Genomic DNA, 114,367 nt, shown 5'->3' with positions numbered 1-114,367 from the left:
CAAAGTTAATTTTTACAACGTCAAAGTTCATCTTGACAAAGTCAATATTTCCCTATATATACAGCATGGAGCACTGATGATGATTCATTCGGAATCGAAATATGGCCTTATTTGCAGCATGAATTCGAAAAATAAGTTTATTTTGAATTTTAATAAACTAAACGTTCACCAAAAAACTTTAGTGAGAAAAATCGAAAAAACGAACTACAAACATATTAACGCCAAACATTCGGTAGAATTTATAGAATATTGTAAATATATATATATATATATATATATATATATATATGTATATATATATGTATATATATATATTTATGTATATATATATGTATATATATATGTATATATATATACATATATATATATGTATATATATATATATATATATATGTATGTATATGTTTTGTGCAAGAAAATAAAATGAATTTAGACTAAATGTCAATTTTTGAGCATGGGAATTGATCAAACAAACAAACATCCGACTGTACGACTGACTGATTGTCTATATGATCTGATATTTATCAACTTTGAAATTTATACTCTATGTCTTATTTTTATAACTTCATGTTTCACTCTGTGAAGGTGCACGCACACACGCACACAAACACATACGTATTAATTACATATATATATATATATAATATATATATTTAGTTATATAATAATTATATATACATATATAATTTATTTGTATATGTACACACAATATACACACAAATATAGAACCATACCAAATCACACACTTTCAGTTTGAGTCAAAATTTTTTAATAAAAAATCATTACAATAAATTTTTTGTTTCTATTTTTACGACGAGAAACAGAGAGTCTACCCAAAATACATTCTCTTACTGACTCTTTGTTGAACTATAATCTACTTAGTCTTTGAAATTTAAAACAACATTCGTGAATTGATTACAATATGAAAGAAGCCAGCAGCCCATCCTTCAGAGTTTGGAAAATGGAGAGACGACGTAAAGTTGTCGCATGTTGGCCAGCGAAATGTCTCAGTGGTTCAAATGCGCGCTGAGTCAAACATCTCAATGGTTATCATACACTCAGCGTGCTTGCGGGTGCATATAAATACATGTGTACGTCGTGTAAAAAGGATGATGAGCCTTTGTGGCAAAGATGGCTGCTTCAAACCAATGGATGAAGATAAGAAGAACATAATAATATATATGTAACATTGTAAGTGGTTCTGCGTATGTCAGTGCTGCAATAATAAAGACTAAAAAAAGGTTATATACTTAAGAAATAAAATTGAACAAACCACTTGAATGAGTTACGTTGTTACTGACATGAAATGTAGCGTCTCATGAAGGTCGGAAGAGTACCGCACGCACAAAAAACTTTCGTTTGGTTGTCAGAAATGCACGCAGGTAGGTAGACGAACAAGTCTCCTAAGACGGCACTTTTCTACAAATACCTATCAAATTCTCAATTAAAGTAACACAATATTGCTTCTATTTAATTTTATCAACCTTTCAGCAGTTTATTAAACTAATAAATATATAAAATTCCGTGAAATTTAAAACAAAAGAAACAAATTGACACAACTCAAAAATATTTAGAACACGTTTATTTGTAGAAGCAAATGAACGAATTTTTTAGAACACACGCCCCTGCTTACTAACAGTATACTGCATACTGCATTCTATATGGCATATATTCCTATGCATACGTGCATGCATACATACATTCAATACATGTGCGAATATGTGCATGAACGTTATTTTATACAATACAATACACATGTTTGGTACACACACACACACACACTATATATATATACACTATATATATATATATATTATATATGTTACACACATGTTCTCGATATATACACCCATACAATACATGTTATATTGTTCAGCGTTGGAGAGCTGTAATGTTAAGCGGTTACCTGTGAACGTTTACCTTTATTTTGCATCACGTGATTTTGATGCTGGCTTATTTAGCGATGCGTAATGCGCTATAGCAATTCAAGTTGGAGAATTGTACGAAGAAGATCGAAGTATTATACTATTAATTACAGAAGAGTAAGTACAGAAGATTATTAAAATTGAAGCGCCACCAACAAGTTTTATTTTATTGTTTAGCTCTTTTAAACGCAAACAGACTGCTAGTGACTATTTTTTCGAAATAATGTCCAAAAAATCTCGAGCCGCTCCCAACGTTGTCATTAAACGCTCAATTTTAATTGTACTTTATTCATTACTTGGTGTTGAAGCCTCATTTCTTTTCAATAAATTGTTTTGTGTTAAGCCGAATCAGATGTATGTTGACTTGTACGTAATGTATGTACGTATTTATGTATATACGTATGTATTTATGCTTTCTTTATTACTATGAAGTATGAACAGGTTAGCAGCATACGAGTGAGCAACGTAGAAAGAAGCAACGCGAAGAACGCATATGTTATCATAGCGTTGAAAGGACTAATGTAAATAATGATGAATTATACATAAAAAATATCGATCGAATACACCCCGCTGACAGAATTTGCGCGCAAATTGTTTTTGCCTCCTGAACATAACTTGTGGGCCTCACTGCATCAAATATTTGTCATTGGACGTAAGCAGGGGGATATGGTTTCGCGTAATGACACATACACAGCATCCCAGTTTCAACAGTTATTTTTGCCACGATTTAATTCCAATCTCCGTATGAACATTTATTTAAGCAATGCATTTGATATATCTTCTCTCTCTCTCTCTTTCTCTATCAGTATTTTCCGTTCAATTGCTTTTACCTGCCTTCATGAACAAGTGAAACTTGGTCATTCGTCAACGTTTGCTTTGTCACCAAGGTGTGAAGACAAAAGTAATTATCTCTTAATTCGATCACATGAAAACGCCGAAATCGTTTAAATTTGTTATTGTCGTGCAAGAATACAACAATAATAATTACAAATTTTTGATTATCTTTGTTTTTGTTTAATTTTTGTTTTGTAAGAAGTTTTAAACTTGTGATCATTTTCTGTCTGTTTCTCAACAACTTTTCATGTAGTTCGCGATCGGAACACAATCCTTCTTTGTAACTTTGGAAAAAATCATGCAGAACTTTTCGCTTGTAGCATATTAATGCAAATTCTTTATTATTCTCCGTGGATAGGATGCCTAGCAGTTTGTGTTTTTGTTCGCTATCTTTTATAACCCAAAACATTGCGGAAGACGTCTACTGAATCCAATGGCTAAATATAGAACAAGAATAGTATCGTCAATATTACGTAATGAAAAAAACATTAGACAAAAGCTGGATTCTCAAAATTATTGGTTAATTAATCAACAAACCAACCGACAATATTTGAATCGCACCATGATTAATTATAATGTAATAGTTATTTTTCACGTTAATCTCTAGCTATATTCTTCACAAAGTTTCAAAAAGAAAAGTTGTTAGATCTTTTGAACGTTTAAGCTGAAGAAAAGCATAAAATCTTAGAAAATTCCGCCTCCACCGAAAAGTAACTGAAAAAATTTCAAATAATTACTCTCGAATAAAATTATCTGAATTCGTTTCTCCATGCACTTAATTGAAGATGGTGCCATTCATTTAAATTAACAATCGGAAAATTACGTTAGACCAGCAACAGCAAAAATGCTGTAAAAAAAATTCTACATACCATACGATGGATTTATTTGAAAATCTTGACACTGACACTAGATCCTGAACTACATGAAAAGTTGTTGAGAAACAGACAGAAAATGATCACAAGTTTAAAACTTTTTCAAAACGAAAATAATAAACAAATTTAAGTTTTTTGTAAAAAGGCAACAAAAATATATAGGAAACTAACAAGCACAAAAATTTACTGTTCACTAATCTCTCATTTGTGTTTTGCAATTTTAATCATGTTCTTTACAAATTTAGAGATCGAAAAGACATCCGTTATACGTTTTTCAACTATTTCAATAAATTTACATTCAGTTTCAGAAGGAATCATATTCGGATGCAACACGAATAATAACAATTTAAGTGAAGCAATTATATTAGATCATGAAACATTGTTTAACAATTTAATTGAGGATATCACAAATTATATAAATAAAAGAAACTGATATGAAAAATCACACAGCGAAGACAATAATATACAAAAGAAACTGGAAGCATTAAATTTTCAAATCAAACGGCCCAACAGAATGTAAATAATATAAGATTCAGTTAAATTGAATTATGCAGCCAATCATGAGTTTATTTCATCCAGTAACGATTCTGCTAGCATCTTGTTGCTAGGTGCTTCTCCTAATAAATTTTCTATCAATAACTCTGGCCTTAGCTCACCTCCATATTTCAAAACTTCATTCTTTAATCTTGAACCCATAACAGCATTAAAAGGATCTTTCTTGAAACATGTGTTCCAAATTTTAGATGCAATAGCTCTAGAAGTTAAATACGAATAATATTTCGCGCCATAGCCAACAAAATGACCAAATCTAAGATGCCAAGAAACGTTAGGAACACTTTTTAAAAAGTAATACTCGTTTTGTAAATCAGAGACTATTTCAGAGGTGTCTTTTTTGAATGGATAACTACTGTGAAAAACTTGATCCACTATTGAGTAGAGTATCTGGAGCTGGTTGTCAGAGGCGAACAATAACTTTTTCATATTTTGACACTTCAAGGCTAATTCATGTGGTATGGGTTCCCCAGTCACCCAATGTTTAGCAAAGCTACACAGTACTCTGGAATCTAAAGCAAAGTACTCCATGAGAACTGAGGGTACTTCAGCAAAATCAGTGGAACATCTTGTGCCTGTGACGTGTTGATAACGTGTTCTGCCAAGCATGGAGTGCATTGCATGCCCAAATTCGTGAAAGACGTTTTCTAACATTGATAAAGTGAGCAATGAAGGTGTGTTTCCTAAAGGTGATGGCAAATTTAGCATGAGTACAACCATTGGCTTTTGGTAGGTGCCATCATCTTTTTGCTTACCACCTTGAATTGTGAAATGGCAATCCTGAAGTGGCTTACCAACTCTTTCAAAAAAGTCACAATAAATGTACCCTAAAACTCCATCAGTTTTATGCTTAACAGCCAGTTTATAGACGTCATTTGACCAGACCTCACCATTTTCAGTTTCTTCATACTCTAATGTGACTTCATACAAAATATTGAATAAATTATTTAAACCTTCCATGCAAGCACCAAGTGGTAAATAATTTGAAATTTCTTGAGAATTGAGTTGTGAAAATGATAATCTGGCTATATTTGCATAATGTGTCATATCCCAGGGTTCTATTGGACCATTAAACCCATAACTATTTTTTAACTTTTTTAACATTTCAAGATCCTCAAGTGATTTAGTATAGAATGAATTTGATAGTGTTGTTAAAAACTCCATCACATTATCAGGATGCTTAACAAGTGTTCCTTTAAGAGCCCGATGACCAAACGTTTGAAAACCAGCCAAATTTGCCATTTCAAATCGAGATTTTAAAAGACTATCTAACCTTTCAGATTGCTGTTTATTAGGATGTAGATAAATTTTATATGCAGCTTCTCGAACTAAAGGACTGTTATTTTCTGAATATAAACCATTTAATCTAATATAACTACCATTCCAAGAAAACACATTTTGCAAATTTTTTGGAATGGCGCTTCTTAAAATTTCAGAAGGTACGTGACAGTTTTCCATGAATAAAGCACCTAACATGAGAATATTTTGATTCAAACAAACAAACTTTTCTCTATCAATTTTTGAGAGATGGATTCCACTCAATTCAAAATCAAATAAAAATAATTCAGTTACCCTTTTGTCTATCTCATCCATGTGATACAAATCTCCATTTGTAAAAACATGCTTCAAGGCTTTGTAAATATCTTGATTTGTATTCAGAGTTTCTACCAGTGAGCTGACAGCTATGCAAGTATCTTCAGCAGCTTGTCTGAATGAGTTATTAGGATGAGCGATTCTTATAAAATCAGCCATGTCTGCAACTCTGCATAGAGAATCTGATAAGTTATCAAATATTTTAACAAGCGTTCTTTGTCGACTTTTTGAACATACTTCCTGAACCAGATCATCTGCCTCAGAGAGAACCTGCTCTTTCAACAAATAAAACCCAGTGTAATCAGTCAGGTGAGGTATATTAAACAACCCAACACTGGATCGACCGACACTTTTGAAGAGAGATTTCTTCGGCTTGCTGTTGAACGCTGTCCCGAGGGAAGACCACTTGGTCACGAATCGCTTACCACTATGACGACCATGAGGAATTCTAATTCTGTGCATGCCAGGTAGAAAGAATAATTTATTCCGAAACATTTCGCCAGCATTTCCTTTGAATTGAAAATCACTTATTATATTAATCAATAAAACTTCATGTCAACAGAAATCAAACCATTTTTATCTTATCTGACCTGACGAATTTCTCTTCACATTTAATTTTTAAAACTTAATTTGTTAACACAACAAACTGCAACCACCACAACTAAATAAACAACACACGACAGTAAAGGCAGTACCGTAAAATATTTTTGATACCAAATTAAATTAAATTATTATTCTTATTAAATAAAATTGTATTATTCTACATATAAATATATGTCCTGTAGAAAAATTATTCGGCCAATAAAATTATTAATAAGGGAATATAAGAGAATTTTTACGGTAAACTAATTACTACAGTAGCCTGCTTTGGAAAAGTAAGAATTTGAATCTAATTGAAGATGAAAGGATGAAATTTTATTTCCTAACTGATAAATAATTAGCATTTTTTCAAACAGACTATCGCATGATAAGGCATAAGATAGAAAGGATACTATGAAAGCAATGAAAAAACAATGTTGTAAATCATATGTTTAAATCTTTAATCACATAATAAAATGGATGAAGAATTTTATTAATTATAAGTTTTCAAAAAGCTAATTTAGCAAAATAAAGCGTAAAATACATATACTTATAATATAGATTGAAGGAGCTTGAAGCAGTTCATTATACTATTATTCTAATGATTTCAAGGAGCGACGGCGTGCAATGCTAACGTGCTGCAGCAGTTGGCAGGGTGTCGTTTGTACCATCAGTTGTGCCACACGTCGTACGTTTGCGTATCTCTTGCGATCATAATTCCAAAACACAAGTACATTTTACTGTTTTAGCAGCGAATGTTTACCAAGCGTGAAAGAAATTTGTGTAATAAATTCCTTATTATTATGTGAACTCCTGCAATTGTTACGTTGTTGGAACATCGGCCGCCTAGATGGAGAATAATTACATTTCCCGAACGAATTCAGTGATGAGGTCCAGTATGGACGATTCGTTGAAAACAATCAACACGCAGAGTTGCGAAATCCCTATCGCCAGTCTCATCAAAAGTCACGAAAGTAAGCTTAAAACCATATTTTGAAATTTTTTTGAAAATAAATACTCCTGAACATTTAATATTTTAATTTAATGCACACATCTTCTGGTAAATAACAATCAAATATCTGGTGAAAATTGACGATTCAGTGCTCATGAAAACGGAATCAAGTTTTTTGGAAGCGTGCCGAACGAACGATCTTGATCTTTTGAAAAGACTTCTTTCAGAAAATGAAGATGTTAATAGCAGGGACCAAGTAAAATAGTTTTACGAATTCTATTAGCATATTATCCAATTTTTTAAATCCTTTTATCAGGCATATTATTAGCATTTCTTAATTAAATAAAATCATACACGCGCGCATGTTGAAATGAAATAAATATGGAACAATATACGCCGCAGATGGACAGAAGCGGGTTGCATTACGCCTCTGCCAATGGTCACGATCAAATTGTTAACCAACTACTTGATTCTGGAGCCGACTACGATGCAAATGATAAAGTTAATCATTACTGTTTTAGTTACATTTTTGCTGCTTTTTGATGTTATTTTGCTCAAGTTACGTACTGTGATTACCGCTTTCAAACGTTGATGTAGCATTTACCAAATTAAAACTCCGCCAATTGATTTATCATATGAGATAGTTTATTTAGAAATGACTTGCTGAAAATGCTAAAATAAATATTTATTACAATTAAAAAGTTGAATGAATTCATCAATTGCAAAAACAAATAATGATTTTTAAGTTGTTTTTGAGTGCAACAGAAAACATACTAACAAGAATACAACAAAAACACTTAAATACAAAAATATAGCTACACACAACCACAAAAACATACACACAACCACAAAAACATACACACAACCACAAAATCATTCACACAACCACAAAGACATACAACCACACTTGCACACAGCACGGTATGACTGGTTTGTTGTGGGCCTCCTGGTTTGGACATGTCAACGTAATAATCGAGCTGATGAAAAGAGGAATTAACGTCTCGTTCACTAACGTTGTAAGTCTTTTTTTTTAATTTTTTATAAAATTATAATGAAATAAATAAATAATAATAACAGAGTATTAATAACAAATTTTACTTTTACTAACTGGTTAGCATGGCATGAATCTAATTCACTGCGCGGCTCTCAACAATCAAATTCAAGTCATCGATTTTCTCATCGATATCATCAGTGAGAAACCGGCCAATAAGGTTACTTCATGTTTATTAATCTATTTTTGATTTGATGTTTGATTTAATGCAAAATTTTTAGGAGAAATACGGCCTGAACTTCGCCACGAAAAAGGAACACTCGGATTTTCACGACAGAATAAACGAAATACGTTTCAACATAAACAGCAAAAATAAGGTAGATCGATAAAATCTGACAGCATAACATGACATTATAAACGGAAAATAATAACTTTTTGCGAAGGCCGGCCAGACTGCTTTTCATTTGTCTGCGAAATTGGGATATATTGAAACAATGAAGCTACTGTTGCCGCTCGTGAAAGATGTCAACGACAAAGACTATGTATATTTTCGTCCTTTCAATATGTTTAAGTTTTCATTTTTGTGATTTTTTTTAAATTATTCCCTTTTATCAAATTGTATATGACAGATAAATAAAAAATAGCGCAAATGAGGAATTTTAAAGAAATACCATAATTGAGTTAACGTTGATCCTAGGAGGGCAACACGCCTCTGTACTCGGCGGCTGAGAATGACCATCCAAAGATTGTCCAGTTTTTGTTGAACAACGGGGCTGATGTCAACGCTGAAAACATTGTACGCTATTTTTATTCGTCTCATTTAATATAGTTTTGTGGTTTCAGTTAATTGTATGGTTAAGGTCTTTAACATTTTCTTTATTTTTATTTATTTTTGTTAAATTATCCCAACTTTCATGCAGTTGTGTCTATTTTGTTACATCATTTACATATTAACGTTATTTATTTAAAACAATTGAATAAGTATTCAACATTTATTCGTTAGAAAATGTCGACACCTCTCATGGCTTCCGTTGTGCACAATGACATCAACCTGACCAACTGCTTGATACAACACAAAGCCAATGTCAACGCAAAAAATTCGGTAGGGCTGATTAATTAATTCTGTTAAAATGTAAGTTGTAACAATAAATTTGAAAGTACATTTTTAAAGATGAAATCACAAAAAGTTTGATTCAGAAACAAAACGATAAACATATCCTACAATAAAAAATCTGATTCATCCATTGATGACAAATGGATGATGTTAATGATAAAATTTTGATCACCACCACCGGCCAGCAAGGAAACACTGCCCTGCACATCGCATCATCATCTTCAAGTGCTGACGTGGTTCAGCTACTCATAAGCAATCACTGCAACATCAATGCTCAAAATAATGTTAGCTCACAAAAAATTTTAAAATTCTACTTTGACTAATTTGTTCATCTTTTTTAAATTTTAAAAGTGTCATAATCCTACTTTTTAAAAATAAAATAAGTATAAAGAATTAAATCAATGCTTTTAATAGTATTTAATTTTGAATATGCAATAGACATCAAACGCATAAACTGCATATGCAAATATATACATTAGAGACTTCAGACACCTCTGCACATTGGAGTTGAGAAAGCAAGCGTGGAAGTGGTTGACGTGTTGTTGCACGCAGGTGCCGACCTCCACATTCAAGAAAAAGTAGTCTCCCACTACAATTCATTATTTCCAAGTTAACACAGTATTCAAGCAAATTTTGTTTTATTTTGATTTGATCAGCCAAATTTTAAAACTTTTAAATCTATTTCATCATAAAAAGTGCCTGATATATTTCAGAGTGGTAAGACAGCGTTAGGCATCGCCTCACGTGGCAGCTTGATTGGAATCGTTGACATGATCATCAAAGCTGAACATGATCAGTGCTGCGATAAAGAGAATTTGTCAAACGTTACACAGTGCCAGCTGCATCATTATTGTTTCTATAAGACGAGCTGCAACGCATTCACAGGATCATATTCCGCCCTCGCAAATGTGAAGTTCATTCAGAATGCCGTTTTGTTTGATAACACATTTTTCAATATGATACTGTTCAAATCAAATTAGTCTTCGCCAAAATCAGAATGAGTTTGAAATTTGATATTTTGATTCTAAATGCGTTATGGTGAAATTATGATAATGAAATTATTGCCAACTCTAAAAAAGGCAACAAACGACAACAACTGTTTGATGAACAGCTCAAAGACGAGGATGTCTCACTCGGCAACCGCTCACAACGAAGTCTCGGATTATTTAAAAAGTGTTTTCTGGAAACTTGCGACCAAACAATTGAAACCAAATGATTGGAAAATGCTGGCAAAACATTGGCAATTTACAGACAACCACATCAAAGCAATTGAACATCAGTACACAGGTCTGTTCAAAATTTTTTAATTAACTTTTAGTTATAAGATTAGAAATGGACATACAATTTGTTAAAAATTATTTATCAAAATCATTGACATAAACATCTAGTGGCGGATCTAAATAAATTTTACGTGGGGCGTAAGGTTTTGAAAAATAATGAAACAATTTTTCAAAAAAGTTGACGACCGGGGTGGCGGAATTTTAAAAAAAGTCGATGACCGGGGAAAGGGATAGATTTTTCAACAAAAACTAATGACCTATAGGGAAGGGAGGGAATTTACACAAAACTTGGTGGCCGGGGAGGGAGATTTCCGTCTCAGGGGGCCAACATTTTAACGGGGGGGAACTAGTTTTCTATTCAAAAACATGACTTTTCACGTTAAAACAACGACTTTCACCATCTTTCAATATAAATAACGCTCACAACGCCATTTCCTTGTTAACATCGTAAATACAACGAAAGGTAATGAAAGTTACAAAGAACACGGATACAGATTACTTCTGATTTGGTACCACAGTCTTGAGAAAAATGAAAACCCGATAAAAAAATTATTTGAGGGCTTGGTAGCCATCGGACAACGAGAACTGGCCGGTTAGCCACATTTTGTGTTCCTTATAAGTAAAATTTTCCCATTGGCTATGAATGATTTTTATAATATCAATAATTATATTTAATATTAAACTAACCTTAAACATATTTTGAAGAACAAGTGAGACAAAGGTGCAATTTAGAAATCGAAAAGCCGTCTCTATTGCAAAATTATTGTAAAGTTTCTTGAAATGGCTACATTCATTTTAATATTTAATTTTTTATTAATATATATTCTATTTTCAATATAATTTATTTGGTTAAGCATGTTGATAAATAATTAGTAAAGTGCAAAAATATCTACAAATATAATTTTTTCAGAATAAAATTTTATGTGTCTTTCTTTTCATAAATATATTGTTCTATATTTTTTATATTGGAAATAGCCAAAAAATGGTCATGATAAAAATAGTTTTTGCCGAACTGTGATGGAACTCAGTCTTTTTGACGGTATTGATCCGCTAACTGAATGACATGATTGGATTTGGTGGCCTGGAAGGCGTTTGTCAAATGAATGAGTGAAGTCCTTGAATTATTTTTAAAATAAAAAAATGTATTTCAAAAATTTAATGCCAGCTGGTGATTTTGTAGGGAAATAAAAACATTGTAATATTTTAAATCGGATAAACTAAAATGATTTGACCCGTTTGTCGTGCTTATAAAAAAATAACTGATGCTTGATAGATTAAAACTATTTCAGTGAGAAAAAGAAGCTGGTAGTAAAAAGTTTGGAAGCCTGCCGAGACTCAAAACCATTGAATTATATAATTTCATGCTCAAAACAGAAGGAGATTTTGGAAAGTGACATGATTAATTGGTCCATCGACCTCAGCCACTCGTTAAGTGACTGACTGAAGACGTTTTGTTTAGATTGATTGTTTGATTAAATAAAAAATGCCCAATAAGATTTCATATTTACAAAAGAAATTGATGCACTTGAATGAATTTTTAAATGTTTTATGAACGCTATTATGTGTACAGTGATAAAAAATCATATAATAAACGTGTAATACTCAGAGAATATGTGGGCAAGCGCCAGCCTAAATGATCCTGTGAAATGATTCACTATGTTTGTATGTTTCGTTCGGCCGTTAGCTGAATCCTAAAATGTAAAAAAAGTTATTATTTTTTTTAATAGCTCCGAACTTTGAAAATTAAAATGAACGGTGGTAGAAACTCTTGAAATTATCTGCTTCTCATTTTAAAGTTTTGTACAGATTTATTTCGAAAGATGGCAGATGATAGTGATGCGGCTGACAACTGGGAGGCTCTGGATGATCATACGGTCTCAATGTTTTAAAAATTAGAATTTTTAGCTGAATAAAAATGTAAAAAAATAAAAATAAATTCATTAATTCACTTCAGCTTCAATTAATTTAAATTCCTTCCAATTCAATAAATAAAATGATCATGACAAGCACTGACAAATTTTTACTTTTTTGCTTGCTTGTAATTATAATTACAAAGGTACTAATGGATAATACTACATAGCTACACTGTTACATTTTACTTTGTATCTCTACCACCTTTGTTAATTTTGAAATGTATTATAATTATTATATTATTATTATATAAGTATTATTACATTACTCAATTAGTTTTATTAATTAACAAACTTAAGAATGTATTAAAATAAAAATAATATAATAACTAATCTAACTAATGCAAATTAATCAGCATGCTTGTTCTTTTTAATTTAATTATGTTTTAATATTTAATTTAAAGTGTAAAAACTATAAAAGTTGTTATTGAATATTATATTAAGAATAAGTAAATGACCTGCCTATATATCTCCTTTGCTTAAATTTTTAATAGTTTCCACCCAGCAACACATATATATTATATAGTGTTCTTTATTATTTCAATAATCAATAATTGAAGATAATTCAAGGTTGTTAAAATTTGTTGAGGCATTTTCCACACAGTTTCGTTTCAAATTGTTGGCATGTTATACTTATGTTTATTTGTTTTTTTTAAAGTTGCTATGTAATGTAATGACGTGTCGCTGTAGTGCTTATCTAATACAACTTGTATTAACATTTAAAAATTATCTTATATTTTCATTTAATATTTTAGTTTATTGGTTAACGTTTTTATTTATTTTGAATAAAATTTATTTATTCGATATTCAGGAACTAAATAAGCAGTTAGAAAAATTAGTAAGCAAAGTTGAGGAGCAGAAAATAAATAATGCATTTGATCAATCTTCCTTCTCTTCCACCACGGCAACAATCTTGACAACGAACAAACCAGCCATCCGAATTCTTAGAAGAGATACAACTCAGAGTCAGTCTACGCCATCATTAAAGTAGTAAATGATCCCGATAAACTTTCATTCTTATTAATTATTCACCAGAACATTTTGGGCGGCCAAATAAATAAATTAATATATTTGGCATCTTCTTTAGAATATTGGTTTTATTGATATTGAATTCAATAATATCGTTCATGTCTTTATTTGAAAATTTTGAAACAAATGAATTTTGAACTATCAGAATATAAGCATTATAGAGAGGTTAATGATGTTTAACATTTACATAATATTTCTTGTTAGGTCTATGGTTGCCAGCAAGCCTGTTCGTACAATTGAAGAAAGAGAAGCCGCATATGCAAAGGCGAGATTGAGGATCATGGGGTCAGCTGATGACACCTACCCCTCCGATGGTCTTGAAGGGTTTGTAATTTTATTTTTTTTATTTATTTATTAAATAAATAAGTAAATTTCAATGCTTTGCATTGTTTTTCATTTACATTCTTACTCTTACAAAGCTGTTTCATGTATTTCTGTTAATTTATTTGTTGTAGTTAAATTTTTTATTTGTTCGCTTATAGATCAGCAGTCAATTCATCTGGCACAACCCTGGCATCCAATAAAAATTGTATCAAAAACACCTGTACAAATACTAAACCGTTGTCGTCGTCATCATCATCCACGTCTGTTAATTCTAAAAAACAAAATCCTAATTTGCTGAGGTAATGATGTCCTCGTCACCGTTTATATGAAATAACCTTTTTTAAATTCGTATTTTTTTAATGAAATGAATGAATATCTACAGTTATCATTAAAATCAGTATAAAAACGTTTGTTGAGTTTTGTACTGCTAGCCTTAATATTTTGAACATGTGAAATGAGAACGTTCGTTCACCTTATATTATATTATTGGATGATGAATTTAAAGTATGTGATTTGTAATTCATTCAATAAATCTGGTTTAATAATATTTATTTATTTCCTAAAGCATTGAAGCGTCTCACAAAATTTTTCAACATGCCCAATGAAAGCTCATTTTATTGTTGGATAAAAAATGTTCACCAGTTTATAAAGTTTTCAAAGCTTGCAAATAAACATAAATTAACTGAAATCGTATTTCAATAACGTTTTTTTATTGCCGAGTTTTAATGCATATTAATATTGAATTGTCATCTGTGTGTTCCAGTATAATGTTAGAAAAAAACCTCTTAATCACATTCCTTGGGAAACTCGCAAATGAAATAGTTCTTCTCAGTGCAGAATTTTTTCACCCAGGTCCCTTGTGCTGGAGAGAGTTTAACGTCGAAGTTACTGCAAACATCATCGACTGATTGACCAACTGGTTTTATTCCTCTGTCCCAGTTGGAATATGTTATTGGCGATTTTGTTTCCAAGTTGCTGTCGTACCAGAACCATTGGTTGTTTTGTAGCTCGTACATGGCTGCCATCCAGAAGAATTCCTCCTGATTGTTTGCTGAAATTTTTTCACATTCATTTTAAGTGGTTTTATTTCAGTATTCAATATGCTCACAAAGATTAATGAAAAAACTGGATTTTCAATCTAAAAACTCACAGCTCATTTGCGTCAAGTTGGACAGAAAATTGTTTTCCTGCAGCGTGTTAATTTGAACAATAGTTGATTCTGAACTGTCCCTACAGAAGAGAGCAGCTTCAGAGAAACTGAACTTTTCTCTAACCACGAGGTAACAAGATCTCAATCCATACTCACCAGGTACAAAATTCTGCGGACATCTGGCAGGAGTGTAGTTGGCTGTGGAGAATATTTTTTTATCAGTTAATAAGTTTGGAGATTTTATAGTTAGTGTTTAAACTAACTGATGCTGATCGTCTTTATCAATGTTTCGAGTTCGTCAATTGTTTTTGTTAACGTGTTTATGAGTTCTGTGTTGGTCTGTATCTTGTTGATGCTGAGACTTGAGTTGCATTGGGCTTGGGCTATTAATGATTTTTAAAGTTTTAAAATATCTTCAAATGTTTTGAATATGCGTTAATCGTTATTATTATTTTGTAATTATGTGTTAGTCATATTTCATTTTATCATTTTATTAAATTTTTTCTTGTACCCACCACAACACTGGCCCTCAGGTGGTTGGCTTGGATTGTCTCTAACTGGCATTATGGATGCCTGTCAGCAAACAATATGAACAATATGAATATGAATATTTTTTTGCGCTATAATGCACATTCATAAAAGCGTGTATGTTGTCTTGTGATGTTACGGTGATATGAGTGGACGTTATGCCGTATATGTATGATTGGATGTATTGTATTGTTATACACATTTGTATTACAACTGACCATGGCATCTGGAGGAACATCTGAACAATCTGGAAGGAGCAAAATGGTTTAAGTTAACAAATTAGCTAGTTTTGCGATGTATGGTGCTTAGATGTTGACAGAAGAAACTTATGCTAAATCGTTTCTAGTATTTGTTCATTTCAAAACAATTTCTGATTATTACGGTTAAGTTGAGATTGATGAAGCTGGTGTACGTACCTTGTGTCCTACAGAAGATGAATGACTTGGCAAACGACCGAGTCCATGTAAGTGACTTCATATTGATTGTTGCTCCTACTGTCAGTTCACTGAAACTGTTGAAGTCGTCAACACTTTCTGACATGTAAGCCAAGGACGAATCAACTCCGTAGGGTACTGACAGTTGAGAGTTCATTGGCGTGAAGAAGCCGACTCTATAAGATGCTAAGATGTTCACTCCGGGACTGAGAGTAACCTGTTTTTGTTCGTTTCATTAGTGTGAAATTGCTTCGGTTAAAAAAATTATTTTGTCATATACATATATGAAAATAATACTTGCAAACGCATTCTTGCAGACACACACACCTCTTAGTCTTATCTCAACGTCGATCATCTAACATTCCATACCTCCACACAAGTTTAAATTTACTACTATTTTAAACCTAACCACTTGTTTTCAGCTTCTTTTATTACAGATTTTAGGTTCCGTTTGTTTGAATTGATTGACACGAAAGTTTCAAAAAATGTAAAATTCAAGAAATTAAAAGTTAAACTCTTCTAAAAAAACTAAGTTAGTACATACGACAAATTACATTACATATTTTTTATATTCTTGAACATTGAATTTATTTAAGGGCTTGCGGACCAGAGCTAATTTAAATTTTACAGTAAAAAATCATAAAAGCTTAACATGAAACATTTCATACTAGGATTAGCCCATCAGGTTCTTCTCATTATAAGCTTTACTGGGAGCGATGTCATCGTTGACATCAGGTATTATTACAATTGGTGCAAGGAATTTAAAGATGATATCCGCAACAGCTGGAATATAATGTAAAATCGCAAATGTTTTCAATTTATTAACACTCAGGTCGAATTGTGCAATTCATTAACGATGTGTGATTCAACGATTGACACAGTTCGAAATATTCATTCAAACAACTGCCTGACCTTCTCGGAGTCCTTCATCGTCGGATTGACGACGAACTGCCATTTGAGAACGCATGACGACAGGTCGGACAAGCAATCCCACAGTTGCACGGCGAATGGGTTTGTGTTGCAAGATCGAAAGATGATCCCCTCATAGAAGGCAGGGACGATCGGCCTGCTTGCCTCCACGACCACTGAACCTCTGCTGTCGATTTCAAACAGTCCACAACATTGATAGCCTGTCAAAAATTATTCTCACAACATATTTTCTAAACTTTGTAAAATAATAAAAGAAAATACCTAATGTATCGATTTTCGATAAATTGTTGAAAAAGCAGAAAACTGCAAAGATTAATTTAAGTAAAACATTCATTATAAATGTTTGATAGTTTACGTTATTCAAATCTACATGAAATATCTTTACGTAAAACGATTAACGTTGAAAAGTTTTGTCGTGACATCTACCAGTAAAAGTTATTTCTGTACAGACTATTCAATAAGCACAGACAATGGGCTTTAGTATGTGTGGTATGCTTACCATTCATCAGGTACGCATTGTTACTACCATAAAATTCTTTTGTCTAGTTGTAACTTTACTTAGTATCATTCTATTAATTATTTTTTTTATTTTTGAGCTCAGAAAGTATTATTAATAATAATATTATTATTACAAAACTTTATTGCTCATTGAAGTTTTTTTTAAGTTAGTTCATTAAACTTAAATGATGAACATTTATATTTTGAAAGTCCTAATTTGATCTGATTAGAGATTGTTGAAAGTATATCCCTGTATTAATTTTTGTGGAAACACAAGCTAAGTTTCAAGCGCCATTTACTTTGAAAGATTTTTTAGGCTGAGAAAACCTATATCGTTGTTATCAAAAATGAAACAAATATATACTTGTAAATAATAACAGACAGTGAAGTGAGATTGTTTCTCTTTTTGAAGACACAAAGTTTAGTTTTTTCAGAATATTTTTCGATCCATACGTAGGTAACCAAGTACATATGTACTTCTGGCAATTAGAATAAGTTGAGTAGATATAGTAGACTAACGAATAAACTTAAAAACTTTAAAATCCGTTTTTAACTAATAACTGCCAAGCAAATGATTGCAGGCGTACAAACATAAGCAGAGCAATTACATTCATTTTGATGAACTTAGAGAGAGTCACTAATTGCCAATAAAATGTTGGTAGTATTCTCTTATTAATTATTAACCAATTATTTAAAGATTTGGTCACCATCATGTAACCAGATAATGAAAAATTGAAGTCATTCTGTACAAAAATTAGTTGAAAAATGTTTTTTGGCATGACCAGTTTTATCGGATTATTCACAATTCTTCCACTGTGATTCCTGGTTTAAAAGCTGAAGCTTCTGTAAAAAAAGCTATAATTTTTTGAATGTTTTTTGAATGTTTTTGAACATTATTTTGTTGATTCTCGGTTACTACAGAGTTAAACATCATTTAAATATATTTTGTTTACAGAGAATCAAAACCTACAACAAAGTTCTCATTCTTAAGCAAGAACTCATTTGATCATTGCCTTTCTTACACCTACTGCGTGTTAAAAAATGGGTAACTAAAAAAATTATTTTTTCTTTCAGCAAATCAACATGAAATGCCAGGTTTTCGTTTGTGTGTTTTCGTGAATATCATTCAACATTATTTTACCAAATTATATGGAAAATTCATAGATAAAAAATTACAACATTTATGCACTCCAAACCACAATTGTAAATATAAAATTATACATTTTGACAAGAAAAAGTTGAGAAAAATGTAATAATATTATTATTCTTTTTTTTCCTTATTATTATTTTATCATTTCAATTTTACTGCAGAGATATTAAACTATCAGTGGTTTAACAGCATTTTAAATACAAATAATGAATATTAAATTGATAGTTAAAAAGTTAGCAAATTACTGTACATGGTTTTACGAAATGGTATGAGATTTCAATATTTTATGACAAATTAATTATTTATTAATAAATAATAATAGTATAATAATGATATCAATAATTAACTAACATAATTTAACAAATCATTTTCAAAAAAAATTGGTCACAAAAATAATTGGTAGTTTATTAATTTTTACGTCTCAGCTTTCAAAATAATTTCGCAGATGCAATTAGTTTGAATGAAGCAAAAAAACTATCAGAATTTTTTATGTGAAAAAAAAGACTGACGTTTTAATATCACAAACCTTGCTATTGAATTATTCAAATAAAAATACAGTTCGTACTAAAAAATGTGTTTATTAATGGAATGTATGTACGTACCTAAAGATAAATTTGGAAGCAAAGTTTTGACGCTGAATGTTTAGAGGATTATTGTAATTTTTTAGACCAAATAGTCAAAATATCAGATATTTGGAAAAGAAAGACGTTTAAATCAATGTAATTGTAGCGTCAATGTGATCATATGCAAAGTTGAAACCCAAAAAATATTTGAGTCGGCCATTCGTATGGCTATACGAATATCTTGGTTTGTTGATAATTGATTATGATAATTTCAAGTTATCAAAATATAACAAATCAAGTTAATTATCAATTTAATTGACAAATTTCAAGTATTACATACTAAGAAATGACTACTAAGTAAGTTTTAAAGGACTTTGAATCATCGTCCAATCGACCACTATTGAAAACTTAACGAACCTTTACATCTTGTTACAATAAAATAATGTTTGAATATCATTGAGAGATGAACAAAATGAAATAAATGAATTTTTACCAAGTTTGTATATTTTGCATTTTATCAAATTTAGCAACAGTACATCTAAGAGCTGAATGAAATGAAACTTATTCAGATCTCCGACGGACGTGCAAGCTTCCCCATCTTGGTAACCTCATCCAAGTCTTTCTCGCATCGACTTACGATGAAGGAGTACCAGACTCAAGTGAAACTCACGACTTTCCTTTCTGCTTCTGATTTCCTTCGAGATGTTTCGATTCCAGTTGTAACATCTTTGCGTCACTCCAACAGTCATCTTTGAGGAAGTTGACCATGGTTTTGTACAAATGTTTTGTTGTTGACCGTCCACCCAACATGTGATTTTTATCCGGGTATATTTGACTTTGGAACATGACCTTGGCTTCGGCGAGTGCTTTCATCAGACGCATGCTGTGTTGCAGATGTACGTTGTCTGGCGTTGAAATATAAAAAGATATTTAAATATCCTTTTGTTTGTTGCTTTCAAACAAGTGTAAACAAAATATCATGGGCGAAATTAATTTTATTATAATTAAAAAATATTAAATAAACCCACCAACACTCACATAACACTCATTCAGGTATAAATTTATGAATTGTTAAATAAGAATTCAATGTTTTATTAATTAACGCAATTAAATATCAGAAAATAAAGATTTGTTTCATCGAATTACTGACCATCAGCTGTGCCATGTATCAGAAGAAATTTTTTATTCTTGAAGTATTTGGCCTTCCGGGAGACATTTGCGCTCTGGCAGAATGTTAAACAATTTTGATTACTACATGCAGTTATTTATTTTAGTTAGCACGATCGGCAACAATTAAAAAAATTTGCAGCCAGTTTTGTGGATCGTCATTATTTGGTTGCACCTTGCTGATAATGGTTTAAAGCCCGTCCTCCAACTTACAACCGAATCACATTCACATGATACTCAAAAACCATGCAATCACAACTTTAAAAACATTTCGCGTAAGTTTTTCTTAATGATAGCATAAATAAAAAATATAGAAGATGTGAAGAAGCATATAACAGCGCATAACAAAACAACAGCCAACATCATATCCAATATAGTTATCCGAGCTTGTTGGCCTCCCCATGTATCTTTCCGTGTATACAGTGTCTGTTGAAACATTGAAAAAGAGACAATTCTGCGACTGCTTTTAATTAATTTCAATCAAATTTAAAAAACTATATTTTAAAACAGATTGAATAGCAAACCGTAATATCTCCAGTCTGTCACGGGAGCTACCGCGATGCCACACTTGAATTCATCGTCGTCCTTGTCTCCTAGAACGTGTCCAACGACAAAGCCACCATACGACTTGATGGTTGATTGATGTCGTTGTGAGTGATTATAATTAGGTTATGTTGAAAGTGTAAAAAATAATATTGTGAAAGAAATCGCACCCATCCCCATATTGCTATCCTGTCTTTGTTTATGTTAGACATCGTCTTCATGAACCTAATTCAAAGAATGTTTTCATGCCTCAAAACATTGAAAATAAAATACTTAAGCAAAAATAACAAAAAAAATTTGTGTAGAATTTCTTCAAAAAGGAAACTGTTAGGTCATTATTTAGTGAAACATTTAAAATCATGTACATTCACATAATATTATCTTAGGGAAAGTCAATTTGTAACTTCACACTGACTCAGCTCCTTTCATCTGGTCTTCGACTTCGATGCTGCCCAACTTGTGGTAGATTTCGTGGAGGTAGGCATCACCTCGGCCACCAGTTCCCCGACCATCGAACGAGGCCACGACAACATTCTCCGCACTGCTCAGGTACGTCAGCCAATCAAGTTTGAACTCCTCTGTTACCTGCTGACTTCCTGGCCCTCCGTAACTTTCAATCAAAAAAACTTTTTTTTACCTTAATCAGAAATTTTTCTTAAATGCAATGAAAATATTAAAATTAAAAAACAAAATAATTTTTTTAATGTAATTATAAACTTTTTACACTATATATATATATATATATATATATATATATATATATATATATATATTTGTGCATATATATATTGTAACGTATTGAAAGACTAACACGTTGATGATGAGAGGGTACTGGTAAAGTTCTTTGTGTGCGTTTGGTGGTAGGAAGAACTGACCATACATCTCTGCAGATGCAATTAAGTTGCAAATAATTAGATGAAATAAACTTATAATTTTATTTACTGTTATAATCGCGTTCACTCACTGACCAATGCCATCATCAACTTTAACTTTGCAGTACTGCTTCTTGGGCAGTGCCTTGCTCGCAAGTTTCTTGATCAGCTCCTTGTTACTTTCCAACACTTTGACTGTTTTTTAATTATTAATTTAAATTTGAATATTATTTATTTACTCAAAATTTGTCTTGTGAAGTTTTTTTTATTTATATGTTCTCCTAACTTTTTATTAAGAAACTCAGAAAAAATTACAAGAATTTCCATCACTATTAATAGAAATTATAAGACATTAAATTTTGCGTGAACCTTCATTATTCATGGTGTTTCTAAGTGTAACCACTGGAACGTGCGGGCCCAAGCAGGTTTCGATGTAGAACTTTCCAGATGCACTGAAGTCTACGTGGACGAACTTGCAAGCAGTCGCGTTCGTCAGACGTTCCACTTTCAATCTACCCTTGCTGTGGTTGTGGTTGTCGTTGATGTCTGAAATGTCGTGATGCACGCTCGGCTGCTGGATTTGTCGCAGTTCTTTGATATCGTTCGGCAGCTTCAGACTGTTTGTGGAGTTTGTTATTAAATCGTTCAACATCTGTTTATAAAATTAATTTTTTCATTCATTAAATTTGGAATATGTCTCAAAAATGAAATTTCGTTCAAGAGTAGTTAAATAGTAACAACCTGTACAAAAATTTGTGCCTGGGGTCTCCGTCCGTTCCAGTGTAATATCTAATGGGTTATGCATGTTGAGAAATGATGGGATAGTTTTTTCAGCGATAACATTCTTTTATGTAGTTTTATGACAAAAAAAACAGAGGTCACTGATAGAAATTTTTTAATGAAAACTGGCTAACAAGGTCTTGGTTTCATCGTCATGACCGACGATTTCAAACACTTCGCGAGGACCATCCGTCAGGAAAACTTTGTGTTCATCTGAATTCATCTGAAATTTTGTTTTTCATCAGATATTTTTATTATTTCATATTATTCCGTGTGTGTGTGTTTGTAATTCATCCTAACATATATTATTTCAAGAAACTAACAGAGGCAGAAGCGAGGGCAACATGTTTCCAATATCCTGACTGACTGACGAGTTTTGACGAGATGAATGCATAATACTGGTTGTTGTTGATCAGCTGGATGTTGTCCTGTTGTTCAGTGTTTGAAATATCACCATTTGTAAAGAATAACTTCAAACTTGCAAGAAACGCAAGCATGTTGTAAGTCAAAATATCGCAGACAATAACAACATCATAGACAAGCAAGACAACTGAGAGGAAAAACAACGACCAGATGAACAAGAACCAACCACAACTACCCATCCTCTGCCTTGGTGCTGGTTTTCCACGAGATTCTGTTTACAGGATGAAGAAATTAAGATTAAATTGTAAACAGAAAATGTATTTTATTGTAAAAATGAGCATTGAAACAAACAATTAACCAATTTTTTGAAACAGACAGCCAGACAAATAGACAGTCAGACAGCCAGACAAACATACAGACACACGACAAATAGCAGACCTGCCTGCAATCAATAGAGTCAACATTGCAAACGATGATGATTGATTTGTTCTGGGCACGATTGGACCAGGTGATCATCAAATGTTTTGAGTCTTGCCACTTCACCATCGTTATGTAGTGCTCACTTTTTTCGTTTTTCATCATTGTTTTAAATATTTGTTAATAAATTATTCTAATATCTTTTTCAGAAGTTACCAATGAGAACTTATTAGAGCAGTTACATTTTGTCCCTTTAATGTACGTCTGCATAAACGCATTAAAATGTTGCGCTTCAAAATAAGACCACGGCATTTTAATTTAATTAAAAATAGACAATGTGTTTGTAAATTTTCGTTTAAGCTTTTAATCTTTACAAATTAAAAATTTAATATAAATAAAAACTTTGAAAACACTTACTGAAAAAGACAGATTGATTAGAATGAAATTATGTTTTAAATGATAAAAAGTGAATGAAAAAAGCAATCAACCGACATGCTGGTGAACTCGCTTGGAGGAGAAATGAGGCGGTGAACTGATTTGACGTTGGAGGTGTCAGCCACGTACAACTTGATGGTCGGATTGTTGCCTTCTCTCAATTCTCCTGCCTGGAAATGGTAAAAATGGTACAATAGGCTATTATTACACAACATATGTGCCAGTAAAGTTACTACCAAAATTTAGAAAATTTGAAAAACCATTAACAAGCATTTATTAAAAAGCAAAGAACTAAAATGTGGAAGATGCAAACTTTTGGATAGTAGAGTTTGACGTAGTCGTCGTAGAAGGTCTCCTGTCCGTCGTACCTCGTGATCGTCTGCATGTTCACGTTGGTCTCATTCAGTTGGATGTAGGCGACGTTTTTGTTGTCTGGAGACAACCAGTGACCCTTACCACTATAAAAAATTTCTTCTGCGATTGAATGGAAGAGTTGAGTTCAATTTTTTGTAATCGTATAAATCCAAATCCGTGTTAACATTTTTCAAACAAAAATTAAAAAATAAATTCATACTATTATCAATAAATACTATTTCAAACATAAAAATTAGTTAAATTTTGCTCATGTTATCAAATGTGTTACAGAGTGTTATACACCAACTAAAGTTGTATTTTAAAATGTTCATAAGTAATAGAAATAAATAACGAAATGTGCTAAAAAACATAAACGTATTTTTTAAACGCGTAAATGCGATAACTTCAACATTTTCAATTCATTAAAACAAAATTTGTAAGAAACCCACCTTCGTAGAGCCAATCAGGAACCGCCGTGAAGATGACGTCAGTGTTCTTGTTGTCACTGATCTTAACTGGAGTGACGTATGGTTCGGATTGGAAGTACAAGTTGTTGTTGTACACAAATGTCTGGTGGTGATGATGATGATGAGTGGGTAGAAATTTTTTTGACAAATTAATTTGTTTCACACTGTTCGACGAAACGAAGCATTACTTTAATTTTATCTTTCATGCTTCCCTATTTTGTTTTAAACAGTTTATGTTCTTACAAACTTTCCTAAACCTTTTGTTACTTGAATGCTAATAAAACCCACTAAAAAACCAACGTTGTTAGTACACAAGTTCATTAAGCAATTTTTGTTTTGAGAAAAAACAAATTATAATTTGTATATAAATAAACAAACTGTACATGTGTGAGTGATCGGAAAATAATGAAAAAAAACGTAAGATGTATGAGTGGACTGACCAGTGAATGTCCAGACGGGGACCACTCCGCGTACTGCAACTTGCGGGTACTCCACACTCTTTCTGGACTTTTGTCGAGAGGAAATTCTATGGGCTGGTGTCTGTAGGTTGTGTCATTTAATTAATTAATTAACTAATTAATTTTTAAATATTGGTAAAAAGAGTAATTGAATTTAACAAATATTTTGAAATAAATAAATTAAATGTTCTTTAATGGTTCAGATTAGACAACAAGTACAATAAGTATATTCAGCGAAAATATTTGCGAAAATAACGCCGCGTTAGAGTCTCAAATTATTGAATGAAGCGACGTAATTAACAAACCTTTGTTGTAATAAAAAGCGAAACTGAAAAATGATAATATTAAAATGAAAAATTAAGAAAATTGAAAAATTTGTGAAAGAGTTCTTACTTATCAGAAGTTAAACGAGGGAAGATTTTGTATTTCGCATTGAATGAATATTTGTACAGCTGTGGAACAAATTGTTCAAAGTTAATTTATATATTAATTATATAGCATTTATGAAAAATTGAGTAAGTTAATTAATGAATGAATTAATAAATAAGATAATTGAAATAAAAAAGAAAAAAGAAGCTACTTGATCGACTTCATAAGCCACCAGGACGTATTTAAGATCAGCCGACACCCAGAACTGTTCACTCTCCAACGATTTCTAAACGTCATTCAACAATTTTGTTTTACACTTCCAGGTAGAAATGTTGTACAATTTTTACGTTTTTACAAGACAAAACCAAAAAATAATATCGACCAAGTATCACGACAGAATTTAATAAACGATTCATCTGGTCAGTTCAGTACCATTGGTTCTTTCGACTTAATTTTACTTTTGTATAAATCTAGCAAATGAGTTTTTCAAGTGTTATGAATTGGAAAAAAAGTAATTTTTATTAACAATAAATAACTTTGTTATTAATTATCAGTTGATCAGCAAGCATTATTTGGATAGGACTTTTTCTGATTTAATTTTTTGAACAGTAGGAAACGATTATTTTTTGAAAATATTAATCATCCACCCACCAGCTGGTTATCAGTTAGAATTATTTCGCTTTGGTTTGTTTCTGTATTGTACATGTAGACATCACCAGATTCAAGATGTTTGTACACTAGCACATCTGTTTAAATGCAGTTTAGCAGTTTCATAAAGCACTCAAAAATTAATTGGCAAGTAGGATGAACCAAGAGAACGATATGGTATATCATGAAACGTTGGATAATTTAATAAAAAAAATTGTGAAAATATAGAAATTGTGAGAATTATGATAAAATTGTAAAAAATTATAAATACAAAATAAATTTTTAATATTTGTATTTCGACCTCCAATCCATCTTCCGTTGAATTTTTTAACGTCAAAATTCCCACTGAAGATGTCATCAAAGGTGATGGGCTCACCCAGGCTGTTGCCAGTGTTTTCTGTTGCGAATTGTTAACGAATCATCGTTCGTCTTCATTTTCTTGCAATGTAACAAGAAAATTTGACTAGCGGAATCGATACGCTAATAGGTTCAACAACAAAAAAGTTGTGTTTGGAGATGCGTGTTTGTAGATGTTCGGTTATATTATATATCAACAAAAACATATTTAAACGTTTACTTGTTGTAAAAATTTGAACAATATAGAACAATAAAATGTGTACAAAAATTGTATCAACTGTTTACATCACCAAAATGAAAGGTTTGAAATGGCGACATTTTTTAATGAGACAATGAAAATGATGACATTACTTAATGATACGATGAAGATAGCAAGGCCAACGAGCGAGCAGATGATGAGGATGACCAACAGGGCTATCAAGATGCCTTTCCAATTCTTACCATCGGAATCATCTTCCGCCAACTCCTGAGAAATCATCATTCATGATAACAATTTTTATCAATGAAGGCGAAAAATAATGTTTAAAATGTGTAGTAAATCATGCTTAAAATGTACTACTTCATTCAATATTTATTTCCCTGCATATTTCACAACGCGCTAGAATACGTTGAGAGCTTTAAAAAGTTTCCATTAGCGACGCAGTTATCAAAATAATTAAACAAAAGTTTTAATGTTATAATTTTTTTTAAATTGTTCAAGTTAAAAAAAATCAAAAAAACTTTTAAAAGTGTACAAAACAGTTGCCAAAAATATTTGAACATCCAGATTAAAATTTTTTTTTGGGCAAACTTTTAAAGCTTTTATGATAAACACGTTGTCTTATCAAATGAATGGATGGACGGCATATATTATTGACACTATGACTCTTGCAACCAATGCTATAGTAAAGTTAATTTGAATTAATATTTATTTAATTTTCGACATAATAATTAATAAAAAAAAATTATTATACAATTTTTTCGTTAAACAAATTTATTTGAACCGCAAATATGGTAATACATATAACAGACATCGGGCATAACACAAAGATAAGTGATGAAAAATTGACAACAATATGATTACAAATTTATGATAAACAGAAAAATTGACGATAAATATATTTACAACTTCATCGGAGTTCTTCCCCTTCTCCATGGACGAACTACGAGAAGCTTTCCTATGATTTATTCCTCCAGATGTTTCTTGCTTACGTTTCAACTTTTTGCTTCTTTTGAAATTGTCGTCGTCGTCGAGGCCGGCGTTGTTGAAAGGATCTGCCTCAGAAGTGTTTTCTGAGTCCAGTTTTTGTGGAATTTAAAATTTGGCTGTGTGCGTTTCAGAGGTACTGGTTCAAGAAGTTCGGAAATATTCTCTATTTCTAAAATAACCGGTGATAAACTTCAATTTAGAATTGAGAACATCCTTCCATCAACAAGTTTGAGCTTGCTTCCAATTGAAAATTCCACTTTATTTTGACCCAACGGTTAAAAATCATTCGAAAAACGTATCAGTTTCAAAACTGGAATAAAACACGCAATCGCGAATGATATGAACAAGAAATTAAATAAATAAATTATATAATTTATGCTCGAAACGGTTTTAATAGGAATTTATAATCATCTTTCCATGCTCGTTTACGCTGCTGAAGAAAACGGAGCATGCACAAACGAACGCAAACATGGATACAGACAGCTTACTCCGTGAGAAGCTAGCAATTCTGAGCATGTTTGTGCGCTTGTGTGCTCATTTCAAGCTGGCGTGTCTTTGTATGTGTTTGTTTGTTTGTGTGTGTATGTGTGTCGGTGTGTGCTTGTGTGTGTTCTTGTGTGTGCGTTCATCCACAAATTGTAAAAATTAGATTATGCTGTTACAAGTTTTTAGAAACAGTTTTCATAAATTTGATAAATTTATTGTGCTTTATTTAATATAACATAGTATCTAATGAAACATGCTTACCTGAAAAACTTCACTGCAAATTATATAATTTTATGTGATATCGAAATCATTTTTGTAGTGATGATTTTAAATGATTGATAATTAAAATGTTTGTTTCTAATTTTAATTAAGGAAAATTTCATGAAAAATGTTAAATTTTTTGGCGATAACAATATGGATGGAATTGTTTCAAATGTTTAACTTCGTCAGTCTAAATTTAATAAGTAAATATGATGCGCTAACAAATGAATAAATTTTTGTGAAGACTGAAGCATATCTAACAATTTTTGAACAATTAATTTTTTTGTAAAAAAAAGTTTAATAAAAAATATTTGCCAAAACCCTTTCATTCAATAAAATAAACATGTTTTAAAAAAATCATGAATCAAACTTAACTTGTTATAAAATAAAAAAACCACACACACTCAAACAAACAAACACAAACAAACACACACAAACAAACAAGCACACACAGACAAACAACACACAAACAAACAAAAACAAACACGCACACACAAACCAACACACACATACACACACACACACAAACGACCAAGGAATTGTATACATGTTGCATTCTATAGTACATGGATTACATAGTATCGAAATAAACCGCTCTCTCCATCATCATTATCTCATCTCAATTGTTATATACGCACTACAGGTATTATTAATAATAAAAAGAATAATAATAATAATATAAAGCAACAACTAAAAAAACTGTTTCCTGTTCACCTGGATAGATGGATGGATGGTGTGAATTGGTTGAGGAATGAATGTAAATAAATGGATGGATGGATGGATGGATGAATGAATGAATGGATGGATGAATGAATGAATGGATGGATGGATGTATGGATGGATGGATGGATGGTTAGATGGATGGAATAGATTGGCAAATGGATGTGGGAATGAATAGATTGGTGACGGATAGAATGAATGAATAGATTGGTGACGGATAGAATGGATGAATGAATGTATGTATTTACAAATAAATAGATAAATGAAGGGAAAAATAAATAGATATAGGAACAGATAAATAGATAAAAAGATAAATAAATTTGTGGATGGATTATTATTATTATTATTGGTGTGTTTGTAAGCGCCCTTAGTAAATTGCGTAAAATTTCATTAAAGCCATGCAATGAATGGAGAGAGAAAAACATTACCAGGGGTAAACTTGGGCAAAAAGATGTTGTTTCAGCCTTTTACGAAGTTGAATAACAGACAACGCAGGATTACGAAGGTCCCTAGACAAACCATTTCAGACAGCAGGACCCATTGCGGAGAAATTCCTTCGACCAAAGGCCAAGTTTGCGTCGGGTACAAGCAGTAAACCTGAATTGTCAGAGCGCAATGTTTGACTCAGCAGTGACATTGTTCTAGGAGTGACTCTACCAATTAAATATTTACAAGGCAACTCCCTTAATACATTTAAAAACCGTTAAACATGAAAATAACTCTTTGATAAAGCCAGTGAAGAGCAAAAAAGAATTGGCTTAACGTGATCGTATTTATAATAAATAGGTAGATCGAAAATACCTGGGTTAACAAATTAATATACAAATAAATGTACAGTTGGATAAATGATCAAAATAAATAAATTAAACCAACAAACATACAAATAAACCAGCCAACCTACCTACCTACCAACCAACAAACAAACAAACAACTGACAAACAAACAAACAAACAAACAGATAATAGAACGAATAGACGTATAAATGAATGGAAGATGATGACACAAGAGAAAAAAAACTTTTTCTATTATTCCCTTCATCAGTTTGCCAAGTGCATTTTGAAAAGGTTGGTGTAGGTATAGGCGCATATTTCCATATAAATACACATAATTAATTATACACAAATACATACGTAATAACCTTATAATTATATGTAAATATAAATAATGAACCGATATTTTTTCTGTAATTAGTCGAATGGAAGGATGGATTGGTGGATGTTTGTATATCTATAAATGGATGAATAAATGAATGAATGAATAGCTGAATGTATGGTTGGTTTGATAGGTAGATAGATAAATAGATGATAGACACATACAAACAAACACACATGCACACATACACGTACATACACGCACAAACAAACACACAAGCACACACTCAAACATACATATATATATATATATATATATATATATACACAGACACACAAACAAACAAGCACACAAGCACACACACACAAACACACATATATACACACACACAAACAAACAAACAGACACAAACACACACACACACACGCTAACAGTCCTTGCTTGATCAATATTATAACTTCTACTTCCTCACATGTGTTGTTTTGTTTTTGTGCATATAATAAAATATAATTATATATATATATATTAATAAAAAAACAATGAGGTTATCGGTATAAATGTTTGCAAAAATATTTACACACGTATTTATACGCTAATATGTGCCCAACACAACCACACAATACAATATGTATATATATATATGTGTGTGTGTGTGTCTATGTATGTGTTTGTCTGTGTTTGTATGCGTGTGTGTGTAAGAGTGAGTGTTTATATCTTTGCTATTGGGACGATATGTAATGCAAAGTAAATTAACGGCACTATGGCACTATGCTTGATTATAAATTATACATGATAATACTAACGTTAAAAATATTTGCTATACAGTTACATATCCACACACACATACAGACACATACACACACACATACACAGACACACACACACACACAATAGAGTATAACGAAGTATAACGATAACTACAGTCTCGATAACATGGCAGTAATTTAGAGCGGAAGTTACTAATAAATGTCCGCCCGTTAATGTCACGATGCCCTTCACTCTCTTTTTATGCGCTTGTACGTAACTGTTGCAGACATTAATGTCGTTTTTAAACAAACAACAACAACAACAATAATAATATTATTATTAATACCAACCACAAAAATAATAATAATAACAACAACAGCAAAATGACAAAATAAAGATACACAGTAGTAATAAAAACATCGAGGAGGGTTTATTATTTTTCTTTATTATGATTTTTACGATAATTACGAAGATCGTACTCGGGCCATCTATCCGCCAGAAAGTTCAGGCCTGTAATTGGAGCATGCATCCCTCTTAATGGCTTAGGACTCATTTTTATGCGTTGTTACGCTGGCGGGTATAATTATAATCAGGATTATTACCATTTAGAAACAAAAGCTGATCTATTTCCGTATCATCTTCATCATCGTATTCAAATGACGGACGTTGATGACTGGACATTTTTGCTTTTCTTTATTTATTTATTGAGACTTTCATCAATTGCATTCATTGGAGTTTTTTGATTTTAGAATTTTGGCTCAAGAAAAACGCTCCTATTATCATTATTATTATTTATTGTTATCATTATTATAGTTGTTGTTATTATTATTTATTGCTATTGAAGTTTTCAGCGGTTCTTATCTAATGCCAACATAGCATCTACATTTTAATGCAATCCTAGTCCGGCGGACGTAGTTCTAATGATTATTATTATTTATTATTTTTTTATTGTTTTTTTTTATTAAGGTTCTTATTCAATGCCAACACGCAAGCTGCTCTCGGGCAAACCCTTGTCTTATTAATCTTCTGATAGATATCTTCTGCTTGCAGTACTGCACAATGTACATTGGAGACACGATACCTTTCTTAGAATATGTATTAATTATGTTATGATAATTATTTAATTATTTACTAGAAAACTGAAAATTATTGTTTGTACACAAAAACACACACATACACCACACATACACACACACATAAACAAAAACGCTGAAATGAAAAGACATGAAATACAATCAGTATCTCAAACTCCAGCAAATAAAAAAAATATCCGGAAACTATTAGAGATGAATTTTTGCGGTAAAATATCTTTTTACATCGTTAAAACGAATGGAATTTTTTGTATAAACATTTTTGTAAAAAGCAACATTTTGCTTTTGACTTTTTTCGTTTTTATAAACAATGTATGATCGAACTACTGAATATTACATTGGATAATTAAATTCATTAAAACACGTTTTAACAACCCCATAAAAGACCACAAATCACTGACAACTGAAAAAGTAAGCTTAAAATACTGTCAATGTAAAAATTCAAATTGATTTTATAAAATCAATATTTAAATATTTCAACATTTTTCTGGATCGACTACAATCCTGAAAATCAAAGACTGAAGAACGGAATGGATGGATTTTTTCACATGTTCGAGTAATTTAACGTGAAACCAGCAGGAAAATTTTCTCGATTAAGATAATTTTTTCAGTGCAAAAAGCCGTCATTTTATTTTCATTAGAGGAGATAACTTAAATGGATGAAAAAACAAATGGGAAGATTAGAAAGCAATGAAACCGAGAGTGAAATGAGTTTCTAAAGTTAATTTTCACCAGCGCATACAAAACGCACATATCAATTATGATTAATTAATTAATATATATGACGTACAATGTATATACACACACACCAAATAAATAACATTCCGACTTAATCTGAATACTTGTGACGTATTTAAAAACCTTTTCGTTTAGAATTTAATTTAAATTTTATTGCAAATCAGTTACGAACAAATTAGAAGTAATAAATAAATAACTTAACAGAAAAATTGCGAGCACATGTTTCTAAATTGCGCATGTAACCATGATTAATATCGTAAGATGGTTTAGTTTTAGTCTGTAAACATAAAAATGAAATAAAATGGAATCACTTTATAGTCATGCTGAAAATTGAGTTGTTTGAGAGCATGAAATGAAACTAGGGGGGAGATGAAAAAAATGTTCTGAACGTACAAACTACAGGATAAATGTTTACTCGAAAGAAAGTTTTAATGAACTGCTGTGAATAAAAGTTGTTGTTGTTGATGATGTGGTGTGGTGAGGTGTTTTGTTGTTGTTTTGTTGGTATTGTTGTTGATGGTGTTGAGATGTTTTGTTGGTATTAATGAGGAATTCTAATGGTGAAGGACAATTAATTAGATATATAATCTCACCTTTTTAATCCTCATCACCACTTTGCAAACGACCGTCATCTTTTTTGGAGTAACCTTCTCAAGAGACCGACCACAAATTAGTTACACGGCAAGCAACAACAGCCATTTAACATTTCCTTCCATTACAAAAGTTTTTCCTTTAACAAAAGTTTCATAAGGCTAAACAAACGATACCTATTCACCAATTTATATTATTTGTTATTTACAATAACAGTTTAGAAAAAATTATCTGAAACAAATTAATACGAAATGCGAACTTGAAAAATGAGAAAATTCTCAACTGCATGTGCGTGCATTAACAACAAGGAGATGCCTGTATTTACATCTACACATACCTCCACTTGTATGCAAGCAGTTATTAATTTCTTCTATATTTATACAACTGATGAACCCAATGTATTTATATAATATGTATGGTTTCTATACAACTGATCAACCTCCATACAAATATTTGTACATGTGTAAACAAGTGTATTAACTGAAGACAAACAAGGCAAACATTGTTCACTCCTGGTGTATATACAATGTAATATCAATATATATATATATATATATATATATATATATATATATATATATATATATATATATATATATATATAATATACACATATATGTGATTTTTATCAATTATATATATATATATATATATCAATATATTATATATATAAAATACAAACACAAAAAAATACCAATAAAAAGTCGTTGAGGAATGGAAGATTTGAGATTTATATTATACCTTCTACTTCGAAGACACGCGCACCACAAAAGGTCGTCAGCCTGCCAGGCATTACGAACCAAAAAAAAAGTTCGTCGGCCACAAATGAACATTTAAAAAAAATTCTCCCTCGGTCATTGTGTCAAAAAATGTGCCATTTGAATACATATGCGGCCCTTCAAAGGTAAACTAGTTGTCAATGCGGCCCTCACAGCGAAAAGTTTGCCCAATCCTGCTCTAAACAGTAGGCCATTGAAATGGTGTAGCTGCAGACGATAAGGATGTCATGCTGAAAAGTTTCGTCGTCATCATCAAATGTCAAGATTTCAACACGTCATCACGTTATCGCTGTTATCATCGTCAACTACTTTATCACATATCATCATCCTTATCATCATCGCCTTCGCCATCATCATCATGAGTTAACCAGCAGCCATCTAGCTCGTTGTTATGAAGCGTGCGACGGATCAGCATATTTATTAAACGCTGTTTGCTCTGTAAACAATATTGTTCTTATTACTTTATCGCCAATGAAAATAAATAAATAAATAATAATAATAACAATAATAATAATAATAAAGAAAAATTTGTTGTTGCGTTTGTGTTTAATCGATCGATTCAAAGATGATGTCACATGTGCGTGTATACAATTTTAATTACATGCTTCATTTATTCATTCATCTGTTCGTCCGTTCGTTCGTTCATTCATCCATTCATTTAATCATTCATTCATTTCTTTATCTGTTTATTCAGCTAGATTTGAAGTGGATGTTAACATGTGTTTGATCAACTCTAAAACAGCTTTACATGTAGCATTATTTCATGTTGGGACTTACATTTTCAGTTAATTATAAGCTCTTTTATTTTTTTTACAAAATTAATTTTCTGTGTTCATATGAACATATGAACATTTGGACAGTAAAAAATATAATTAAATTTTTATTCGTTAATCAGCCGTGGACCCATCAATCACTTCAACCTGCTTGCCTGCTCGCCATCTACAGAATCTACAAACACCTACAGTACCTTTTCGTTCTGATTAGTTAATCTTGTCAAAATATTTTGTCCATCATTTATTACAAAAGATTGTTCCTTTTTTTTCTTCGTCTTTTTCATTTTTTCTCTTATTCTCTGGCCCACTCTCACTATCTTGCACACTCTCACTTTCTTGCACACCCTCCTCTCACTCTTGCACTCACTCTCTTCCTCTTCTAAGTACAGTACATCATGGCATTGAACTCATGATTACAAATAAAGATAATGAAATAATTTTTCAGATGAAAAATTTTGACGCTCGTTTGTTCAGTCGTTATTTTTCATTTTCATTTTTCTATCCCTCTCAACGACTCTCTTCTTGTTTTCCTCTATTGTTTTCACTCATTGTTTTCGCACTTTTTTTCACTTTTTCATTTTTAATTTCCTAATTTTCTCCTTCTCTCTCTCTTTTTCTCTTTATTTTCTTCCCTTTTTCTTATTTTCATTGTCATCACTTTACTTTTTCACTGAATAAGTTTTTGGTACATCTAAGAACCTTGTCAGTTCCTCCTTACAATGACAGAACTAAAACGGCTATTGAATTAATTTTGACTTGCAAATCTGGTTGATGTGAGACATGGATGACGATGATGCAGTTTCTCCGTCATATCACATACCTTCTGGTTAATGCATCTAGGGCTGCCTTAATAACTTTACACAACGATCGTTTGAGGTATGGTGGTAATCATTAATTCTAAACCAGCACCAATGATCACGGAAGCATTCAAATGGAACGAAATATGAAATAAATTATTTTTTTTCAGATTTTTTAAACTAGAGGTCAAATAATTTAATAAAAAATACAAATAAATAAATTAAGGTTTAGTTTTAATTTTATTTTTTATTATTAAAAAAATTCACCATGGCAGAACATCTCGTAACAGCATTTTCTTACCGGCGTCATCATTATCAGTATTATAAATATTATTAATTTATTATTCACTTATTATTGTTTTTATTATTCTCAGTGTTTTGTTACTGTTATTACGATCACAGATGTACGTTGGTGTTGAACATCCGTGCCATCAAACCAGGCTAGAAGGAGGCACTACGTTGCTTGACTGATAGGAAAATTATGCTAATTAGATGGGCTACAAATGTAATTTATTATTTTAAAAATTACTATTGTTATTATTACTACTATCTTCATTACTATTATTAATTAATTATTTAATCAATTCATTTTAAATGCGCTGTTTCTGAGATGTTCAACAGCGCTCATCACTGAATTTAGCAAACAGGTGACTCTTCAGTGAGGTCAGCTCTGAACTTAGTAAGTGATGGAGAAGTAGTTAATATCCGAAAAGTACTTGAGATATGATTGGATTAAGAAGACAGACTAATATGTTACCGTACGAGAACAGATAGGGACAATTGCAACAAGATGAAGACTAGAATTAAAAGTTAAGTTTTCAGAGCCCTGGTCAAAGAATATTGAGTAGAGTCAGTTAAATCACTGCTTGTAACTGTAAAGTGATACAAATATTTTTAGAATTTGGTCTGCCATCTTACGAACGAGAGAAATTGAATTTTTAATTTTTTCCAGTATAAAAAATAGTTACTTAGCTTTATTCACAATTTAGATGTTTGGACCATCGAAACATGAATATCGTAAAAATTATGATCAATACATCCGTGTGTGTGTGTGTGTGTGTATGTGTGCGTGCGTGCGCGTGTGTGTGTTTGTACATAAATCAAATTACTTTGTCATTCATCGAGCTTTTTACTTTGATTTCATTCACGTGGAAAGATAAAAGGAACACAGGCAAATAGAATTATCCACTACCTGTTGTCCGTCTATCTATTTATTCATCCGTCCGTTTGTCTATCTACAAACTGTTTGCGTGCTTGTCTAATTGGTGCAGACATGAATATGAACATTTGCATTAGCACATTTGTTCACGTGCCTAACATATCAAGTCGAAAGCAGGACCACATATCGAAACGAAACCAACAATTAACAAGCACAAGCACACCAGGAACGTACAATAAATATTATTTTTTATGTGTTTGTGTATGTGTTTATTTATTTTCTTATATTTACATCTTTTATAAATCGAGTCGGTATTTAGCAATACAAATTATTTTGGAAATGTAAATATATAACATAATGGAAGTAAGGATGAAAGCAAGAACCAAATACATAGTACATGTTGGTTGTATATGGGTCGACGGAGATCAATTGAAGTATCAACATTAAATAACTACCAAAAAAAACAAAACGTTCAACAAGTTCTTTACGGTCGCTAGCGCATGTTGCTTATGCATGTTGCTTGTTGCTTATGCATATTGTTTATGCGTGTTGCTCATGTATGTTGCTTATGAATGTTGTTTATAGAGCACAAAAAAGAGGTTTTAGTTTGTCTCTAGAGATATTAAATATTGCGGGGTTATGTTCCACCGATTGACGAGATACTTTTGTTAGAAGTGTATTCATCACTTTTTAAAGTAATAATTATTTCAAACGAGAATTCAAACAAGCATACATTTGGAAATGAACAAACATTTTTTTTAATTATTCTTAAAATTAATTTATTTACCATTTTTAATTTTCAAATTGTAAAAATACACGCCTACAGATACAACGGCATATTTGCCACAAAATGCACGAAGCAAAGTGTCAATATCATGATTGCACTTTCAGATATTTTAACAAGGAATTTTTTTGAATCCTGTCACCAAGCAATACTACGTTCTGGCAACAATTAACACCGCATAGAAAGTAAGTAAAGCAACTTTCAGTTATCTATGACATTTGTAGTTTCTTGCATCTTAACATTGCAACGTTAATACCTATATCTAACCCGTACGTAAACTCAGTAGATATGATCGCGTTCCTCCTCTTTTCTAAAAGTTTAAAAATTGTAAAAGATTGCTTGAAGACTCGGGTTGATCAACATGCAAACCCTACATAACTTATTGAAAAAAATATTGAACGTTTATAGTAAATAAAACGATTCAAACATTCAATTAATCATTTATTAATCGTTGTAAATGTAATTTCAATTATATTAACTTGTGACTGTACGTTCAGACTTCTTGTTTCCTTCCACTGATCGTTCTTGAAACTGGCAGCGTTCATAATAATGAAGGCCAAGCAACATTTTCAAAGATGAACTGACCCAAATAAATAGTTCTCTAGTTCTCTTAATGGCTTAACCTCATTTTTTGATAGAAATTGTACGTTTAGTTTACACGAAATTCGTAATCCTCTTTAGTTAAATTTGTCGGTAACCGATATATAAATAATTAATTAATCAATCAATTAATTTTTTCAAATATTATATAATATATTCTTATAGAACTTATAGGGCTTGTAAACTTATTTTATAATGTAAATGTGTTATAATTTGAAATACCTAATAAACACGATCTTTTTCTGGCGTTCCAACAAAAATAAACAGTTAATGATTGTTATATACGATCACTATCATCAACAATGTACCCAATTTTTATCTCTGATTCCCTGTTTCATTCAAGTTTTTGCATGCATGTGTACGTAGATGATCATTTCGTCAGTACACGCATATATATATATATATATATATATATATATACATACATACATATATAAATATAAATATATATATATATAATGAAGGTCAAAAATATTAACATCTGCAAGACCCAGAAAAAGCTATTTATGGCTACACTAATGGCTTCGATGGTAGAATTGAACGTAGACATACAAGCATTATTACGTTAGATGTCCAATGTCACCAAACATGTAATGCATTGAAATTTTGTGGAAAATTGCAATTCATTAAGTTTTATTATTAATGATTGAAACAATTGAATTTTTTAACCGAACTGGTTGTTCAATTTTCAACGCGAGATAATAAGCAAAGAGTCGAATTTAAAAAAGGGCCGACCTCAGGGCCTTAACAGAAGGGGCCTTTCAGCAGAAGTGGGCTTTCACAATAAAAATAACAAATATCGAAATTTGTTCGTCAAAAATTTTTGTGAAAAAAAACACTGGTTTAAAAAAAATAACATTGGAAAAAGTGAAATAAGAAAATAGCCGTCAACTTGTTTTTAAGAACCGTTTTGATCTAAAAATAAACAATCAGGGGCTTCTACAACATCACCGCCTCAGGCCTTTTACATTTCTAAATACCGCCCTGGTATATCAAGGACCTGTTCACAGATAAAAACACGTATACAAAGGAGATGTTACAGACTTTAAAAGAAAGAAAAGTAATCAATGAGGAAGAAACGGAAATAACATTGGAGAAAGTAATAAAAGCAATGAAGAAAATGAGGGACAACAAGAGCACAGGGAAAGACGGAATTCCCATAGAGATGATCAAAGCGGGAGGACCAATTGTATGTAATGAGATTCACAAAATCTGCCAAGAAATCTGGGACAGTGGAAAATGGCCAGAAGATTGGTGTAAATCAATCTTGATCATGTTGCCAAAAAAAGGAGACCTGAAAGACTGCAACAACTACAGATCAATAGCACTGATCCCTCATATATGCAAGATCATGCTGACGATCTTGAAAGAACGATTGGAGAAAGACATAGAACAGCATTTAGGAGAGGAGCAGGCAGGTTTCAGAAAGGACAGAAGTACAGTCCAGCAAATCCTGATGTTGAGACTATTGTTGGAAGATGCAGGAAGCAGAGGTCAAACAACTTTTCATTGTTTTGTGGGTTTTAAGAAGGCGTTTGATTCAGTTTGGCACGAAGGTTTGTGGGCAACTTTGGAAAGTATGGGAGTGTCAACAAAAATGGTAAGGGTGCTGAAAGGGCTTTATGAGGAGTCAACAATGGCGGTAAGGGTAGGTACAGAGCTGGGAGACTGGATCAAAGCGAACATAGGAAGTAGACAAGGAGATCCAATATCACCATTACTGTTCTTAGCACTGTTGGAAAGAGCCTTGGAAAAAATGGAGAATGCAGATATTGAAGGAATCGACATTGGAGGCAGAGTGATAAGGGACCTCAGGTTTGCAGATGATATAGATCTGCTAGCATCTAGTGCAGAGGGTCTACAGAAATTGATCGAGTTGACGTACGATGGTGGAAGAAACCATGGACTACACATCAACAGCAGTAAGACAAAGATAATGATTTCGGAAGCAGGTGGAAACAATGATGAATTCCAGATAGGAGCAGAAAAGCTCGAACAAGTGAACCAATTTATATATCTGGGCAACCTCATAACTGATGACAATAATTGTTCGAAAGAAATTGATAAAAGAATAGCAATCGCGATAGGAATGTTTGCATCTTTGAAAGTAATATTGAAAAACGGTAATGTATCTACAAAAACAAAATTAAAGATCGTAGAAGCGTGTGTGTTTTCTACACTGATGTATGCATGTGAGGCTTGGACGTTGAAGAAGAGACAAAGACAAACTGGAAGCATTCGAGATGCATTGTTATAGAAAGTTGCTGGGAATCAGTTGGAGACAAAAGATAAGAAACGATGCCATAAGAAAACAACTTGAAAAACAAAAAACTGTGTATGAAAGTGTCAAGGAAAGAAAGCTGGGTATCTTTGGGCACATCTGCAGAATGACAGACGACAGACTGATCAAAAAAGTACTGATGAGAAAGAGGGACTGGAAGAAAAAAGTGGGAAGACCTGTGAGGAAGTGGATGGATGATATCACGGAATGGACGGGGGTTGGAACATTGGGCTCAATGAAAATGGCGAGGGAAAGAAAAGAATTTTGGAGAGATAGAAGAATACCATCGGCCTCAACGGTCCCTTAAGGGATTACAGAGGATCATTGAATGAATGAATAAATGGGCAAGTTAAAAAAATGGGTTCCCTTCTTTAATCGGGAGTTAATTATAGTAAACAAATTTTACTCAATGGCTTTCACTCTCTTTTTTTTTCCCCCCCCCCCCCCCCCCTCTCTCTCCCATGTATATGTAAGCATATATAAATATAAAGGTTTTCCACCGATTGAGAAATACATGGGGACAGGAGAAATCATGACGACAGCATATAATGGGATGAGACAGGACCGATCTGACGGAAGCACGTGTGTGTCGTGAACGTACGTACACGTGTCGAGTGCGCAGTGCATGCACGTACAAGTTGTTTGCGGTGCATCACCATGGTCTCCGCTCTATTATTTCTGATTTGGTGCACAGAAATTGATTTGAAATGAAATCTTGCCTAGCTATTTATGAAATTTTTAACATAAGAAAATAAACAGGCTGATTTTCAATTGGACTTTATAACGAAGTGTGGTTCAAGCAGGATAGTAATCATCGTTAATAGTTCATCAGCTCCATAATTATCATTGCCATCATCTTCTTTTTCATCATCATCATTTACATAATCATCAACATAACTGCAATCCGTCATGCGAGTCATTAAAGCAGATTTTCAGTGAAGTTTCACCTGAGCAGGAGCAATAAGCTTACAGACCGCGATAAACTGATTATGTTTCATTAGCAAATTACATTAGCCCGGTTCTCATTGTACCTCAGCTCGACTACGGTAGAATAATGACAATAATAATATACGATTTGTGTGCAGGTATGCAGGCAGGCTGTTTGGAAAACTCGACGTAGGATTTTGGTACGTACGTACTTACCGGTATGTCGGCTGAGCATCAATTTCGCGGAAATCAATACGCTAGTGAATTGAAAAGTCATCTATTCATTGTTCATCACCTTCCATCTACTAACAATGAAACTCCGAAGTGACTTTCAAGTGTGGCAAATGTACCAAACTAATTTAATCGTAAACTACGTCAGCAATGATCGCCAACCTGAAGAAAGTGTGAAGCCCTTAAGGAACGGTGTGAAGCACTTACAACGTTTAAGCGGAAAACCATGCAAGCAGGAACTGAAGTAAATTTGTTTCCAGCCAGACAAGGAAAGTAATGAAAAGAGGAGTGCAGAAACATTTGCGTCGTTATTTGATGAAGCATTCATGTGAAGATCGTTAAACGTTCTTACCGTTTTAGGACTATATAAATATATATTTACAAGTGACTGGGTAACACAGTAAAGATATGGAAGAATTTAATGGCATACAAATAAAAACTCACTTCAATCGACAAAGGCAGGAATTATTCATAAAACAACGGATTCAACATGTGAATGTGAAATGACAAGTTTTAATAAAAATTCACCATCTTATAACATAGGGCAATTGTAAATTAATGACTGTTTGTTAAAAAGTCCATAAATTGTGGTTATATATTGGATAAATTGTGGATAATTGTAAACGAGTTGTGCATAAATTGTAGATGCTATAGCGACAAATTATTTAAGACACTAATTAAACCAGCATGACGTTAAAAGAAAAATCACAATTGAAACCACTCAACAGCAACAAATTACAAAAAAATATAACATGACATTACTGTACATATATAAACATAATTTATATTAATAAATATTCCATTATATGAGAAAATTTGGCACTCCGATGATCAACAACGTCATTCTTCAACAACCAATCATGTGAAAATTAAATGAAAATGTCCTAAATTCAGCCGAGCACACTGACACAACCATCAATTGCTAATGATCACAGGTTTTAAATTGTTTTATTTATTTATTGTATATTTTTTATTGTTACATATATATATATATATATATATATATATATATATATATATATATATATATATATATATATATATATATATAATCAATAAGATAATAAAATCTTCAAAAGTTAAAAATAAAAAACTTTTCCAAAAAAGTAATTTACAATTGAAAGTAAAGCATAGCTGAGCAGCAGAAGTTGCGGTACTACAATTCAATTTCAACGATAAGTTTGTTTTTTCCAGCTGACACAAGACATGTACCAAAAATATGTCATAACAGTTTAATTAATTAATTAATTATAAGAAGCTCCCACTTTATTTATAATTTGTTATTAATTAATTAATTAACTATTAAACATGAACATGTGAACGCAAATCACGTTCACGATACCAAATTATAATTTAAAATTATATATATAATTTTAAAACTATATGAAAATTATTGTAAGGCTGAAAAAAAATACAAGTTAAAAAAAACGGATTTCTTAACGTTCAAAAAGCATTAAGAGTTAATGCTTTTTGAGCGTGTTTTAAATTTGGAATGATGAATGGTGTCGAATTCAGAAAAAATTGATAGCGAACATACAACAATTACAACAACTACAATGATGATAACAGATGCTGAATGAATGCATTTAAATCCTACAATACAATAAGACAGGCAGCGAGTGTATTGCTTATTGCTATTATTACCAGTAGTAACAACAATAATAACGATAATAATACTGAAAATAACAATAAAAAACAATAAAAAAAATAAATAAATAATGGCAATGTTCGTAATAAGTCTATTTTCAATGACTTAACATTACATTTCCTGATTTTAAAATACTGTTGGATTAAAACGGAAGAATGCATGAATTAGTCATCCATATGTATATGTATATGAATAAGTCATTCATGCATTCTTCCGTTTTTATTATTAGTCATAAATCCTCGTTTAGAAATCCAATTTAAAATTTAATAAAATAAAATAATAAAATATTGATAAGTGCAATAAAATTATCATCATTATAAACGACTATTTTATCTCGCAAGTCATGTGAACGGTTAGAAAATGGAATCGAAATTGCAGAAATTATGTAACCAGGACCTATGTAGTAATAGTATAATTTATCGTGAATTGAACATATGCTTGATAATAATAACAATCTAAAGGCTAATCATTCATGTTAAAAATACTAATGTCTATACGGGTTTATGTGTGTATTTGTGTGTGCGTGCGTGTGTGTGGTGTTTGTGTGTGCGAGTGAGTGTGTGTGTTTGTGTGTGAAAATATACACACAGGTAAACAAACATACAAACTTGACAAGGAATGTAAGGCCCTGCAGTGAAATAAAAATAGATAACAAACAATCAAACCATACAAATCGCGCCGTTCAATGTTTTCTGTCTTTTTTGTCTTAATCTTTCCAACAACCCACATCGGCCTCATCATTTTCATTCGATCAAAATTTTGCGATTATTTCTTGCGTCACTATCATCATTATTATTGTCGCCAGCTTCATCTCCCCTCCCATTACAACTGCACTATCACACTCTGATGTTGAGATACTGTTTCATATACCTGACGACGACTCTGATCGGTCGGTCCTGCCACTTGGCCAGAGTCTCGTGGCTGGCCGTCACCTGGTCACCCTTGAATCTGTCCAAGTATGTGCAGCAGACCACCGCAGCTGTTGTGAAATTATGATGACGACGACGACGATGATGCAAGATTGTGATGATGACGATTATGAATGGTGATTATCATGTGGTGGTGGCAACGATGATGACGATGGAAACGATCCAATCATAATGACACGACAACAACGACCATGATGACACTAGTGTTGCAGTTAATAAGCTATAATAGTTTCATTGGTCTAATGATGTTGTAATGCTGTTGAAATATTAAAGTACACAAACATACACACTCACACATACGGCGATTCACATTTCATCATTACAAGCACTAACATGATATGTTAGCCTGGCTGCATAGATATCCAAAGGCAAGTGCCTCCATCTCTAAATTACGAACGCCAAAGTCGTAGGCCTTCTTGAGGAAATTCATTTTCTTCTCTTCATCATACTCACAAACTGCACCATCCAATCTTCCTTGCCCTGTATTTAATTTAAGCGCGAGTGTTGCTCGTATATACATACATACAATCGTACATGCACATTCACAACTTCCGTAAGGTTGTTGAATTTTTTAAGCCAGTGAAAGTTCACCTTCATAAAAATCCCAGGCGCAAATTGTTTTGCCAAGAATGATCTGGAAGTCGTCGTCTTTGAGAGCACATTGGAGAAGTTTGTTGTTCAGCTGGCCATCCAGCTTGCTTGGCTTCTTTACCATCTCTCCTAAAATCGGCTAGAAGATTGATTAGGAAATAAATTAATATTGCTAACAGGTATAATAATTAGAAGTGTTGCATCTACCTGGAACAAATCACGAGAACAATATGACAAAACTAAACATCTGATTTATTAAAGAAAGTGCATAACTAAGTCATTCCATGAAAATTAATAATTAGCCATTTTGTGGGAAAACAAGAAAAAATTTAATTATGATATCAATTAATTAAAAAATTGGTGAAATTTAAAAGTTGAAATGAACAAACCACTTCTAAGAAATTTCTCAAGCACCCATCCAGCGCTTCACTTGTCAACACCACTGTGCCCGGCTCCAAACCTTTTGTGCATGTTTGATATTCGTTGTTTCAAGTTCCATTTATTTCAATTAAGATATGTACAAAAATGAAAAAGTTCGCTTCTGGATAGCTACCTAATTTAGAAAGAATAATAAGTGGTAGAATAAGTTTATAAAGCGGTGGTAAGTAGTTAGAACGATAGGCTGAGCATAATAAGAGTCACTGGCATCTGTCATCTAAAAAATGTTCTCAGCAGGGTGTGCTGTGTAACTCACTTCACTCTCTGCTCATTAAGTTTATGATCTCGCGTGAATCAATTTTTGAACCTGACAGAAGAATTAACGGCACCTCAAAATTTTCTAAAAACTGCTAGCGTTAAAAATATCTAGACATCGAGAAAGGCAGCAGCATGCTACAACGCAACTGCAAGCCTCGATTTGATGGTTCATCTTCCAACTGGGCGCGCCATCACACAATCATGATGTCTCTACGTACGTACGTATTACTTTGCAGAAACTTGCTCACAACACCTTGCAATGGTTACACGGAAATATATCAGTACAAACACCAAAAGTTTAAAAATTTATAAAAACTTTTAGCCAGTTTAAAATTAATTCGTTACTATAAAACGTTTTCATAGTGTTGATGTAAATTAAATGCATGTCAATATAGAACGAACATTTCACTAAACAGCATGTAGTAAGTGGTTGAATGATAAAAATCAAGCAAGCAAGCTGTAACAACAGTTACCATGCATGACTCCAATCCCATAGAACAACATTCCATACCATAATGAATTCCGCATGATATCATAATGAATCAAATATATCCTAATGAATTGCATATGGTTTCATAATGAACTCCATATGATATCATATGAATCCCATATGATATCATAATAAATTTCATATAAATTCATAATGAAAAGAGCATTGGACCTCAAAAAACATCATAAACAAACATATTGAATTACCATCCACAGGCTGTACTTATTATTACACTCTGCAGATGTTAAACTCATATTATTCATTAATTATACATTCACTTTATTATGACAGCCAGATTGATTTAATGTGAAACGGCAACAGCATTTTAAACTCAACAACTTTCCACACTTCTATTCAAATATTTAAATGACTTTTCAAGGATAGCATTTGATACATTTTCACACCTTGACATGTTCTCACTCGGCATTTAACCCGAGTCCCTCCATACATCTGTATACTATATTATTAATAGATCAAACATTGTAATAAGCAAATGGTATGCATTTCATAAGCAAGAAAGTTATAGTAAAACTTTACTTTACAATCAACCTATATGACTAAATTTCAAAAGTTTACTGCAAGCATAAATGACACATAAACAGAATGATAGCTCAGTCAGATGGATTGATAAAACAACCAGATCAGATTTCCAACTAAATCGACCTATGGCCAGATGAAAAAAACAAAGTGCAACCAGAACCTATTTTTCTTGATAATTTATTATCACAATTAAGCAAATTTCTCTAACATAATAAAACTGACACTTTTTTCATCAATATGAATGTTACAGTGTAAAATTGACGAAACACACATTCAAGCACGTTTGCACGCACACACAAACATTTATAATAATATTAATATATGGCTTACCAAGTCCGCCAGACGTCCCAACTCTGAAGACATGGACATCAGAGGCTTGTGAATAGTGCAGGGCCTTGATGACTTCATGTAGAACGACCATTGTTGAATTGACTCCTATGCCGTGCTGATGGTGTTTAAGAGGAAATACATCACTACACTACAATAACATTGAAAATATCAAATAAACTTTTAGTTCATCATCTTGATTCATTAACTAGAAAACTCAGACATGAACACACCATTCATGCAACAAAACTAACGTTGACACAAAGGACGGGACCGGCTTTGAACATGACGTATCTGTCTGTTTGGTGACTGATGTTGGTCAGTGCACAGCCTGCTGGGATATCTATCTTCAACTCGTCAGCCACGTACTGCGCGAGGTACCCCATTCTCTTGTGGCTGCCTCCCATGCATACAAACTGTGGGGTGAAGTTAATCCGTAAATGTAAAATACAGTTACAATGGTATACTTTGTTACATATAAGGCAATTTAGTGATAATAATAATGAATGATAGTTAACCTTAATATCACTGAAAATATTATTGAAGTGTTTGCATTTTGAGTTTATTCCCAGATGATGGAATATGTCAACATCTAAACTGCTGAGGTTCTTATTTGGTGCTTTCACCCTTCGTATGGAAAGGTAATAATAACATCACATATCTTTTCAAGTTTTGTATACACAACATTAAGCATTTAATAACAAAAAAATTATTTTTGTACAATGATTACCACAATAAAAAGAACATTTAATAACAACCAATGTAGGGTATGTAAAGATTACATAAGCAAAGTAAACATTTAATCAGAGTAAACATTTCAGTGTTTCAAACCATTAACCAACATGAAAGTTCAAACTACTAAGTTGAAGTGCCATCAAGATAATCTCTAAGTGTTTTGCTTTTATTAATATTAATGACAACACATTATCTAGTTCAATGATATCATGAGATTTTTACATTTAAATAATATCATGTTATTAATTTAAATCAAGTTAGTTTATGCAATTCATTTAATTAAGTATTCTGAATTTTGAAAAATTCAAAGTAATGATGAATACTCAAAATTTCCTAAATAACATTAAAAAATTTCAAAATCAATAACAAATTATTTAGTTGTTTAAATATAGTAAAAATTTAATTTTATGAGTATGAATTTTTTTGAGTTGAGTTCTAATGTCAATCCATCTATCACTTCAGTCAGTGTTCAGTTGAGTGTACCAACTTTCTATATAATCAACTAATCCTAATGCAATAATTAATTTGCTAGTTAATAATACATGGTTTGTCTGTCCACTGTGAAAAATAATTATTTGCCTCCTCACATTACATGCCCTTCTTATTAATTATCTTTATTGATCAATGTCTTATAGTTAGCTATTATAGCTAATCTCTTTCTTATATTTTATTAAATTAAAATATCAATATAATTATATTATATGCATTTTATATTGAATGTATAATTTTTTTTTATAATATAATAGTACTATCAATTATTATATTGTGAAATTAGGCAAACTTATTAGTACTGTAAAAAAATAATTGATGTATTTATGATTTTCATTTTGATTTTATCAAGTATAAAAAATGAAAATAAAAAACTTCATTTTTTTATGATGTTTATAAAACAAAATAACAATAAAGATTACAAATTTTAATTAATGTTTAATCACTTTAATCATATTGTAAGAATGGTTATTAAATGATATAAAAACCAAACCTTTTTTCTTCATCATAGTCACCCATGATTATTAATTTAATTAATTTTTTATTTATAAAATTAATTAAATAAAAGAAAATTAAAAATCAAGAGCGCAAGAAATTAATTTGTAAACTTTCACTTTGAAAGATGAGATGAATAGGTTTTAAAATTAATAATTTTAATAGTTTTCAATTTATTTTAATTTTTAAAATTAGCGAAAATACAACTCACGAGCCAACAAAATAAACAACGCAGGGTAGACAAAGCTCATTATATAATATTTATATAAATATATATATAATATATAATACTTTAATATATATATATATATATAATATAAAACTAACCATTTATATATATATATATATATATGTTAAAAAAAACGAAACCGATAGAGGTTGCAGAACCCGGAAAAACCACAAGTTTTTGGTCTTTAAATTGCATGATATTACAAGGAAAAAATACATAGCAATAAAATAATAATACATTCATGTTGTTGAGGCATTATTTGTGTATATACACACACCACACACACATAAAAACACAGACTCTATATATATATATAATAAATAAATATATATATATATATATATATATATATTTATATATATTATCGGAGGATCACAACCTACTCACCATTTGCAATTTCTGAAACTAATTGTAGTTGTTCTTTCAAATGGGTTGGAGTGTCACCAGTAAGAAAGTCTCCGAATAGAAGATCTAGTTTGAAAACGATTCTTTCTGGCATGCGGAGCCAGTGTAGATCATCCCTGATGTATGATGATATAGAATCGAATTTCGAATAATCAGCAACATGTCTCGCTGCGGTGTTCTCTGAACAGACTGCACATCGTCACGAAGGAATAAGTTGACATCAAACAATATTGTGTGTGATACGTTGTTTAGCATGTATTCATATATCCAATATTCATATACGCTGTTTGTGCTTCATTGATCCCTCTGAATTTTGGAAGAGTGTAATAAACCTTTAACCTTTTTTAATCTTGAACCTGGTTTAAGGAGCCTGTTGAACCTGAGGTATCTACGACACGGACGCCACTGATGATAATTATCGTTGTAATTGTATTAAATTTATTTATTTACACCTGACATTTTTGTTAGATTAGCACTTTGTTGACGTTAGTTGACGATTCTTTTTTATTCATTATTATTGCAATTCTGACATACGCAGAACCATTTACAATGTTACATATACATAATCTATATATCTTTATTATGTTCCTCATATCATCATTCATTGATTTGGAGCAGACACCTTTGCCACGAAGGCCTTTTCACACGATAGCCATTGAGATGTTTGACTCAGCGCGCATTTGAACCACTGAGCCATCTTGCCGACATCATTTTAATTAATGCATTTATTTATTCCATATATATGGTTATGGTCATGGTATATTCTAAATGGTTAATGTCATTTTTTAAATAATTACTGAATTAATTTTTAATCTAATTCGTTTTTAATATGGAATTCTTTCATCACCATGGTAATATTCCTATGTGGTTGCAAAAGTGTGTAATGAACAGATCAAAATATCGAGTTAGTTAAGTTCGTTTACCAATATGAAAGTTATTTATTTAAATCAAACTACAAATTTTTATCGATTTTGGTTATTTGATGTAACAATATAAAAAGAAATTTACTTTCACATGTTTTGATTTTACAACACTACCTACTGTAACTCCCCCTTTTGATTTCAACCAAAAGAGAAAATAACGAGTAAGCTACTAATGCAGTATAGGTTTGCCTTGATATGACACGGGGGTGACGCAATTAAGTAGTAAATAAGCTAGCTCTTCATGCTGAATTTTTATGTCGATTATTATTTTGGTCTGATTAAATAAAATTAAAATTGATAGGGTTTAGAATATAAAACTGTTGTTTCATACTAATCGTTTTAAATCATAAATAAAAATATTTGAAAATTTTCTAGCAATTACCTTTTGAGTAATCTCAATGATTTTAATGTTTAACCACGAATTTAGATCAATGAACTGCAGTTGAGGCAACAAGCCTGGTCGAAACATTCGGTGCACAAATCTAAAAACTCTTTTGATGGTATAGACTTTTGGTTTATCTCTATTGTTACAATTTTTTTAAATTTGTTTTTTGACAGAATCTAATAGCAGTCACTTATTTAAAAATGCTGAAGTGGATGACGACGAAGACAAAACACACTCTTTGATGAGATGCGAAGCTTTAAAACATGGAAGAAACGATTTGCTGTCAAACGTTGAGCAAATAAAAGAAAACATGAAAAAAGAGCAACTGCAAATTGACAACATAATTAAGGAACAAACGAAATTAGAAAATGCTGTTGAGGAAATTAAAAAAAGGTAATGCCTCAAAACAGTTGTCATAAAATGTGTTTTGTTATCAAGCTAATAAATAAAATTGATAAACGCAGGATTGGTATTTTAGAAATGCACAAGATAAAATACAAAGATAAATTAAAAAAATGGGAAGACAAACAAGAGAAAGAAATGAAGAAAATTCAGCTTTTGGACGATACTTTGAATGAAATCATGTCGCAAAACTAATAATCTATTTTTAAAGTTGAGATTCATGTGAACGCTAATTTTTAAACTGTTTTTTGACAAAAATCATATTAAAAAAACAAAAAGCAAAAACCTTAGAACTTAAACAGTTTGTGGTAAAAAAAATAGCATATAAATGAGTAGAATTTAATTTCGAATTTTTAAAAAAGCGTAAGTTCTAAAAAAGTTGAAAATTTGAAAAATCTCTATTATTTAAAAAAAAGATCATTCGATTTAAAAAATACACGCTCGTATGTTGTGGTCTGTGTGTTGCTATTATAAGTATATGGTTGTGATACATATAAAATAGTGAAGATAGACGCGCTATGCAGTCAACTTTTTTGAAAAAGTGCTTTTTAGTATGCGCGGTGACATTCAAGTCCTATGTTTTAATGACATACAAAGCAACGGCAGCATGCATCAAATACAATGGACCCAACACCGATCTTTGTTGAACAACATTACATATTTCCTCAAATACAGACAAATCGCCATTAAAATTAATTAACTGGGTTCTATTTTTTTAGTGAAATGATAAGAGAACATTTCCACGAACACTGAAATAAGAATTTAGATTATTAAAATGTATCTCATGATCCAAACAGTCAAAAGCTATGCTCATATCCAGAAAATAAGAAATGAAACGTGTTATTATCAACAGAGGAAAAAAGGTTTGAATAAGCGTTCAATAGCGCAGCCTCAGTCGTAAAAATTGATCTGCGGGTTGACTAGTTGGAAGAAATTTATTTTTCGACAAATGAAACAATTGCTTAGAAAAACATTTTCAAGAACTATTGATAAAAGATAGAAACAATATTTTTCTTGTCAACTGACGAGTAAAAAAAACATGCTTGAACATTCAACACAGATGGAGAATTGACTTGTTCCCTCTAAATCATCATGATACTCCTAGAAAGAAGTGGGATTCAAAATGCAATTCATTAGTAAAAAAATTGGTTCGAAGCGGCCTTTGAATAACTGGAATCTACATAGAACACAACATCAAACAGATGAAAACAAGAGCGAACTACTGCTCAGTAGTCTCAATGGCTTTCAGCTGTCTTGGGCTCTCTCTATATTAAATTAATTGCTCCAATCATGTACCTATAAATTTAATTTATACAAATTTTTTTAAATAGAAAAAATCGGATTTGAAGACAGAATGCGACTTTCTAGTTTGATGTTTAAAAGAACCGGGAATTTCCGCCAGGCTCACGTGCTCTAGCTCACTCGCTTGTTAATCGGTCGGCCAGTAAAGCTTGAGAAGTGGCGTGATCGAACCACAAGCCTTTTGATCAATGCAAACAATATAGTTTAATGGGTATTTCAAATCTAAAAATCAATGCCAAATCATGTTTAACTGGCAAAACAGTTCGTTAAAACAAATTGAAATATTTATGACGGTTCAATCAAAATAACACAAGATAAAATAATGTAACGTATATGAACATCTCACTGGAAATACGAAGTATCTTGAAATAAAACATTTACATATAACAGTTGGGCGTCTCCAGAAGTAATAGATTATCATTATTAAAAAAACACGCAAGGATAAATTTAATGCTGGGCATTAAATATCGAGTTTAAAATCACTTAAATACTTAATTTAATAAACATAAAATGGTTGACTGATGTCTGATATGAGAGATTAATTGTCAGGTATAGCAAAAGCCTCTAACTCTACCCCACTAAGATCAAACTGGTCATCTTCAACTGGAGATTCTCTATTATTTTTTGCAGGGTTAACTGATTCTGCAGTTGTTGATGATCCAATGACGGATCCTAAAGTATATTTCAGCAGACTAAACCCAGCAAGTGTTTTACCCATGTTGGTTGCTTGATTTAGGAAACTACCAAGCCTGCTAGTAGCATTTTGTTTAATATCACCAACATAATCATATTTGTCTACATTTTCAAATGTCAAACCATCAGAAAAGCCATCATTCGCATCTTTATCATTTTCTTTTTTCGCTGCTTTTCCAGTGTTAGCAACAGCTCCTTTATTAATGTCACTGGTGTTGATTTTATTACCAGACATATCACCAGACAAGGGATGCTCTGAGCTGCCAAATTTTTCATCCGCGAAAAGAGAGCTAGGTTCATTAGGAAGGTATTCTGTTGAAATGAAATAATTTTTAGTCACAAATTTATTATGAAAAAGCAATGAATGTCCATGAAATTATTTTGAACCGTCATCAGTGGCATCTCTTGAGTCAGAAAGAATAGATTCATCAGGTAGAAATTCTTGAGCATCGCTATCTTCATCTTCATACACTTGTTCATCAATATTTTCATCATATTTACTTCCTTCCATTAAAGGTGGGAAAGATTCCTCAGGGGGTATGAACTCTCGCAATTCCGCATCTGAATCATCACCATGGTCTTCTGCAATCTCATCCATGTTTCTAACATAAATATTCTCTTTTACCATTTGCTTTCTCAACTGTCTCCTTACTTTTCCTTAAAATTAAAAGTGAAAATATTTAAAAAAAACAAAGACAAAATAAACAATCGAGTTGTAAGATCTTATAAACATATATAAAATATTATTTTTGATAAAAGCCTGTTGCATGTGATGAAATGAAAAACACGAAAAGTGATATTATAAACAAACTTGGATTCACAGTTCTCTTAATATTCAAGAATCTCTCTAAAACAGCAAAAAATGAGATGACAGATGCAGCCAACTTGTTGTACTTCACAACAGGCCACAACAACACAAATGTTACTGTGATGATTGTTGAAAAATTATTTGATAGTAACTCATCAATTAATAAAAACTGAATGTTTCAACAAGACAATGTTATTTTCAATTAACTTTTGTTTTCTCAAAATAATTTAATAGAAATAAATTGCAAGTCATAATAAGAGTGCTGATGTTGACTTATTCCATGAATCTGTCAGCAAAAGAAATGATAAATTCATAAAATAAAAAACGGAATACAGTACAAAAAACCAACCAAATATGCAAAGCAAAGCAAAATCCGAAAGCGACCATCCTACAATCAAGAGGAAAAAACAAATGCAGAGACCAATAACATCAAACTGCAGAATGTTGTTATGAAAAACTTCAAAATAATGTCACTATAATTCCAAGCTAATGGGATAATTTCTTTAACCAACTAACCTTATCTCTGTCATCTTTTCTTAATTGCATGCCATTTGACCAAATTGTCTCAAAGGTGACAACCAACCAGGCAACAGTTGAAATGAGATCAAATTCACCTTCATTTCTCGTCTGCACTTGTATCCAACTAAAATAGCATTTATATAAAAAGTTTGACTGAGTAAAATTAATAACTCTGTAAAATAATAAATAAAGCACATAAAATATCATCTGTTTTAAGAAAATCTACATATGCAAAATACAATACACGTAGAAAAAAAAGCATATTTGTTGTTGTTAACTTTTTAATCAAAAGACTAAATATGATATGAAATATAAAAAGATGTAATAACAAACTTAACACAGAATATTACAAATAAACACTCATTAACCCATCAGCTGACTCCTCAGTTTCTGAACAAATAAAATTATTTAAAAATAAATCTTAAATATATATTTGTATTTATCTATTTAATAACAACATTTTATGTTGAAAATCATTACAATTAAACAAAGTATCGTAAATAAAAACCTGTAGAGTGGAGAAAAACTGTCAAGGAGTACACAAAGATACAGATGTAGCCACAAGCAGAAATCGCCACCAGTGTGTTAACATTGTAAAATAATCTGAGGGTTTTAATGACATTTTTGGGTTATGTAAATATATAAACTAATAATATTATGTCATAAAATTCAATAGCTTGGCATCACTGAACCGCATCCTAAATCAGTGCTCATCTTTGTAGTCTCACAAACTGGTATTTATTTATTTTAAATTTAATGAATTAAATTATTAAATAAGCTTGAAACAGACCACAACCAGATGAATTTTCAATTTTTTATTGATTTAAATTTTAACGGATGAATGATTTTGCTTCTTTTTTATCATTTCAATCAAATTCAAACGGATGGTTTTAACTTAATTACGGTCAAAAATAACAATAATATAATTATTAATTAAAAAATTAGAAAAAACAAACCTAACCTACCCAAACTTAATCCTTAAGTAAGTTAATGTCAATCTTCTTAAGTGAGTATTTTCAAATAAACAATTATTAAATTAATGAATAAACGATCAATAAATAACTAACATGAGCAACACAAAGATGGCATTGGTGAACAAAGCAGAGGCAAAGGGAAACTCCCATGTAAGGAGTACTTCGGCGGACTTGATGTAACTTTCAATGGGTGCAACAAGATTCTTCAACCGATCTTCTTTATCCAGGACCTTCTTTTCAAACGCTTTATTTTCGATTTCGTTCATTAACTCCTGCATCTCTTGTCTTCTCGAGGTTAGCCGCGGCATTTTTGCACGGGAGCAACTGCATGAAACAATGAAAAATTGCGGACCAATAAACCAAACAACTCAAGAAGTTTTTCCTTTTAAATCCTTTGTTTCATTAACGAAGTGCAGAAATATGGAAAACCAAATTTTCAAAAATTTATGTTTTTGTTATATTCATTCACAAGCGAAGTCACAAGCGAGCCGTGTATATTATAAATGAAGCGAACAAGCGAAATATATAGTTCGTGTGTCTCTCTATAATGTTTAATATAGAATAAAAATTGTTTTATCAAAAGATTTATTCACACAAAAGAAAATTATGTGCATGAAAGTCTGCATCGTGGATATATATATATATATATATATATATATATATATTATTAATAGAAAGCTTAATATAGCGTTCGTTATAGCAGTTTTCACAAACGCTATCAAATTATAACTAATATTAATAACAAAATAGCAAGAATGCCATAAAATAAACTATTGCAATAACCGACACGTGAGTGCACCAACGCATGCGCCAGAGTCTGCATTGCGTCTTTATCAAGTGATTCTCGAATTCGTTTCATTCTTCTAATTTGTGCCAAGCATGATATAGAGATCATCTTTAAATGAGATTTCATTGTTAGGTTTGAATCTATTATAAAACCTAGGTTCGACACTGCTTTACAGAAATCTATTTTTTTATCATTCATAACAACTGAATTTATATCTAAGTCCGCCAACTGCTGCCAGGTACCAATAGGAAGAAATTTTGTTTTACCCTGGTTAAGCTTCAATTCATTTCTCGACATCCACAGATTAACCTCCGTCATACATTCAATGAACCTCGTAATCTCGTCTTGAAATAACTTCGGTTTACCTGATAACATAATTTAAATGTCGTCTGCATATGCATGGCTTTTCAAATCATATGAATCAATTATCTTCAGCACATCAGATGTATAAAGCAGAAACAATAAAGGATCCAAAACAGATCCCTGCGGCACACCAGAGCGAACCACACTGACGCAGGACAAACTCCCGTTGAACGAAACCTGCTGTGTTCGGCTAATCAAGTAGCTTCTGAGCCAATTTATTATTTCCCCAGATATTCCAAAATTTTGATGTAGCCTGAGCAGTAACATTTCATGATTGACACAGTCGAAAGCCGAGCTCATGTCCAAAAATGCCAACAAGGAAATGTTTTGAGCATCCATCTCAGCATAAACCCCTGAGAGAACATGCAGCAGAGCAGTTTCAGTGGAGTGAAATCGTCTGAAACCGGATTGATGTGCAGGCATGAGATTATTATCATTCAAATGAGCAAGCAATTGTCTCGACACCATTCTTTCAATGAGTTTTGATATAAATGATAGATTACTGACTGGTCGATAATTACTGACGTCATCTGGATCTGCATAACTTTTTTTCAACAACGGCACAACAATTGCATGCTTACAAGGTGTGGGGAAGCAACCTACCCTCATGCACAGATTTATTAAACTGGTTATAAATGGACAAAACAATTCAAAATGCTTTTTAAAAAAAACGCGTTGGTAAAATATCTAGTTGACAGGACTTTTTAGGTGAATGAAGCACTTCTTTCCTGACATCAGCCTCAGACACCGCCCGAAAAGTCGAAAACAACTGCTGACATCCATGATCATCACTGTTAAGACAAGATTGATTTTCAGTGTCAATCCCCTGTTTTATCACTTTAATTTTTTCATTAAAGAAAGTCATGAACTGGCCAGCATTGAGATCATTGAATTCGCGTTTAGTGCCTTCACTGTGATTGTTTAGAAAAATTTTATTAACCACCCTCCACAAGCTCTTTGGAGTTTTACTGTTTTCATTGACAACTTTCTTCCAATATACTTTACGTTTGTTTGAATAAATTTCAGTTTTTTCTTTAAGGGCCAATATCCATTCATTTTTATCAAACAATTTACAACTTTTTCTAAAAATTTTTTCTTTTTTTCTAGATTTCCGTTTTGAAGCCTTGCAATCATCATCAAACCACGGTGCAACATGATGGCGCCCAGGCAGCACAAGTACAAGAGGAACAACCCTATCAACAATTCTCCTTACCTCGTCACTGAATAAACCAAATTCTGCATTTACATCATCAGTTTTACACGGTCTGGATACTGGAGACTCAAGTACCTGCTCAGCAAAAGTTTTCTCATCAAAACGATTCCAGAGTCGGATCAATCTTTTTGCTTTCAGAGACTTTGTCAATTTTATTGATAAACTAACCTGTACCAAACCATGATCAGAATAGATTCCACTAGGATAAACCTTTGCTTCACTGACAGCTATATTGTGTGACGTCACAATCAGATCGAGCGTTCCTCCTAGAATATGCGATGGTTCATCTATGTGGTTGATCAACTGAAACATTTCAAATATTTCACGTAAATTAACAACGTTTGGATTGTTCGACTTCTCCATGTGAATGTTAAAATCTCCCGCTAACAAAATACGGGAACTAATGATTGTAACACATTCTAAGACCGAAATCAGTTCATCAAAAAATGATGTCGTTAATTGTTCAGATCCAGGTCTGTAAATTGCCAGTAGGATATAATCTAATTCATTAATTTTAAGTTTCACCACCAGAACCTCGAAAGCAGTAGCCAGTGGCAGAGTGATCTTTTTATATCTAAAAATTGATCGGAAAAAAATGATTAAACCTCCATGATGTGGGTCGTGCGATCTTAAACGGTCTACAAACTGATAGCCAGGTGGCATTGATAACCCAATGGAAATATTATCTGCCGAACCATGCCAGCTCTCCGTCAAAACAAAGATGTCTAGGCCTTCGTGAATCAAACCATAAATAGAGCTGAATTTTGTTATTATAGATCTGATATTTAAAACTCCCAGAACCACCGATCGCTCCTCATTTCCAATTTTAGCAGGCTTACCTTTACCAGATGCTTCATTAAATTTTATCATCCTCAGCATACTGAAATTCACCTATTGCATTTTTATTGTTACAACCACTTTCACCACACACATCAAGACTTGAGATTTTATATTGACACTTACCATAATGGCTTTTATTATTTGCATATCTAAAACAACTTTCAACGTTTACTCCATCAAAATCAATATCATCAACGCTACCATCAGTGCCATCTCTCTCAATCAAACTTTTTCTTTCAGTTTTTGATCCCTCCGAAACTTGACTATTTTCCATCTTCCCGGAGGTCCCCTCACTCTGAATAAAAAATCACCGCTTACAGATTCCTGCTTTTTTGCATCATTGATCAACTTTTTCAGCTCATCTCTCTGATCATTTGATAGGTCGTGACTAAGCCAAACACCTTTTAGGACATCATCCAACGATTTCATTCGTGATACATTATCCATTATTAAGTTTTTCGACTCAACACTATCAAGACTTAACAATAACGGTCTGTTTATTTTTTCTTGTTTTTTCCCCAGTCTCGTTACTTTAACAACTGCTTTCTCGGCAACTTCGTTTCGGGTCGACTGATTAAAAATCTTCATAACACGTTCTTTGTCGTCGTCTCCTTCAGCACGTCTAAAAAGCACCAAATTTTTTTCTCTCTCCTTGATGTCTGTCGCATCATTCAACTTTTTTTGCACATTCTTGACTTCAACGTTAATTACATCAATGTTTTTTTAACTTCTTTGCTACTATATCGGTCCATGACGTACTGACTCCACCACTGCCCGTACGCATCTCATCAACAGCATGATTAATGTTGCTTAATTTTTCATCATTCAATTTTACTGCACATCTGATATTCCGGAGCTCCGATTCTATGATTTTACTGGCATCTGTCAATCCATCAATTTTAATCATCAATTCCTGTTTACTTCTGTCAACTGCCCTCGCAAGCAGATCCGTGTCTATTTCCGCTGATGATTTGGTGTCTGGAGAAACATTGTTACATGTATCACAAAACCACTTCAAATTATTATACTTCTGAATAAAACAGTACACATCATCTGGTATTAACGTAAGATTTGAAACACAACCGCAACGAAAACAGCTGAAGTTTTTCAACGAATCTGACTTTGTCTTTGCACGTGTACTCATTTCAAGTTTAATTGTTTACAAAAGTTGCTATAAAGTCTGTAAGAAATCAAAAACAGAAAAACACAAAGTAAACAAACAAACACAACTAGTAGAAAACAATCCTTTTTGTACCAACAACTTCAACTTTAATTTATGTTATTTGCTTTAATTTAATGGAAAACCTAATTTAAATAAGCGTAGTTATAAAGTAAAGTTAACAAATAATAATTTCGATAAAAAAATATATAAATTTGTTTGTCTAAATTTCCTCTATTATATGCAACTAAATTTAATTAAATCACTATATGAAAATTCTATATAATCAAGAAAAACACGGAGCAGAAACGAAACCAGCCGAAACCTCAAACGAATGAATGTATATATATATATATATATATATATATATATATATGTATATATATATATATATATATATATATATATATATATATATATATATATTATATCCATGGTCTGCATTAGAAAAAATAATTTTATCGCATTATTAAAATCGGTTAGAATACTTCAAGTGTTACAGAATCTGACTGAAAAGCTTTAGCGTGGTGTTTTGTCATTTGTTCTTATATAGTAAACCCTCTATCATGATTTTAGTTAAACTGAAAACAAGAGCAGCAATGGCATTACACACGAACAGGACCTTTATGCCAGATTATGTTTGACGTTTGGTCAGTTAATAATTATTCTTGTTCCTTAGTTTTGCAAATTACATTTTTCTGATTTTTGTCATACAGAAACATTTTGTGACACATGTAGGAATCAAACCTTACTAAATGATTTGATCGTTGACTTGGAAGAATTTGCGTCATTATATAATCACCCGCAGCAAAATAGTTGCCAGTTTCAAACACTGTATACGATATACATTACATAACAATTTAAGAAAAAATTTAAAATTCTTTGTTGTGCAAGAAATATGTAAAGTTAGGTACAAAAATTTTATCAGTTATTCAGTTATCAATCAGTCAAAAATGTACACATTTTTGCTTTAAAAACAAAGCAAACACAGCCTGCTTTAATAAATTTAAAGAGCAAAGATAAATGAATTTTGATTTAGTTGCCATGGTTACGTTTCAAGCGGCGGTTTTGTCTGTCATGAAAAAATTTTCGTTCATATTAATTCTAAATAATTTTACTTCCAGGCTATATTTTTTTTTGATCGTTTTTCAAAATGAATAGAAAATCGAAACGAAAGCCACATTGGTTAATTTGTTTATCAAGTTCATTTGAATTTTTTTAGCACGCATAGTTCACACAAACAAATGATGAACTGCAAATAATATATACATAATCGGAAGCCTCAAGTGTCAAGTCATTAACTTTTAAAAATAAATAATATTTTACATTTGATTTGATTTCATGTCATGCACGTCAGCATATTTATGACGTGACGTGATCTACAACAAGCTAAAGAATTTTTTCTAAATAAAAAATAAGGTTTAAAAAAATATTTTATGATCTTTAAATAAGCGTCATGATTTTTTTACTCATGATTTGATATGATTTCATGTAATGCACGTCAACATATTTATGACGTGACGTGATCTTCAACAAGCTAAAAAAATTTTCTAAATAAAAAATAAGGTTTAAAAAATTATTTTATGATTTTATTACAGTTCTCTTCGTGAAGAAATATTAGAACATCAACGTAGGTTCTATCACTCAGACAAAGCCCCTACCAGATTACCTCCTGTTAACAAATATGCACACATAAACATTATTAACCCAAACGATATAACATATAAAGTTAAACCAGCAAAATATATGAAAGATGTCATGATTGTGAAGAACCAGATGTTGGCATTTCACTTTTTTATCATCATTTTTAAATTATATTCATTTCTTTGTGTCGTTAAATCGTTATCATTAATATATAAAATCATTTAAAATTTCTTTTTATAAGTATAAATAAAACATTATTTATATACCTTTTAGATATAAAAATGCCAAAGATGCTTATGAAAAAGTGACTAAGATGTGTGAACAAAGTAGCAACAAGTTGAAAAGAAAGATTGACTATCCTCCAGAGGTGGGGTTGGCTTGAGTTAAGTTTATTAGAGCACTTTGAATAGTTGATATATTATATTTTGCAAATTTACAGTTCCTGCCTTGTTTAATCTGTCTTTTTTTCCAATTATTACTTTTTAATGAAGATGACATAAATTTTCTATTTTATATTTTTCTAGATGTATAGTGAAGGAAGATTATTTAGAGTAAGTCTTCTTTTTTAAACAGTACTTTTTTTTAATCTATAAAATTTGTATTTATGGAAGGTGCTCGAAAATTCGATTAATTGCTGTAAATTTCAGTTAATTCTTTTAAAATTTAATTATTTTTTCAAAATTTAATAATTTGTTAGATGAACTATGAGGCCATGAAAAAAATAATTGAAGCAAGTCCAATCACTCCAATGCAGCCAGAGCTGTATGACAGGATATTAAACTTGGTTCCTGACAAATTGTTGAACAACCCTAACGTTAAAGAATTGTCTGACCAGCTGAAGAAAGAAATTGATGAGGATTTCATTGAAACTATTAAAAAATTAAATGGTTTTTAATATTTAAATTTTTTTTATTTTTATTGTTTAATAAATGAGTTTAAACAAAAACTTTATTACATACCGTTGAAATAGTTAAGACAAAACCTTTGGTTAGCTGATGATTTATTTAAATTGAAAATTTTCAAAAAACTGTCAAAATTTAAGAAGCCTAAAACATTTTCTAGATTACTTTCGAAATTAGTTACAGATTTAATATGGACAATCAATCAATCTTTGTTCACCATCCGCGGCATGTCGACACGTGATTGAATTGATGCTCACTAGTTTAGCGGACAGAACAAGGCTAACATCCAACTGTTGTAGGTTTGATGGACTCGCCACTTTTTGTCGCTTTTGTTTTGTTAACGTTGATTTTAAACCCATGGTCGGCGTGTTGAGCGTCCAGTTCTTCAAACATTTTCGAGGCGTTTTTTTTCTGATGTGGTCGTTAAAAGTTAAAACAACATCATCGGCATATATCAGATTCCAAACGTCGCCAGTGTATATCGGTTTTGTCGGTATTTCTTCTATCTATGTGATAAAAAACAACAGTGAAGTGAGTATCTAGCTTTGGTGAACGCTGATGTCCATTTCAAACGCATCCGTATTCCCATCCGTTGTGTTGATGAGTGTCTTCGTATTTTTGTACGTAGCCATGATCAATGATTCTCCAGCTGATTGTTTTTTGGGAACTCGATCAAAGCTTTTTTAAGGTCTACGAAAGTGTTTGACAACTTTTTATATGTTGCAAGGTATTTAGTTGCCGGATGAATTGCTTCGATGAACGCCGACGCCAATCTCAAATGCATCCGTATTTCCTGATGCGGACAAGTAATGGTATTAGTTATAGAGATTGTTCTGTAGCACAAACATAATCAGATTTGGTTTGACTTGTGTGATTTAAACGTAATTTCAACTTCATTCGGTTTTATCATTTATTTATTTAATTGTTAATATTTTTCATAAAAGTTTTTTGATTTAATGTTATTTAAACAAACAAAATTTACTGAATCCACCTGCACTATTGAACGCCACAGTTCGCATGACACTGAGACACCCGGATGATGTATTGGATGGAAAAGACGAAGACAGCGGCTCCATTATAAATTTCAGCAAAGTTGAAGTGGAAAGTAGTTTAAGGAGTACCACCATAAAGAAAGAGTACACTCTGCTTAAAAAGCCTAACTCCTCCTCCATATCATCGAGATTGTTGATGAGAAATCTCTACATCACGCACCATGCATGCAGACAGGTGCTCGCCATCTCTTACGATACCATTGGAAGCATGCTACTCCTTGACTCTTCAAATTATAGGTTTTTGATAAAATTTTGCTTCAGTGAAGAAAATCTGATTCTTGATTTTATTAGACCTGAATTAACTAAAAATAAATTAATTTTTAAAATTTTTGTAGATGTTAATAATAAATGAGACATAACATGTTATAACATTTTCAAACTTCGAAATTCATGTCCCGTTGACTATCTGAAACATCGAATAATGAATTAGCTATTCCCTCGCCATATTACATTTTTTAAATAAGATAATTTTAAAAGATGACTTGCATGATTAATTATTATTGAATTAGCATATTTTAACGCTTCACGACTTATTACATTTTTAGTAGGGCGCTGGGTTGCAGAACGTTCGATGCCTTCAAGACAATTATAGTGAGAGAGTGCAAATCACAAGAAGATATAGTCAAAACAATGTTGGCGACGATATATTTGAAAATTTTTTTTTACATGTTCTTTCTTGATGGTCTCGCAATCATTTGAAACAAGTTATATACATCAAAATTACGTTTTTTAAATTATTTATAATAGCTGTTATGTAACGTTGTTTTGCGATTTGGTTCCATTTCTATATTCAGTTAAAATTTGAATTGAATTTTCATGTTCAGCTGGTTCCAGAAGATAGTGCACGTTATATCAGAGAAGAAAGATGCCCACCTTATCCATCCAAAAAAAGTTGACAACTTTTTCAACTGCCTCGCTAGTCTCATGTCTCAAAAAGTAATTTTCTCTTGTTGTGTTTGTTTTATCTTCATCATCACATCATTGTCATCATCATCACCATCAATTTTGAATTTGCATGAATATGTTTGTTACCATATAAATTAAATTGTTCAATGGTGATATGATATTCATCGGCATCACCGTGTAGATAATAAAATCAAATGTCATCATAAATTATCATCATCATCATCATTTTCCTCCTCCTTCTTCTCCTCCTCACCATCATCTTCCTCTTCATCACACACCGACTGTTAATTTAACAGATAAGTGACCTGTTGACTCGATCCATCCAGTCTTGGGTGGATACGTTCGACGAACGCAACAAGGCCCTCCTGCCATTGCTCAAGATGGAGTTGATCCTGGATGACGAGACGAAGAAGATGATGTTCTATCCGTACTACACGGATTTGGAGGAGCTTATAATCTCTGTTGTGCACTGCGTCGCTGATATGCTGCAGGAGGTTTCAAATGTTCCTTTTTTCTCATTCTTAATCTTTTTTTTCTTTTAATTCAAGTATATTTTATCTTGATTGGTGAGCCATGTCGAATTATTGAAGATTTTACATCTGTAGTTTTCAAGTTTAAATTTATATTTTTGAGAGCATGAATTAATAAGATTGTTTAAACGAACTTCTGATTGATACTACTGATCGGACAAAATTTGCATAACGAGCCATTTAACGGATTTTGCTATTGCGTGTGACTATTTAAATTAATTTCCATCTATTTCATAGACGTGCTTATACAAATTCAGGTCCCCAAAATAACGTCGTGGACAAATCGTGGTGCAGTTAATTTGAGTACGAGAGTGCCGTCATCAGTCATCACTGCTGCCTGCTCATATTTGAAGGCCTCACTCCATCGGAACTTTGAGGAACCTTCCCAAAAACTTGAAAAATTAAGTCGGTTAATTCAATTATTTCGTTAATCATTTTGCTAACTATTATTTTTCATATGAGAGAGGCAGATAGAAATTTGTACTTTAAAATACAATACTTTCATAAAGTGTTGGCAGTTGATATGTTAAATATAAACATTGGATAGAGTCCTTTATTTACGAGTGCCCATTCAACTGGCTTCTGAAGCTTATACATTTTTCACGACATTAATATCTTAAAATAAGTTTTTATATGAATTTTTGTTGATGTAATGATTGAGAGATGATGCAACTGAAAGTGATGTATGATTTGCACAGTTGAGGATTACAGTTACCTTGTTGAGGGAGGAGCAGAGATTGAGATTGACAACTTCGTTAATGGAGATCACAATTTTGCGGAGTATCAAGAGGTGTGTTGGTGGTGAATGCATGGGTGCATGGATGCATCGGTGCATGGGTAGAAACTTTAAGTTAAACGTGCGTTGTTATCTAAGTTGAGATGGAGGTCATTGCACTTTGTTACAATTCATTTTGTATAATTTGTTTATAATAAAAAAAATTTTTTTCATTCATTCATTAATTAAATAAATATTTATATTTCATCTGATTTTAATCTTATCACACATGTCCACAGAATGTAGCAATAGTGTATTGATCAAGTAGAACATAACATTTTTGGTCTCTCTTTTTCTCTCTCTCTCTTTCTCTCTTATTTCTCTTTCACACACTCTCCCTCTCTTTCTCTCTCACACCATTGATGCAGTTGTTTTGGAAATACAATAACATTTTGAATGAACTGAGGTCACTGAACTCAATTGAACACTATGACCTCATCGAGCTGGACTGCACTGATCTTAAATTGGGCATCATACAGACGACCAATGACCACATAAAGAAGATACTCACTAAAATGGTTGATGATCTGAGAGTTCTCAATATTAGGTTCATTTCTTTCTCTCCCTCTTTCTCTTCTTCCTGTTTCTTGCTCTATTTCTCTGTTTTTCCTTCTCTTTATTTGTTTTCCCTTTTGATATTTTTAATAATATAAAGTGATGTCTAAGTTTAACATAGTTTAGAGATGTGCCTTGTTAATTTCGCGCATTTTTATTCTGCCATAATCATTTATTATCATATAATTAAATCAAAAGTAAAGTTTTCAACTATTCATCTGCGAGAATAAGTAGCCTGTTCCTACAATAATCTCTACCACATCATTTTAGCATCTGCGAAAAATTCGACAACATCGTGAAAGTTGGCCTTAAAGTTCCCGATGATTTGAAGGAATTAACCGAAATGCAGAAATTTATTGAGCACGTTCGAACTGTTGAAATATTTAAGCTTAACCAGATGACAAAAGTTTGTCGTATTTTTTACTGTTTCTTCGATTTTCTCTGCAGATCATTAATTTTTATTGTTAAGTATTTAAAATTTTTTATTAATTAGATTGAAATTATTAGATGAATTCATACGCAGGCAGCCTTTGAGCAGATCAAATTCCTTCTGGACCATTATTTATTCAGCGAGGAAGACATTGCATTGAACAGCTTGGTTCCCGTCTGGCCTGCTAACATCAATCCAGTCTTCGATGCCAACGACGAAGTAGGTATTTTAGTTACCTGTCTTTGTTAAATTGCTTCACTACGTCAGAAACATTAACTCTAATCCTATCACGACTTAATACATGTTATTACGTTCCACGTGCGATTCAGATAATTGAGCAAGCTAGGCAGCGCTTCTTCAACTTGCTGATGGAGAAGAAGGAGAAGCTGCTGTTTGACTTTGAGAAGTTGAAGGTACGTATCGACACGTTCAATGATTACAGTGATCTGACCAGGATCGACGAGTACTTCAGAATTGTCAAGTCCGCCATGCTGCGGATCAGTGAACATTACAAGGAAAAGGATCGAATCAATGAAGAGGAAGAAATGTTCAACATACAGGTGAGTTAATATCAAAGGAGCAGATTAATCAACATTAATACAGGTATCAAAGGTATCAATCACATTTATTTATGTTAACTGGCAGGTAATAGTTATCAGTTCTAATGGTATTGTTAAGTTAACCGTACAAAAGTTATTTGCTTATCTATCTATATATATAATATACGGGTTAAGAAAATTTATTCAAACATTTTTCGGTCAGTTGACTGAATTCACCGAAATTCATGAATTGGATAATCTGGCACAACCCTTCTATAAACTTTTTAAAACATTGAGAAAGTGGACAAAAGCTGAAAAAAAGTATGACACTCTCTATTCTATTTATTGCAGTAATGTTACTGTTGCATGTATTGATATTATATCTCGACGCTTCGAACACTCAAACACACACACCACACACACGCACACACACACACACGGTTCTTTTTAATTTACAATAATTAATAGTTTATTATCATCTTGAAATTCAGATGGATGGATGGCAACTTTTCAAACCTGGTCACGGAAGTTATTGAAGAAGAATCAAACGTTTACCTTAATCTATTTCTGGGTTTATTGAAGGTCTATCTTCGTGGTTTTGAAAAATTAAAACAAATATCGTAAATTTTATTGTGAAGATCAAATTGCTTCAAATTCATCAACATTTCAATCGACCTATACAGATATAAGTTAAAAAGTTGTTAACCATCTGAACAGGCATATTTTCAAATTGTCAAATAGGTTTAATTTATGTGAGCAAGAATATTAGATGACACATATCCAGTTTGTTTTTAAAAGCAAAAAATATTTTACATTTCGTCATTTAAGAATTGACGATGCAACGAAACGAACGCTTGTTAGGTTTTCAAAGGTAATTATGAAAAGGTTCAGGCTGAAGCAGAATTCAAAAAAATGGAAAGAATGAAACAAATGAAAAGGAAGAAGAAAATGAGTGGGGAGGAGGGGACTGGAGGAACGGATGAAGTTGATTTTGTGAAGGTGTCCGAACCTGCAGTCCTGCCCATGATTCGACAAGTCACCGATCAAATTAGAGATTTCAGGGTTGGAAAATCATTATTGAATGTTCTTTTCAAAATTCGCTTGTGTGAAATTGTGGGTATTGTGGTTTTTGAGTATTGTTTTTTACGAACTCAGTTAAGATTGAAATCACTGCTTTGTTAATTTGTTCTTGTGCCTCATGCAGAAGAACATACCGATGATAGGCATCTTGTGCAATCCAGGACTGAAGTCCCGCCACTGGAAGTTGCTGTCGGAAATTGTGGGCTACGATATTGAACCAGATTCTGGCACAACTCTTAGGAAGATGTTGAAACTTGACCTCGATGAATTCATGGACAGGTTTGGAACCATCAGCACAAGTGCAACTAAGGTTCTCCTTCATTGAATCAACTTTCTCATTAAAATTACTATTTGCCGGCTGATAAGTTTGGCACATTTTCTGGATAATTTAACCACAATTTTTGTTTATATGCTCATTTAATAAAGATTTAAAATTTAAACGTTGACCTTATTTCTGAGAAAAAGTGTTCAACCTTTGCAATGATCAGGAGTATATGTTAGAGAAAGCTCTGCACAAGATGAAGGAAGAGTGGGAGAACCTGCAGTTCAACATGGCGACGTACCGGGACACTAATGTCCCAATCCTGGCTTCCTGTGACGAAATTCAAACGCTGCTCGATGATCACATTGTTAAGACTATAACTATGAAAGGGTCATTCTGATGTCTGCCTCTTTTTCATCATCATCCTACCTGTTTATTTGTATCATTATCATCATCGCCATCATCATCGCCATCATCATCATCATCGCCATCATCATCATTATCGTCGTCATCATCATCGTCGTCATCATCATCATCAACATAATTATTGTATTTATTTGTATCATCATAATTATCTATTTATTTTTTAACATTGGAAGTGGTTTTCGTAATGTTAACTAAACATTATGCTTTGTTCTAGTTCGGTGTTTGTGAAGCCATTTGAAAGTGAGCTGATAGAATGGGAGCAAAAAATTCACCTCGTGCAAGATATTCTCGATGAAAGCATGAATGTCAGTGGCATTTATTTATTCTTTTGTTTGTTGGCTGCCTAACTTGATGTGAGCCGAAATGAACAAACACTGCAGGTGCAGTCACAGTGGTTGTATCTGGAGCCGATCTTTTCATCGGAGGACATCATGCTGCAGATGCCTGACGAAAGTAGGAAGTTTCTGACTGTCGACAAGAACTGGAAAGATATCATGAAATACGTTGCTAAGGATACCAGGGTTAATTCATCAATGGAATCGTTTTCATTATCTTAATGATGCTAGTTTGATCAAAGTATATTTTTACCATTTTTCTAAAGCTTGTTATAGGATATGCGTATGTTTTGTATGAAGCAAATAGAAAGTTAAGTTGGATGTATGCGAAATAGGTTTGAAGTAATGTAACTGTGCTAATGATGAGTGGTTAGTCACGTAGTCTGTCATTTCATTGACTGTAGGTATTGGTGGCCACAGAGATGCCTGGAATGTTGAGCAGGCTGCAAGATTCAAACGCCATGCTGGAAAAAATTAACCAAGGTATCAACTTGTACCTGGAGAAGAAGAGGCTGTACTTCCCAAGGTGAGGGCCGGCGTTTATGATGACTAGTTTTGAAGGTTTCAAACATTCATTACTGAATTATGCCCAAAATTTCCCAACAGGTTTTTTTTCTTGTCCAACGATGAAATATTGGAGATCCTCTCTGAAACGAAAGATCCCACTCGTGTTCAGCCTCATCTGAAGAAATGTTTCGAAGGTATTGAGAGGTTGTTGTTTGAAGAAGAGGACTTGGAGATATTTGCCATGTTCAGTAGTGAAGGAGAGCAAGTTGATTTTGTTAGGAGTGTTTCGACTTCAGAAGCAAAAGGTTCTGTGGAAAAGTGGCTTCTACAAGTTCAAGATGTCATGCTGGAATCAATAGAGCAAGTCATCATATACTCACACAGTGTACGGCTTATTTGAATTATTAGTTTTCTATTTAATTTATCGATATGACAGTTGTTTCAATTGAAGAATTTATGGAAAAACTTTACTTGTAATTAATTTGCACTTTTTACTGATTTTAGAAGCCATTTATGTTATTAATAGTTTGTACAATCTTTCTGTCGGACAGTGAAACAATTGTTTCTTTACGTTCGCTTGTACATCGGTTTGTTTGTATATATGTTTGTATGTTTGTTTGCATATACGTTTGTATATGTTTGTAACTGACGCAGGCATACAAAACAGTTCCACGAAATCAGTGGGTTAAGGACTGGCCGGGGCAGGTGGTCCTGTGCATCTCGCAAATTTATTGGACGGCCGAATCACACGACGCCATCAACCTGCTCAATGACCGACCGAGTCAGTCTGCTCCAGCCCGTTGTTTCTTTTTAAATTATCCAAGTTATTTAGCAGTGCGTTAGTTTGTGTCGTGAATTGCTTCACGCTGGTCTGTATATTTCAGAGTTATAATGGCACCATCATGTTTGCTATGTTGTTGTAGACATAAAAATGATAATTTTTATGACGGCAAGTTAATGTTATCAACTACACGATGACAAACACCGCAGGCAGTATGAAGGATTTTTTGGCGAACCAAGATGCTCAGCTGCTAAGGATAATTGATCTCGTAAGAGGCCTATTATCGAAACAGCAGAGAATTACTCTGGAGTCACTTGTTGTCATCGACGTTCACGCCAGGTATTCTCGCTAGGGGTTGTTTCACTACTCTAGCTTAAGTCCATGTGATTTATTTATTATTGTATACGATTTTTAAAATTTTCATCATTTCGTAATTATTTAATTGTTAAAATTATACAAGTATTTATATCACGAAATGTAAAAACTTGATTCACAGAGACGTAATAGAAGATATAATTTCAAAGAATGTAACAAAGGACACCGATTTTCATTGGGCTGCTCAGCTGAGGTACTACTACAAAGACCAGAATGTATTTGTTAACATGGTCAACGCGGCCATCAAATACGCAAACGAATACCTCGGAAATACTTCACGGTTCGTTGCTGGCACCAAATTTTATGCGCAATTATTTTTAACTTTGATTGTGGTATTGACGTAATTTTTAAATAAATCTGTTGAACGTTTACTGTTTTGAAGTAGTTACTCGTTATAAACCTGCATGTACAGTCTCGTCATAACTCCACTGACGGACAGATGTTACAGGACGTTGATCGGAGCCTTCCACATGAATCTCAATGGTGCTCCCGAAGGACCAGCTGGCACGGGTTGGTCTTCACACACAAACACAAGCACAAACACACACACAAACACAAGCACACACTCACACACAATTTCTGTTTTATTTTTTCAAATACTTTCGACATAAAATTATTTGTTCACTTACATTCACTTACACCAACGCGAATTCAATTGAATGTTGAATTTTTTAAAAAAAAAAGGCAAAACGGAAACAACAAAAGATCTGGCAAAGGCCGTAGCAGTGCAATGTCTAGTCTTCAATTGTTCCGATGGTCTTGATTACATTTCTATGAGCAAGGTAGATTACAAAATGTGATATAAAATGCTTTCTTCATATCATCCTATTTATATGTCGCTCAATTTTTGTTTGCTAATTAATTATTTAAATGAAAAGATGTTCTTCTGCATATTTTTTTATATTTTAAATTATTTATTTAAAAAATTAATTTAATGTTGTGAATGTAGTTCTTCAAGGGACTCGCGTGTGCTGGTGCCTGGTCATGTTTTGATGAATTCAACAGGATCGATCCAGAGGTCTTGTCCGTCATCGCTCAGCAGGTTACAATCGCACACCAAATTTGTCTTTACCCTACTATTTTTCGACACAAATTCGAATGTTTGAACGTAACGAATGTAAATATAAATAGATCCTCTGCATCATAAGAGCAGTTCAGATGGAAGCCAAAAAATTTGTTTTTGAAGGCACAGAGTTGCAATTGAATTCCATGTGTTACATTTGCATTACAATGAATCCTGGCTATGCTGGTCGGTCAGAACTTCCCGACAATCTTAAAGTAATTTTCATCATTTGTCACTTTCTCTTTTCACCATCAATAAATTATTAAAAATTCATGAACTCCACAACTTATATTTCACAAGATCAATATGCTATTAACAAGATAGAAATAACAAATTTGTTTGCAAATGTTTTCAATTCAAAGTGTAACAAACGGAGATATTATTCTGCACAATTATTTAGGTCTTTGATACTCGCACACACGCAAACAAGAGGGCACACACAGACACTCACTCAAACAAACAGGCAATCAGAGATGTACAGTGAAGACCATTAAATTATTATAGAAATAAATGCCTGTTATGTAATTTGTAACATAGGTCTTATTTAGGCCGGTGGCCATGATGGTTCCAGACTATGCAATGATAGCCGAGATAAGTTTGTACAGTTACGGTTTCAAGGAGGCTCGAAATCTTTCGGTGAAGATCGTTACTCTGTACAGGCTCTGTTCAGAGCAACTGTCGTCTCAGTACCATTATGATTATGGTATGAGGGCTGTTAAAACTGTTTTGCTGGCTGCCGGAAACATCAAACTTAAATATCCAAACGAGGATGAAAAGATATTGGTTAATAATTTTCATTTACAAATTGATTCATTTTTGTTCTTGCAAGTAAATATTGTTATCACTTTTTAAATAATTATTTAGACTAGGTATTGAAATTTTTATGATTTATCCCTTTACGATCTTTTACGATTTATAATAATTAGTGTTGATTGTTAATTTTTATTTGATTGAAAGATGCTGAGATCGATAGTTGATGTGAATTGCCCCAAGTTCCTGCAACAGGACATCGTGCTCTTCAACGGCATCATCAGTGACATCTTCCCAGGCATCCAACTCACTCAGCCTGACTATTCAGTCTTAATGGCTGAGTTTGAAAGAGTTTGCACAAAAAATAATCTCCAGATGGTTCCATCCTTTGTGGAGAAGATCATTCAAACTTATGAGATGATGATCTTGAGACACGGGTTCGTGTCTAATCGTCTACTTTCATGTATAAACAAAAAATGAATGATGCATGAAATATTATTTATTATCTAGACTGCTATGTTCTTGTTTGAAACTAAATGCCTTGTCAAATTGTTTGATTAAATTGAAGTTTCATGTAACGTAATGTTAAGAATAACAAATTTCTAACTCTATATGAAGATGTAGCAAATGAAAGTAAAAACTTTAGTTCTCAACAATACTCTTGAAAAGTGCGAACAAAAATTTAAATTCATTTTTTTACATCTAAGTAAAAAAAGAAAATATAGTGGATAAATTATTTTTCAAACAATAAAAATTTTACCTAAGCATTTAAATTCCACTGCGCCACTTAGTTTCATGTTGGTGGGCAGTCCTTTTGGTGGCAAGTCATGTGTTCTCAAAGTTTTAAGCGAGTCGATGAGCAGCTTGCACGAAGCAGGCAGCCAGGAGTATGAACGTGTGCACTTCACTGTTATCAATCCCAAATCAATAACAATGGCTCAACTCTATGGAAACTTCGATCTCATCTCTCACGAGGTTATTTGCGATAGGATGATGTTGATTGGTGGCAGCGGGTCCTGTTTTGATTTTGGGAACAATTTTTGGCATCAATCATCTTAAAATAAATTGCGTGAATAAGCACTGATTGTTTATAATGATATAATTTAAAAACGTTAACGTAGTGGTCGGATGGTGTAGTTGCCAACGTGTTTCGTGACTACAAAGTTTCAGCGAGCCCTGGTCGCAAATGGGTCGTTTTTGATGGGCCTGTCGATGCAGTTTGGATTGAAAACATGAACACAGTGCTGGATGACAACAAAAAATTATGTCTGACCAGTGGCGAAGTCATTCAGATGTCATCTGTCATGAGTGTCATATTTGAGACCCTTGACCTTTCACAGGCCTCAGTAAGGGTTTTTTATTTTATACTTTATTCTCTTATATTGAAAAAAATGTTGTTAAAGTTGGTGATTATGAAACAGACCAAATACAAAAAGTGTTGTTTAAATCTTTTGATATCAGAATGTATGAATAGATAATGTTATTTTGAACAGCCTGCAACTGTGAGTCGATGTGGCATGATATATTTGGAGCCAACAATTCTTGGCTGGAGACCTCTGGTTAAGTCATGGTTGTTTGAGCAGCATACCCTTCTATCATCTGATTACGCGCCATACATAACTGCCATGTTGGAGTGGCTCGTTGATCCTTCTTTAGAATACGTCAGCAAGAATTGCAAGGTTAAGTGATGTACACTTTTTTTCTTCAGACCATCGGTATTAAAATTTTATTTTTTGCTTGATGCATCAAAGTCAAACAGTCATTCAATGCCACATCAGGTATGCCCTAGCCGTAACTCCTAAAAAAAATTTGTATCATTGTAATAAGGATTTTGACGCTTTTATAATTGTTTGATGTGGTTTTCTCAAGTTTTTAAAAACCAGTGTAAATGTTCTTTCAACCTAACGCACACACACCACACACACACCCAATTATAATAACATTGAACAGAGTTACATAGCTGTTGGAAGTAGTAACCAAGTAGTCTCTTTGGTTCGAATTATTTCAATGCTCATGAAGAATGCATGCAATGACGTTGACGTGTCTGAAAATAAAACTTTCAAACAATGGCTCTGTGTGAGTTCTCATTCTCTAACAAGTTTATTTTACTCAGCATAACTTGGGAATAAAATGATTGTGCTTGATATGCTGAATTTAAATAAACCCAAACACCGAAGGGTGCAATAATGTTTGCAATACCATGGTCCATTGGAGGTCTGCTGGATGCAGACGGTCGGGAAAAGTTTGACAAGTTTTACAGAGATTTGCTGAGTGGCAACAATTCCTTATACCCACTACTTCCTGGCTTGGATAAAATAACAAACATGTTTCCTGAGGATCAGATCTGCTACAATTACGTGTTTGAGGTACGCGCAACGTACTCCCACTTCCTTTTTCTTCCTGTAACATTTTGAATGCTTGCGTCAGCCTGTGCTATGTTTATAGGATTCGAATTGTTTGAAATCACTAGCAAAAAAGTCGAGGTATATGGAGGAATTGGACGGATTTGTTTGAGAGCAATCCAGTTGCCCCCGGCAAGAAGCTTGAGGAGCTACTGGTGCCTACGATGGATACAGTCAGATGTTCATATCTCCTTGACATTTGTATTACAAATAGAATGTTAGATATATTTTGTTTTAGATGTTGTTCATATCTGCTTAAGACAAATTTTAATATTTCATTTGTTGATATTTAATTGATTTTTAAGCTATTTTATGTCTGGATTTATATTCTCAAATATTTTTTCATTAAAACTATAAATATAATTGTGATGGATCTGCAGTCAATTATTTTGAACGAGCGTTAACAAATCTTCTTACAGGCCCATAATATTCGTAGGACCGACTGGTACAGGCAAATCTGTGTACGTCAGTCAGAAGTTAACGAGTGATCTCTCTTCTCAACTCTATCTTCCGATCATCATCAACTTCTCCGCTCAAACGAGCGCCAACCAATTACAGGTTTCTATCTTTTTGTTTCATGTCTATCTGTAATTATTTTGGTCTAAACCGTTGTTGGACTTTTTAGTTTTTTCCTATTTTTTTGCTAATTTTAAAATAATTTTAACTTGAAACAGTGGTTATGAATAACTATTTTTATATTGCGAGATATATATTTATCTTTTTAGAACTTGGTGTTGTTGAAAATGCAAAGATTGCGAAGAGGACTATACGGACCTCCCCCTGGCAAGCTTGCAGTCATCTTCATAGATGATCTCAACATGCCCGCGCTGGAAGTGTATGGAGCACAACCTCCGATTGAACTACTCAGGCAATATCACGATATCAAACATTGGCTAGTTTCTTATGCTTCTTTTCCCACACCTGAATTATTAAATATCAACATTTTAACGTCTGAAGATGTGTTTTTTATAAGGGTTAAATAATATGCAAGTACGTGTACTAATACAAAGTATTAAAAGGGTCTTGTGATGTATACGAGTTTGAAAAATTAGATTGTGATCCTGCCCTGATAACCTTGGCACACTTTACTTCATCCAACGTTGTTACGGGATTTAGTTTACCAAAAATGATGATTTCGTTTATTTTGTTAATGGAAATATGTTGTAAATAGATTTTATGTGTGTGAGGGCAATTGCAAAACTTGATCAGGTACGATTTGAAAGATACAACGAAAGTCTTCTTGAACGACCTGATGTTTCTCGGCTGCATGGGACCACCCGGTGGAGGTCGCAATCCTCTCAACGTTCGATTCACTCGTCACTTCATCAACATCTCCATCAATCCCTTCCAAGAAGAAACCATGACGAGAATATTCTCCACACTCATGAGTTTGTATTTCAGGGTATGTCGCTTGTTGTTATCTTAATAAATGCCATAACGTTCAGTATGATGAAATTTTTGAAAATTTCAGGGAAACAATTATTCAGTTGAGTTCTACAGTTTGGGCAACCAGCTAGTTGCTGCTACCATGCAAGTGTACAAAACAGCTGTGATAAACCTGTTACCGACTCCTGCCAAGTCTCATTATGTTTTCAACTTGAGAGATTTCAGCAGGGTCATCAATGGCATGTGCATGATTAAGAAGGAGAAAGTGGAAGACACGAGAGTGTTTGTCAGGTGGGCCGGTTAAATTTTATTTATTTCTGAAACTATCATTTGTTTAATAGTTTGCTTCTGGGTTATTGTGCTGATATGACCAACAAAAGGTTGTGGGTGCACGAAGTTCTCCGCGTATTTTCTGACAGGCTCATATCGGATGACGACTCATCGTGGTTGCTCAGGTAACTGTGTGCTCTTTGATTCTCAATCAATTTTTTTATTTAAATAATTTTTATTTTTATTTAAATATTCATTGAAAAAATATTAACACGCACTTAATGTTTTTGCTGTTATTTTGTTCAATTTCTATGTGAGCACTGAGCTGAGTAAGTAGTGGCTGTTGGCAATTGTTAAAGAGAAATACAATTTTATAAGGATATGTATGGCTATGTCAAATTTAGCGTAAGTAAAAAAGGATAATTTTATCACAATGTTTAAAATAAATGCCCTTTATAAAACGTTTGTTTCATCTTATATAACTTTGAAACTTCGCATGGCAAGTGAAATAAAAGAGATATTGAGGGTTGTGTTCAATGAAGGCATTGATTCTCTGTTCAGTCATTTGAAGAGTGATCAGAAGAATGAAGTATGTTACTTTATATAACTTTAATTGTTCCAATGTATAACTTCCATAATGCTTCAATAACGAGTCATTTAAAATTTTCTTTTTTTCACTTATTCGTGATTAATTTTAATTTTTTAATAGATAGTCTTTAAACTGTTTACCTGGTTACCCAGTTTGATACGATTGACGAAACTGATGTTATCTAGTTGCAGAGGGAGGATCTATCTTCTTTGATATTCGGCGACTACATGGATCCAGATGCTCTGCTGGAAGAGAAATGTTACGAGGAGGTGATGGACATCAACGTGATGTACGCTGTGGCTGAGGAGGCGATCAAGGAGTACAATCAAATCAATAAGAATCGAATGAATTTCGTTATATTCAGGTCAACCACTTTTCTGCATCCTTCATTTGAATTTTTACTCACACTAATTAATGAAATATTTGTTACGCATATACGTGTAACAAAGGTTTGTGTAACAAACACACATATATGTGTGCAACTTATATATATATATATGTGTGCGTTATAAGTTACTGTCATAAACTTATAATCTATTTGCATCGTAAACGAATTAATAATAGATACGCGCTGGAGCATCTGTCTCGCGTCTGCCGTGTGTTGAGGATGCCACGTGGCAATGCGTTGTTGGTGGGACTTGGAGGTTCAGGTAAGCAGTCACTGACTTGTCTTGCCGCCCACCTCTCCAGCATGTTGCTTTTCAGGCCGAAAATGACCAGCAAATATGGAAAGAATGAATGGAGGGAAGATGTCAAACTTGTTATGAAGAATGCAGGTTGCTAGTTTTTGTCTCTTTTATTTTTTATCTTAAAATTAATCTATAAACTTTTTTTCGTTATATATTAATTTATATGTTAAACGCTTTGAGAGTGAAAATTATCTTTTACACTATTAGAACAGTGGTGCAAATCTTATGAATTAGAAACTAGTTAGGTTCTTTTTGTGTGGAAGAATAATGAAAGAAAAAATGAATGAACATAAAAGGAACTCTTGGCAAGAAAATAGTTTTCTTGATTACTGACTCTCAACTGAAGGAGGAATCGTTCGTTGAAGACATCGACAGCTTATTAAATTCTGGAGAAGTTCCTAACCTCTTCACACCTGATGAGAAGGCTGAGGTCATGGAGGTGGGATCGCTTTTTATTATTGTATTTTGCTTTCTGTCTTATATTCATTACGAAATGATACACATTTTCACGTACTATCACACATTTACAACTTTATGAACACGTTGCACATGAATAGTTTAACTTACCAGGCTGTTCGACCACTCGCTCAGAAGGCGAAGGATACTGGAGAGATGGAGCCGTTGGCATTATATTCATTTTACGTGAACAGATGTCGCGAGAACATGTCCATTATACTGACAGTCAGTCCCATTGGCAATGCCTTCAGGAACAGACTGAGGCAGTTCCCATCGCTTATAAACTGCTGCACTATCGATTGGTTTCACGTCTGTTAATCATTATCGTTCAATTGTTTTTATTCTTGTCATAATTGTCTTATTTATATGAAATTGATTGAGAGTTAATTGAATCTTATTACGTTCAATATTTCATCATTATTTCTGTTCCGCTCCCACTTATTGTATCGTGATGTATTGGACTTATGTAAAGGAACGTCTATTGAGTTATTTTCATAGACGCTAACTTTGCATCGGTTTGTTGAAAACGTAATGTCTGAAATGGATTTTGAAAACTTCATGGCTGATATTTGTATTAACTTTGAAATCAACCGACCCTGAGTTTCAAATCCTTGCGGGAGCAACTGTATAAATTTTCAACGCAAAATGAAATATTTTAAACAGAAAACACGCAATGCCTACAAGTTCTGCTGATCTCAATCGACTTCGTCAGCTCTGCATACTGTTATTGAAAGTGTTGTCCTGTTTATATTAATAAAAAATATTTCAGTGAATGTACAGTTGTTGACAGACATATGATAGCGTATATGGTCATAAATCTAATGTTGTTGTTGCAGTCATGGCCCGAAGACGCCTTGGAAAGGGTGGCCTACAAATTTCTTGAGAACATCAACATGACCAACGAAAACAGAAAATCTACGGTACACATTTGCAAGTACTTCCATACTTATGCCGAAGAAATGACTATCAAGTTTGTTTCAGTTTATTATTTTTTTTATTTCACCGATCAAAATATTTTGTTTTGAAGCTGTTGTTGTTCAGATAACTTATGTTGAATCTAGCTTTTAGGATTTTTTTGTAAAGGCAGTCCGTAACAATAATTAACAGTAGGATATTGTTTCTTGGAAAGATTTTTAGCTTCAGAAGGCCGTCGTACGTACGTGACACCGACCTCTTATCTGCAGCTGCTGCAACTAGTCAAGAAGTTGACATCTATGAAGGAAAATGAATTGATGGGTTTCAGGAAGAGGTATCTTGTTGGTCTGGAAAAATTGGCATTTGCTGCCTCTCAGGTATTATTATTATTATTTATATTCTTCTTCTTCTTCTTTTTCTTCTTCTTCTTCTTATTCTTCTTCTTCTTCTTCTTATTATTATTATTATAACATTTATAAAGCGCCAATTAAATCAATATTTCAAAGGCTCTATTATATAAGTTCAAATATCGGCAACGTGTTGTTCTCCCAACGACTTACATTGTTTTGCATGAAATGATTTAGTTTATAAATTGTGTTTGCACGTGTCAACGGTTGGAATAGGATAAGTTATGATACATTATTCCGCTTATGCTGCTTTATTTTAATGAATTTTGGCAAAGTTTTTTTTACAATTAATTTTGCAAGCTAATGCTTGCTTATTTTACAGTTATCTTTTAACGAATTTTTCAGTGGATAAACAAACTCGGCTAACAATCATTGTTTTTTAATAAAATTAACATTCAGCAGTATGTGTCATTTCATTCTGTACAGTGCATTTCTCGCGTTTTGTTCATTGAGTTTTTTGTTACTATTATTATTTTTTAGTCACTACATGATTAATAATTTGAAGAGTGATGGAACTGTTACTGATAGATAGACCGTATGTAAAAAAATGTTTCGGAAAGGTATCAGTGATGCAGGAAGAGCTGGAAAAGTTGAAACCCGAACTCCAAAAGTCTGCAGAAGAGAATAATCAAATGGTCATAATGATTGAGAGGGAGTCGAGAGAGGTGGAGGGGAAGGGAGAGAAAGTGAAGTATGAAGAAGCCATTGCTAATGATCAGGTCAGTTTGTTGTATGAATGGATATATATATATATATATATATATATATATATATATACATACATACATATATATATATATATATATAAAGGTGTCAGTGAGTATATATATATATTTATATAAGGGTGTCATTGAGTATATATATATATATATATATATATATATATATATATATATATAAGCAAATCAAATTTTTTGAGATGTCTACTAATTAATGAGTTGAGGAATTTTTTAAGATGGAACCAAAACTGAATATTCAATAGAACTATATTAATTTAAATTAATTTAATTATTAATTAATTTATTTATTAATTTAAATTAATTATATAGTCAAAATCGATAGAAATGGCAGAAACAGTAAAAACTCTGGATGTATTAATAAAGTTATAAAAAACTTCAAACTTTAGGCAGAAGAATCGACAGCATTGAAGAATGAATGTGAAGCAGACCTTGCAGAAGCCATCCCAGCTCTTGAATCAGCCCAAGCGGCTCTCGATACTTTGAAGCCAGGTGACATCGCCATCGTCAAGTCCATGAAGAACCCACCAGCTGGTGTCAAGCTCGTCATGGCGGCTGTTTGCGTCATGAAGAATGTTCAGCCTGATAGAGTGGCCGATACTTCTGGTGGCGGTAAGAAGGTAAGATTATCCTATTATCCTTCTCTTTTTGATACTTAACATGATACATGTCATGTTATGTTGTCCATTCGTTAAAAAATAACTTTGTTATGATAACTACTTTACACATTTTTTTTTATATTTATTTGTCAGGATTACCATTTGATTAGGTTGAAGGTGACTTACATATCACTAATATATAAAATACAATTTACTTACAGATCCTAGATTATTGGGGACCTTCCAAGAAACTGCTGGGTGATTTGAATTTCCTGAAGGATCTCAAAGAATATGACAAGGACAATATTCCTGTTAGTACAAAATACACTCAGCAATATTTGCTTGTGCCAGAGTTTTATATCGTCGTTGTGATTGTTAAAGCAAAACCGTTTTATGTCCATTTTTATTCTATATAGTAAATCAGTTTGAACATGCAACTTTGTACTCATGGACAAACTCACACATAAAATGTAGTTCCACTAATCATTTTCTAATCTCCAAATGTTTTGCCATGTATGTGACCGTAAGCATTAAATAATATTTGTCGACAGCCTACAGTGATAGCAAAGCTTCAGGCAGAGTTTTTTCCAAACCCAGAATTTGATCCGGCTAAAGTAGCTAAGGCGTCGTCAGCAGCAGAAGGTCTGTGCAAATGGATATTGGCAATGGCAATGTACGATCGTGTCGCCAAAATTGTGGCTCCCAAAAAAGCCAAGTTGGCATTGGCTCAAGATGCACTTCAAAAAACTCAAAAGCAACTCGCTGAAAAGACGGCTGAGTTGAACCAGTTAAATATGAAATTGGCCAAATTGAAAAAGAATCTTCAGGTTTCAATTGAAAGGAAGGAACAGTTACAAGCTCAGGTTAGTTGAATAGTCAGTAAATTAACTCTTCGGGGCGATTGTTTTTAAGTATTTATTACTTTTTGTTGTTTTGTCCATTATTTTATAAAATCATTCTTAATAAACATTAATATACTTTGATGCTTTTGAAATCTTGGAAATGAATAAATTGTTTCGTTTAAATCAATATAGTTTTATAATTTATATCTTGATAAAAATACACTTGATTGACTTTTATCAAAATATTTCACAGTATGATTTGTGTGTAGTGAAGCTAGCGAGGGCTGAAAAACTGATCAGCGGACTTGGAGGAGAGAAGGAGAGATGGATGGATGCAGCTAATCTGTTGCAGGCTGCAATTGAAAATCTGCTAGGAGATATGATCATGTCCGCTGGCGTCATCACCTACCTAGGTCCCTTCACCATCCTCTTCAGACAGCAGTGCATTCAAGATTGGCTCATAATGGTTAAGGTCTGCGTCTCATTACATTTCCAACGTTGTATATAATGGAAGCAAGTCATTCAGTTGGTATAATAATAACGGAAGAATGTTTGTTGTGTGACAGAGTTTGCAGCTTCCCACCATGCCTGGTGAGTACTTGCTGTCCCGCTCGTTGGGCAGGCCTGTTGATATCCAGAGCTGGAACATTGCCGGACTACCTAAGGACAACTTCTCAATTGATAACGCCATCATGGTTTTCAATTCAAATAGATGGTTGGATATAATATATTTTTTATAAATCAATGCTTGTTCAAGTTTTTCTCAAAATTCATCGCATATTTTATGATCATATACCATAGCAAAATTCTTTACAAATAAACAAGTATTAGATTTTAATAGATGTTTTGCATTTAATAATTGTTTGCATTTTCTTCCTACTAATACACAGGCCTCTCATGATTGATCCACAGAGTCAAGCAAATAAATGGATTAAAAATATGGAAAAAGACAACCAACTCGCTCTCCTCAAACCATTGAGCTCTGACTTTTCGAGAGTTCTTGAACTTTGTATCTCATTCGGTAAGCCTCTGCTGTTGGAGAACATTGGAGAAGAGTTGGATCCTTCTTTGGAGCCTGTTTTGCTCAAGTTAACCTTCGCACAAGGTGATGACATTTCATCAGTTTATTAGCTGTTGGCGTTGTTATACATTTCTAAACGACTTTCTAATATATTCAATGACTGACTGACTGACTCGTTGACTGAATGCAGAATGAATGGCTGTCTTTTAACAAACTATTTCATGTTCAGTTCATTTAAAATCAATCTGACCATCAATTAAATTGTAATTAATCTTTATTAATTTTTCAGCCGGCATAGAAATGATGCAGCTGGGAGACAAGATAATAGACTACAATGAGAACTTTCGATTTTACATAACAACGAAGCTACAGAACCCTCATTACCTTCCCGAGGTCTCCATCAAGGTCAACATCTTGAACTTCATGATAACTCTCGATGGATTGGAGGATCAGTTGTTGGGCATTGTTGTCACGAAGGAGAGGTGAAAACCACCACATACATTTTGTATACATTCTACCCTCATTTTATCGTGACCCTCTTGTTGATTGAAACTTGTATTCTGAATTGCGTAGCATATTTTTTCAAAAACTAGTTGTATTTTAATGTTGTTTGAAACATTCGTGTTATAACGTTGAGTGTATTAATAAAGATATAAATATTTTGACAGACCAGAGTTGGAAGATGAGAGGCAGGCACTTATACTGATGAGTGCTAACAACAAAAAGAAGTTGAAAGAGATTGAAGACACCATACTGCTGACACTCTCTGAAGGTGAAGGTAACATTCTGGAAGATGAGGATGCTAATGAAATTCTTGAATCATCCAAGATCATGGCTACTGAGATTGCCAAAAAACAAATGGTTTGATTGTTTGTCAGCTATACCGTTGCTTTTAATTTTCTTATTTTCTGATTCATTGTTTGCTGGTGACTGATGGAAAGTCTTAATTCGTCGAGTGACACAAAATTTCATTTGACAATATTTAACGAGATAACGTGGCATTAGGTGGCTGAGGTGACTGAATCAAAAATCAACGAAGCCCGTAAAGGTTACAAGCCCATTGCCCGCTACTCATCAACACTCTTCTTTGCCGTCTGTGACATCTCAAAGATTGACCCAATGTATCAGTACTCCTTGGCTTGGTTCATCAATTTGTACCTTACCTCTATTCAAGACAGGTTAATTTGATTCTCTTCTAAAAATTACTTCATTGATTAGTTGCATTTTTTACGCTTCATGATATGAGATTTTATTTATTATTTGTTAAACTGATCTATAGTAAAATGATTTTTTATTAAAATGTGGAAGATCAACATATTTTATACAAAGACATTTCAAACTTTATTTTTATCGTAATTAAATTTTGTTTCAGTGTGAAGTCAAAAATTCTTGATAGAAGATTGAGGAATCTGTCTAATCACTTCACCTACAACCTGTTTGCCAACGTCTGTCGGTCCCTCTTTGAACAACATAAACTTGTATTCTCTCTCTATCTCACAGTCCAGATCGAAATGTTTGCTCACTTAATTTTATTTTAGAAAACCCTGAAACAAATTATTTATTGTTCGTATGGGCTTCTAAAATCAATAATGTACTCGTTTATTTGTCGCTCGCGCTGTGATAATGATGTTTAGCGTCATAATCCTTATCAGAATTATTCTCCAAATATTATTTTTCGATATATTTTTTACGTTTATTCCATCAAATAGAAAGCAATTTCTTATGCTTCTTAGGTCAAAAAATGAGTTGACGTTGCAGGAGTTCACTTTCTTTCTGACTGGAGGAGTGGGTTTTGAAAACAAGCTGGAGAAGCCAGCAGCAGAGTCCTGGTTGTCTGATAAAAGTTGGGATGAACTCTGCAGACTGTCTGATCTCATGCCCGTCTTTAACAATATCACGTTAGATTTTACGTTCAACGTTGTGTCGTTATTGAAAACGTGTGCTGATATTTAAAAAGACGTATAGCTTAGATGCGGCTGTGCTTCATTACATTTTATTTCATTCATATTGTTACGTTTTGTTTGTTCATTAGATAAAAATGTATGCTTTGCTTATACATACCTTTACTGGTTCAACAGTATAAAAATTTGTCTCTGGATATTTTTATCTTTTTAATATTTTCCCCAGTAACCATTTTAAAGAGAATTTGAAAGAATGGAAAAACTTTTGTAATGAGAAGTTTCCTCAGCAGGTAAGCATGCCTGAGTTTAGTTCAACCCCACTGACTGAATTTCAAAAGATGATGGTCCTGAGATGCCTGCGACCAGATAAGGTGAATAATCTGCTGTAGGCTTGTGGATGCTAATGACGAAGTTGAAACCAATATAATACAGCATATTGTAAACACTTTCTGTCAAATTAATTTTGTCTGTGAGAAACCAATGAATTTAAAAGTTGTAAACGCTTCATGTCATATGTCAATTTTTGTTCATATGGAATCGATTAATTTAATAATTTAGCTACAAATTACAGATCCGCATATCTGTGATGAACTACGTTTCTGAAAAGATGGGGAAAAGTTTTGTTGAGCCCCCGCCATTTGATTTGTCTAAATCATTTGCTGATTCGAGTTGCGTCGTTCCTCTGATCTTCATCTTGTCACCAGGAGCTGATCCAACGATGGCTCTCCTGCAGTTTGCATCTGATAAGGGTTTCACCGGAGACAAACTGATGTCCATTTCATTGGGACAGGGACAGGTTGGTCTGATTGATTTGTAACGTGATTGGTTGCATTCGTGCATTCATTCATTCGTTCATTCATTCATGTTTGCTGTTTCTTTGGTTTCAATTATTGAGTTTTGACATTTTTGTTATCTTGGTAATTCTTTTTTTTTTAAATTTGTTGCGGTTTATTTGGTTTATTTATGTTCTGATTTTTTTAATTCTAATAAAATGTTTACGTCGAAACTTTTCGAATGTTTCACATGATATGATGATGACGACCGCTATAATGAAAGTTTTTTTGGAAACTTGTTAGAATCTCAAAATTAAATTTGATGTAATATCCAGGGCCCCATTGCTTCGAAAATGATTTTCGAAGCAAAAGAGAATGGTACCTGGGTTCTTCTACAGAATTGTCACTTTGCTGTTTCATGGATGCCAAAGTTGGAGAAGATCTGTGAAGAACTGACTTATGGCAGCACCAATGAACATTTCAGACTCTGGTTGACCAGCTACCCTTCCAATAAGGTTTCTCATCATCTTCTCATCATTGTCGTTATCATCATCATTATTATAGTCGACGTCATCATCATTGTCATCATTATTGTCCTCATTATTTCGTTACTTGTAGCACCCAAATTTAGCAGCTTTTTTACAATGTCTAGAAAATGGGTAGTATAACCGTTTAGATAACAACGTGAAATTTAACGCAGCACTGGCTGGAAGTTTTGAAAATTTGGGAGAAGGTTTTTTAAATTGGGAGAGGAATTACAAAGTTTGTGGATGGAAGGGTTGCAAAATTGGAGCATGTGAGGAAAATGAAAATTGAGGAATTGAAAATTCGGGAAAAGATGTTTAAAAAGGAAATAGAGAATGTTTGAAGTATTTTCATTCAAACATCGTAGCACTGCAATCAAGGTTGATGACAAATATTTTTGGGCTATTTTCAACTTAGTATCTGATAAAAAAATGCATATGGGAATAATAAAAACGTATTCGATGATGGTGACATGGAAATAATTTATTGACTCCTGTTTAGTTTCCAGTATCCGTACTTCAGAATGGAGTGAAGATGACCAACGAGCCGCCGACAGGCCTCAGACAGAATCTTTTACAATCCTACCTCAATGACCCCATCTCCAACCCGCTATTTTTTAATGGCTGTCCAGAGAAGAACCTTGTTAGTGTGCTGCGTGTTAAATTTTTTAAAACATAGATAACGTGTTAGCTAAAAAACAAAAAATGGTAACGAGATTTTGTTGAAATTGACTTTACAAATTTTCACAAGAAGAGAGTGTTACGACACTGAATAATTCGCTTTGCTTTCTTGTATTTGTTGGATTATTTCCTGACAGGTTTTTCACAAGTTGTTATTCAGTTTGTGCTTCTTCCACGCTGTGGTGCAGGAGAGAAAGAAGTTTGGAGCACTCGGATGGAACATTCAATATGGATTCAATGAATCTGACCTTAGAATATCTGCCAGTCAGTTGCAGGTTCCTGCATTTTTGGAGTAGGCTACCCCAATTTTCTTTTTCATCACACGCTGTAATTGGCAATTGCTTGCCTCTTTAAACCACTAGCCTAGCCATCTTTATCGTTATGTTTATCTTATGAAATATTAATTTTGCACGTAAAATTTGTTTAATACCTCGAAGAACTTGCTCGGCTAATTCATCGTACAAACGCCATCAGATGTTCATAAACGAATCAGATGAGGTGTCATACGAAGCCATCACGTACGTAACTGGAGAGTGCAACTATGGAGGACGAGTGACCGATGGCTGGGATCGCAGATGCCTCATGACCATCCTCGCCAACTTTTATAATCCCAAGGTTGTTCAGGATAGCAAGTATTATTTTTCACCCAGTGGCATCTACTGCACTCCGCCAATAAGGGGAGATGATGATTACGTTGATTGCATTGAATTCATTAAGGTTGGTTCACGTTTTTGTTGTATCAAAAGTTAAAACTATCTCGCGTGAATGCATATCTAAAAGATAGGTTATATTGTTTTGGAATAAAAATAAATTGTTTTTGAAATGACTTGTTTGTTAACAAACGATAAACCATATGCTACATTTATTTTTTTGGTAATGAGGATTGGATATTTCATAACTAGCGTTATATAGACAAGATTTTCTTCGCTAGACGTAATTATTTACGATGTTTCCCACGTGAACGGAGACAGGAGTTACCATCTGTACAGCAGCCTGAAGTTTTTGGCCTCCACGACAATGTTGACATTTCTAAAGATCTTTTTGAAAACCGACAACTTTTTGATTCTGTCCTTATTGCACTTGGAAGCAAGGAGCAGGGATCCGGCTGCAAGTTCGATGATTCGCTCTACATCATTGCCGCTGATATTCTTGACAAGGTGGAAAGGTTTTCGTCTTCCAGTATCTTTCTGTATTATGTAATGTATTCTTGATAAGTTGTGTATAACTGTTTTTTTTTACAGCTTCCTAACGTTTTTGACCTGGAAAAATCTTTAAAAAAGTATCCTGTTATGTATGTGGAGTCTATGAACACTGTTCTTGTTCAGGAGATGGAGAGATTCAACAGGTCACGTGAAATGACATGAATAAATTTAAATTAAACGTACGGTTAAAATTCTATTGAAGAGTTGCTCTGGTTTTTCTATTGAAGAGTTTTTATCACAAAATTTATTTATATTAAAAGAACACATTTACATTACAAAGTGTGTCGCCTTATTTCAAGTTTTTGCTCTAAAACCTAAACCTAACATTAATATTCAAGTAGTTCAAATTGTTTTCGATGGCAGGTTGATAGTTATAATCAAGACAACGTTGTTGCAGCTTCAGAAAGCTATAAAAGGCTTGGAGGTTATGTCATCAGACCTTGAGGAGCTGGGCGCAAGTTTGCTGACAGGCAAGATTCCTCTCCTCTGGGCACAAAGATCCTATCCTTCATTAAAACCACTGGCCAGTTATATCAACGATCTCATTGAAAGAATCAATTTCTTTCAAGTGACTCTTCAGATTTCAATATACAAATTCTGTCAATAGTTTCATGACAAATTTGATGAGAAAAGAATTAAAAATAAGCACATGAAACCTCTCATACCATTACACAGACCTGGTATAATCACGGACCTCCCGAGATATTCTGGATATCTGGATTCTACTTTACGCAAGCCTTCCTTACTGGCGTTATGCAGAACTTTGCAAGAAAGTTTTCTGTTGCCATTGATCTATTGTCGTTCGATTTCAAAGTATTTTCAACTTGACGCTTCATCAATTTTTATTTAAGTTCATTATTCTTATTATTATGGTTATACTGGGAATGTACGTAGTTTTTTTTTAGTTATTATTTTTTGTAATATTTACCTCGATGCAGGTTACAGTTAGAAGAGCGTCGTTGAAGAGACCACCAGATGGAGCTTATGTAAGAGGACTTTACGTTGATGGTGCCAGATGGGATGATGGGTTTGTTATGATCATTCAATTTTATCATATATTTCTTCTTTCAGTGACTTTGTATGATTTTTGTTTTGCATTACTAAATTGTTTTTTTTTCTTTTTTTACTTGTCAGAGGTCACCTTGCTGAGCAGTTTCCAGATGTGTTGTATGATAAATTGCCAGTCATTTGGCTTATTCCAAAGCTCAAATCTCACATCGATTACAGTGTACGCTTGTTATTGATGAATATAGAGTTTTTTTTCAAAATTTATAAGTATCTTTGATTAAATTTTGTTAAATTTTGTAGTGAATATGTATTCTTATTATCGTTTCTAATACCTTTATGTAGTGTTTATTTTAAATTAAATTTAAGACATGATCTTTGAACATTAAACAGGAAAATAGATACGTATGTCCTGTATACAAGACGAGCGAACGGAAAGGAGTGCTCAGTACGACAGGTCACTCCACAAATTTTGTTCTAACAATTCTGCTAGAGACTAAAGAACCAGTTGATCATTGGATCAGAAGAGGTGTGGCTCTTTTATGTCAGCTCGACGATTAAAATGATGAAATACCATTGTCTTCGGCGTTTAATTTGTTTAATTAACGAATTAAATCGAATTAATTTATTTACTTTCTTGATATTGTTTTTAGCTAAGCTATTGAATTCGTTTATAAATTGTATTGTTTATTTTTTTTAAACAAGTCTTTCATTTTTATTTCATATCAAACAATTCGACATTTTTTTTATTCATTTATCACATTTTTACTCGTTTATTGTAGTATTAGTTTATTTTGACAGTCATTATCGTTTGTCCGTAGTTTAAATACTTTTTGACAAACGTTGGGAGCAGATGCAGTTTGGGAACCGTCATCAAATGCTTGGTAAGAATAAGATCCGTCGTCAAATGCTTGGTAAGAATACGATAAGAAGTAAGAATTGTGACACGTTTGCAAAGTTTTTATACTTCCAATGAGTTATAGTTACAAATTTATGAGTTTTTCCCTCTCGTTAGAAGACCGTCCAAGTACACCATTCATTCAAATTAAACTATGTACTGGTCTCAGGTTGAAATAACTTTTATTTAAATTAATTAATTGTTACAAAATACTGGACCAAATGTATTGTAGTATGTTTACTAGGTCTTTGTTCGAATTGTTTCTATGTGCTTTAAATAAATTTAAATATCTATGAGCATCCTATATATAATGAACGATATTAGGTATATGCTGTATATCGAAGTTATATATATATAAGTTATATATTTCTCTAAAATAGCATATATAAGAGCGGTCCTAAAATAATATATTAGTACATACTGTCTGCAGGCCCATACGAATATGTTAATTATATTATATAGATAAGTATACAGGTGACTATCACAATATTTAACAATCATATATTATAATATTATATAATATATAATTTATGTGATATATATAGTATATGTAACATATTTATATATGAATATATGTCACATATATGTATATAGAATATAACATTGTTATATTCTATCTATACGTGTGATATGTATATATCATTGTATGAACGTGTTTGAAGTCATACTAGAAAAAGAACAGTCATATCTTCCCGGAAGAATATTCAGGATTTGTTCAGGATGTTAGTGATTTGCTGTTACTATTTGTCTGAAAAGTTATTTCGTTTGGTTTCAACCCGTTCATTTATTTTACAAACTTAGCTTGTATTGTTACTAGCTTTAAATATTAATCAACTCATTTGTTTTGTTTTGTTTAACAAAGAAAGGGTTGTCTGTTCGGTTTTTTATCCTGTCGTTTTTTATCCTATGTGTGTAATTCTGTTATTTTTTGTAATTTGAAGATTGAACGTTTGAAAATTTGTTAATTTTTAACATTTATTCAAATTTATTGAATAGTGAAAGTAAATGGAATCCTTAGTGACGCGCTTGGAAGCTGTTACCTCTAGATTGGAAAACATAGCATCAGGGGGAGGTACAGCAATGAAGGCAGGAGATTCAGGTTTGGATAAAAAATTTTTAAAGTTCAAACATTAATTTTACCATAAATGACGTAAATAATATTACATGGAGATACATAAGTAAAGTTAACTACTTAATTTTCAGTTAGACAGAATGAGCTGCTGTTTGTTAATCATTTTTATTGTGTGGTTTTACAATCTAAATTCTAAATGTACTTGAATTTTATTTACAAATTTGTTTAAAAATAATATTATTGATTCAATATGTTACAGCACAGTTAGCTCCATTCGTTCAAGCATATGATGCAGTGGTCAACAGTTACCTAGAAAAGTTTCTTGAGTTGAGCAAGAAGTTAGATGGGGATGTTAGCACCCAGGTACTGGAATAATTACTACTGAAATTTTAAAGTTTTATAAGATCATGACTTGAAGCATGAGTCTAAAATTAGGAATGTTTCAACTACTGTCAGTTTCTTTATTTTTAACATTATATTGAAGGCCAATTTGGTGAAAGATGCATTGTCAGCACAACATGACTTTTTGGTGCTTGCATCTCATTGCAAAGAACCAGCACAAGCTGAACTTCCTGGTTTATTGAAAAAGTTGTCAGATAACATTTCTGCCATTCAGGTTTTTTTTTAAAATAGTTCTTAATATGATAAGTTTTTTTTGTATAACCTTTAATTTTAATGGAACAATAACTAACTAATTTATGTTATGTTGCTTACTTTATATTAAATTTGAAGGATTTGAAAGAGAAGCATAGGACCAGTCAGTTCTTCAACCACCTATCTACCGTTGCTGATTCTATTCCTGCCCTGGGTTGGGTTTCTGTGGTTAGTTCACTAAACAGCTTATTTCATATTTTCGAATGATTCATCCAATTATTATTTTCTAGAATTATTGTTCATTAACTTATGAGAAACACTGCTGATATATTTATTTGTAACTACACAATTATATTATTAATTATTTAAATAAATGTAATGCTTTTATCATCTTGGTTGAGATGTGCATGTGAATGTTAGCAATGATATGTAACAACATGAAATGTTAACAATTCTTTAAACAATGCCACCCACCCGTGCATGCGTGCAGTCTCCGGCACCAGCACCATACGTTAAGGAGATGATTGACTCTGGCCTCTTCTATTCAAACAGGCTTCTCAAGGATTACAGGAATAAGTTAGTCTGTTGTAATGTATTCATTAACTTTCAAGAAATTGTTATCGTCTGGGAAATGCTATTTGATGACAAGCATGTGGGAGTATACATTTTTACACGGACCAAACTACATGATGTTACAGTATATGATGATTAGAGTTTTGCATTCAACTACTGTAAGTTGATGACTTTTTAAGTTTTTTGTGAGCACTGATGCAATGAAACTCTGTGATAATAAACCAGCAATAAATTAAAATCTGAGCATGGCGAGATTGGAGATAGGTGCAGATGCGGAGTATGGTGATGGCATTAACAGTATTTCAACAGGAGTAACTAACTATATGGCTTCAACAACAAAATTTTTTGTTTTTTGTGGTAAAAAATATTGAGGAATAAGCATTTATTGATTCATACAGAATGATTTACTTCTTTGCTTTATTTGTTGGCCGTTTAATAATTATTTGAAAAAAATACGAGAATAAGATATGATTTTGAAATCTGTTGAAATGCTTTAATGTGCCAGAGATGATAATCATGTTGAATGGGTGAAGGCCTGGATGGGACTGCTCTGTGATTTGCAAGTATATGTCAGAAAGCATCACACAACTGGTCTCACTTGGAACAAGCAGGTTTGTTGGAATGCTTTCTCAACATCAATCATTTATGATATTCAGATATTGTGATGACGATGACAGTTAGTAGTGAAAGCTGTTATAATAGTTTTGCTTTTTTATTATTTAATGTTTGTTTATGGCTTTTTTTTACATTATTATCAATCATTTTAGGCTTGAAATTTAATTTGTTTTTGGTTGCAAACACAAAGTTAACATTCTGTTTATAATTTGTATAATGAATAGGGTGTGGATGTATCTTCCTACAAGGGTGCCTCATCTCAACCATCACCTGCTGGCGGTCCTCCACCCCCTCCTGGTCCCCCACCTCCTCCTGCACCTATCGCTCCTTCATCCACATCATCAAATGATGGAGATGATGACAACAGGGCTCAATTGTTTTCTGAGCTGAACAAAGGAGAGGACATTACAAAATGTTGGTTTTATGGTATTCTTCAATAATTGCAGTAATACAATTCTGATAGCCATGCAAATGTAGTGATGATTATTTCTAATACAAAACATCTAGCCCTGAAAAAAGTGTCCGATGACATGAAGACCCACAAGAATCCTGCCCTTCGTTTGGGTGCTCCACAGCCATTTAAAGCAAGTGCAAAGCCAACACCAGCTGCAAAACCAGGAGCCAATCAGAAACCTAGCCATCATGCACCTGCTGCATCTGCCAAGAAACCTCCAAAGTTGGAACTTGAGGGCAAGAAGTGGATTGTGGTTAGTTCATATGATGCTCTGTGTTTGCTCTTTGAACGTGATGGTGTGTGATTGATATTAATTAATTTAAAATGTTTCAGGAGCACTATGTGAACAACAACAACATCATAATAGCTGAGACTGAAATGAAGCAGACGGTCTACATATTCAAATGTGAGAACTCAACGATCACCATCAAAGGCAAGGTCAATGCCATCACCATGGGTTCGTCCTGACAACTTACTCATAATGTTTCATTTTCACAGGAAATATTTTAATAAACTGAACAATTATATTTTGTTTCCATTCTCAATTTTGCTGTCTCACGCTTTATTTCATTCATTTACAGTCAGACGTTTATGTTCTTAAAAAATTATTTATTTTGAATAAAAATTTTGTTTATAGTAAATCATACAGTCAAGTTAACCAGCGCAATGTATATTAAATTACAGATAACTGCAAGAAATGTGGACTAGTTTTTGACGAATCCATCTCTTCATTGGACTTTGTCAACTGTCAGAGTGTCAAGGCTCAGGTAGAGAAGAAACTGATGTGTATAATTTATTTATTTCATTTTTTTTCACTTATAGTGTCATGGCTATTGTAATAATAGTGGTGATTATTAATTTCGTAACACCACTTGGATTGTAAATTTTTTTTATTTTTATAAAAATATTAGCTGATTGGTCTGTCGTTTTCATCGAAGGTGTTGTGTAAAGTGCCAACAATAAATGTTGACAAGACGGATGGCTGCATGATTTTCTTGAGCAAGGATTCATTGGATTCACAAATTGTTTCTGCAAAGTCTTCAGAGATGAATGTTCTTGTGCCTGATCCTCAGAATGAATTCGTTAGTTGTCGACTTCTGCATCTGTCGCTTTTACATTTAATTATTCATTCATTTATTTATTTATTAGTATTTTGTTATTACTTTTAAGCTTATCACGACTGGGTTTTTTTTTATTTTCTGGTTATTGGATCAAATTTTGTTAAAAAGTTTCCACGCTGTGTTATAATAACTTGTTAACTATATTTCTTCAGTTTCAAGACCATTTTAATGTTTCTGCCGTTTTTGGTCTGGGTCACCAGTGAAATAATTTTTTTGTTAGGGTCTTTTGTCACTAATTGTTTTTCATAATTATTAGTTATATACATTGCATTTGCAAACGTGTTCCATGTATAAAGTATAATATGATGTTGAGACCGACAAAGTCATCTTAACATTGTCAATCATGAAACTTTACAGAGAGAATTTCCAATTCCTGAGCAGTTCAGGACATACTGGAATGGTTCTAAGCTTGTGACTGAGATCACTGACGTCAAGGTGGGCTGAGTGATGGACAAAAAAATTTCAGTGCATGCATTTGCACAACGTCGTTCATTTACTTCCTTTATAATATTTAGGGGAGATTTAAATTATTTATTCATCATTTATATATTTATATTTTGTACCATGTGCTTAGATATTAATGATATTTAACTAATTTTATGATACATGTCTGCTGATTGATGGCAAATTGTTTCGTTCGTCTTCTTTTTCAAATATTCAGGTCGTCTTGTTAAAATTGAAGCATGATTTATTAATAAAATAGTTTTGAAATTTTTTTGGCAGCTATTAAAAGTTCAAATATTTGTTAATAAATGCGGGCAAGTTGTCTTGTTTCTGTATAATAACAATCACATAGATGTATCAATAATTATTATTTCGATTATTATTTGCCTCATCTCACATGGACTAATTTTCTGTTGAGCCATTCAATTTTCATTTAATTAAAGAAATTAATAATTATTATTTTGATTATTATTTGCCTCATCTCACATAGACTAATTTTCTGTTGAACCATTCAATTTTCATTTAATTAAAGGAATACAAACAATCTCTTATGAACAGGATTTCGTTTCGTCAACTTATTGTTTCGTGGATTTTTCTCTGAAGTAGACGTTTATATGTAGAATGTATGGTTGCATTTAAATTATTTGTTGAATCCTCTTTCACTTAGAATGTAAATCGATCGCAATGTCAGTCCTAAAAATTTAAACGCAAAAATTTATCTAGTCGACCTTAGCTCTTAAATCACCGTTGTTCTCGCTATATTCGGGTTTGTGGTTTGGGAAAGGTAGGTATTTATTCACACTTTCGTCGTCATCACCCGTTGGCCTAGAAGCAATTAGTTGTGGTGTGACATTGAGGTTTTGAGAAGTTTAACACATTGACATTATATATATCCATGGTTTTAAATTTTTTCGTTTAGGCAACAATTTTGTTCGAGGTTCTCATGCGAAACGCAACATAATTTGATCCAATTTTTTCCAAACTAAACTATTGAAAAAATGCGCGCACAAACTATTAATAGAACATTCCTTGTCTTGGTTATGGCATTCTGTGACCCAGCCCGGAGCTGTGTGACTCGGCCCGGCGCTGCTCCGCCCGTTTGCGCGCAAAAGACGTTACTCGTAGACAGACAGTAAAACGTTTTTATCATGTTTTATTAATTATGAATATTAGTAACTGTAAAAAAGCTGTAAGAATCTGCTTTCTCTATCATAAGTAAGTATTAAATACAAAAATTAAATTAGCTACATTTAGTTAAAAAGCCTAATATTTAATTTTCCCCCTTATCTTTCGCATCAATTTTTTTCGAACTGCTTCATGGGCAAGCGGGTTTCATTCCCGATTTTTCTATATATATTTTCATTGAACATTCTGAAAGCAACCGGTTGCACCCTTTTGCTCCACCAGTAGACTTCACAATCATCGGAACGCCTGCTGTGGTTATTGAATCTCAAAGACGCGTTTCTAGTCACAAGTGAACATTTAGAATTCACTTTCACGCAACACACACATGTATGTAGTATTAATATATGATTTTAACCTCGAACAGTTCGATAAAACTTATATTTACAATAAACGTCGTGCTTAAAGTCGAGTAGCTAAAGAACGATTTTCTTTTTCAAAATGAAACAGTTCACAATTTCATTCTATAATTTTTTAATATCACTACAAGTATTTAATTCGCATAGTCAATTTACAGGATCTTTTAAGCTTATGAAACTAAATTTTTTTCATGCAACTGAATCAGAATATTTTCCCAGAACGTTCCTATATATTACGAGATAGTAATAGAAGCTTAATAACAAAAAAAATAAATGATTTAAAACCAGTTATGCCACACACGAACTAATTTTAAATAAATAAATTATCATAAAAATCAATATCAACGTGGAAGTGCACTCAAAAAAAGCGCAATAAAAAAAATTCACGTTCATTCACTCATAGTCGTTTCAGATCAGCCACACAACAAATGAGAGCTTATATATTCAAAAATATTGAAATACTTTAGTTATTGTTATTTGAGCCATCTTCTCAATTAAACCTCTTTTTGAGAAACTACTTCATCAAACTATTCCAAAACCAGCAAGCAATCTCATCTATATAAAATGATACAAAGTTTTGAATAACGTTTTGGTAAGCAAAATAATTAATGAAAATAAAAAAACTGATGACAATGAGAAAACAGAGAACATTAAGTTTATTATTAATCCTTTGTGTTGATGGCAGGTCTGGACTGTTTGGTCTGTCTCGGCAGAGTTGCTACATGATAAATCTGTCAGTTGCAACATCAATTTGTATTATTGATCTTGGTGATTAATTTAATTGAGACAAAGGCAAGTTAACTCGTGTATGATCAATCAATAAATGATGAAACATGTCTGTTTACATTTATTTATATATTAAGAACAATATATATATATATATATATATATATATATATATATATATATTTTTACAATATTCTATAAATTCTACCGAATGTTTGGCGTTAATATGTTTGTAGTTCGTTTTTTCGATTTTTCTCACTAAAGTTTTTTGGTGAACGTTTAGTTTATTAAAATTCAAAATAAACTTATTTTTCGAATTCATGCTGCAAATAAGACCATATTTCGATTCCGAATGAATCATCATCAGTGCTCCTTGCTGTATATATAGGGAAATATTGACTTTGTCAAGATTAACTTTGACGTTGTAAAAATTAACTTTGGTGTTGTAAAATTGAACTTTGATGCGAATTAGGTGTCAGGTTTCTTTATTGGCTGGTCATCTTCTTTGGTCTCCTTTTCTTCATGGATAGCATCATATTCTTCTTTGTCACTATTTACGATGCTAGTTTTTATTACTTCTTTGTTTTCGTTGTTGGTTAAGCGCCGGGTTGGAAGTGAGGTTGTCATTTTTTGTTGTATATTTATTTATTTTTGGTTTATTGATGTCAATTAGGACTGCTTCTGCAATTTTAAGATGTGTGTAGTTGCTGTTCTGGTATATTACTTTGGTGTTGCTGTCGAGGATTTCACGGCTAATTGTGATTGAGTGTGTTGAGTCCAAATGAGATTTGATAGCACCACTCTGTTTATGCATCGTAAGCCTTCTAGTCAGTGAGGTAGTAGTAATCCCGATATATGAGTCATGTTGACGTGCACAGCCGTCAAAGGGGCAATTAAATTCATATATTACGTGATTACGCTTTAACTCAGAGTTATCTCTAGGACTGCAGTTGTTTTTCAGTATTAGGTGAGACGTCTTTTTATTGTTGTTATAAATTCGGAGTTCAACTTTACTATTTGGGTTGGTTGGTGTGACATTTTTATTGATGATATGCTTAAGAATAGCTTCATCTACCTTGTATGCTGTTGACATGTGATTTCTGTAATACAAGATGATGTCGTTATCTTGATTGTTGGTACTAGGAAGGTTATTGCTGTGTAGTAATTTGTTTTTAACAATCTTTTCAATAGAGTAAGTCTTATATCCATTGTTTACAGCAGGTTAGTGACCCTCTTTAATTCAATAAACCAAAAATAAATATACAACAAAAAATGACAACCTCACTTCCAACCCGGCGCTTAACCAACAACGAAAACAAAGAAGTAATAAAAACTAGCATCGTAAATAGTGACAAAGAAGAATATGATGCTATCCATGAAGAAAAGGAGACCAAAGAAGATCACCAGCCAATAAAGAAACCTGACACCTAATTCGCATCAAAGTTCAATTTTACAACACCAAAGTTAATTTTTACAACGTCAAAGTTAATCTTGACAAAGTCAATATTTCCCTATATATACAGCAAGGAGCACTGATGATGATTCATTCGGAATCGAAATATGGTCTTATTTGCAGCATGAATTCGAAAAATAAGTTTATTTTGAATTTTAATAAACTAAACGTTCACCAAAAAACTTTAGTGAGAAAAATCGAAAAAACGAACTACAAACATATTAACGCCAAACATGCGGTAGAATTTATAGAATATTGTAAAAATTATGGTCTATTACCAACATATATATATATATATATATATATATATATATAGCGCCCATTCAATGTTGTCACAGGCTCTCTCAAAAAATAAAACTTAATTATATACGTGGCAAACAAAATAGGTACATGATCAAATTCAATGCAACTTCAAAGAAAATAAAAATGTCTTTAAATCTTTTTTAAATGATTCAAGATGAAGCCAGGGTTTTCTTAGTGATGCAGATATATGTATATATCTATCTCTATCTCTCTCTCTCTCTCTCTCTCTATATATATATATATATATATATATATATATATATATATATATATATATATATATATATATTGAATTTGGGTTCAGACTGTCATATATACAGTTATTAAGAAATATCTGAAAATGCGGTGATGTCTATATATATCTATATATTGCATATTATATGCTTAGATAATAAGCTACTGATGAATGAGGCTCTGTATTTTATGATATTATTTAAATTGATTTTATATGATGATGTATGTAAACAGTTTTTAGTGTTAAATGACGTTATTGTTCAAAAGTGGGACAATCTTGAATTAATTGATCTGCATTAATTCAAGAAGAGCAATATAAAATCAAATCAATTACTTAGCTATCGGCAAAATAGTACACTTGAAAGAACGTACAATAACAAGAATTTACGTGAGATTAAATTATTATATTCAATACTTATTCAATGTTCCGCATATTTTTTGGTAACTAAGTGATCATCATAGCATAACATAACTAAGTGATCCAAAAGTCATTAAATTCTGTGAGAATAAAGTTAAGATAAAAATCCTCAAAGTAACCTCATTGTGATCATAGGTGATCTTCTTGCTGTGACTCTTCTTTGCTTGAACTTTGAACCCGGCCACTTCCTCATGCTCCAATAAAGGATCCAGATCTGTTTGTATCATGAGCAAATTATAGTTATTTATTTATTTTTAAACACTTATCATCACAGTACATTATAAACGACCTTGACGTCATTTTGCCTACAATTATCTCACGAGTAATTTGAATTGAAGGGAAAATGCAATTTTATTTAATTTTTAAAAAAACATTGAAAAAGTTGAAATTCATTGTTTTGCATAACTAAACTGAAAAAAATTACTAGCCACTATTTTTTGCCTTAACTCTTTTCTGGGTTTTTGCTGAAAGCTCTCTTTGGGAGCGTCTAGGGGACTTGATGTCATGTTCAGTCAGCAGAAGGGGAGCATCTTCGTGCATGTCATTGTCACTTGCACTGGCTGGCATCCTGTCATCCTCATCCATCTCATCATCGTTGTCATTAATATTGTGATGATGAGGACCTATTGCCTGGTATGCTACATCTGTTTCGTCTTTTGAGAGATCATTTAAACTGTAACTCTTCTTCAACTGTTCAGATAAGGTATTCTGACCCTTGTGAAGATATTATTTCCACAAAATTTAAAAATGCTATTATATGTTTTATTAGAGTTGCAGTAGTAATAACGTGGAAACGTTTAAATAAATAATGTTTAAATGAAAGTACCTTTATAGCAGTAGCCAAAACAATACTGGCAGCAAAATTGAAACTTTTAGAACCCAAATTCAAAAGTGTTGAATAACCCTGATCTGAAGCCTTTGCTATGCATTTGTCAATCTCCTGCAATGAATAAACAGTGTCATACATAATCAACAGAAATCATCACAACAATGATAGTGTCAAACATAATCAACAGAAATCATCACAACAATGATAGTGTCATACATAATCAACAGAAATCATCACAACAAAAATAGTGTCATACATAATCAACAGAAATCATCACAACAATGATAGTGTCATACATAATCAACAGAAATCATCACAACAATAATAGTGTCATACATAATCAACAGAAATCATCACAACAATGATAGTGTCATACATAATCAACAGAAATCATCACAACAATGATAGTGTCATACATAATCAACAGAAATCATCACAACAATGATAGTGTCATACATAATCAACAGAAATCATCACAACAATGATAGTGTCATACATAATCAACAGAAATCATCACAACAATAATAGTGTCATACATAATCAACAGAAATCATCACAACAATGATAGTGTCATACATAATCAACAGAAATCATCACAACAATGATAGTGTCATACATAATCAACAGAAATCATCACAACAATGATGAGTAAAAAAACTAAGAGCAACAAATACTAAACAATAATGACAGTTATGGCAACTTAGTTTATGAAACTATCTGACAAACTTCTTCTCGTTTTGAGAGCTGAGGATGAATGAACTTCTTGTATAGAATAGTGGCACCCCTCGTTGCTGGCAGCATCAGCCATATTACATAAAATATTTTAATCTCGTAGTAAAATGGAAGCCTGTATGAATATTTAACAACATTTAGTAAAACCATTTACAAGAATCATTCCTGAAAGGCTATTTATAAAAAAGTTTAGTTCCAAACTCAATCCTTTATTGTTTTTGGCATTCAGTGTGAGGTTTGGATCATGATAAAAAAATTATCGCCAATTAATATCGTATCCATTCAACAGTTAAATATTCGCATGCACTAGTTAGCTTAGGTGATGATGGTGGGAAATGAAAAAAATTAAAAATGATTCTAGAGACTGGCATATACAATAAGTATATGATGTTTCAAGGATTAGCACATACATTTAAAAATGTGTGTGTGTGTGTGTGTGCGTATGTTAAGAGAGGTGGTATTCAGCAGTTGAGATAATAACAACTAAATGATGTATTATTTCTAAAAAGGCAAAGCCAATGCATGTGTATAACAATTTACTATCATGAACATTTACAGATCATTAAATACAACCTACTCAAATTAAAAATTAATAAATATAAAAATTTTTAAAAAATTAAAAAGTACCAAGAAATGAAAATATCAGCGAAAGTTTCAGCGCAAGTGAAAATAGCAAAGACAATCCAGTACATCATCCATCTGACCTGTTTAATTTATAAGGTTAATTTTAATTTAAATATGAAAAAATTAAAACTTCAACTGAAATAATAAAATAAAATAAAAAAACTTATAGTAAAAAATTAATAAAATAAATAAGTTCGCTTTGAAATTGAAGAAATTTTATAAAAAATTTAATATTACAAAAAAAACTAACATATTCTTTGACATTTTTGGTTTTGACTGCTTTGTATGAGCAATATGCTGGATAGAGCGTGCCGAATAGAAGTCTGGTGATCAAAAGAACAGAACAAAACATTTATTTTATAAAATAATATTTTCAATTAAATTAAAAAATTGTTTGCAGTTTGGCCAATATGAATAAATTTTCATTGTATAATAAATTAAAAATATATACATATAGTATATATATATATATATACTAACATTACCACACGAGATAAAATGACTGAAATCATAATAAATACTTCCTCATTAATTAAATTTAATTAATTATTCCTAGATTTTTCACAAACTAATTAATCGAAAACAAGAATTACGACATAGCTAAACAAATGAATTTTCCATTTGAAACTGCTGAGCTGAGCTGATCTTCAAAATATTCGAGTGAATGAATTCCTCTTTCGGTCCTTACTAATTTGGCATTGAAAATTATTTTTAATGAAATTATCATGGATATATATTACTCATTAATATTACATAATTCTTATCTATTTTGTAAATTATTTTTTATAACAACCAGTTTTGAAAAAAAACGACTCAGGTGGAATTTGAGAGTGAATAGACTTTTGTCAGTCTCTCTTATGCACCCAAATTATCATATTGGTTTTGTGGTTTTGATTGGTACATTTTTAAAAAAAATAATATATTATGACATTGGGTAATTCAATATGACATTCCATAAAATTTATTGAGTACAGTAGAATAAATTTGATGATATTTAAATAAAAATTTACAAGAACCTTTTCGTCACATCTACAAGTTGAAGTACACTAGCCTACTGGTTTTCTTGTCATCCAATCTCAAAAGTTTATACTAGTATTCATTAGTATTCCATACATTTAATTAATAGAGGTTTGCGAGCATTTTTATTAAGTAGGTGAGTGACCGCTCTTTTATTAATCCAATTTGATAGTTTGCCAAATGGAATCAAGAAGCCAATCACTGCAATAAAATTTCTTTTCTCTCTATTCCACTCTATTTACTCTACCTCCCTTTTTCCTTACCTTTTCTCTATCCGTTTTTTCTACCTTTCTCTTTGTATATAATTTGAAACTTTGATGAATTTTTTGAAGAACACGCCAGCATATACTTCTATACATCACTTTACATTTTCGACAATTTGTTTCTAATTTTTCCTTTCATGAGGAAAACTTCACACTGCGAAAAATTGAAAGGTTGTTAATAATTCTATCATATCCTACAGATGATTCAAAAAAGTCAGAAGAAATCATGATTGTAATTTGCTCACATTAGAAATTTGTTCTTTGAAAGAAATGAATGAGCGAGGTGAATAATGACTGAACACTGAACATCCTTTCATTTCGAACTCAGTGCTTCAGTGGCCAACTCCATCCAGATGATTTTAAACTTTTGTGCTTTCTGATAAAACACATTTTGTGATTATATTTTTTTTGCACAAATGTGCACTTGTGCTGCTTCATCATTAAACACTTTTTTGTGGATATTTATATAATTCATTAGTATTTTTCAAAATTTGAATCACAATTTTTAGTTTGTATGAGCTGCAGCTTTTTACATCCTACCAGAGAGATTAATATAAATTTTTTGTCAGTTTAATGAAATATTTTGCTCATTAGGATTAATGTTCCTTTGAGACTATCAACTTTTTTCACGCCAAACATAACATCCGTAAAATCTACACGAGCGGTGCATATTTATTTGTTTGTTTGCTTTTGCTCAGCGTTGTGAATGATGTAGAATTAGCCGGTGTAATAAAATGAAATAAATATCATGGGCTGCGTAGAATGCACTATTGGAGGAGATAAGGCAGATGAACAGGTCGTAGACATGAAATGTTTAGCGGAGCGTCTGCCAGTGCAATATAAAACGTAGGTACACCGCACCAATATAAATACATGGATACCTGCCTACTTACAGCTTATAAGCTGGTGAGGTGACAACGCTTCTTAGCATTTCATTTGTTGGTCTTTAACGGAATAATACTTATATTAATATTATTTATTTTTATTATTAACGTCTTAAAACAAATCATTTGTTTGAGCCACTAGATATTTGTGCATTTTACAGAACAACATTTTTTTATGGTTTCAGTGAGTTTTCGTAAAAAATTTCTTCAGAGATATTTCTAAAAAGTTGATTTATTTAAAACAAACCAAAACGTTGATTCAAACAAAAATTAGCAAAAAAATTGTAGAAAAGTGAAAAGAGGAACAATTTTGCAAAGAAATTATTTAACGACGTCTGCCTGTCTGTCTGTCATCGCCTGGAAGAAGATTCAATGCTTGGAATGTTCAAGACAGGTAGACACATTTCTGGATTTTTTGCGCTGTTTCAATTTGCATCTTACATTAATTATCATTATACTAATTATTTATATATTTATATTGATTATTATTATATTTATATTAATTATTATTATATTTATATTTATTATTTTCATAATTATATTTTTAATGATTTTTGCCAACAAATATATTATGTAGCTGTTGTTGTTTTTTGGAAGTTTGACTTTAACTTTTTCAGATACATTATAAATAAACATCTATCTGAAAGTCTGCAGTGGTTTTATTTTGATGGGCGCTCCGTAAAAATATAGCCACAAGAAAGGGGTAAGGTAATAAAGGTGGTAAATAATTGATGAAGCGAGTATCTCTTAGTGGTTGGAAGTTATGAGGAGAACGATTTTTTATTTTCGTCGGCGGCATGTTATGTTCCTTATGTTCCTTTAGTAAAGTTTCTTCACTTTCTTTAAAAGAGAATTTTTTTCAAATTTTAGAATCGCTAACGCGAAATGTTTTAATTTTAGTAAAAGATGTTTTAAATTTAGAAAAGCATAACATGGCGATCATTTAAACTATATTTTTCATCAACACTCAACGTTGCGTTTTGTCTTCGCCTTATGATTTAAAAAAATTTCGTTTCCCCTTTTAGCAAAACATTTCGGTAAAAGTAATGAAATTAATTTTAAAATTTTAAAAAGTACATTCAACAATTTATATTATTTTAAAAAATAACCAAAAATTAATATTTATAACTACAAAATTTAAATAATGAAAACAGTAAAGACAAATTACAGTTGATTTTTTAATTTATTTAATTTATTTATTTTTTTATTTAATTTTCCACAACTACTCTTAAATATAGTTAACCGATTTTTTGCTTCTGTGTCAACAACCATGAACAACCTCATATGAGACATAAAAGAAATGTATTACTTAATGACAATAGGAAACTTTGATGGCGGCCGTTATATTATCAAAGCGGACCCACGTCCCAACAGCACTCCAAAGAAGTTTATTTGGAAAGATTTTACATTTCCAATTCATCCGGCGGCTTGTTCTATTTCGTACAAATGTGAAGTATAAAAGATAATTACATAAAATGATCTAATATCTATCTATGATCGATATCTAGAGAGATCTCAGTTTTTGGATCAGCAATTAAATCACACTTTATTGTATTATATTATATTCTAATGGTAATGTATTATTTTTAAAGTTTCATGCTACATTATCCAGAAAATTTGAATATTTTATTTTTGCCAATTAACTATTCATACTATTTGAATTATTTTCTATTTTCCATTTATTGTTTCGAAAGTAAGAAAAATTATAACATTATAAATGATGGCGACTTCTATTAGTTAGAAAATAACAGACGTTAAAAAAATATTCGAATCTAAATATTTGTACCTAAAAAGTGCCTTGCGTTAATATTTAACAGCTCTCACGAAAGACTTTTTTTACAAAACCTTACAAAAGTGAAGCCTCATAGAAGAGTGCTTGCTTTACCGTGGGGAGGCTTTTTAGTAGGTGTTTTTTCACTGCCACTACTGCTACTGCTACTGCTCGTACTTTGTTTATTATTACTACAAAAATAACAATTATAATATAAACAATTATTATAGGAATTATCATTATTATAGTATAATTTTTAATGTTTTTGTTTTATGAGTTGTTTTAAAAATTTGTTGACAAAAGCGGCTTTATGATGAAAAAATTTTGAGATGCACACCACTACAACCCGTCTTAAATCCTGTTCATTCGTTTGTTTTTTTGTTTCGTTGCAATCCAGCAGATGGCGGACAAACAATGTCACAAATGACAAAACCTTCCTGATGTCATTTTTTTGCTTGACTTACTCGCATTAACGTCCAATGCAAACAACGACGCCATAAATAGATTTATAAGTAAATGTGGCTACCACACACAAAGATGCATATATACACATGCGGGCATTTGTACACACGTATACAATTATATATTAGAATGATAAAATGAAGATTTGTAAAGAAAATTGTTGGAGCCATGCTGGGGCCACATGATAGTTTGCACGATTTAAATTCTATAATATCCTGCTGAATTAAGTTATTAATGCATACAAATCATAAACTCTGAGCGTTTTTTTTGCGTTTGAAAAGATTTACTAAGAAAGATAATACATTTGTTGTGCCGTGCCTTGAGCCAATACATGATATGTTTTGCTTTTAATCACGTTAAAACTTATAATTTTGAAGAAATTCAAAAAAAATTATTTAAATACTGTTTATTTATATAAAACTTTAATACATGGAATGCTTTATTCTAATAATTTTTGTTTATACTTGTAACGTCCATACAAGTAGTTTCTATGTGTAAGAAGCAGCGTGTTTAATATGTGTATGTGTTAAGTGTGGTTTTTATGTTTTGGTGTATGTTTAAGATGCGGTGTGTTGGATGTGTGGTATGTATGTGCAATATGTGGCGTGTGTGGCGCGGCTGGCACGGAGCGTTCAACTGCAATCATGTGGGAAAGCAGATGCAAGCGTTGAAGGCCTATGAGGATTTTTTCGTTTTTAAGTTATAAAATATAGTTATTACGTATATATATGAACGCATCTTTAAATAACTAAATAAATAAACCTGTATGTATAAATAGATAAAGAGGTATGTATGTATGCATGTTAAAACCAAAACATGATGAGTGACACTGAACCGTCAAACATCAAGTAACAAATGTATGTATGTATGTATGCATGTATGTATGTATGTATGTATGCATACAACATTTTGTTTTTATTGCTTATTTATATGTTAAACTGGAAGCATAGGCAAAGGCATGGAAGCATGTGTATAACCTAGCAATACTGGAAATACATTTTGGTTTCATTATTGAATTTAAATGCCGTGCACTGCACATATCTTGATGATATTTAATCAGGTAGATGTATATAATCTGATCCATATCTATCAGCGTCTACATTTTTCTCTTCGCTTGAATTTCTATCAACTGAACATGTGTATATGTGTGCGAGTGTGTATATGTGTGTTTGTGTGTGTGTGCGCGTGTGTGTTTTGTGTGTCTTTGTTGTGTCAACGTGGGCTTGTTTATGAGCGTGTTTGTTCACGTGTATGTTTGGAGTTGTTGATGCTAATACTTTGAACTTATTCATCCTCGTGTGTTGTGGAAACTGATAACACACGTAGACGCACGCACGAACGCACACATACATTTTCAAGTATCACATTTTAAAAAAATTAACATTTTTTAAAGGTTTAGAATATTACAAAAGTGTATTTAATCAGGTATCGTTAAAGAACACTTTAATTTGGTCAAACCATTCAGATTGTTTGTTGCCTCTGAAGCCATTAAACCGCAGCCGGCAAGCACTCAAAATAAACTCGATCCTCGTTTTTTTTTATATATTCAGAATTCTGAAATCTGCCCAACACAATCAGTTTCCAGCAATGACTGCCCTAACACAGTAAAAGTCCTCAAGAGAGGACACCGACGGGTAATCTTCAAACTGTCCGTTTCTCTGAAATGTCCCCTCATTAAAACTCAACATTAAATTTCAATTATCATATTCAAATACTGTTTTAACAAGTAAAACAAAATACCAGCTTATTTAGGTATTTTTATTTAACCAAAAAATCTTCGACGATTGTTTCGCATTGCAAATAGTTTTTAATATCTCATTTTCTAAGATAATTTCAATTCAATGTATTCAGAAAATGTAAACCCTTCTTCATTGTCCTCACGGATTGAATAATATGTTAGTGCCTTCCTTGTAGATATAATTTCTTGGCTGGATGTCTCTTCTTCTTTTATTTCTTCATCCTCTTGATTTGATACAAATCCGTGTCGAGCAGCATTGTCCGTTATTCTTCACTGTCCGCCTTTTACTGTACATACATGCAAAGTTTTATCCGAAAGAATGCTATATGTGGAATGTTCATCTGCCTGGAATAATAATAACGCTTCCATGTACACTGCTTTTGTATATCCTTATATCCTGCACTTTCCATCCATGTTTATGTAGGTCATGGCTTGCATATGTAACAAGCGCATGTAACGCACATGTGCAACGGATGTGATGTGGGTGTGTGTGTAGTGTGTGTGTGTATGTGTGTGTGTGTGTGTGTGTGTAACAATATCTTGCATCCCTATATAACAATTATTCTGTGGACTATTGTTCCTCTGGCATTATTTACTGCAGGTGTTTGTATGGCAGGGTAGGATGATGGAAACTGCAGGTCAGATTTGCTCATCAGTGAGAATTGTTTGTTGCGGTGAATGTGTGTAAGAGTGTTTGAATATCTATTCATAATTTCATCGTAAACCATTCAGGCGAACAAAATTAAAAACAATTATTCGCTAGCTTTGAAATTGTTCTTTAATATTTTATGAGATGTCTCTCATGAAATTGAGTTTATGGTGGTGAACTATTTTCTACTACAGTTGCAAATTTTCTTGCAAAATCTAATAAATTGAACAATAAAAATTCAGAAGAATAGTGACACAAAACTGCAAACTGAAATGAAAAAGTATCGAATAAATCATTTGGCCTGTAAACATTTTTGTTTTAATATATTTTTAACGCGAAAGTTTCCAACTTAATGCAGAGAGAACACTCTCATGAAATACGGAAGAAATGAAGGTGTGTGTGTGTGTCATCATATACGCTGATGTGTATGTCCCGTGCACAAAAACAAACATGTACATTCATAAAAGTGCAATACTATAAACAGAGTTGACGTGTAACAAACACAGAATATGCTTATAAACCTGAAAAATAATTTCACAAAACTATAAAATCCCCGTTTCATTTCACTCACATTATACTAATTAATTAAAAATGTAATAAAGATATAATAACTTCACATGAGTTAAACATGACGTGTTAAACAGTACATTCAAAAGTACAACAACAAACGAGCTAGCAGACGAACACAGACCACCTTACATGCACGAGCACACGGTTGGAAAAATATACAAACTTACGGGGACGAACTTATGAGCATGCGTGCGTGTGTGTGTGTGTGTGTGTGTGTGTGTGTGTGTGTACGTAGGTGTGTGTAAGCGTGCGTGCAAGTTTACGTGCGCATACGTGTGAGTGTGCAACTTCACAATGTTACGCCACACCTCTAATCGCTAGCATTCATTCAGCTGCAAAATTTGAAAAGTCAATAAGAGGAGGCGGGCGGAAGATGGTTGGATGGCATGGAGGAGGAAGAAAGAAGGGAGGTGTGTGCTGATTGCTGCCTAACAAATGCATCCACTCTACCATGCCACATCCAACAATGCTGTTCTGTTCTTTCAAACAATTTTTTGACCTGGCAGGTTATTAAAAGACATCGTAACATTGAAATTTGAGTTCTGGTAAAAATTACTATGATATAATCGGTAGAGCTTGCAAACAACAGTGGATTTAACAATTAGATATGTATCAAATTTTTTATGGTTGTTAATATTGGATTAAGAAAATTAAAAATGTTTTTACACGTGTGAGTGTTTAGTGTGTGTGTGTGTGTGTATTTGTATGCATGCATTCATGCATGTATATTACGTATGAGACCATGAATCAAACCGGACGTCATATTTTCTGAGTTGCAGGACTTTTTCCATAAATCCAGGAGTGAGATGATTGAAGACACCAATGAATAATTCACACGAAGTTGCCTGCCAGATGCATTAAACCACACGACGACTTGGTTTATTTTCACCACCCTTGTTTCTAAGTTTGCTTATCTTATTTTTCTTTCTACAAAAATAGTTTGTCTGTGCGTGCACGTGTGTGTGCATGTGTGTGTGGGATTGTAAATTTTGCACAAACATCTTTTTCAAGCTGGATAACTGTGTAAAAAATAATTTGTTCACGTTTTATTAAAAAAAATGAAAATAATTAAGAATTTTGGCAGCCGTGAAAAGCCTGTAGAAATTCAATCATCATCATTCAGAAACAGTACAGTAGCTGGAAAACATTTTCCTGGTTAAACAAAGTTCTCTCAAATCAAAATGAAAAATTTTCAAATTTTTTTGTATCTAACTCTACTGTTCAGAGTAACTACAAACATCACTTTAATGCGAGGGTTATTATCTAAAGTACATAGGGCAAATGAAATATTTGGATTAGATGGAAATCGTGGAATAAGTTCGGTGCGTATATATGGTTTTTATAAAATGCAGTGCAGTGGTGCATGGATAGGATGGATGGTGAGTGGGAGGAGGATATGTTGTTTGAAACTGTTTGTTCGGTTGTTCACTCATGTGGTCACAAACAACAGCATGCAAACACGTTGTCTTGTTTGTGTGAAGATGATAAACATTTTACCTCTAGACGACGATGCTCTTCTAAGAAAAACGTTCTCGAAAATTTTGCCTTACTCCAGGAAACAAGTGACAAGAAATGATGAAAATTTTCAAACTTTCAATTGTAAAATTAATTTTTTTTTCAAAATTATTTAAAATATATTTAAAAATTAATTTCACGATTAGAAATATTGAATATTTGTTGGTTCAAACTGTCGCCAGATGGTTACAAAAGCAAGCACTCGCGATAACTAATGCAATTTTTGGGGATATTTTTGCCATTTTCAGGTTGTGTTCTTCCTCTACTTGCTAGTCTGCGAAACGAATGAATAAAACAATTTGGAAGTTATTTGCATAGCAAAACCCAATCACATCGCTCGCCCAGAAATTTTTTCAAGGATAACTTTACATAATTTTGTAAATTTTTTTGGAAATTTATTCAAACTATGATGCGATGCACTCAAACATAATATGCTGAACAGCCTATTAGATCAAACAAAATAGCAGATGGTCAACTAGTTAAAAATTAACAAAGAAATAAAATATTTTAAGATAAAACATGTGCAACAACATAGTTCCATGCCTAGTGAGTTAAATATATTTTAATTAGACGGAATAAACATTTCCACACCGCAGATATACTTGGTTGCAGGCACGTTAACATGAAGGCTGACTCTTGCAACATGTCGTTTGCAGAAAAATGAAATAGGCCTCGTTCATAACGCGGTATGAATCATGATTCGTGATGTGTGAAAAATGAAATTAAAAGTTTTTTTTTAATAAAATATAGTGCTGGCATTAAGTTTAAGATGTTTTTTATTTGTGGTGGACTGATGAGATGATACCTGTATGAAATGTTGCAGGAGATGCATTATATGGATAGAGCGTGCGCTCTGCTACGCAAAGATCATGCGATGGTTACTATATTCGTATGTGTTTTAATAAAAATTAATGTAATTATACTGTGATGTGAAGTAAAGTAATGTAATAAAATGTAATGTAATGTAGTGTAACGTAATAAAGTATTGTGTAACAAGATGTAATGCATTGAGCTTTCTGCAGAAACGCAATGCCATCCACCTAATAGCAGCATGCTGAGCCGTGCGTTATGAGGCGTAACTCTTTAATTGCCGGCATGTTTGTGAATGTGTCCGTGTGAACGTTTGCCTATATACGTTTCTATACCTGTGTATTTCAATACAATTCTTCATGTGAATCTTGCATGCATGGCGGATACGTACGAATGAATGATGCATCCATGCATCCATGCGTGTACGAGATTGAATTTACAACAATGACGACGACGATGATTGTAATTGTTTAGAAGTTTTTGTAATAATGTTTTGTTTGCATTTTTGTTTCATTGTCTGTGTTCTTGTGTCTTGTCTATGGAGTAGGCGCTTAATCAATCATTCAGAGCAGGAGTGATTGTAAGATCCATCCATCCATTCATCCATCCATCCATCCATCCATTCATCCATCCATACATCCATCCATCCATCCATCATACATCTCTCGAACGTTATAAATCCGAATGATTAATGAAAGAAGGAGTGAGAGATAGAGAGAGAAAGAAAGAAAGATAGAAAAAAGATAAAAGAAGAAAAAGCGCTGTAAAAATGTAAAATGAAAGTTTTTGTACATTTTAGAACGGAATAATAAATTATCAGCGGTGAATGTGGACGCCTGTGCTTCATGGCTTCATTTTTCAATGCTTGAACTTTTCATAAATTTTAAATAGTTATGAAATAATTTTTTGGTTGCACAAAAATATCTCACGCAACTTGGAGCTAGGTGCCGTATGGTCAATTTATTCGCCGCCTCAAAATGGCACCTAGCTTGAAGAAAAGTAACGATTATTCATTTGCGTCACATTTTGATGGGATGGTATAAGGACAGCGATGTGGTGTAATGGTTAAGGTACTTGGTTCTGCGTTTGCAGTAACTGGCTTCAACAGCCAAGAGATTCCTGCCAATGAGGTTTACATGAGAAGTATAATGCATATATGTACAATTGTACACTCTTGTAGACAGGCTGACTCACGTGCACTGAGCTCTTGATATCTCTGGAGTTCAACATTAAATTGAATGATAATAATTTAAACAATAGCAACACTTCCCATTCATATTACGTCAGAGGATAACGTCACAACTCATTGGTAGGATATCTCCTTTGCTATACTTCCATACATTCCACAGTTAATCATCGGCATAAAATATTCTCTGGCCCAACATTTAACACAAATCCACAATACAAATAACTTACTTGGAAGGAATAGCAGATAGTCGGATGGTGATAGTAAATAAAATAAATGCGGATGACTGCGATGATGATGATGATGATGGAAGGAGGAGGAAGAGGATGATGATGGTGACGGAAGAAGAATGAGGCAAAAAATGATTATGATGTGATGGCGATGATATGATGGCGAGTATGGTGCAGAGAAGTTAAAAATGGTGATGGAAGTGACGTGGTTGCAAAGACGGCTTCGATCGTTGGACGACTCTAAAGAACGATAGCCTTTAACGTGAAATCAACGTTGAAGAAACATTCTGATCGAAATGCAAATGGCAATGCCGTAAGTTATGCTGAGTACCGTCCAGTTCAGCACGAATCTTCAGGCTTGGTTCAAAGGTCGACTGATCGCGATAGCAAGGTCATTGGTGAGCTTTAAAACATCTTCACGTACAATTTAATTTAATAGTCATTCATAAATTAAGTTTTTCAAATTAAAGTTGCGTAACAATTTTAGAGCAGATACTTCCAAAGTAGGCAGGCACTTCCAGGAGGCTAGTTCATTTTTAATGAAGCTTTCATTACTCCATGCTTCCATTACTTCAATGTCGCCGTTATGGTGCATATTACATTGAGCACATATTTAAGACCGCACCACACACACGTGTACACACACACATGCACACACACGCACGCACACAGTACACACATACACAACACACATGTGCATACTTATGTATGTCCATTGTCCATCTTGCTTGTTACATTTTACTTACGGTTCAAAGTTGAGGATCTTTTTTAAGCCAACGTGTTTGTTCATGTTTGTGAGTGTTTGTTCCAGTTTTGTTCATCGTTCACAATCAAATTAAAATTAATGCTTTTAATCGGTTTATATGTTCAGTCTAATGATGTCTTTGTTTGATTGAAGGGAGCGCAAAAAAAATAATTTTGACGAGAAATAGTGAATAAAATTTTTAATTAAAGTTTATTTGAGATATTAATTTTAATTTTTTCAACAATGCTATGAAGCCTTTCAGCCGAACAACTGAAGCTTTAAATTTTAATTAAACTTTCAATAAAACTCTTTCCGGATTTTTTTATACTTCAACAATTTCTAGGAATCTTTTTCGCGCCACAATTCAAATGTTGTGCCGGTAATATTTTACAATCAAAAATTTTTCTGACTCACAAAGGAGCTAATATTTCTCAGTTTATTTTTTCATTTTGTTGTGTTAATCACGGCAGAGGTGGACATGGGTTGGGTTAACCCATGGGTTGGGTTGGGTTGGGTTGGGTCCAAATTTTTTAAAGTTGTGTGGGTTGGGTTGGGTTGAAATTTTCAAATTTTATTATAAATAATTTATTTCTGTATTTTTTTTTATTCTTAAACGAACATTTTAACTAGTTAATAATCGGTGTATTTTATATCGCTGTAATATCATTGTATCTTTGGTCTATCGTTTCCACTTTCTTTTTGTGATTATTGAGTTGAGCAAAAGTTAACTTCTTTCCGATCGAGAAAATTAGTTTTATTTACAAGTATGGCAGAATCAGAAGAAATTCAGCGTCATTTGAGAGGTTTGTGTGATTTAAATTTGCTAAGTTTGCGAAAGTAAAAAATCTAATAAATTTCACATTAACATTTTTACATTTTTTATGTTTTAATTCCTTTTTTAAAGATTTAATTGTTATTTTTCATAATTTCAAATCTCTTCAGTCTTTACAGTACACTTA

The 114,367-nt window shown here is 32.5% G+C and overlaps 11 protein-coding genes across 11 annotated transcripts in view; 4 read left to right on the top strand and 7 right to left on the bottom strand.

Moving 5' to 3' along the window:
- Nucleotides 1-1,624, bottom strand: part of HELRODRAFT_188628 (hypothetical protein) — an 11,981-nt gene extending 10,357 nt beyond the window's left edge. Inside the window, exon 1 of the mRNA XM_009021380.1 lies at nucleotides 1,274-1,624. The gene's annotated coding sequence lies outside the window, so the exon portion shown is untranslated. The remainder of the gene's footprint in view (nucleotides 1-1,273) is intronic.
- A 2,565-nt stretch (nucleotides 1,625-4,189) lies between these two features.
- On the bottom strand, nucleotides 4,190-6,238 carry HELRODRAFT_161462 (hypothetical protein; the record flags this gene model as incomplete). Its single annotated transcript, XM_009021379.1, has 1 exon — nucleotides 4,190-6,238. One exon carries the CDS (start codon nucleotides 6,236-6,238, stop codon nucleotides 4,190-4,192), a length of 2,049 nt encoding a protein of 682 aa, XP_009019627.1.
- Nucleotides 6,239-7,688: 1,450 nt separating this feature from the next.
- HELRODRAFT_66160 (hypothetical protein) lies at nucleotides 7,689-11,289 on the top strand (the record flags this gene model as incomplete). The annotated part of the gene is made up of 6 exons (XM_009021378.1): nucleotides 7,689-7,808; nucleotides 8,999-9,094; nucleotides 9,892-9,990; nucleotides 10,126-10,244; nucleotides 10,524-10,699; nucleotides 11,156-11,289. The coding sequence occupies 6 exons, from the start codon at nucleotides 7,689-7,691 to the stop codon at nucleotides 11,287-11,289; spliced, it is 744 nt and encodes a 247-aa protein (XP_009019626.1).
- Nucleotides 11,290-12,512: 1,223 nt separating this feature from the next.
- Nucleotides 12,513-14,258, top strand: HELRODRAFT_161460 (hypothetical protein; the record flags this gene model as incomplete). Its single annotated transcript, XM_009021377.1, has 4 exons — nucleotides 12,513-12,566; nucleotides 13,414-13,589; nucleotides 13,836-13,955; nucleotides 14,114-14,258. The coding sequence occupies 4 exons, from the start codon at nucleotides 12,513-12,515 to the stop codon at nucleotides 14,256-14,258; spliced, it is 495 nt and encodes a 164-aa protein (XP_009019625.1).
- Nucleotides 14,259-14,740: 482 nt separating this feature from the next.
- Nucleotides 14,741-28,143, bottom strand: HELRODRAFT_161459 (hypothetical protein; the record flags this gene model as incomplete). Its single annotated transcript, XM_009021376.1, has 31 exons — nucleotides 14,741-15,006; nucleotides 15,106-15,303; nucleotides 15,369-15,488; nucleotides 15,621-15,678; nucleotides 15,852-15,880; nucleotides 16,050-16,284; nucleotides 16,980-17,163; nucleotides 19,879-20,113; nucleotides 20,359-20,431; nucleotides 20,737-20,801; nucleotides 20,900-21,002; nucleotides 21,089-21,143; nucleotides 21,334-21,528; nucleotides 21,730-21,802; nucleotides 21,887-21,985; nucleotides 22,160-22,407; nucleotides 22,532-22,579; nucleotides 22,705-22,793; nucleotides 22,894-22,998; nucleotides 23,372-23,495; nucleotides 23,843-23,955; nucleotides 24,099-24,259; nucleotides 24,589-24,709; nucleotides 25,047-25,146; nucleotides 25,458-25,516; nucleotides 25,645-25,719; nucleotides 26,085-26,179; nucleotides 26,383-26,478; nucleotides 26,790-26,904; nucleotides 27,547-27,710; nucleotides 28,116-28,143. The coding sequence occupies 31 exons, from the start codon at nucleotides 28,141-28,143 to the stop codon at nucleotides 14,741-14,743; spliced, it is 3,729 nt and encodes a 1,242-aa protein (XP_009019624.1).
- Nucleotides 28,144-44,168: 16,025 nt separating this feature from the next.
- On the bottom strand, nucleotides 44,169-48,815 carry HELRODRAFT_106532 (hypothetical protein; the record flags this gene model as incomplete). Its single annotated transcript, XM_009021375.1, has 8 exons — nucleotides 48,623-48,815; nucleotides 47,424-47,532; nucleotides 47,160-47,321; nucleotides 46,909-47,023; nucleotides 45,242-45,312; nucleotides 44,853-44,991; nucleotides 44,595-44,741; nucleotides 44,169-44,311 (listed from the first exon to the last, which is right to left on the bottom strand). The coding sequence occupies exons 1-8, from the start codon at nucleotides 48,646-48,648 to the stop codon at nucleotides 44,169-44,171; spliced, it is 912 nt and encodes a 303-aa protein (XP_009019623.1). The 5' UTR covers nucleotides 48,649-48,815.
- A 3,993-nt stretch (nucleotides 48,816-52,808) lies between these two features.
- On the bottom strand, nucleotides 52,809-58,506 carry HELRODRAFT_161457 (hypothetical protein; the record flags this gene model as incomplete). The annotated part of the gene is made up of 6 exons (XM_009021374.1): nucleotides 52,809-53,275; nucleotides 53,351-53,620; nucleotides 53,775-53,940; nucleotides 54,288-54,414; nucleotides 55,358-55,494; nucleotides 57,796-58,506. The coding sequence occupies 6 exons, from the start codon at nucleotides 58,504-58,506 to the stop codon at nucleotides 52,809-52,811; spliced, it is 1,878 nt and encodes a 625-aa protein (XP_009019622.1).
- Nucleotides 58,507-58,689: 183 nt separating this feature from the next.
- Nucleotides 58,690-59,611, bottom strand: HELRODRAFT_161456 (hypothetical protein; the record flags this gene model as incomplete). Its single annotated transcript, XM_009021373.1, has 2 exons — nucleotides 58,690-59,162; nucleotides 59,227-59,611. 2 exons carry the CDS (start codon nucleotides 59,609-59,611, stop codon nucleotides 58,690-58,692), a joined length of 858 nt encoding a protein of 285 aa, XP_009019621.1.
- Nucleotides 59,612-61,967: 2,356 nt separating this feature from the next.
- On the top strand, nucleotides 61,968-89,498 carry HELRODRAFT_65497 (hypothetical protein; the record flags this gene model as incomplete). Its single annotated transcript, XM_009021372.1, has 72 exons — nucleotides 61,968-62,157; nucleotides 63,272-63,461; nucleotides 63,770-63,856; nucleotides 64,049-64,160; nucleotides 64,427-64,624; nucleotides 64,918-65,065; nucleotides 65,359-65,450; nucleotides 65,804-65,982; nucleotides 66,261-66,396; nucleotides 66,514-66,639; nucleotides 66,750-66,980; nucleotides 67,183-67,280; nucleotides 67,451-67,508; nucleotides 68,167-68,349; nucleotides 68,528-68,691; nucleotides 68,942-69,032; nucleotides 69,108-69,248; nucleotides 69,467-69,588; nucleotides 69,669-69,954; nucleotides 70,224-70,350; nucleotides 70,560-70,689; nucleotides 70,847-71,005; nucleotides 71,138-71,235; nucleotides 71,410-71,507; nucleotides 71,675-71,767; nucleotides 71,857-72,003; nucleotides 72,326-72,571; nucleotides 72,746-72,975; nucleotides 73,330-73,513; nucleotides 73,660-73,884; nucleotides 74,032-74,217; nucleotides 74,489-74,614; nucleotides 74,716-74,904; nucleotides 75,009-75,157; nucleotides 75,360-75,498; nucleotides 75,666-75,836; nucleotides 75,932-75,936; nucleotides 76,150-76,342; nucleotides 76,412-76,617; nucleotides 76,707-76,781; nucleotides 77,101-77,185; nucleotides 77,371-77,549; nucleotides 77,750-77,961; nucleotides 78,171-78,313; nucleotides 78,445-78,639; nucleotides 79,167-79,300; nucleotides 79,460-79,622; nucleotides 80,213-80,371; nucleotides 80,779-81,009; nucleotides 81,210-81,299; nucleotides 81,540-81,851; nucleotides 82,084-82,302; nucleotides 82,397-82,545; nucleotides 82,721-82,935; nucleotides 83,141-83,333; nucleotides 83,520-83,712; nucleotides 83,857-84,029; nucleotides 84,224-84,364; nucleotides 84,585-84,749; nucleotides 84,979-85,123; nucleotides 85,324-85,548; nucleotides 85,861-86,040; nucleotides 86,552-86,692; nucleotides 86,868-87,005; nucleotides 87,205-87,447; nucleotides 87,702-87,887; nucleotides 87,972-88,075; nucleotides 88,296-88,500; nucleotides 88,608-88,745; nucleotides 88,871-88,959; nucleotides 89,067-89,160; nucleotides 89,331-89,498. 72 exons carry the CDS (start codon nucleotides 61,968-61,970, stop codon nucleotides 89,496-89,498), a joined length of 11,415 nt encoding a protein of 3,804 aa, XP_009019620.1.
- Nucleotides 89,499-90,840: 1,342 nt separating this feature from the next.
- HELRODRAFT_66158 (hypothetical protein) lies at nucleotides 90,841-94,708 on the top strand (the record flags this gene model as incomplete). The annotated part of the gene is made up of 12 exons (XM_009021371.1): nucleotides 90,841-90,934; nucleotides 91,176-91,270; nucleotides 91,392-91,523; nucleotides 91,640-91,729; nucleotides 91,992-92,077; nucleotides 92,580-92,685; nucleotides 92,914-93,103; nucleotides 93,197-93,396; nucleotides 93,477-93,600; nucleotides 93,828-93,910; nucleotides 94,082-94,225; nucleotides 94,622-94,708. 12 exons carry the CDS (start codon nucleotides 90,841-90,843, stop codon nucleotides 94,706-94,708), a joined length of 1,431 nt encoding a protein of 476 aa, XP_009019619.1.
- Nucleotides 94,709-100,077: 5,369 nt separating this feature from the next.
- Nucleotides 100,078-101,920, bottom strand: HELRODRAFT_65616 (hypothetical protein; the record flags this gene model as incomplete). The annotated part of the gene is made up of 4 exons (XM_009021370.1): nucleotides 100,078-100,323; nucleotides 100,939-101,059; nucleotides 101,572-101,648; nucleotides 101,819-101,920. 4 exons carry the CDS (start codon nucleotides 101,918-101,920, stop codon nucleotides 100,078-100,080), a joined length of 546 nt encoding a protein of 181 aa, XP_009019618.1.
- Nucleotides 101,921-114,367: the final 12,447 nt, after the last annotated feature.

The sequence above is a fragment of the Helobdella robusta genome, assembly GCF_000326865.2.
Source record: "Helobdella robusta unplaced genomic scaffold HELROscaffold_3, whole genome shotgun sequence".
In the NCBI taxonomy this organism is placed as follows: Eukaryota; Metazoa; Annelida; class Clitellata; order Rhynchobdellida; family Glossiphoniidae; genus Helobdella; species Helobdella robusta.
The sequence above is the reverse complement of the archived record's forward strand: the minus strand, read 5'-3'. Positions and strand labels throughout refer to the sequence as shown.